Here is a 144,179-nt window from a genome sequence, read left to right on the forward strand (position 1 = left end):
AGTCCGTCCACTCTTTCTAGAAGATTTAAATAAGTGTCTAATGATGGTGTATTGTTAATGAGATGTTTCTGCTTTTGTGTGTCCTTATCATCCCGCTCTTTTCATTTAATCGAATGTTGTTTAATAAAAGATTCTAGAATATTTTGGTTCCCTGGAGATGTTGAATTTTGTCTTTCTTATCATCGTTTCTTTCTAGCTTAGTGTTTGAATTAAGGGTGTTGCGAGTCACTTACTCAATATATAAAAGAATATTGAAACGTAGAATTCGGATATCAGAGCTAGAAGTGTCTCGTATTAGAGGTATCTCTAGAGAATGGATAATTCATGGGATAGGGAATAAAGTATTGAAATGCTTCTTTTCCAGCGAAGTCTAACTCCAGTCGATAAATCTGTATACTGAAGAATCAGTATTGGCACAGATCCTCTTATGATCGGAGTGAAAAAACCATGCAGGCTTTTATTCTTAATGAATTTCTATCTAACGGTAGCTAGCTTGTATTTATGAATCAAATCTAAGATACCTACCTAGTCCAGTGGGTAGAGACTCTCATATGAAAAAGAAAACACCCTCTTTTAGCTTAATATGATAAAAATCAGTCTAAAATGAGATATCTATCTTTCTTTTCAAAGTTTGTAGGATGTTTGAAAATGGAATTGCACAAATGTGTTGATGAATTACGATGTTTAATACGTGAGATGGAAAAAGAAGATGAAGAAGAGAGAATTTCGTTTTTCAGTAATAAAACTAAGATTGATGCTACGTTGTAGATGATGATCTTCTAAGAAAGAAAAAAACTAGAAAGAGGAAAAAGATTTCGAATTCGGATATTGATAAAACAACGCTTAGTGAAGAAAGATTATTAGTGGGCAGTGATGATGCCAAATGTGAATCCTTGGTGTCAATTCCTCGACCAAAACAGACTAAGCAAAAAAACGAAGGAAGAAGGTTTGAAGAAGTAAGTATAGTACTGGTCTGGTTTGGAATTTGCTGCAATCGAAAGGAACTAGCCTGCAAGAGATTAGGAAAACCATTAATTAAGAATGCTTTCTAAATGACAGTACTTTATTTAAGATAGGACTGAATGTTAACTCTTACGCTAGGTGGTACCGGTAGTGCTATAGTCTCGTTATTTAGTATATTATGGTTAGTCCTGTTTTTTGTTTGAAGGAAGATTATAGCACAAGTGACATCCATCCCATTCGTACCATCTCAACTGCTCCCTTGTCCTAACTTATCTATTAATTAGATCTCTCCTGTCCAAGTATAAAAACCTTCTCTTCCTATTCATTTTTTTTACTGGTTAAGGCTGGTTAACTCCTACTGTAGATAGATGGGTTTACTCACTATTTAGTACCCATTTAACCTAATAGAAACAGTCTACCAAGTCCGAAAGCCCCAAAATAACTTCTTTTAGGTGGAAAAGCTACTTATCTTACCAAAAGCATAGCTTTAGCTATTACAACCCTGACTTCTATTTCTTTTTTTTTCGGTCTTTCGATAGAAAAAACAGCGTTAAATTTCGTTTTGTGGTCATCTTGTTAACGATTCCCTATATGAATGGTTAACGTGTACCACTTTCAGGTACGCAGTGATGAGGGGTTCCTTTTTAGTAGTCCTTTGGTTTAAGGAACGTATATAGGGTCGTGTAGGCCGGCTTTACCAACAGGTACGTAAGTCACTAACCTACTGGTAAGGAAACTATGTGAACCAAAGGCCTTTCTTCATTCTATAGGGCTCTAGATAGCTTTTCTAATGTGTTTTCTGTAATCTAATTCCTTTGATGGACCTCGTTACATAGCTTAGAGTAACTACGCACCTTAACTATGATAGTGAGATTATTACTGAGAAAACAACATTTAACGATTCATTAGTGTGTCATCCACATTCAGACAAGAAAACTCATTCTAATGGGCTACATGAGCCCTTAATTATTCAATCTTATGGAGTGATTGACTGAGCAATCAGTCAACATCGTTCCTCTTACGAGCATCTTCGAACCTCTCCTTTACCTTTACAGACGAGTAACTACTTGTACAGTACCTTAATCATATTGTAGATAAAGCGACGTTTCACTTCTCATATCATATATGTGGAATTAGATAATTATCATAAAAGGCGTTATAACGCAATATAGAGCCCGTAGAAATCCAGTCTTCTTACTATCTTCTCTTCTTCTTTAACATGACTTGTTACAAGTGATGAATCTTCCACCTATTCAGTGGAAGTTTTTGTGACTAAAGAAGATCAGCCTACGAAAAGACTTCTTAAACTACTACTACTCAACAGAACTAGACTCATGAACTAAGCTAGCAACTCCTTAAGAAGGTATGTAATCGCTTAAGCAAAGCTTTTGGAAAGGAAAGACAGAATTTGCCTAGCCTGAAAGAGAGTAACTTCACTAACTTAATGCAAGAGATATCATTAGAATAGGAAGTGATTTCAAAAGGCGCTCTTACCGTGTAAGTAGCTGCTCCTAATCTTTTTCCCACAGGAGTACTTCTTAAAAGAAAAGCGGTGGCTATTATATCACCAACCACAGCTAGAAAGAGAACAGAAGAGTAGTGGAGAAGGAATCCCTCAAAGCCCCTTATCCATCTCTAGCAGCTGGAATTCCTATATTCCTTATTAGATTAGATGTTACTTTATTTAGTTTAGCAGATCTGGTATCAGAGGCATTCTTTTAACATTAAGAATCTTTCAGGGCAAGTAGCACTTCTACCTATACTTGAAGTAGCTAAGGTGTTAACTCAGTAGTTTAAGTTAAGGAATACATGGAAATCTCCAAAGGTAAGGCCCTAAAAGAAATTTCTTTTTTGGAGGATGGTAGAAGTTTTCTAGCTTGATGCTGGTCTTAGGAATTCCCAAGTCTTTGATAACTTTGTAAACAAAAGGAGTATATAAATAGAGATTTAATTTAGTAATAAAGGCGTAAAAAAAACCATAATCAGTAGAAGACTAATAAAACTGAGTAGCCTAAGGATTTTATCAACGAATGGAAGAAACGGTAAGAGATAGATATAATTTATATTAGGGAAAAACTCCTTTTCTTTATCGGTCAGATCTTTCAACACATGGATTTTTTACTAAAGAGAGGGGTCTTCGGAGGAAAGAAGAGTTGTACTGAGGACTTTCTATTAGCATAGAATAAAATGAAGTCATACGCTTTGGCTTAGTCACTCTTTCGTCGTTCCTGAGAGCGGATGTCAGGATTGAACAAGAAGAGTTACTACGTGTAACATAAATAAGACTTTTTTCTAGGGCTTCCTCTAACAAGAGAAGAAGCCGTTATCAGTTCAGGTTAGGGTTTCGGTTTAATACCTATCACCCTATTTTGATAGGAGAGTAGTGTTAAAACCAATAAGAGAAGTATGGGCGATGATCTAGTCTTTCAAGACAGTCAACATTCGCAGTCAAGTGACTAGTTCACTTTATAGTAGAACGAAATCTGTCTCCTTCTCTATTGTTATTCTCGGTCTAGAGACAAGGAACCTCTTTTGTGACCTCGTGGTGCTTGCGGCTTTCACTAAGACAGCTTATTCCGCATCGGCACCAAGGACCAAGGGCTTTTGAACTACTTCGGTTTTCCCCCCTAGACTTTTAGGAATAAACCCGACACCGCTCTTAGCAGCTTAACCACGATAAGTTGGATAGACAACCACTCTCTTAAAAGGGATATCCTCCCATCTATATGACCATGGTCTTGTCAAGAGCTGGATCTGAACCAGCATGCTCCAGAATCATGATCTGGGTTTCGACCTACCGATCGTGACTTTTGGTTACCCAGTTCATCGATATCTTCATCAAAAGAAAATACTAATGAAGGTGTACTATGTCTGGGGTGGCCTGGAGCCATAAGCAACTCTTTCTTGAGCTTTTGCTTAACCCATACGTGCAATTCCATCCACAACTAAAACCACTTGTCGGAATACGAATGAAATAAAAAAGGCAATTATTAGGGCAAATAATGCGATAGCTTCGCCCTACGGTGTGCTTTTCTCTACGCTTCCGTCTCCTCTAATATAACCCCGGCTAGTCTCATAATCATTGGAGGATTCTCACAATATGCCCCAGCAATAGCGTTAAGAATACTCAAACCGCCAACGCCAACAGTGAAAGTCACGACACAGGGGCTCACACCACTTTACAAATTGATTCGTTTCAGCCAAAAGTTTTCCTTCGGCTACCTTGTTACGACTTGTCCTTCTTAGGTTTTTTGTTAACTTAACCATCGCGGAAATGTTCTTTTATCCACGTATACACACGATAGATTTGATCTTTTAGTTTAATAATGTTTGAGAAAAACGAAGAGAGCCATGAAACGAAGAAGGAAATGTTTTTAATGAATTGAATCAACTTTTCCATTTTTCCTTTTTTTTGCTCGCTATTTCGTACCACTCTGGGGGGAGCCCTAGGGTTTTAAAGTCAAAGAGCCAAACCAAGATTTCCTTGAGATTCAGGCGCTGCAGCATCTCGGGGGTGATGCTGGCAGCGTCCTTGTATAGAAAGAAATAGTCCATGAATAAGCTCTAGACACATAGGCCGATAAAACGGCTTAGAGCGGTTCGATAAACCGTTTTTATCGTGGAGCAAAAAAAATAAAAAACAGATCTCGATAACCTCATATACAACGGTTTTTTTTTTTTTCCATTTTTTTAGAGCTCCCGCCTCTTTTGATGGGCTTGACTTTTTAAGAAAGCTTTCTTCTTATTACTCTGTTGTGCGATACTTAAAAGTTGGGACTTTTCAAGTTCGCTAGAACAGTAGATGATTCTCATGTTCGGCGCGCATAGGGAGCTTGCCCATGACCCAACTCCTTTTTTCTCGGAGGCGTAGAAGTTTTCTTCTTTCACTTCAGGAAAAAGCTATTTACTTTTTTTTCTTCCAGTTGTTCTTTGACGCATCTAGCGTTTAAAGCCCTAATAAGTAATAAAAGTTGTTGCTTTCTTCTCTTTCCGTGATTACGATAGATTTGTAGCCAAAAGCCCCTTCTCCTGTAAGAGCTTTTAATAGCTGTGATTCTGTCAACTGTTCCGGGCTTTTCCGGATTTCCAGTAGAAGAAATTGTCTTATACAGTGTGTTTTTTATTGCATTGTGTGTTTTTTTTCCATTTGTTTGTCCATTGTATCCATTGTTTTTTTTTCATTTTTTTTGTTCCGGTTTCTCTTTTTGGTTCTGCCTTCAAAGGATCAACTCGACTAAAACCTTTCTGTCTTGTCATTTTTTCTTATTAAAATAGAACACCTCAATGTCGAAGCCGATTTGCCGAAGATGAAGATCATTCTTATATTATAAGGTTTTTTTCGGCGGCAAATCGATGGTATCGTTCATTCTGAGCAAGGCACGCCCCCTCCAATTTCTGACCTAAAATTGGAACCCTCCCATCCCATTTCTGCCCCTTCTTCCATTACCTTCCTCGGGGTCAAGTAATGGCGGGGTTAGAAAAGACCAAACTCTTCTTTTGACTATGATTGGGTCCTACAGTGGTAGAACCTTGTGAACCGGGCTTACTACTTCCCAACCTTTTGTGGACCTTTCTTCTCTTATGATTTTTGCAACTTTCTTGAGTTTAGTGATTGATATCAAAGAGAGTCTCAGTCTAGTCACTCAACTAATCTACTCGTTGAATGCTAGTAGTCTAGTAGTAGCATGTGTGGTAGTTAAGACTTCGCTCCTTCTCCACTATGGAACCTCACTTGGGATGCAAAGCATTCTTTTCGACCTTATACTAAGCTAAGGAATCATAGCCGACTTTTTAAAACACATATAATACATTATAAAAGATATGATAGAAGAAAGAGAGCACAAAAACAAATTAAAACACAGTTAATACATTATAAAAGACATGACAGAAGAAAGAGAGAACAATACACATACAGAGAAAGAGGATGTGGACCTTTAGATGCCACTTTTCTAAAAAAAAAATAGGCTTTGGACCCTCATATGGCCAGTCACCCATGAGGGTGGTTTCTCGTTTGAAATTAACTAGTTCAAATGGTTCATCCAGGTAAACTCATAAATTTGTCTTTGACCTCTCCCATGTTGTTGATTGGTATACCCTTCGTTTAGGAAATGACTTAGAGTCAAGCCTTCTTGCTCAACCTTACACAAACAGGGTTTTTTTTTTAAAATGAACAGATTAGCTAACGCACTACTGATTTTCTGCCTACTAGCAATGCAACTACTCCTAAGAAATATTCAAACTGAACTAGTTTCTCTCTCTTCCTTGCTTGTTAAAAGTCAAAAAAAAGATTAATCGCCGATGCCTATACTTGAATTTAGAAAGGATTCTCAATTCATTGTTACTTGGGGCGTTTTGTGAAAGTAAAGATCGAGGTTTAAGCCAATTCCTTTTTGAGTTTTATTCTCTATAGTCACAAATGTGAACCAAACTTCAAGCACAACTGTGAAGCAAACTTCATGATTCGCTTTTTTCATACTTTCTATTTAGAGCTCAATTACATCGAGCCTCACGTCGAGTCTAATGTTAGCATAAATAATAGAAAATAACTAGGATTGGGAAGAGCTAATCCCCTTCATTCCCGCATGGATCTCCTTCTCCGTCTTTCGTATTCGTAGTAAGGGCGTTGCATGTAGTTCATGTTTTCCCGACTTTCCAGTCTCTTTGTTCTTTGCTAGCCTTCTAATCGCATTAGCCTTTACAATAGCCTAATTATTCTCCCCTTAAACGAGTACTGTATTGATTTTCATTTCTTTCTTAGTCTTGAATGCCTTACTTTCTGTGAGACTTTCATTCCTTCCTCGGATGAAGTTAGTGTAATCTAATAGCCCCGAGAGGGAGCAATGCCTATGTCCGGAAGTGGCCCATCCCGCATTCTTAGTTAACCCATTCCCAAGTGGCTTTATTATTCGGATGAGTGTCTATTTCTTTTGTCTTGAGGCTATTTCATTCCTCCTGAGATAAGGCTTGAATTCCCTTGTTTGGTTTTCTCTTTTGCTCGAGCTCTTCTTATAGTTCTAGCACGGCCCTATCGCTTATGGCCTAAAAAGTCTTTCTCAGCCCAAGGTACTATCCCCTATGTTGTCTTGTAGGAAATAACGTATGTGAGTCAAGCACTATCTTCATTCTATCTTTTAGTCTAGTTGGTAGCAATCTAAGGATTCACAGCTCTCCAAAGGTAGGTTAATCAGTATATCCCGATTCCCGCTACACACCTTGCTTTCGATTAGGGGTCATTGCCTTCCATTCTCTCAAGTACTTCCCCGCTTCCTCTACTTGCTTTTATGTAGTTTATTGCGGCTAGAATAGATTTCTTCTTGTCTTTACTTTTTTTCTATTTGTTGAGGTACTTTTCACTTTTTTGAGGATGTAACAAGTCCTTCTTTCCACTCCGCTAGCAGTCCATGTCTAACAGTCTTTAAAGCCATATCCAGGCCAATTCCCTTTCTTTGAGATTAAGACTCGGGTGAGAAGGAATAAATTAGGTTGCAGGGGAGCCCCATTCGGGATCGTCTTTGTAGGAGAAGAGCTTGACAAAATTTTTGATTACCTTACCTGCTGCCCGGGGACAATTCCTTTGTATCGAGGGGCTTTCTTTCCTTCCTAGGTTTATTCCTTCTCTCCGACTATTCGGTATGTCCGCCTAGTCATAAAATCTTTTCTTTGAGACTAAGAGTAAGCATCAGTGGGAGAATCTTCCTTCCTCTTTCATTATGTTTCCCTGGGACACATTCCTTTGACCGTGGTAGAAAGGTAAAGAGATATGAGAGTGAGGCTAGCTTTTGGCATCCTCTAAGCCCTAAGAGAATGGATGTGCTTAGACGACTCTTGGAACTCATCTTTACGCCCTTCGTTTAAAATTCCGGTTAAAAAAAAGACTTAAGAGCAAAGTTCGAATGAAAGAAGGAGAGAGAATCTTACCCTCCCACAGACCAGCTTCATGCTCAGCTAAGCTCGCAACAAATGAAATAAAAAGAGTGAAATCATATATTATATGATTGCCGGCGGTCCATCATGCTTGCGGGTTCGGTTGTGCTTCTAGCAAGTTAATCACTTCATTGACACACGTAAAGCTTTGCAGCCCTCCCTGCAGTTTCCAGTTTAGTTTGTGTACTTCCCTTCCAAATGACGATGAGGCTAAGCGAACAAAGTCTAATCTTAAAAGGGGGATTGATCCTACTTATATATATTTTACCATATATGCATGTCGTTCTTCCTTCCCTTCCTTAGAAAGTCTCTTTTCTTTCATGAAACCGCAGCTATTGAATTTGCTGAAAAGCCAGTAGTATTTTGATTGGACTAGGAATGGGAATTTTTTTTCTAACCTAAGAGAATCCAGAGCCAATTCAGTCGATTGGGATTATATGCTAGATGATACGAATCCTAGGCTTGCACCACATTCTCGAAGAGCTAATTCTTGCAAAGAGAAGTTAGACAGAAGGGGTTGTTAGTCTTCATCGCCCATGAGCATTGGGCCCAGAGTTAGTCTAGCTCTCGCTCGTGCCCAATTTCCTTATCCTTTATTTATGGGCATAGTAGGTACTATGTATTTTTTGGCATGCGGACCCTCTTGTGAGACTCACAAAATGGAAGCTAAGTGAAAATCGAAACTTACCTTCTTACAGGATCCTTAAGGTACTGTGGACTCTTGCACCTTTCTCTTTATCTAATGAAATTGTCTCCGTATCAGCTACCAGGAAGGGTTTCTTATTTTGACTTTTAGGTTGCCCAGATGGGATATAGGTTGGATACTTTTTATTTCAGTGTTTGATCTTTTTAGTATTGATAGGATCAATTGATTTGATGGAATCAAATGTTTCAAGGAATCATACAGGAGACATCCTAAATACGGTTACAGGCCTATCTAAAGGCCAAACATCCAGCAGGGAAATGCTGCGACTAAACTCATTAGGACTAAGGAAGTAATGAACTAACATACTAATGAATGCAGCTCTTCTGAGACCACGGACATGTTGCTACTTGGCGGATCTACTTGACTTGAGTGAGAGCTCTCTATAAAAGAGCTCGGACGATTAAGACCTACTTCGACTGAAAGAGTATACTTGATTGTAGTTCTTGCTGTTGAAGAGAAAACTAGTTAACAAAACCCTTTCTTATTCTCTTGCTCCCTATCTTACTGATTATCAAACCCTTAATCATTACCCTTAAGAGTACTGATAAAATCCCCTATAGAGTGCCTGCTAAAGAAAGAAGATCGGTTTATCTTATCTTCTTATTTCTGATAGAATCATTTTTGCTTCTTCTTATTCTTGTCTTAATAGGTGCTTTAACTACTGTTTTATAGCTCTATTGTAACTGCAGATACTATTTCTCTGTAGCTACATTCTTCTTATAACTCCTTTAGCTAATTCCAATACACCATACCAATAATAAGATGCATATAGGAGAATCTAGTTTCTAATTACTAATCTACGCCAATTATGGTCTTTATACCCCGATTTAAGAATATCATAACCAGTTGTTCCTTTTGTTATTGGAGGAAGAGCTCGACCGGAGCTAACAGCATAGTTATTTAACTAAACTAGTATTAATGAACCATCTCCTCTTCCTGTTGCTAAAGCCTAATAACAAGGGACGTTCGATAGACCAGCTAAGATCTTCCTGTTGCTATTGTTTCTATCTTGCCCTATTGTTTATATGCTCTTATATTGCTCATATAGTGAAAGCAATTCAGCGCTTAAGAAAGAATTTGAAAATTTGGCACATCTTTAACTTGGCTACGAAACTCTGCGATACTGGTAAATCTTATCCTTATGCTTATTCCACTCATTAGCTTCAGTAATAGGAGTTTGATTGAGGTCGGATTTAGGAATAGCAACGGGAGATATCTGGTTTTGCTTCATTAGTTTGATAAAATCTGTACTTAACGACACTAACTTACACTAAGAAGATAGTTGTTCCTTACTTTCTTTACACTAAACATGTACGTGCCCCTTTTAAGGGATCTCTTACTCCAATCAAGCATATCGTTAATTGGGGTTTTCTAGGGTCGATCAAGGATCTCCTTTATCCGGTTCAATGAAAATAAGAAGGTTTAACCCTAAGGTAAGAAACGATCGAGTATCGAACTACCTTAAACCTGCTAAACAACGTCTTTCTGTCCGAATAATTAAAGGATATTGCTCTCCTAGAGAGCGTTTAAACCAATATTAAAGAGCTATCACATATCAGAATACCCGATATTGTTAAACGACAGATATTCTCTCGAACAATTCAAAGGCATTGATCTTCCTCGTTCCTTATTGTTTGAGATCTTATCATTTGAATGATTTCCAACTCTCTTCCGAACTGCTAGCCCTTATTCTTTTTTATCTTTAGACTCCCACGAATAAGGGACTCTTTTTTTAGTTTGAACTGGTTTATATGACGACTTCTGAATGTGGATCATTGGATCATTCAATCGATGTCTTATTTCACACCCTCCGTTACTTTTAACATATATACACCATTCTTTCGTAAAAGGAACAGGAAACGAATCCCTTAAAAGAAGCGTCGTAAATGGTTTTGGTAACAAGTAATTTTAAATATTGATTCCTTTTCATACATAAACGTTTTTTTTTCATCTATTGAATTGAATCCTATAACCATATAACTTCAAAAGCGCGCATATTTAAAAAACAAGATAGCAATATTTTATAAACCGATCGATATTATCCATATAAGTATCAAATAGTATATAGCTCAGGTGCGGAAGTTTCGAAATACCATCAATATTAGAGCTACTTCTACCCCCTTCATAACGGATAGGAATCTTAATTAATGACTCAAAAAGTCGATAGAGACTATCATCATTATTAAAGATTCTTTTCATTTTATCTAATACTCTAATGATTGGTATAGATTCATAAGAATTAGAGCAATCAATAATAAGGAGACCTTCCAACTCCCACCATTCTGAAATATAATGATGAAAACTATTTATTGATTCTATATCACTCATACAATACAACTCATATCTACAACTATGTAATTGATATTATCTCTGAATTTGAATCATTATCATTTGAACTAACGAATAAATAATCAACACGTCTTTTTTATCAACACATATTTCACACTCCGACATATTAGTTGAAGAACATCAGGATCTTTAATTCTAAAATTAAAAAAATTATGGGAGATACAAACACCCAAAAATTGATAATCATCAGATAGAAGACGCTTTTTAATACCAATGAGTAAATCTCCAGCATGAATATGACAACCGGAGTCATATCTAGCTATCAAAGAAGAAGCTTACAGGCATTATCCCAATTAAAGTTAGGGAAGGAAGACAAAAATAGCTACACACAACTCTTCTATAATATGACACACAGTCTCTATCAACCCTTAGTCTTGCAACTACTTGGTACGGAGTGGAAGACCAAAGGTTCAATGAAGATTCGCCACCTAACTAAAGCCCTTATTCCTAGCCTTTTGCAAGGTATCCCTTTGCGTGGGCAAAGAAGTTTCATCTTCTGGCTTTACATAACCTTTCTCAACTATCTCCCAAGCATCTTGTGATCCTAGCAAGGCTCTAAATTCCCAATTCTCACAATTCACTTTTGTAATTTTAGGAAATTGAACCGGAACCAAACCATTCACCATTATGTATTCACGGGTGTTCTTGTGTTCTTTGGGAAATTTACAACTCGAAGACTGGATCCAAAGAAGCCGCCTGTACCTGCAAAAGAACGGAGCTCCGGATGTTCGGAGGTCCACCTCCTAAGATTAATTTAGTACAGATTCAGAGTAAAACGTGCGGAAAGTAAATATCTTCTCTGATTCCGTGATCAAGTGTTCTCTGTTTTCGAGATAAATAAATGATGTAATGATTAAGACGTGCCCCAATGAATGGGGGAATCTCCCTATTTATAGGATCCTAGAAAAGTGTGCCCTCCCCTATGGTTTGATGACCTAGGGATTTGGGCTGCGCCGTTTTGCGGCTACCTTGGGAATACGGCCTTGAAAGCCGCCAGTTTCAGGGGAGATATCTGCTTGAAACGTGTCTGCCCATGAGAGGTCCATTTGGAGGCCTTCTCATGTGACACGTGGCAAGCTCACATTGTGCCACGTGGCCGGGTAGAAATACCCAAATCATTTGCCCCTTACAAGGGTCAAGTGACATGCCACGTGGCGCATGTGATAGGTGCCGCTCAATCATTGGTTCGGCATTTTACCGTTTACCATGGGTAGAATCTAGGGTTTTTTACCCTAGAATTTTTACCCTTTCTATAAATAGGTGTTGACTCCTCCATCGTGCTCACACGTTTGCGTGAAATTCAAAGAGAATCTTTCAAATCTTTGACTTTGAGAACTTTGTCTCCTTCTATGATAGCGTTCGACACCCGACCTCTTATCCGCCTGTAAGCAGATTTCCAGACCAAGCGGCTCTCGTACCTTCATCTAAGGTAACCGTCTAATTTTCTCTTTCCTTATTTTTGTTTTTTCTTTTTCAAAAATTGTTTCCCAAACGCACCCGGCACGGCTAGGTTAGCGATTAGCCAGTCACCGGGGACGACTGAATCTAGAACTAGGAGTGCCGAATGCTCATTGGAGGACTCCCCTTTTAGAACTTCTCCAAATCCGACCGTGTCTGTGGTTGTGCAGGACACCATGGCCAGAATGAAGCAAACCAATAGGACGTATAGGACGAATGGTACCTAGTACCATTCAGAAAGCTCGACCGTATAATAAGAAGGCTCCATTAGGGCCCTGCCGAAGTTTATGATAATTCGCCTAGTGCTACTAGCACCCCAAGCTCCTCGATTTTGGAGGAGTCTGATGATGAACGACAAGTTCCCAGGCCAAATGATTCGGTGCCGGATGAGGATATGGAGGAGGACACTGCCGACATTAGCCAGCAGGCCCCCAACTTGGACGATAGTTCTGATGACGACTATGATTCATCTTCTTCTGATAGCGCCTCCATTGACTCGGAGGAGGCGCGTTAAGAATTAAACTCTGCTAGAGAGTCCCTATCAGTGGACAGGGGGGAAGGATGGGCGGAGCCGTCTGCTTTGCGCCGGCTGGAACGCGCTCCTTATTATTTACACGTTCCCAAAGGCTGGCGGGTGAAGATGACAGAGGACTTTGGGAAGTTCATTTCTAACCATGTCATGGGACATGGGTTTCTTCTCTCTGTGCCGGCCGCTAAGGATACAGTCGTTTGGCCAGAGGCGGCCAACTTCAACGACCAATGCTTCGGCTATTATGAGGCGGCCATTCAAGCTGGTCTGCGCCATTCTAGATGTATACCAACTGGGTATCTGGCAATTAGCCCCTGACTCTTGGGTCAACATCATGGGCTACGTTGCTTCCTGTGAAATGCTGGAAGTGGATCCCAGCTTTGAGGAATTCGCCCACAAGCATTATCTAAGCAAGACTCCTCAATCAAGCGGCGCCGAATGGTTAAGGGTTATATGATGGCGGTGGGGAAGGAGTCCAAACGGAAGGACGGGAGGAAGAAATTTTACAGAGTCTCCTCCCCCGACCGGCTACGCAATAAGAGATACAACCGGTGAAACTGAAACCCTCTTCTCCTCGCTGGGAAGAAAGTCGTGCCGCCTGTCCCAAGGCAGGCGCAGGAGGAGATACTTAATTGAGGCCTATTTACTATGGCCGTTCAAACCAATGAAGAGACGGGGGAAAAGGAGGTCACCCTGCAAAGCTACATTCCCCGTCATGAGTTGTGATCTGACGGGACGTATTTGGCCGCTTGCGGTCTTTGTATTGAGAGCCCGAGAAGTAGTAGGCCGCTTGGCTTTATTTTTTTTGTTGATCTTGATTCTTTCTTTAGTTTCTACTCTTACTTTTTGTGTAGACAAAGCAATGGAGAAGCTCTCAGTCACCAAGAAGCCGGCTGCACATTCTGCAGCCTATTACCGTTCGTCCATCTTGGGCAAACGGACTAATGAGGAGCAGCTGAAAGGAGGAACCCCTAAGGTGAGATACTTTCCAACTATACTTGGATTGAGATTCCTTGAGATCACAGGTATACTAACTTGTGTATTCTATGCAGGGTGGTTTGTCCAAACCTTCTCCTTCCAAACAGCCAGACCCGAAGCTTCAAAAGCAGTCGGGTGGTGATGTTGGCACTTCTGGGAAGCCCAAGAAGCACATCACCCATAGCCTAAGAAGGCTCATGACGGCTCCACCCCCAACAGGACGACCCTGAAGCCGGATTCCCCCAGGGTATCAAAGATTGGCAAGCCACTCAATGCTGTTGTCGGCTCAGCAGCAGGCGGAAGCAAAGCCGTCTAGGAGGAGGAGGGTGAAGGTATAGTCACTAACTTTTTACCTTAGGTTGTTGATCAGAGTAAACAGGCGTCTAGTACCTCTAAAGGCACCAGACCTTTCATCCAATTTACATAAATTGTTTGATTGTTTAGAGAACCTGGAGAGGTTGTCTGTGCTTCACATGGCCAAGCAAATGCTGAGGGCGCTTGATCTTGAGGACAAGGCGTCCATAAGAGGAGTCGGCACCCTTAACCTCGACGCCATCTTGGCGCTTCTTTGTGAGTTAAGATACTTGTGATTTTTCATCTTAAGTGATGCATATAGCCACTTGACATTGACCATTCTCAATGTTGGTCGAATGCAGGCTATGCTGCGCGTGAATGGGCTTAAAAAGCCAATCATCGACAAGTCTAAAGAGGTAACGGCTGCTAAAGCTCGGGGCGCCTCCACCTTAGACACTTCCCAGTTTGAGATTGCCCAAAATGAATTACTAACACTTAATATGACGCATTCCTACGCGTCGACCAATCTGCAAGTACAATCAGGACTTGGACGCAGCGAGGGGGCGGATAACCGAGCTCCAAAATGAGGTCAGGGCCCTCAAGGCTAAGCTGGAGCCCCTCGAGGAGGCGGGTCGCATGCAGGGGTAGGTTGATAAACTCAAGGGCCGACTGCAGAACCAAGAAACCTAGCTCAGGACTAAATACAAGTCCTTGGCTGAGGAGGAGAAAAAAGGCCTAGTCAAACAAATGATGAAGGACTAAAATCCATCATGCGGATGGCTTGGGAATCATTACAGCCAGGCTTTGATTGCCAAATTTGGAAAGCCAAGTTTGATGTAGCCAATGATGAGTTTAACAACCGGCTCATGAAGGAGGCGGAAGAGGAGGCGGCCAGGGGCATCGAGGAATCTGACTCCTCGGGGGATGAAGAGGATCAGGAAAAGGATGGGAACAATGATGAGCAGACGCAAGTTAACAACAAGGATGATGCGGCTGTTAATGCTGAAGACCTCCCCTGATCCTTTAAAGCTTTTTAGGTATCTTTCTGCGACCGGATGGCCAAGTATTTTCATTTCCGGCCAGCGTGCCGAGTATCTATGTATCTTTACCGACCACGGGGTCGAGTAAATCAACAATTTCTTCCGGTTCTACCGACTAACTTTTCCAATCGTCCACAGGGGAGGCTGTTTTTAATTTGAATGAAGCATCCGGTCATTCTGACCGATTTTGATTATATTGGAATTTTGCTTAAAAACTTTTAAAGCTCTCAATTTTCTTTGATATGTATAGATTTTGGCTAAGTATTTAACTTCCTGTATACTATACGATTGTTTGTTGTACCGGATGTCCTTGCCCTTGGCTGGATGTCGATTGGTTTCAAAAATGGGTTGGTTGACTTAGAAATTATTGATACTTTAAAGAGTATGATTGATTTCTAAGTCAATCAATCACTATGGTGATTGCCCCAAACAAAGCGACAGACGGCCATTTTGACCAGACGGATAGGCACTTCAGAGTATCCGGCCAAAGGCCTCAATTAGTCGTTTAGACACTATTAAGCCGCTAAGTCCTTGAACTTAGCTTATTATTATAAGTATAGTCTGTCCGCCTGTATTGCCCCAGAGCAATAATAGGCGGTGATACGTAAATAGTGTAGCCTTTAAAATGAAACAGTAGCCGCTTTCCGTCTATATTAGAACAGTTGAAAGACTTGACGCTTGTTAGAATTCATATTAGATTAAATCAAACGGCTGCGAGCGTCATCTTAATCCAGACAATCGGTCAGGCCGTTTGTTTTCGATTTACAGAGCAATGTACCAACCAAATGGGAGATGTTCTCTTCGACAAATTCGCCCGAATGGATGTCGCCGGTTGTCTGACTCATATTGGAGTAGACGGTCGTACTCATGTTGGAGCAGACAGCTTTATTTATAAAACATATCCGGCCTTCGGCCTCTTTTAGAAAAGTAGTTAGCTGCTAAGTCTTTGGCACTTAGCTTATAAATGGTAAGCAGATTTAGGCCGCCTGCATATTGTGCTGGCAGTTCTTATAAGTATTCGGGCCGACTGCTTATGGTGAAGGTGGTCCTTATTGATGCATTTTACAAAATGCTAAGTGAGTTGGGCCACCTACATATTGTGCAGGCGGTTCTCACGATCATGGTAGAATGGTTCGGTTTAAGCCGTCTGCACATTGTGCAGGCGGTACCCTATGATGTAATAAAATTTTGAGCTTGCTGCACATTGTGCAGGCGGTGCTCTTGAATGTAAAAATAAATAGACATAGTCTGAGAAAGAGGACAGATTTTTCATTAATAAGTTTGAATAAAATATTTACAAAATTTCAAAGTAGTACTTTTTCAAGTTATCTACATTCCATATTCTTGGTAGCTGCCTACCGTCTGGTGTCTACAGACAGTAGGTGTCGCCTCTTACTTCTTAATAGATCCGGTAGGGACCTTCCCAATTTGGGGTTAGTTTCCCTTGTTCATTTGCCCTACCGACTGCCTCCATTTTCGGTAGCACAAAGTCCCCAACCTTAAGGGGCCGCTTTTGCCGTCTCTTGTTGTAGGCTCTAGTCATTCTCAGACGGTAGGTCTCATGGCGCAATGCGGCATTGCCCTACGCTCTGGAAGCGAGTCCAATGCTAGCCGCGTGGCCTCCCAATTTGCCTCTTCATCATACAACATGATTCGAAGAGTCGGCTTATAGTGTTCGATGGGCAAGTGACAAAGGGAATTAACACGTTGTCAAATTGTCTATCCCTAAATCAAATACAATTTATAAGACCTAAACAAACCTAATACAAGTATAAGGTAAGCAAAGGGTCGAACCGTAGGGAGAAGTTAAACACCGTAATCAATACTAAATAATTAAGCTATCTCGGAACAAAGAGTGGAATTATCTAAAAGATTAAACAAAGAGCAAATTGAATTAAAGACAATATAAAGAAAACACCAAGGGAAATGGGTAGGTGTAGGCTTCACCTGAACATGCAATAGCATAGAAACAAATCGATAATGAACTAAACATTCATGAATATCGATCTAGGGGGTCCAATCTAGCCACCTGTCAGGATCAATTGGCTTCTCCTAACATAGCCTCTATGTTGTCATATTAGAACCATATACTAGGAGGTGCTATCAAGTAACAATCGATAGAAATGAACTTAGCTAAGTCAACTGTCGTTTCATTTAGCAAAGATTCACCTTTAATCAACTAACAACGTGCACTTTGCAAGAAGATCAAAGAACAATCAATCATGTAAAGACTTTAATCACAATCAACTGGAATCCCAATACTATAAGCATGAACAAACTCCAACTACACCATTCCCATACCCTTAGCTAAGCAACTACTCACTATCCATGACAATCATCAAGTCAATCATGATATTAACAAGCAAAAGCATGATTAATGAGTAATTAACAAAACAAAAGCAACTTAATACAATATCAAATAGCAAAGTGAAGAGAAAAGAATAAGGAAATCCTCATTCATTGAAGTTGAAGTTCTACAAAGAGGTTGATTAAGCTTCTTCTTCAAATTCCAAGCTCAATAATGGAGTAATTCACACTTTCTTTCTCTAAAATGCCAAAACTAATGGTGTTTCTCTCTCTAGATTAAGCAAAAACAATTAAAACTAAGCTAATCTAAAATTACCCCCCTCCATAAGAGAGTACGAACTATATATATGTGCTTCTAAAAAGAAAGAAACTTGAGCAACAAGACGGAGAAAAATCTGAAACCCAGCGGTGCGCGCCCGCACACGAATTTCGTGCGCCCGCGCAGGTGTAATGTGCGCCATCTCAAAATTATGCGCGCCCGCAAATTTGTGGGTACGGAGAAAAGAAGCCCTTGAATGCGCACCCACACTACAAGGTCGCGCGCCCGCACCGAAGGTCGTGCGCCCGCACAGAGGTCGCGTAGCAGGCGCGCAAACTCTCTGGTTTGGTTTTGTTTCTTGAGCTTGGCTGCGCGGGTTCTGACAGGGCTGCGCACCTGCACGGTAAGTGATGCGCGCCCGCGCAGAAGTCGCGCAGAATAACCTGCTTGGCTCCTTGAATTCCTCCTCATGCGCGCCTTCTCACCATTATGCGCACCCGCGCACTATCAATGCGCGGCCTCTCCAGCTCGCGCGCGGCATTGAATACTTGGTTCAAAGCTTCCTTCTTTCAACACCATGGTTCCTACAAAACACAAACAAGAAAGCCAAACTAGAAAATACACAAAGGAGGTAAAAATAGGAAAGAAGACGGACAAAAGAAAAGAGAACTTAATATAATAAAAAGGGGTACAAACAAGCTACAAGTATGGGAAAAACTCTTTAGAATGAACTATTAATCATGGCATAAATGCCACTCATCAGCAAGACGGCCTCTGCACCATACACCATGAGGAATAGGGTCTCTTCAGTTACCCATTTTACTGTTATTATGATGGGCCATAGGACGTGTGGTAGTTCATCCGCCCATAGGCCGCCAGCTCTTTCAATCTTCTTTTTTATACTGTTTGAGATTAACTTGTTGATGGATTCAACCTGGCCGTTTGCTTGGGGTCGGCCAACTGATGCAAAACAGTGTGAGATCCCTTGATCCCCCAACCAAGTCTTGAGTTGAGGCGTCTGAAACTGAGGACCATTGTCAAAAACCATAGACATAGGCACCCCAAATTGAGTGATGATATTCATCCAAATGAAGGAGATGACGTCTTTAGTCTTGATGTTTTTGATCGCCTCTGCCTCTACCCATTTGGTAAAATAATCTACGGTAACAAAGATATACCGTTGTCCGCCTGACACAGAAGTATATGGCCCAGGATGTCCATGCCCCACTTAGCGAATGAAACTGGGCTATGAATGGCCGTTAGATATGTGGGCGGACAGTGTATAAGTTTGCCGAATTTTCGGCATTTATCACACTTTTACACCAATGTCATGGTGTCTTTATCAAGTGTAGGCCATAAATAGCCCTACCGCTGGTCCTTTCTTCTAGAGACCCGCCGCCTATATGTGAGGCACAAAAGCCCGCATGTAGGTCTTCCAGAATTTCCTGCCCCTTTTCAAGGGTGATGCATTTTAAGAGTGGTTGTAGGAATCCTTTCTTAAAAAGCTCTCCTTTACGAATTTCGAAATTGGTCGCACGTTTTTTCAGTGCGGCTGCTTCTGGAGTTGAAACTAGCAGCGTGTTGTCTAGCAGATACGCCCGGATGCTATCCATCCAAGTCGAAGTTTGGTCAAGTACTCCAATGGGATCTTCTTCAATGCTTCGTTTTTCCATTACTTCCCAAAAGACTGACCGAGGTGTATCACATGAGGCAGATGATGCCAATTTAGACAGAGCATTCGGACCGAGGCACTTGACTTAGATTGAATTCTTTAAGTGTCTCGTCCTCAGCTTTGATCGCCAGCAAGCATTTGATCATAGCCGGATGGGTGGCTTCATAATCATCATGGTGTTGGCTCACGACCAACTGAGAGTCAGAACAGGCGTCAATCTTGGTTGCCCCTGCCGCCTTGCACATGCGGATGCCTGCTAGCAGAGCTTCATACTCAGCCTCATTATTTGAGGCTTGGAACTTGAACCGTAGTGCATGCTCGTACTTATCCCCCTTAGGGGACTGATATATAACTTCTACACCACAGCCGGTCATAGTGGAGCTCCCGTCCACATACACCTTCCAAACCTGATCAGTGTTATCCGGCGCAGCTGGCCTTGTCATTTCGACAATAAAGTCGGCGAATTCCTGCCCCTTTATTGCCTTCCTTGGTTTGTAAGTGATTTCCAGTCCTTATAATTCAATAGCCATATTTGAGTAGGGAGGTGAGCGAGGTGATCCGCCTGTTGCTTGGATTTAACTATCATGTAATCGATGTGCACCTCTACATTCCTCCCAATCTGATTAATGAAGACCGTATTAATCATTCGTTGGAAAGTAGCAGGCGCATTCTTCATGCCAAACGGCATCACAGTGTAACAGAATAGCCCCTGATCAGTGACGAATGCCGTCTTTTCTTGATCCCTTTTCCACAGGGGAATCTGGTGGAAGCCTGAGTAGGCGTCCATAAAGCTCATTAGGTCATGTCCGGCTGTAGAGTCGGCCAAACTGTCGATCTTTGGAAGTGGGTAACTATCCTTTGGACATGCTCTATTCAAGTTAGTGTAGTCAACGCACATACGCCAGGTACCATTTGGCTTCTTCATGAGCACAACATTTGCAACCCAGTCAAGGAAGTTACATGGCCGAATGAACCCGGTGTCTAACAGCTTTTTCACTTCGGCGGCTGCCACCTGACTTCTCTCCTCGCCGTGATTTCTTTTCTTTTGCCGAATGGGCTTCTTTTTTGGATCCACGGCAAGTTTGTGGACAGCAAGATCCAGGCTGATGCTAGGCATCTCTTCCACTTCAAAGGCAAAAATGTCTTTGAATTCTTTCAGCAAATGGTGCAAGTCTGCACCCATCTTTGCAAAAGCAATCGTCTCCACCATCACAGTTCGCTTTAGACGGCTATAATCTAGAGGAATATCAAAATGCTCACCAGTTGGCTGGGGACGGAGGTCATCTGACCGTTCTCATTCAGTGATTGCTACAGCTTTTCTTTTTTGACCACCACCAGCTGATCAATCTTTCTTTTCTTTGAGGCTGGTGGGGCCGGATGGTAATCCATGATATCATCAAGGTCTATTGGCTCATTCCCCCGTCTGGGTGCAGTATCCGCAGGCTTGACGTCCAAGAGATAGCGCTCTCTAGCCGTCTTTTGATCCCCATACTTGACAAGCATGAGAGAAAGGACAATGACGGCCTTGCACTCGTTCAGAGTGGGTCGGCCGAGAATGAGATTGTAGGCGGTCAGCTCTTCGACCACCAGAAAACGGACGGTCAAATGCCGACCGTTGCCCTTTTCCCCAGCCGGACAGGGAGATCTATCTGTGTGACTGGGTGCACCACTCCTCCCCCAAATCCGACAAGAGGACGGGAGACATCATGCATGCTATCTGGCCTATATTTGAGGTTGGATACGCATTTGCGACTAATGATGTCGGAGGAGTTACCTGTGTCTATCAAGATGCGGCCAACCTTTTAGTTGGCCACTTTGCATTCTATGACCACAGGGTCATCATACAGCCGGCGGACTTTGCCCCGGTCCTTCTCCGTGATGACGACTTCTTGGAAGTCGGATGTGCCAGCCGCCTATCCCTCTTCAACATAATGGATCATCTTTTTCAGATGGTCCTTGGTGCCCCGCATGGTAGGGCCACCTCCGGAGAATCCTCCTGCTATTAAGTAGATCGGCTCCTCATCGGTTTCGGAACTACGAGTAGGCTGGGGAGTCGTTTTGGAGGACTGACCTAGATTCACTTTGGAAGTCACTTTGGACTTCAGATAGGATTTCAGCAATCCTTTGTTGGCCAAAAGGTCAAGAGTCCACTTGAGGCTGAAATAGTCATTCGTGTCATGGTCGACGTCCTCATGCTATTTGCAACATTTGTTTTTGTGGATTTTCAGCGGAACCTTTTATTGGAGTCAGCTTCTCTAAGGTGAGCCGATCCTTTATCTCCATGAGGATGGAGTAGGTGTCCTTGTGGAACTCGTACCTCGGAACGTACAGTGTCCATTCTTTTTTCTTCTTCTAGGCCGGCTGATCGGAGTTATCAACCGCCCAGATCTTTCTTTTCTTATTGCTCTCTTCGGGTTTTTGAGCCGGCTGAGCAGACCGACTCTCCTTCTGCCTGTCAGACTTCTTAGAGTCCGAATTGCTTATTTGAGGAGTAGTGTTCGGTCGCCTGTATATAGGCTTTCGCCTCCATCAAAGCTCCTTTGAAGAAAATCTTCACATTACTTAGGTCGAGACTTGTTTTCTTTGTAGGGATGTTCTTAGAGAAGTTGGAAGCAAAGAAGAACACAAGCGTCTTGAAGATGTTAATACATCCAGCCGGCAGGTTGCCGAACCACTGTTGGGTTATGCCCTTCAGGGTAGTTGGGAAGCAACGACACCATGCGGCATCATCCAACCCCTGTAGGTACATGAGGTGGGTGTACGCCAGAAGGTGATCTTCTGGGTTGGAGGTACCATCATAGGTCCCTACCAACATATTTTTAACCTTGGCCGGCTGTTCGACCTTGTCTATCTTCCTTGAGAACGCAGAGGGTTGTTCTCCATAGGGTGGTAATGGGTGCCACCTGTCCTCTGAAGAAGGCAGGCTTGATGTAAGGCGAAGCAAGCGGCCTGTATAATGGCAGGGCCATATATTGTGCCGAGTTGATTACATGGGGACCCGTATGGACGGAGGGTCCGCCTGACGGAGACCCATGTACAGATTGTGAATTCCTCACTGAGGTATTTTGAAGCTATCTGGATAAGTCGACGTGGATGCCAACTCAAACAGCTCCTGGTCAATGTAGTGTCGAGCATCAGAGAAGGTCTTTTTGCTGTCATCCGGCTGCACATGCCGGATGGCCTTTCTTTTTGCCATTTTTGGGAAATAGAGTTTGGAGAGATCAATCTGGGGACGAGCCTTCTCCTTCGTAGCAGGGTGAGGAGTAGGCTGTCGGTCCCTGACTGACTTGGCTTTCTCAGCCTAAGCTAGTTTTTTGGCTGACTGTTCCTTCCTAAGAGCAGCCGTCCTATTGATGATTAATTCCTTGATTCCACCCTTGAAACTTGTCATGAATTTCATGAGCTCATCTCGGGTGACTGGGGCTGATCTTGCCGCCTGAGTTTGATTAGACGGCTGCCCAGGGGGCTTGCTTGTACCCACCTAGTCAATGTTTCGGTCTCATCTCTCTTTGTGACGGATGCGCCTTAAGATGAATGACCACCATGGGCCATGTTGGGTTTCAATGAGTCCAACTCACTGCAGAAGAAAACCCGAACAAAGACCACTTTCACAATTAATATCATCACAAGACATAATTAATTTAAACAACAAGAATTAAGGAAAGATTAATACCTTTGAAACGTGCTTCGCTCACTACAAGAGCTTTTACTTCGGAAAGCTTTTAGCTTCGCTCACACGAAGACCTCAAACGGAAGTCCACCCACAACACGACCCCGACAAGGTCCAATGCTAAGAGGTTAGCTAAGTCTGACCTAAACTCGAGTAATTATATGTGTTTAATGGTTTTCTCAACGGAGATGCCTTTTTTAGCACCTTACTCAAGTGAACGATCCCAAGGTATGAAAGGAATAGTGTCCTTCGAACAAGTGTATTATTCCGATAATGGGTTCAGAATTATTAGAAAGCTAATTTTTCAGAGAGGTCAAGTGATCGGAATGCCTGGGTGGAGGCCGCTTCCGATCAGCAATATTAATGCATAATTAATATTACAGCTTAATCTTGACTGAACCCTTCGGGTCACACCCAAATAACTAACGAGCCGAAGCGACGAATTAATTAGGAATTAATTAATAAGTCGACCGAGTAATTAATATTTAGACATCGGAAATTCGAGCTTGGAGCGTCGAAACCGAGCGTCGGAAGTCGAGTAAAAAATAGTAAAAGACGAGACGTGAAAATAATAATAAATCAACAAAGACCAAAATACCCCTAGCATCGAAATGCCCCAAGCAAACCGAGTGCTTGGGGCATATGGCCTAGCATGGTGGCTAGCATGCGCACCAAGCCGAGCCTAGGCTAGCTGGTGCGTGCTAGCGCACCAATGCTAGCATCGCATTGCTAGGCGCTTCCTTGTGCGTGCATTGGCTAGCAGCCATGCCACAGCAGCAAGCCGCAGCAGCTAGCACGCTAGGCGCGCCAACTAGCAGCAGCATGGCTGGGCCATTCCGTGCTGCCTAGCAAGCTGGGTCTCGGCCTAGCAGCCTGCAAGCAATGCGTGGCTTGCTGGTCGAAGCATGGACAGCGGCGCAAGGCAGCCCACCTTGGGTGCCTTGATGCCCAAGTGTGGGTGCCACGTGGCGTAAAATAAATGGGAGTTGAGGTATTGAGGTGGCCGGTTATGGGAGTGAGAGTGGGGAGCAAGTTTGGTTCCCCCCCCCTCTTCCAAATGGTCCTCACCTAACCTCTTATATGAGCTTGCCACTTGTTGATTTATTACTAGTTTGATTATTAATTTTATTTTAGCTTTAAAATAAAATGGGAAAATCAAATTTTCCCACATTGATGGGAGAGCTTTTCACACTCATGATTTTCCCTATAAATACCCAAGTTGGGGTATTGGAAAATCACTTGAGTAAGAGTTGAGAAAGGCATCACTAGTAGTGAAAACCTTTGAACTCATGAGTTGAAAAAGGCATCACCTTTGTGAAAACCTTTGAACTCAATTACTCGGGTTTCGGTCGGGCCTTGCTAACTACAAGGCATTGGACTTAGTCGGTGTTCGAGTTGTGGGTGGACTTCCGTTGGAGGTCATCGTATTTTCGAGGCTAGCTTTCGAAGTAAGAGCCCCTCGAGGTCGGGCGAAGCACGCGTCAAAGGTATAATTATTATCTTAATCTTGTCATTAACTTAATTATGTTTATGGTTTTATTTATTGCAAGTGCGGTCTTGTTTTTGGGTTTGTTTCCGTGGTGAGTCGGACTCACCAAACCCCCAACAAGGTATGCCTTAGCTATTTATAAGGAGTGCTTCATTGTGAATTCCGCCCATCTTTCAATGTGGGACCTTTTCGTAAAACGATCCCACATAGAAATAATGTTGAATTCAATCCTTAGTGAAATAAACCAAGGAATAACAAAGTAACAAGTGTCACATGGTTAGGTGAGGACCACTTCCTCACTTGCTCTCCAAGGCAACTCACAAGGATTGTGATCTAACCATGTGGCACCCAACCTTGAGCCCCAAGTTGAGATCTGTTGGGCCCCTACCTTTTGGCCCGCGTCCATGACCCGCCACCTAGGTCCGCGGCCCGTTGCCACATGGCATTGCCAACGTGGCACGCTTCTACGTGGCGCGTTGCCACTTAGTGGCTGCCAACGTGGCACGCCGCCACCATGGTGGCTGCCACGTGTGCTGCCACATGACACACTTCTCTTTGGCGCGCTTCCCTAGCCTTTCGCGCGGCTAGGGTTTTTACTTGTTACTTGAAGCATTTTCTCGACTAGCCAATTCCTAAATTTTGGCTTGACTTTTAATATTCGGTTCCGACGCTTTAAGCTCGGAATCCGGCGTCTTTGTTCACAATACTCGAGTGGCTCATGAATTTCTTTCGGATTAATTCGTCGCGTCGGTCTGTTAGTGCTTCGGTGTAATATTAATTACTCATTAGTATTACTGATCAGAAGCGCCTCCACCTAGGCATTCCGATCACTTGACCTCACTGAATAATTAGCTTTTTAATAATTTCAAACCCTCTATCGGAATAATAAACTTGTTTGAAGGACACCGTTTCTATCAATCTCCCACTTTTCTGTCTGGACAAGTGAGCATTTAGTGTATAGCCTTTTCTTATGTCGCTTAATGTCTCTTCATGAACTATAAGGTAAGATTTATTCGTCATCCTTATTTTGTCCAGAAGTGTTTCTCGATCCCGAGTCCGACTTTCAATAAACAGATGATTTCTAAAATCCATCTGAGCACGGCCATGCAATTTTACAATCTCGCTCTTCGAAAGGCCTTGTAGACAACAAAGACATCTTCCCTATTTTAGTAGGGGGACATTCCCAGTCTTGTAATTTAGCTTCTCTTATTGAGAGGACCTAGCCGCCCGAGTGTTGCCGTTATAATCCCCTTTTACGTCAGAGTTTTGACAACATCAAAGCGAACTAGTACTCAAACAAGATAACTCACAATACACATGGTCGAGGAAATAGGTTCCGATAGCCATAATGAGAAGTATACTTATGACGATATTTAAGTCACTTAAAGTATTCTCATAGTTCGATCCAATATGGTTCCAAACAAATACTTGTGCAAATGATTTATGACAATCATGTCCTTGTAGCACAAGAAACGGTGCTATAAATCGAACTTCACACTAATCTCAAGTGGTCATTAATCGTCCATTGTTTAAATGACCTCGATTAGGGATAATTCTCAATTATAATATTCAATATTCACTTACTAGGTGTTTCCTTATCAAGACTGGTCTTGATACCCTATTTTGAATATTATCATAATCGAATGGACTCATTATTTAATCCTAAACCATAATTAAATAGCAAACGGAGTGATAAAATTGCATGAAATTTTAAATTACTCCAAAACCTGAATGGTTCATCTTATGAAAAATGGTTTTTCCAAATTTTGTAAGAGTAACACTCTTTATAAAACATTTATAGAAATCACACCCATATCAAATATGCTTGATTTTTTTTTGTGCAATTGCGAATGTTGTCATTCACTTATTGCATAGGTTTAGTTATAATTACTTTGCTAATCTTAGCATCTTCATTAATGATCATTTTCATAATAAGATGATAAAATTTGAGAGTGTCATGGATTATATGTGATTTAGGATTTATTGTCCAAGTGATGGCTCCCACTCATTTTCATGATTGAGATCTTCAACTAGACAACCTACAATCATTAACGTTCAACAACGAACTTTCCAAAGAATATCTTCTTTATTATTGCCTTTAAGGCAACAATATTCTCAAAATATATTTTAGTAGACTTCCTGATGATGCTTTTCCTGGGTTTCACTCCAAATGGCTCACAATGATTTGGGATACCCTAATCACTTGTAATCATGGAAATTTACCTTAAATTCCCGCACATTACACATGCATGCACGTCCATGTTACCATTCTCAAGCCACGACTCATTGTTAGCTCGTGCTTATAAACAGCTTCCTTGTTAAGGATCTAATCCTTGTTAAGGTTTGTGCTTGCAACATCAATTCTCAAATTGTATTTGTTTCCAAAAGTCAAGAACTAATCCTGTTACTTATCCAAGTACTTTGGATGTTCTTGGCCATAATCTAACGATCTATTACATAGATTCAGGTGGATTGGTACTATATACATACTTCACATGCTCTAAGCAAGTAAATCGTGTGACGATACCATATCGTAGCGTACATGATGGATTTAATTGTAAAATGATTCTCAATCTTTTCCACCCACGTTACATTTTAGCTCATCCAGTTTCACCGAGTCTTGCTAAACTATTTTCTATGTGATATGGTTGAAAGTCTCTATTAGAGTCTTTCTTTCTTGACTTAGTATTTATCCTAGCTCATACTTAGTTCAAACATTTACTTAGTTTTATAGATACGGGTCGAAAGTCTTTCAAAGTCCTTTAATTCATGTTTAACACGGTAAATTCCTTTACACGTTCAAACATTTTATTAAGTTTATACATAAAATCTTAATACCCAATATGAACTAAGTATCACCATTTGCTTGGTCCATTGTCGAAAATAATTTCAAATCTAAGCATTTAGCATTTGATAGTTAATTTATAACAGAGTTCATAAACTTCTTGTTGGACCCTACAAGATTGACTCTTGTTCCCACTAAACTTCTTATTCATAAGAATTTATATGTTTCTTCATAAGTCAATCCATTTATTAACTTTATGAGAAAACACTTTCAATTCCTTTATGTAATGCTTCTTTCAATCCCATAATGGATTTCTTGAGCTTGCTTTCAAATCTAGCATTATTTAGATTTTCAAAAACCTTAGACTGTTTTCATAGTCACTTTCAAAATCCAATTTTAGGAAGGCGGTTTTGGTATCTATTTTTCCATATTTCATATGTGCAATTTTGCTAGAATAACCACGAAAAGATTTGAGCATTCCGATTGGTGAATAGGTTTTTATTAAAATCAAGTACGTGAATTTCATTATATCCTTTTCAACTAATCTAGCTATATATGCATATACATTTACACATTTGTTAGTTTTCTCCTTGAAAACTTATTTACGATCGATGGGTCTTTCACCCCTCATGCAATTTGATCAAGTTTTAAACATGATTTTCAAACATGGAGTCTATTTCGGATCTTATGGCCTCTAACCATTATTTGGTATTTGGATTTGTCGTAGCTATCTTACAAGGCATTATTCCCTTACTATCTAATAATAAATAGTGTGCTTGTAACTCTTAAATTTATTTCTAACTTAATATAAAATTTATAGGATTCAATCCAAAACTTTGGTGAATTCTATACCTATACGGGGTTATTACATCAAACACTAAGTTTCAAGGCGCTTCCGAAGCCCTTTCATTATGTTGATCTTACTCCAAATTATCAGTAGTTTTGTGAGTAATGAATCCTCTTTTGAAGCACTTGTAAAGTCCTTTTGAGTATTCTTGATCAATCATTCTCATGAAGCCCTTTTGAGTCTTCTGAGATTCTCAGTTCTAGTTTGTTGCTAAACTCAATAGTCATCAAGTTCATTTTCCTCCCAGTTGTTGTTTTGGAAATGTGTAAATTTCTAGAAAGACACCACTTAGAGCAATAAATATTATGTTCTCATTTAGGTTCTAGAGGTAATGCCCGTAGTCTCACTTGAATGCTTACAAAGAACCATGTATATTCTCTTTGGGTAAAAGTTCATTGTAAAATAAACACTTAACTCCCACTTGAGCTATCTTAGCCTTTAATGAGCCACTAAGCTCCCACTAAACCACCTAGCTCTTGCTAAGCCGGTGAGATCCCACTGAGTCACTTAGCTCCCACTATGGCTAAGAGTTTTAGACATATACTTGAAAAGACATTTAGAAGTTAATTCTATTTGTAACTGAATATGGTGTTATTTCTTAGCTCCGACATTTTGCTTAATGTAACATTAGTCATTTGAGCAAATCTTTAAGAACTTTATAGGAAGGTATGTGATCCATCAATGTTCCAGTCATTTTTAAATGGCATCGAGGTCTCCATGAAGACACACTATTTTCTTTGTGAAGATATTTATGAAAATTTCAATTTCATAACTTTGTGATGGTCACGCTTGGCTCAAGTAAACATCGCTTGATCTAATCTAGACATTTTGATATCTTGCCAAGTCGATTCCGTACTTCATTGAACTCTTGAGCTATTCAAGGTCTAGTTTGTTCACATTTGATGAATATAGCCATATTCTTTCAAATTCTTTGTGAAACGTTGAAGTAATTGAATCCTCTTTAGCTTTCGGAGTCAATTGTCTATACTAAGAACAATAGCTCTTTAATTTGTCGGTTTTTCGGTTTTTAACATGTAAGACTTGCTTGTCTTAGAACGATTTCGAATCGATCAACTGTCAAGAGCCTATATAGCCTTGAGTATGTTCTTGTTAATGTGACATTGCTAAAGATGTTCGGAACACAAATCATGCCTATGATTTATACTTTGTGAGTTTTTCATGTTAGGGAAATGTTTGTTTATAATCAAGCATTCTTGACTCATGGTTTAGACACCATGCCATTCAAATAAATTCGCAACTACTTCTCTTTACTTTGAATGTGAGTCTTTCCGTGTGTTAACGGATTGTTTGTTGATTATGGAACACAATAACCATTTGTTTGTTCCAGCCTTAGCTTAAAAGGTCTTTAAACAAAGCATACGACCTTACAACTGATGTAGCTGTTCTTGCTTCATTCTAAGCCTGTAATTCTATAAATTAGCTTATCTTCAATAGTTTGAGGTCACTTTCAAAATGTAACACTCAAGCAGTATCTGATACTTGTGAAGATAATGACTTGCTAAGTTAACATGAACTCTTTAGTAGAAATGGAATCTAATTCCTTTTCTTTGTTCCTTGTTTCCTATATTCCTTATCATACTTCATCTCATAATCTGTAAGAACCGTTTCTTTAAGAGTCTTTGACTTTTATACTTTTTTAGGCATGACTAAGCATCTAGTGCGCCGTATAACAAAGTTCCATCTTTTCCTTTAACTCGTACTTGAATTAGTACATCAATGAGTTGTATTCATCAGCGTATAAAGCGAAAAGATATGTTGGTTGTCAAGCATTGATAATTTTTGAGTTTCCAACTCAATACTTCATATTTATCAAAACTACCTAGTATTTTGAATACATGATGTCCAACCGTCGTTTTGGACTTATAAAATCCATTTACGAGAATTGTATTTTAGAATTGTCTTTTCTTTCTTTGAGAACTATTCTCAAAGATTTCCTTTACCAATCACGGAAAACAATATAGTTTGATTTGGAATTCTACAAATATACGTGCAAAGTATAACCATTTATCAACATAATAAGTTTGAAATTTAAAAGCATTCATGCAAATTTTCAATTTTATTAAACGTCTTATCCACGCATTAAATTTGTCCCCATTTGGCGAGAATAAGGTGATTCCAAGATCCAAAGAAACAATGAGTGGTTAAGCATGATTTGGCTTGTCTTAACACTCAATCTTCTAAGGTAAGCAACTCTTTGCTAATGGATCCAAGCCACTCTTGGTTGGATAAATCGTCGCATCTAAGGCTCTCTCAACAAATTATCCACTTTTCCACGACATGTTAGGATTCCATCACTCATATCGTTGAGTATAACCAAAACCAACATGTATACGATGTCTTGCTTTGGCAAACCCATCATCATACCTTACGTATCCTAGGGAGTAATAGTGATGCCTCGCTTTAGCGTAGCCCATCACTACTCTCAATAGGTCAATAAGTGTTGTTTTGGAATGACAAGTTTTACTCAATATTTTAGGGACCTAGGGTTTCTATGTTGGTTGATTTAAGTGAACTTAATTACTCATCCCAACATTCGAAATCCTAAACATGCAACTAACATATGAATCACACACATATAAAATCATAAATATATATATCAAAAACATAAATAAAGATGCATTTGGCGACTAGCATGACCCCTTAAGTCTTCAAGTCTTCAGGGGACAGCTTTTGCAACTTCATGGCTTGAACCTCCATCTTCAAGACATGACCATAATTATGCAAATACTAGTACCTACGATTAAGACTAATCTAAATATTAAGGTACAAAAATACTCAACGGTTCGCAGACCGTATTTTGATTTACAAAAATACATCACGGATCGCAGTCCATATTTTCTATCCTAATCAGGCCCTACTAGTTGCCATTTCATAAAACTTATGAGAGAATATACATTCCATTCATCCATTCACTCTTTGTGAATGGCCCATGCATTTTACAACGATAAAAAAGTAACAATGCATAAAACACGCGTAAACTAGTAACTAATTTAGGTTGTTAATCCAATTAACATGCCTAATTAAAACTAGTCAAAGTTTGTTAAATCAATTATGTAATTTAGCGCAATTAATATTGAAGCTCCCACTAAATTCCGCATCCATCTTAATTAATCCAATTAATTTAGTCGGTAAACCTAAAATTTAGTCAAAATTAAATTTTGCTAATGCCGCTCAAAACCGAGGCCTAGCCTCAAAATTTAATTAAAACAAAAATAATTAATTAAAATAATTAAAACGGCAAAAGAACACAAAAAATGCGTTGTCCAAAATGTCTAAGTGCCTAGCACCAAGACTTGGAGTGCTCATTGCACCACATTGCTTCGCTAGCAATGTCCACGCACACTAACCCATATCAAGCACCAACATGCATACATACATATATAGCATGCCCGGCACCACAATAGCCGAGCTACGCACAGGGCCGCACCTCCTTGAGGCAGCCCCTTGGCAGCCACATGGGGGTTGCTATGCAGCCCGGCTCGCCAAGGGGCATTTTGCCCTCGATTTTTGTGCAACACCCCGGGTTTTTAACCCCAATTTTGCGTGACTAATTAATTAACTCCAAATTAATTTTAGAATTAATAAAATGAGCCAAAATTAAAAAATTAATACAATTCCAACTTAAATTAAAAATTCATCAAGGTGCACATAACCAAAATTATTTCCAAGAACCATTCTTTAATAAAATTGGTTTAACTTGGTGCAATAAAATGAACAAGGGTAATAACTCATTATTACTTTAATTAATTTAAATTAATCATGAGATTTTGATAAAATAAAGGGGAGTTGGAATTATGAACACAAATATTCAAATAAAGATTCCAACTTTAACTTGTCAATCCTTGAAAAATTATATCTTCCAATATGAAGATAAATGAAATTTCTATCACAAGATTCAAACTTTATGATTGCAATCAACTCAATACATGAGTAAATCAAAAGTTTAACCAAAAAATCATGAATTTAGTAACTCAAAGTTTCAATCACTTAAAACAATTAAAGATTGAATCTTTAGTACTTAAAAGCATCAAAGAACAAATTTTTCACACTTAATGCAATGGATTTGCAATTATGTGAAAATATGAACCAATCTTTCAAGCACCAATTACTACAAAGTAACCATGCTCAAAGAGGTTTAAAGTTGTAGAAAAATTAAAGAAAGAACCAAATACATAACCACCATAAATATGCCATTAAGATTCAAGGTTAGAAAAACTTAAAACTTTTCGTCAAAACGAAAAATCCCTCGAAAAAGACATTTTTGATCGAATTTTGGCCAGAAACACTGCTCTAAAGGTAAAATCATTTCCATAACATGTTTTCCACCAAAAATTCACTATTTTTGAGCAAAAATATGGGTTCTAGGCTGAAGACAGCTCTAATACGGGCTTAAAATAATAAAATCGAGCTAATAATCTAATTAGCAACTTAAAACCAGAAAAATTAAGCCATAAAAACACCTTAAATATTATGATTATAAAAATAAATGAGCAAGGCTCCGATACCGCTGTTAGGTTTCGATGAGTCCAACTCACCGCGGAAGAAAACCCGAGCCAAGACCATACTCACAATTAATATAATCACAAGACATATTTAATTTAAACAATAAGAATTAAAGAAAGATTAATATCATTGAAGCGTGCTTCGCTCACTACAAGAGCTCTTATTTCGGAAATCTTTTAGCTTCGCTCACACGAAGACCTCCAACGGAAGTCCACCCACAACATGACCCCGACAAAGTCCAATGCTTAGAGGTTAGCTAAGCCCGACCTAAACTCGAGTCATTATATGTGTTTAAAGGTTTTCTCAATGGAGATGCCTTTTTTAACACCATACTCAAGTGAACAATCCCAAGGTATGCCTTGGCTATTTATAAGGAGTGCTTCCTTGTGACTTCCACTCATCTTTCAATGTGGGACCTTTTCACAAAAAGATCCCACATAGAAAGAATGTTGAATTCAATCCTTAGTTAAATAAACTAAGGAATAACAAAGTAACGAGTGTCACATGGTTAGGTGAGGACCACTTCCTCACTTGCTCCCCAAGGCAACTCAAATGCATTTTGATCTAACCATGTGGCACCCAACCTTGAGCCCCAAGTTGGGTTCGGTTGGGCCGCCACTTTTGGTCCGCGTCCATGACCCGCCACCCGGTCCGCGACCCGTTGCCACATGGCATTGCCAATGTGGCACGTTGACACTTGGCGGCTGCCAACGTGGCACGCCGCCTCCTTGGCGCGCCGCCATGTGGTACGCCGCCACCATGGTGGCTGCCACGTGTGCTGCCACATGGCGCTGCCATGTGGCGCACTTCTATTTAGCGCGCTTCTCTAGTCTTTCGCGCGGCTAGGGTTTTTACTTATTACTTGAAGCATTTTCCCGTCTCGCCAATTCCAAAATTTTGGCTCGACTTTTACGATTCGGTTCCGACGCTCTAAGCTCGGAATCCGACATCTTTGTTCACAAGAATCGAGTGACTCATTAATTCCTTTCGGATTAATTCGTCGCGTCGGTCCGTTAGTTGCTTGGGTGTCACCCAAAGGGTTTAGTCAAGATTATGCTGTATTATTAATTACTCGGTAATGATACTGATCGGAAGCGGCCTCCACCTAGACATTCCGATCACTTGACCTCACTGAATAATTAGCTTTCTAATAATTCCGAAGCCTCTATCGGAATAATACACTTGTTCGAAGGACACCATTCCTATCAGGCCACATAGGTTTCGACTTCACAGTCGTCACCAAAGTCATGGTCTGAATGGACCTCTGCAACAACCGTAAGCCGGTTGGTCTCTAGAAGCGGTACAGGTTCTTGTGAAACCATCTTTGAGGTACTCTCCCCATAGACGACGCCAAATATTTTGGTGTTTTTGTGTCCCTTGGGAGAGCTACAACTCGAAGACTGGATCCAACGAAGCCGCCTATACCTGCAAAAGAACGGAGCTTCGGATGTTCGGAGGTCCGCCTCCGAAGATTAATTTAGTATGGATTCGGAGTAAAACGTGCGGAAAGTAAGTATCTTCTCGGATTTCGAGATCAGGTGTTCTCTGTTTTCGAGAGCAATAAATGATGTAATGATTAAGACGTGCCCCAATGAGTGGGGGAATCTCCCTATTTATAGGGTCCTAGAAAAGTGTGCCCTACCCTAGGGTTTGATAACCTAGGGATTTGGGCTGCACCGTTTTGCGGCTACCTTGGGAATTGGGCCTTGAAAGCCGCCAATTTCAGGGGGGATATTTGCTTGACACGTGTCTGCCCCTGAGAGGTCCATTTGGAGGCCTTCTCAGGTGACACATGGCAAGCTCGCATTGTGTCACGTGGCGGGGTAGAAATACCCAAATTAGACGTCAAGTACGCTTTCGTGATAGGTATTGGTGGAACTTGCGTAATGTAGTAGTAGTTAAGGCTACATTGAAGTCTTTCTTTTCTTTTTTGGAGGGGGCGGAATATTGAACTAAGGTAAGGCGGGCATGAATTGACATTTTTTTGTACTCCATCCTAAGCTTAGTGATTTCTCTTTTATCTTCGATGATAGTCTGTCTTTTTCGTCAAGTACCTCTTCAAATAGGTTTGACGCACAAAGCACTCCACCTGAGTTATAAGAGGTATTAAATAATGAATAATATAATATAATATATGTTCTAAATTAGAGGATTTTATAGTGATTTCTTGAAGGCAATTACCCGTAGAATTAACCGTTAATGGCCTTGTAATCGCGGTTACTGAGAGCCAAAGGAGGCTCCAGTACTAAGCCAATATGATTGCTTGGACCTGTTGATTAACGACGACAAGGCCTTGATCCGCGACCAGGTCTATCGTTATATTTATTCCCCGGGCGTCCTTATCTGTTAACTCTGCCTATCTATTTTTGAATCATGGAATTTTCTTCCAGAGCTACGGAACTACCGACTCTATTATAAAGTAGAATTACCAACTTTTACACGAATTTTCAAGTGGATGAGATCGGTCGAGTGGTTTCAGTTGGAGATGGGATTACACGTGTTTATGGATTGAAGGAGATTTAAGCCGGGGAAATGGTGGAATTTGGCAGCGGAAATCAAGGACCAACAAACGAGAAAAACTAATATTCCTATCGATACCATATTAAACCAAAAGCAACTGAACTCAAAGGCCACCTCTGAGAGTGAGACATTGTATTGTGTCTATGTAGCGGTTGGACAGAAACGTTCAACAGTGGTGCAATTAGTTCAATTTCTTTCAGAAGCAAATGCTTTGGAATATTCCATTCTTGTAGCAGCCACCACTTCTAATCTTGCCCCTCTTCAATTTCTGGCCCCATATTCTGGGTGTGCTATGGGAGAATATTTCCGCGATAATGGAATGCACGCATTAATCATCTATGATGATCTTAGTTAACAGGCGGTGGCATATCGATAAATGTCATTATTGTTACGCCGACCACCAGGCCATGAGGCTTTCCCAGGCGATGATTTCTATTTACATTCTCGTCTCTTAGAAAGAGCCGCTAAACGACCAGACAAGACAGGTGCCAGTAGCTTGACCGCCTTACTCGTCATTGAAACACAAGCTGGAGACGTTTTGGCCTATATTCCCACCAATGTGATCTCCATTACTGATGGACAAATCTGTTTGGAAATAGAGCTCTTTCATCGCAGGACCTGCTATTAACGTCGACTTATCTATCAGTCGCGTCTGATCTGCCACTTAGTTGAAAGCTATGAAACAAGTCTGCGGGAGTCTAAAACAAGAATTGGCAAAATATCGCGAAGTGGCCGCCTTTGCGCAATTTGGGTCAGACCTTGATGCTGCGACTCAGGCATTACTCAATAGAGGTGCAAGGCTTACAGAAGTACTAAAACAACCACAATATGCACCACTTCCGATTGAAAAACAAATTCTAGTCGTTTACGCAGCTGTCAATGGATTATGTGATCGAATGCCACTAGATAAAAATTTTCAATATTAGAGAACCATTCCAAATAGTGCAAAACTAGAATTATTACAATCCCTAAAGGGGGGGTAACCAACGAGAAAAACATGGAAATAGAGGCATTCTTAATTTTGAAATTATTATTTTTAATAGTACTTTTGTGGTTAGGTCTTAATCTGTTTCTACTATTATTAAAGAAAATTTTATTTGCATAAATGGACAGAATTCTTCCCGCCTTGATTAATTGGATTATGCGCGTGCTTCTATTCTCGCCTAGTCCATTTCCTACTTCGTTATTTTTTATTCCGATTCCACTTGAGGATTTGTTCATATCCTAGGCTCCTCTGAATCTCAGGATTCGTGGCCAAACCAAGATATAGCTTCCGCGGACCATCCAAATTATTATGCCTCAACAAATAATCAGGGGATGGACAAGGAGGTCAACCAACCTCATCCGGCCATCAGGAAGATGGATTTACAATCCACTTGCCCCCTTTATTTAGAAATAGAAAGAATATCAAGATTGCGGGATCAGTGGGAAGAGCGTATCTTCCTGTGAGTGCAAGACGGTCTAGCTGCTTGTGGCATCGTCGTTGATGATCCAAAGGACATACAACATGCCCTTTCTTTATACTTTTTTGAGAAATTTGAAGACAAAGACCCCACTCAAAAGCTAAATTTTGTAAAAAATACTTTTAGAGCACTGGGTAATCACGAGCCTAAGCAGTGGGATGTGATCGTTCGGGAGGTTCTTAAATAGAGTAACCCCCCTAATCTTAATTATGGAGGAGCCCCCGCTTTTAGAGTAACAGGCCAATAAAAGAAGGATTGTGAGGTTACTGCTAGCGTGACTCTCATTAGGGGAAGAAGACAAGTGGGAACGAGCGCAGCGAGAGCAAAGCAAGTTCCTACGGTGGGTTGTCTTCATGGTACAGAATTAGATGTAGTCTAGTCTACTAAGAAAGTTCAACCAGTAAAGCTAGTATCCATAACTCTTTTTGCTTTCGAGCGAATAGGTTCCTTTCATAGGCTAAGACTTTGAAGGACATTTGACGATGGAGTCTAAATATTTGTTTTAGTCCTTAGCTAAACTCCTGTCTTTTGTAGTCCAGTATAATTCCTCTAAGGTTATGAAATTGCTTAGCTAAACTATAGAGGCTAAAGGGTAAGGAGAACAAAAAGTTTCAATTTCTTGTTACATAGAGCAATGGTCCACTCTATCTTCAAACTCACCTTTGAAGGAGCAGAAGCCTTTTAGGATAAGGATTTATATTGGCCTTCTAGCTAAGTCAAATCACAGTCTTCTCCCTTATTCGATAGCTTGTTCCATGGCTGAAGTAAGACATGAATCAATGGGTTCTCACTCAATAGGGAATTGTGTTAGTAATAGGATAGATAAGTCTCAGAAGTCATAGCATGGCCCTGGCTTCTATGCCATGTGAAGCCTTAAGAATAAGTATAAGGAATAAGCGATGAAAGCCTAGTAAGTAGCTGCACTCGCAGCTGTCTTTTCAGCAGGTTTTGTTTTAGGAGTTCTTCTTCGTTTAATTTCGGAATCAGGTTAGGGAGTTTCACTTTGGGATGGGACAAAGGCAGCAAAGGCCTCGCCGATTGATAAGAAAGACTGTAAAGCACTAAACAAGAGGGAAAACCCTATCTATCAGGATCTATACCTGAATGAAAGCAAGGAAGTGCATCACGGGTGTGGGGCACTATCGCTTATCCTTTCACACAACAATAACACAGGCTCCTCAAGTATCCGCTCTAGTAAGAAAATAAGTGAACAAGTCTGCTATTTCTGATTTTCTAATAGGTTTATCAGGTTATAATAGCTAAAGTTATGCTTTTGGTTGTTTACATACTTAAGCTATGCTTTTGGAAGAGAGTATGGACATGACCTTTTAGAAAGGGTACTTGCTTAAAGGATTCCCTGTTTTGTCATGAAGGGGTGTTGCTATAGTTGTCTTTCTTGTAAGTGGTATCAGTAGTAGTATGTTACCGGTTCAACAGGAGTTGGATCCTAAGAATTTAGGTAAATAGCCATTCTCACCACAGCATATACCTCCACTTCTTATGTCACTGGTGATGAACTCAATATGACTATTTAAGCTAGCGTGGTAACGCGAGAGTGAGTGAAAGTGAATCGATTAACGAGACTGAGTTAGAATACGTTAAGCTTGTGGTATGTAATCCCTTATGCGAAGCTTAAGGGAATTAACAGCTTTCTTCATTCTATTCTCTGGTTTAGTCTCAGAATTAGTTGTAGTTGAAAGGAAGTTAGCTCAATCAGTTGGAGTTTTCGAATCAGGTTGGGTATTCTGGGATAAGTTCCATATAAAGAGTATTCTCACTCTAAGTCAGTAAGTAACTATCTACTTATAATGAACTATAGGTAGCACTTTTTCATTGTAACAGGGATCTCGAACCAATTAATTCTTGGGTTCTTGTCTTAAAGACTTTTTTTTTCTTTTTCCTCTTGTTGTGTTCTTTCTGAATGGCAGCATCGCTCTCCCTCGTGCAGGAATGCTGCACACTCTGCCGCAAAAGGAGACCACTTTTCTATGTGGGTTCATTTCATAATGTATTTTTTTTAATGAAGAAGCGCGCCCATGTTAGTGTAATGTAGGTGTCTTTCTCGGTTGACGGATTGGATAAATGCCTATATCGCTTTGTAATGTTATTGTCATGTTGATGCTATATTAAAGAATATAATCTAAAATAGTTGCTTTAGTCCTATTCTTTATAATTGTCTTTCTCGTACCGCGTAAACAAACTTCAAGTCCTAATTTTGTACTCCCAGGAAGCGTCACAGTCTAGGTTTGGGCACCTCCGATGTCGATCTCCAGTAAATAATTTATTTTTTAAAATAGTTTTTCGAGGTAGGTTTTACTTTAACCTAGAGCGATTTGTCTACTTCTTTATAGGCTATAGTTTACCTGTATCATGCAAATGTCCAACACTTAGGTGCTTTCTAAGATCATCCTATATGAAAGATGTATGACATGTGTGGATAATGAATGACTTGAATTATATGCAATCTGAACGCCCACAAAGTACAAAAGGTAAGACCTAATAAGAGAAATGTGCTTAGCACAACACGATATGCGATAGAAACCGAATCCTAAAAGGAGAAAACCCATCACTAAACAATCATAGGAATAGAAGAAATAGGTTCAGAACAAGTGACAGAACTCTCTATGAGTTGGGTTACATAAAAGATCCTATTCTAAAATGGAGGTAGCTTAACTAAAGCCCAATGCAGGTTGAACTCTATGGAATCTAAGCCTCACTACCCTCTTAGAGTGTCACAAGGAATTTTGGGCCTAATAAAAAGAGTTTCAAGTTTGGGTTCAACCATAGGTGAAAGATATCCTACACAAGCTAGGCTTAAGACAAAGTCCCATATAGATTCAGCTTAGGGCTTTAGAATAGAACAAATAAGTGTGCATGGGAAAGTCCTTGATTTCGGCAGTAAAGGCATTGAGCCAGTCTGTCTTTGTGCTTTCCTCGTCTAATGAAAGAGTGCGTAGATCGAACTAAACACCTTTCACTCGATCGAAGGAAGGCAATGAAATTGAAGTGTGCCTTTTGTGAGTGAAGATGGATTTATTCACGGAATCAAGCGCATCTTCATTTACTTGACTCCCATCCCTCCTTTACTTCTCTATTCATTCGGTCAATAAGATAAGGCATTTAGAGGAACTTCAGGAAATAGAAGAGATTATACTCTCGAGAGAAGGGGAATAACCTAACAACTTATTTTGAATCGAAACCTTAGAATAATTGGTAGCTAGCCGAAGTGAACCAAGTTCTCCTAGCTCTTCTCCTCGGGAATGAGCTATCATATCGAAAGCCCTAATTCCACTCTACCTGATATGTAATCGCTTATTATAAGGTTAAGGAAAGCATGGTAAAGTCTGAAGGAAGAAAGAGATTGACAAGTGGCGATCAGAGTGACTCATAGGGGAACAGGCTCATACCAAGTCAAATCAACAAGAACGGAGAGACAAACCTATTCAAACAAAGCATCGCATTCCCCCAACGGGTAGTCCATACTTAAACTTATGGTTCAAGAGGAAGCCTTTGCAAGAAGCAGAGAAGCGCTTTCAAAGATGATACAATCTTAAGTTGTGAGGCTGCTTAACCCAGAAAGAGGGTTAGAGTGAAACTTATTTTCCCAAAGATATTAAGGAGTGAAAAGCGAGGAAGAAAGCCGGTGTGCACTAGCTAACGTTTTTAAGCTGGCTGTTATGTTAGTTGTAGTGCGCCTTCCCTCATTCTCTCACTTTGGAAATATTTAGCAGTATTTTCTTATGATAACCTGGTCGCGAGAGTACGATACAGCGGTGTAAAAGATTGGATCTGTGAGGTTGGTTATTTATGTATATTGATATGTCGCTCCTTCCAATCCTCCTTTTTCTTGAAGCTCTCGCTTTCCCCCCCATCTAATAAGGTAAGTTACCCCTGCCAATGAAATCTAATCTGCGGGCACCTGCCTATGTGTCTGCCGCTTGAACTCTACCATATTCATTCCACGCTTTTTTAGGACTTTATAAAAGTGCCGGTATGAGAAATTAAATAAAGGAGTTGAGAATGCCTCATTGAAAGGAAGATCTCTGGGAGTCTTCACTCGTCAACCTAAAAACCAGAAGAAGCTTGTCTTGAAGATGAAGACGTAGGAAGGATGGGAATGAGGTACAACCGATTCAAGAGCGATAAGGAGGGTTTCAAAGCGCCTTGCCTGACTTCCCGCCATAAATATAAGATTGATTTCTTGCTCTGGTTATAAACGGTTAAGGTAAAACGACAACCAAACCAACTTTCAATCATACTTATCATTTTGCCTTGCTCATGGCACTTCTTTCTTCGTCACTCGCCTTTCCTCACAACATAAGGTTGAGTACCCTCCCTTTCGATTAGGTCTCTCTTAAAAAAACAGAGGAACCAAGAATGAATATATGCTTGTGTGCTGCGCTTTGACTTAGTCCTCTAACTCTAACCTTTAGTCGACAAACCACCATCTCCTTCTTAGGTACCATTTTCCTTTGAATTCCTTTCCTAGATAAGCTATACTCTCTAGGTGGACCTACTTTTATCAATGAAGGTTGTACTCTTTCCCATTTTTTAGTAGCTCCTAGAACTAGCACACCATGGGCCGGGCTCTCGATCAACATAGATGGGCGGTGTGGTGATAAGTGACTTTTATGTCACTTTTAGGGTACTTTTATGATTATATTTCTGTTTATTTTCTAATAATTTTTTTAGTTTTAGGCTTTATTTATCTCATTTCCTTATTTTCCTTATTTATCTCTTAATTTAAGTATTTTAGTAGTATTTTAATAGTTTTTAGCTTATTTTCGTAATTTATTTAAATTTTCTTATTTTCTATGTTTATGTTTTAAGTTTTTAGTTCTTGTTATTTAATAATTTCCTAGTTTCTCTCATTTTCTTATTTGTTTTAATTTAGTACTTTATTTTGTTTCATTAGTTTTATTTCTACTTCATTTTATTTTATTATTTTAGGTTTTACTCTCGGGTAATCGATCAAAGAAAAACAACATGCAAAATTAGAGTTAGAGTTTGAAAATACCTTCAACGGGATTTAGCGAAAAGAAGGTGACGAAATAAAACTTTCACTACCGCAAAGATAACGCAGAGAAGTTTCACAGTGAGGAATGTTGAAAAGACGCCAACAAATTTTCAGAAGAAATGTGAAAAGGTTGGTGAAATAAGTGCTTGAAGGAGAGAAGTGAAGGAAAATAAGACGTAAAAGGTAAAAAATGAAAATGAATTTTTGATCTAGAAAGGGAAGTTGAAGAAACTGTTGAAGTGAAAGGCGGTTCAGAGATCCAACGGATGAAATAGAAATAACGTTTCAAAAAGCAACGGCGGGATGAATGACACGTGTCTCTAATTTCCTATTTTTCTCGCCCAATGAAATAAGGCCCTACAACTTCCACTTATCGGATTCCAGTAATTTTGTCAAATAGACCTTGTCTGCTATCAGCAAACAAGGTCACTGGGGGGGGAAACAGAGTTTTTTCGCTCCCACTCTTTTTGTCAAGTAGACCTTGTCTGCTATCGGCAAACAAGGTCACTAGGGGGGGAACGGAGTTTTTTCGCTCCCACTCTTTTTGTCAAGTAGACCTTGTCTGCTATCAGCAAACAAGGTCACTGGGGGGGGGGAAACGGAGTTTTTTCGCTCCCACTCTTTTTGTCAAGTAGACCTTGTCTGCTATCGGCAAACAAGGTCACTGGGGGGGGGAAACGGAGTTTTTCGATCCCACTCTTTTCGTCAAAGAGACCTTGTCTGCTATCGGCAAACAAGTTCACTTGGAAGGGAAAACACGGTTCTTGGATTTCATTTTATTGTCATTGCCACAAACAACAGTCTCCGGAAGTTAAATACAACGGTAAGAATATACAAACTAGGAAATTTCAATGTAATGTTAAATTACAGCTTTCAAGAAGTCATCCTAAATATTACAATACATAATTTCGGAAAAACGCTCAAAAGAGTACAAGAAACATTATAATTATACCAAATCTATTTGTATTACACTTCAGTTTTGGAAAAAGAAAGCCTGAACATATCATCATATTTAGAGATAGGAATATTCAAACCTAGATTCCTAAATGAGAAGTAGAGCCCAAAGTTTGTTCAGTATCCTAAAGTGAGAACGTCGATCTATAATCAAAGGTCCTCACTTGGGGGACTAGTTGTATGGGATGAAGTGTGAAATGGGCCGACATATTAATAAACATGGATATGAACCCAACGTATCTATTGAATAGGCTGATATGTTCCATAAAGCAGACATATCGACTTGTCGGTCTTCTTGGTTTGTATAGGTATGTGTTCGAGTAGAAGCACAAGTTTTAAGGTCAAAAGGGTTCACATTGGAAGTTTTGGATCCGAGTCAATCAAGTTCAACAAATCTCCTATTTCTACCCTTGTTGTTGCCCGTTAACCTTCACCACACCTTACTTATCCTCCACCACACACTAAAGCCACAACTCACACTTCCCTTGCTCCCTCACTTGCTATCACCAACCTCCATCTCCACCTCACAATACCACCATCACCCACCTCAAGAAACCACCTGCGGCCACACAACAGCAACACCAACCCAAAATCACCACAACTCAACCAAAACACAATCCCCTACTTCCCCAATCACGAAAAACAATCTATAACAACAACAACCACCAACTGCCGCCAATTACCACCACCAAGCCCGAACTCACAACTCCAATTAACCACCTCAAACGCCACAACACTCACAGCATGGCAGCCACCACATAGCAGTTCCGCAGCCACACCAGCAATCATCACCACGCAGCACCAATTCGATCCCCAATACTGCAAGCCATAATCCCCTGTTCTCACGCAAACCGCAAACCGCACCACCGCGGGCGCGACAAATACTGTCGCGGGTGCGTTCAACCCTTCCAACCATGTCCAAATTTCGGTAGATGCCTGGGAGATGCCCAGCAGCGGCCGCTCCATTTTATCGGGTCCAATTGTACGGAATTAATGAGCTTCAACGGTTGGGATTAATTCAACTTATCTGAGGGACACGATTGTAATTGATGAACGGTGGTGATGACGGTTGGTTGATGATTTGAGAATGATGATGATCCGTGGTGATGGAAGATTAGAGATGGAGAGCAGCCACGAAAAAGGGAATTAGGGGGGGTCTGATTCTAATTTTCGTGGGTTTTGGGTTTTGTCCTTTTTAATTTCTTTTTTATTTTATTTTATTTTAGTTTTGTTATTTAATTAATTTGATTAGTTTTATTTCTTTTTATTTTCTTTTAGCTTGTAATATAAATACCCTTTGGGGTTTAATACTCTTTCAACAATTATTCACCCTAGATTAGTTTTAGTCTCATATTTATTTTCTCTCTCTTAGGATTAGATTAGGAGTTTCTCTTTCTAGTTTATAAATAGTTTTAGAGAGAGAAAGGTTGGATTTTTCATGGAGTTTGGAGAGGTTGAAGAAGCAATTTGTAGATTTTCTTCTCATATATTCAATGAGTCTTCCTAACTTTCTCTCATCTTTATTGCTTTCCTTTATTTCTTGTTTTTGTTTATTTGCTTTTTGATTAGAGTTGTTAATTAGTTTAATAGTTTGATTTTAGCTTTAATTCTAGTTTTACCTTGTTTTTCATGTTCTTCTTTATCATGTTAGTTTAGATTTTATTCTAGGGAATTGGATGAAGATTATGTTGATGAATTGAATGATTTATTGTGATTTGTATGCAATTGACTCTTGATTAATGTGTATGGATGATGCTCATATGGATTAGAATCTTTCTAGCTAATAGATTCTATGTTCTTAATTGTGCTTTCAATCAATTGTGCGAAAGTGAGTTGTTTGAGAGACTAAATTCTTCCATACCTATGCTAGGCTAGTTGCACGAGAGTGAATTAGTTTAGTAGGATAATCAGCATGCTTAATTGCGCGAGAGTGAGTTGAGTGTGTTGATTGTTCCTAATTGAGGTCATTTTTATCTAATTGCAATGTTTTTGTTGAGTGCATTGATGTAATTGGATTCCACAGTCCCTAGTTTTAGTTGTTTTCTTTCAATAGTGTTTAGTTGAATCTCTCTCTATATCTCGATCATCCTAGTAGTCTAATTAGCATAGATTGATACACTTAGCCTTCGTGGTTCGACCCTTTACTTGCCACTAACTAGTTTAGTGTAAGTTTAGGTATTATAAATTTCTAATTTGGTTAGGGTTAGTAGTCCCAACAACCTACTCTACCCGAGATCAAATTTTGGCGCCGTTGTCGGGGACTAAGGCGTTTTTAATGTGTGTTGATTAGATTAGCTAGGTTTTTGTATATTATTTGATTTTTTTTTCTTTTCTTTGATTTTTGTAAACTATGGCATGCTTATCTTTTCCTCAATTTGATGATGAACCCTTCAATGCTTATTGATAGATTAGATGGTTTTCTTAATTCCCATGGGTGTTCTTTTAATGATGCTTGTAGCATAGCTTATTGGGGCATGAGTGAGTATACTAGGGGAATGGTTGAGAATATGTATAACGGTAGATTCCATCTTTTGTCTATGCAAGATGCTTGGAATTTCTTCACTTGGCTTGCTAGAAATTCTTATGATAGAGAATGTCATGTTTCTTGTTTTGATTCTCAATGTCAAGATTCTTTTAATTTTTGCATGAATTCTCTTGGTTCTTCTAATATGCCTTGTGATGATCCAAATATGCATGTAGACCCTTTCCCCTCTTATGCTCATTGTGATGTGGTTTGTGCTAATTTTGATGACATACAATTTGATTTTGATCATGAACCTTAACCCAATAACATTAATGCCCAAATTCTTTCTCAAATACAATATCTCACCCAACAAGTCCAAGAGCTTCAAGAGGAACAAAAATTGAGAGAAGTGAGACTTGCCCAAGTGAGGAATGCTAGAGTTAATGTAAATGGATGTGAGGCACCTCATTTGGAGTGTGAGAGTGTTTTTAAGGATGATGTGGGGCAAGGGTGTGAAGGTGAGGGGAGATTTTCTTGTGATGAGAGGATTTTTGAGGATTTTGATCCTTTTCATTCCCCTTTTGAGCTTGAGTCCATCCTTCCCCTTATTCACCCCCTTTGAGAGCTACCCTTGATGAGGATATGAGTGAGCCATCTTCAATTTTGAATGAGGGATTTCATGAGGATGATGATGATGAGTTTGAGCTACCAAGAGAGATTGAGAGTCCCTTGAGTGATGGAGGAGGAGTTGTGAATGAAGAAAATTTTGATTTTAAGGATTTCAACTACCTTCCCAATCTTGATGAGTCTACTTTGCATGTTTGTGACCCTTCTATCCTTGAGTCTTTGGACTCCTTTGAGGTTATTTCTAGTTATATTCATTGAAGGAGTAACAAAGCATTATAGCCTTTCGAGAGAGTTCATTGGCAATGCTTCATGGGAAAGGGATGAGTTTGAGAGAAACCTTTATCCTTTCATGCGTGGTTTAGAGACTCTAAGCTTTGAGCTTGTGAAGGGAGTTGTTTTTTATCGATGTGATAGAGAGGATGATGAGGTTATTTATCTTGGAGAGTTTTTATTTGAGGTAGATGTGAGTCATGAGTGTTCTTTTGAGGATTCTATGATTGATTTTCCTGCCCTCATTGGTGATATAAGGCTTTGTGAGACTATTGTTTCTCCTCCCCTTCCTCATGTCCCTTTTTCAATGAAATTTGACCACATCCCTTACCATCCTATGTTCCTCCCTTCTTTTCTCAAAAAGCCTATTGAGGACGCTCTCTTCTTTGACGAGACTCTTCCTTCTCATCCTCCCATTATTGAGGAAATGGGTGATTGTGCCACCAAAAATCGATCAATTTAAGGAGAGTTTTCCTTATTTTTCTTCTTCTTTCTCTTCTTACTTTGTTGATTTTTCTTTTGATTTTTTTTCTTTCTTTTGGCATCTTCCTCCACACTTACGTGTAATAATCTTGTTGCACGTTCTTAATTCGTCATTTGCTTACTCGTTATCTTATGAAATGATTAGTAGTGCATTTGACAAGCTCTAGCGTTCGTTGTAATACTATTTACTAGAGCGGTCTTTCTTGGAAGTTAAACAAGCCTTTCTCGGGAAGTAACCCGAGTTTTTATTGCTTTCATTTTCTTTTCTTTTTAGATTAGATTTTCTCTCATGTAAATGTTTGGGTGCCCCTTTCTAGGTACATGACTTGATATACTCTTATGCAATGGTTTGGATCAAGAATCAAGGAAGTTTGACGCCTATTTTTGCTAGCATATGGAAACCAAGATTCAATTTAAGATGAAATTAGCTTTGAAAGGTTAAATTGGGTCTTTTGCGGGTATTTACACCCACCAATATCCAGTAATACCTTTCCTAGATCTTCCTCTAATGGTTGGTGACTTTTTGGACATGTGTTAGTTTGTTAGATTGATTTCTTTCTTTTCCCCTCCCATGGATTACTCGGTTTATGTTTGAACATGTTGTCTCATTCAAGCTTGGGGGAGGGTATTCTATCATGATTGGTGGGATGTTGATTCATTTATGCCATGCACTTGAGTATATGCATTTCCATGTCTTTTCTTATATTTCGAAAAATCCAAAAAGATTTTTGTTTACTTTCAAGGTAATTTTGGAAAAATGTATTTTGTTAGTTCTTGTTTTGGACATTCTATTTTGGGACTTGTATTCTTGAATGTTTTTCTTCCTAAGTGGAAAATGTGTGCACGGTTTGAGAGTGACATTGGTTGACTCTGGGATACTATATGCTAAGGTTGTCGCTTTAAGAACTTTTGGGTTCTATGAAGCCTGTTCATTGCTTGTGGTAAGATGGAGTTGCTCTCTATAGTGGATTCGAAACCCTTGGTTGGTAATTTCTATATATCCCTTGTGAGCTTCATCTGTTCTAGCCTTCATCACCTATTTGAGCGGCGATTAAGGATCCTTAGCTATGCATGTCTTAATCCTTATTTTGACCTCTAGCTCCCAAGATCGTGATCGAGCCACTCTAGGGGAGGAAAAGGGAACCTTTTCTCATTTTTCTTTCTCTTCTTTTTGTTTTGTTACATATTTTGTTTTTATTTTTCATTTTCTCCTCTTGCTAACCCTTTAAGCCTATTCCCTTTCTTAATTATGAGCAACATTACAAGCCTTATGACCTTTCGTTTCCCTAACCCTTAGTTTTGTGAAGCATTTTGGTTTGATAGTTTGTTTTGTGTTGTGATGGTTTGAATGAAAATGAGAAAGCAATATGCTCTTTTAAACCAAGCAAGAAAGTAAATTGTATACATTGTGTTTAATAAAGCAAATACATTCAAGAAAAAGCCGTCCATAGTTAAAAAAGGCAAGGACATCAAATAAGATTTAAAAAAAATCCATAAAAATTTGGAAAAGAATCAAAAACAACAAAAACATTTTAGTTGGTTTCGTTTTCTTCCCTTGTTTAAGCGTTGAGGACAATTCTTCGTTCAAGCTTGGGGGGGGGGGAGCGTTAAGACCCTTGAGGTTGAGTCAATATCGGTGGAGGGAGATAGTTGTCAAGCCTTTGGAGAGAGTGTGTATGGCTAAGACGTCGGGATAACCTTCTCAAAGTTTTTCATTTCTTTATCTTTTTCCGGTTCCTTCGAGGAATCATGAGAAGCTAGCTTAAGGGTTGATTTGAAGCTAGTGGAGAGAACTGATGAGTGTCATTTATGGCACTCATTTGATGAGTATTTAGCTTGTTTTTACCTTATTTTCATAGCTTTCTTTCTAAATAAACGCTTAGTTTTATGCATTTTCTCTTTATTTCGCTTTTCTATCTTGTTTTGCGTTTTAATGGTTTTTCTAGTATTTTCTCTTTTATTTGTTCTCTTTTTGTTGCTTTTCTTTTATTATAGATTTTATAGATTTAGTTTTATTTTATTTTCATAATTCATTTCATTTTTCTTTCCTTTATTTTATTTTATTTTATTTTGATTTCTTTTACTCTTTTATTCTTTTCATTTTCATTTTATTTCTTTTAATTTTGTTTGTTAATTTTGAGTTCATTTTACTTCATTTTTTCATTGGTTTTAATTGTGTTTTGTAGGTGAATAATCAAGTCAAGTTGCACATTTAGAAGGTTGCCCTCCTCGCGGGCATCACCTCGAGTGCACCGATGATAGGGATGCTCGGGAGCGCAGACGAGCCGCTCCAACAACCTCAACCTCAAGTCACTTCCCCTGCTTCTCCCTACGCACCAAACCTGCCACCAATTTAGCCTTATATCATCCACCAAGTAGCAGCCCCGCAGCACCAATTTCATCACCTTTATCACCCCCAAAACAGCCCCACAATTAAGCTCCTTCACCACCTTCTACAGCCGCACTTACCTCCAATCTCCACCACCTTCGCACCTCTAACTGGTCGTAACACCAGCTCCCCTGCTCTCGCAATAACCAGCTAATCAGCCACCATTTTCACCTCCTCAAACCTCCACCTTCGCATCACCTTCTACCTCTGCATCCCGCAGCTAGCAGCCATGAAAATGGTGCGTACGCGAAGACCCTTTTATGCGTGTGCACCCCAACATCCTACAGCTAGAGCTAGCAACCATAAATATGGTGCGTCCATGAAAACCCAGCTGTGCGCACGCATCAATGGGTATAACTTACCTCTATACCTTTGACTTCGACCTAGCTTAAGCTTATAATTGAGAGTGCTTAAACATTACCGTTCCTCAGGGTTCGATCCTTGACTTATCTCTATACTCGTATTTAGGTTTGTTAAGTGTTTATAAATTTGTTTGGCTTTAGGGAAGATTAGATAACGACCTACTTTTCCCTACGTCAAAATGGCGCTGTTGCCGGGGAACGATGTCTATGTTTGAGTGTTTTTTATTGCTTGAGTCTAGGTCTTTGGATATACTCTTCTTTTATTTGATTTTTGCTTGTTTTGAAAAAAAAATGGCATGTCTCTCATTTCCTCAACATGATAATGAGCCTTTTTGTGAATATTTCCATAGACTTATAGGGTTTTTGAATTACAATTGTTGTAGTCTTTAGGAGGCTTGTGAGATTTGTTATTTTTGTTTGAATGAGCAAACTATGGATGAAATTGAAAGCATGCATAATGGTGAATTTAGAGCATTGTCAATTGATGATGCTTGGGATTTCTATGTGTGGATTGCTAGGGATATCTATAATAGGGGTAATCATGATTCTAATGTTGATGTGCAATGCGTTGAATCTTCTAATATTAGCATGAATTCCCATGATTTGTCACATGATCCCATTAGTGAACCTAAAACAAATAATTTCAACTCTATTCCCTCTTTTGCTCAGATGATGAGGTACATACTCAAGTTGATGCTAATGGTGTGTTTCAATATTCTTCATTATTTACCATGCCTTCTTGTGATGTGTTTGTTCCCTTGATAATGAATCTCATATGCTTGATTGTGCCCCCACTCCCCAATGTGATGTATATGCTCATGATTTTCATGTTGATTCTTCCAATCTTGGTTGTACATCTTCTTCTTTTGTTGAACCTCAACCTTCTAGACCTTTTAAATCTCTTGTTGATATATTTGAGTCTCAAATTAGGCACATTGAGCTTGATAATGATCTTGGGCCTAGTAAGGAGATGATTCTTACATCTATGAGAGGTCAATTAGAGATAATGAAAAAGAATGAGGAGCGTATTGAGGAGGAAAGAAGGAGAGGTGATGAGTTAGAAAGCCAATTGTCATCCTTGATGCTTGTATGTGAAAAACCCTAATCTAATTTGTGTGTTGAGGATGATGATGATGATTTTGAGCAACCAAGAGAGTGTGAGGATCCCATTGGTGAGCATTTGAGTGATGGTGAAGGAGTTGAGAATGAAGAGAGTGTTGATTGTGATAACCTCAACCCTATTTCCCATCTTGATGAGTCTCAAGTGCATGATTGTGAATCTTCTATCCATGAGTATTTGGATTCATTTGAGGTTATGACCAATGTGTTATTTGAGTGTCAAATGAAAACTTGTAGCCTTTTGAGTAAGTTCATTAAGAATGCTTCATGGGAGAGAGATGAGTTTGAAATGAATTTGCATCCATTCATGCATGGTTTTGAGACTTTAGGATTTGAGGATATTGAGGGAGTTGTTGTTCATAGTTGTCATGGAGGGGATTATGTAGTTCCTCTTGGAAGTTGGATGTTTGAGGGAGATGGAGATCATGAGTGTTTTTCTTTTGAGGATTCTATGATTGATTTTTATGCCCTCATTGGCGATGTGAGATGTGGTGAGGGAGTAGCTACCCTGTAGGGAATATTTCAAGCATTACCCCAAACTTGAGCCCCACTGTGATCATACACTTAAGCACGGTGGTGTCCAAAGGGAAGGAAGCTAGAGCAAAAGAGTCGCCAACAAGTTTTAGGAACTTGTAAACCATCCACAGGGTGAAGGTTACACCCTTTAACGATCCATGAGATCCTCAACTCCAATAGGTCTGGAACCATGACTGGAAGTTCGGGGATGAAGGTACAAATCCAACCTAAAAGAGATTGAACCTGCCCTAAAAATAGACCTCTACTTTATTCTTCTCGTATTCATGTGCGCTTTCTGACTACCATGCAATCAATAGGTTAACCCTAAACCTGTTTAATCTATGTTGGTTGAATATTAATGCACAAACAAAACTATTATTGGAGATCACTTGAATTATAATCATAATAGCCCTAAACAAGATTATTAATTATCTTATTAAGCGTGATTACAGGTACAAATTCGCTTTAAACATGCATAAAAGGGGTGATCAAGAAACAACAATGAATAAGCATCAAGCAACATGATAATCATAAATCATAATAATTATAAAAATAATCATGTTAAAGCATAATAATAGCAAGATCCTAGGCATGATACTAACAAGATTAATAACAAATCCTAGCATGTCACTAAACATAAAAATTAAAGCTTTAGCTCTAACATGATACTAACATGCTATTATGAAAGAAAATAGGAAGCATCATAGAAATCATAATTGATATAAGCAAATCACCCTAAATATCATACTAAGGAAAGCATCCTAACATGGTACTAGGAACCAAAATAACAATCTTATTATGATTTCAATATCATAAGACCAATTAAACAATTAAAATACTTACTTCGATGCCTCGTACCACTTTCTAATAACAAAATACACACGTTAGTAACTTCAAGGAAAATAAAAAATCAAACAATTAAATTAAATAATTGAAATAGAGATTTGGGATTAAACCCTCAGAAATTATAACCTTTCACGTCTAGGGCGAAGGCAACTTCGAACTTGGCTTGGTGTGTCTAGTGCTAATGTATGAGGAATTGTGTTTGAGGGAAGGTTTAGAAAAAGAATAGAGAGAGAAGAAAGCTTCTAGCTTTTAGAGAGAGAGAAGAGATGATGATTGTTGATTGTTGATGATTGAAAAAAGGGGAGATATGACCTCTATTTATAGAAAAAAAGAGGGTCGAAGAATAAGAAAAGAATCCGAATTCGAATCGAAATAAAACTCGTTGGTCAGCAGTTTTTGTGAATTGGTTTTTATCATAACTTTTGATCCAAAAGTCCAAATAAGTCATATAATATTTCGTTGGAAAGATCTTGAAGTCTACTTTCCAACCCAATTGAAATCAGATTAAAATCTTTGTAGATAAAAAGATATGGCCGAAATAGTGGGACGGTGTCAGTTTTGGATAGAGTTTCGTATTCCTTTCATATCTTTTTCGTTATACCTCAGAATTAATATTATAATATATCATTGGAAAGATAGTTTCAAGATCTATCCAACCATATAAGATTTGGATAAATATTATGAGGCACAAAAATAATATCTGACTATCTTTGAACATCTTTAAATTCGAATAGAATTAGGACTTAAAAAAGGAAAGTTTTTAAAAAGGAAAGTTTTTATTCAATTTCAAATTCTTTGATTTTATCTTTTCAAAAAGGATAATTAAGATCTTTTAGAAACTTATAGAAGCTTATAGTTAAATACTAATTATTTTAGGAATAGGATTAAACCTTTGGACCCTCCACATGATCATTGGGCCGTAGATAAAATCCGGTTTGAGCTCGGTTTAGTATTTTGGCCATAACTTCCTCATTATTCATCGGAATTGGGCTTATAATATATCGTTGAAAAGGTCTTTTCAAGCCCCATCCAACTACGCCATTATTGGACCCTTATCATAGACCAAACTAAACCGGACTGGACGTTTTCATAAATAGAGTATAAGAAGAAATATATTTGAAAACAGAAAGAGAGATATTTTAATAAAAACATCCTCATCACTAGACTTTTCTCACTTTCTCTTTGTTCGATAATCAATGACATGAAAGGTATTCATCACTGGGTTTGGTTTTGGGAGACACATTTGGGTGTCTACATACCCCTTTCCCCTTTTCTCATACCCCTTTTTCAAGAAGATTCAACCATATCCCCTACACTCCTATATCGCTCCCTTCCTTTGTTAATGAGCCAATTGGGGACCCCCTTGTCTATGACGATTTTTATGTGCCTCATTTGTCCCCTGTTGAGGAAAAGGGTGATGTTGCCACCCAAAAATATTATGAGGAGAGTTTGCCTTCTTCTTCTTCTTCTTCTTCTTTTTCCTTTTCTCATTTTGTTGAATTTTCTTTTGATTCTTCTTCTTTTTCTTGGCATCTCTTTCCTCATAGGTGTGCACTAAGATTTTTGCATGCCTTCTTTTTGTCATATGCACACTTACTTTCTTATGAAATGTGTAGTAGTGCATTTGACAAGCTCTTGCGTTCGTTGCAATATTATTTTCTAGAGCGGTCAAGCTTGGACCTTAACCAAGCCTTTCTTGGGAAGTAACCCGTGCTTTATTGCTTTCATTTTCTTTTCTTTTTAGAATAGATTTTCTCTCATGGAAATGTTCGTGTGCCTTTTGCTAGGTACATGACTTGATTTACTTTGGTGCATTGGTTTGAATCAAGAATCAAGGAAGTATGACTCCACATTTGCTAGCATATGGAAAGCAAGATTCATTTCTAAAGGAAAGTGGTTTTGAAAGGTTTAATTGGGTCATTTGCGGGTATTTACAGCCACCTAACATCCGGTATTATCTTTTCTTGCTCTTTCTCTAATGGTTGATAAATTGTTGGACATGTGTTGGTATTGTTGGTTTATTTTTTTTCTTTTCCCTTCCCGTGGATTATTTGATTTACGATTTGAGTATGTTGTCTCATTCAAGCTTGAGGGAGGGTATTCTATCATATTTGGTGGGATGTTGATTCATATATGCCATGCACAATTATAAATGCATTTCCTTGTTCTTTATTTTGAAAAACTCTAAAAAGATTTTTGTTTCTATCAAGGCAAATTTGCATTGTGTTTTGTTTTGTTCTTGCTTTGGACATAATACGTTTGGACTTGTATAGTTGAATTCTTTTCTTCTTAAATAGTAACGGTGTGCACGGTTTGAGACTATCTTTGGTTGATTCTAGGATAGAGTATGCTAAGGTAGTTGTTTAGAACTATTGGGACCTTGAAGCCTGATTCAATTTGTTTTTGAAAATTTGCAATTGCTCTCTTTTGGTGAATTTGAAACTAATAGTGAGTTTTTGCTACAACCATGTGAGGTTTCATTTTTTTTCAAGCCTTCTACAATTACTTGCATGAGTGGCATGGATCCTTTACTTTTGCGGACCTTATCTTGAATCTTGATTCATAATTCTCAAACACGAGACCGAACCATCTAGGGAGGACAAAGGCATCTTTTCGGGGTGGTAATTTTTCTTTTCTAGGATAATCTTCTTTATTTTTAGTTCATGGCTTTACATTTGCCTACTTGCTAACCATTTGAGCCTTTTCCCTTCTTTTCAAGCCACATCTTTAGAACTTTGAGCCTTTTGTTTCTTTTTGTTCCATTTTTGGTTTTTGTGAAGCAAATGATCATGTTCTTGGAGATTGTGGTATATGAGTTTGGATATTGATTCTTATTTGTAAGAAATCTCGTGTTTTGTATTTCTTGTGAATAATGGCAAGTGAATAAATGAAAAGGCTGTCAAAAGTTAAAAAAAGGCAAGGACATTCAAATGCTAAGTTGAAAAAGTCGTCCATAGTTAAAAGAGGCGAGGACAATGAATAAAGTGAAAAATGAAAAATTGAAAAAATGAGAAAAAGCAAAACAAATTCAAAAAGCTTTGGCAAAAACAGAAAAAAAGTAAAAAATGAAAAAGTTCAAAAACATTTTGATGTAAATGTTTCTTCCTATTTTAAGCATTGAGGACAATGCTTTGTTCAAGCTCGAGGGGAAGCGTTCTTACGCTTTTTGTATATATGATTGTGGTTATAGCTTTGAATAAGCTTGGGGTGTTAGTTTTTTTTTTTTTTTTCTTTTGTTTGGTGATTACTTGGTTATGAGGAGAAGGTTTGATCACCCTTTTCCTTCACTAATTAGGAATACCACCAAATTCTAAATTTTAAGCCTACCCTCACCCTTTTGCCCTTACGTTACAACCTTTGAGAAAGCCCTTTTGACCTAGAGGTTGAGTCACATATCGGGGGAGGGAATTATGAGTTAAAGACTAAGGAGAGGGGATGCAAAGTCATGATGTCGAGAAACCTCAAATCTATTTCCTTTTCCGGTTCCTTTGAGGAACTATAGAGATGCTTGTTAAAAGTAGATTTGAAGCCAATTGGGAGAATGTGCTAAAAGTATTTTGAGATGTTGGTGAATAGAGTCTTGATAGTTCTCTATACTTAGCATATCCTATGTTTCAATCAACCTTAGATATCTTAGAACGTGCATTCCCTTACTTGTTTAGAAAGATTTGTATTCATTATGCTTGTACATTAGCAAAAGTCCATTCATGAACATTTGTGATCTTTTCTTTTCTTTTTGCTTCTTTTTCGTGCTTTGCCTTGTTTGTTTGGTTTGTGAGAGTTATGGATCAATCTCTTAGGAAACCCTTATGAGAGCATCACTCGTCCTCTAGGGCGATCTAGGGGTTTAAATGCCGTGTCGATTGTTGCTAAAATTGACCGTGATTCCTACGAAAGTGAGTTAGTGTATATTCTTGTCTCTTCTCTTTTTCTTTTGTTCGTCTGAATAAGCTCATCATTTCTCCATTGGTTTTGGTTTGCTCGAGGACGAGCAAAAGATAAGCTTGGGGGCATTTGATGAGTGTCATTTATGGCACTCATTTGATGAGTATTTAGCTTGTTTTTACCTTATTTTCATAGCTTTCTTTCTAAATAAATGCTTAGTTTTATGCATTTTCTCTTTATTTCGCTTTTCTATCTTATTTTGTGTTTTAATGGTTTTTCTAGTATTTTCTCTTTTATTTGTTCTCTTTTTGTTGCTTTTCTTTTATTATAGATTTTATAGATTTAATTTTTATTTTATTTTATTTTCATAATTCATTTCATTTTTCTTCCCTTTATTTTATTTTATTTTGATTTCTTTTACTCTTTTATTCTTTTCATTTTCATTTTATTTCTTTTAATTTTGTTTGTTAATTTTAAGTTCATTTTACTTCATTTTTTTCCTTGGTTTTAATTGTGTTTTGTAGGTGAATAATCAAGTCAAGTTGCACATTTAGAAGGTTGCCCTCCTCGCGGGCATCACCTCGAGTGCACCGATGATAGGGATGCTCGGGAGCGCAGACGAGCCGTACCAACAACCTCAACCTCAAGTCACTTCCCTTGCTTCCCCCTACGCACCAAACCTGCCACCAATGTAGCCTTATATCATCCACCAAATAGTAGCCCCGCAGCACTAATTTCATCACCTTTCTCACCCCCAAAACAGCCCCGCAATTAAGCTCCTTCACCACCTTCTACAACTACACTTACCTCCAATCTCCACCACCTTCGCACCTCTAACTGGTCGTAACACCAACTCCCCTACTCCTGCAATAACTAGCTAATCAGCCACCATTTTAACCTCCGCAAATCTCCACTTTTGCATCACCTTCTACCTCCGCATCCCGCAGCTAGCAGCCATGAAAATGGTGCGCACGCGAAGACCCTTTTATGCGTGCGCACCCCAACATCCCGCAGCTAGAGCTAGCAACCATGAATATGGTGAGTGCGTGAAAACCCAGCTATGCGTACGCATCAATTGGTATAAGTTGGAGCCACTTATTTAGATGATTTGCGGTGATCGAAGATGATGATTTGGGGTGATGTGCGAATCAGGGGATTATATCCCATAATTAAGAGCAGCCAAAAAATCCGAAACTCCACTTCAATTCTTTCTTTCTCTTTTATTCTCTTTTTATTAAGTTCCCTTTTATTTTTCTATTTCTTTTTCCTTTTCTTTTCTTTTCTTATTTTGTTTTTATTTCTTTTTTATTTCTTTTATTTTCTTTTCTCTTTTATTTTCTTTTAACCTTGTAAATATAAATGCCCATTTTTGGGTTAGAGAGAGAACAAGTAGAATTAGAATTAGAATTCATATTCTTAGCTTAGGTTAAGAGCTTCTCTTTCTAGTTTTAGGGATAGTTTAGGAGTAGTTTAGAGAGAGAAAGTGAGGGATTTCAATGGTGGTTTGAGAGATTGAAGATTCAATGGTGACAATTGTATTAAAGATCTTCTTAATCAATCAATGAGCATTTCTCACTCTATCTCATCTTATTGCTTTGTTTAATTTCATGTTTGTTTGGTTTGATTTTGATGTTTGATTCTTGATAGTGTAATTTTTCTTGATATTTTGTTGATTCTTGCTTTCATTAGTTGTTTGTTGATAGATGATGATTCTTGAGCAGTTATTTGGCTAGGAATTGGGTGAAACTTGTATGATTGATTAATTGTGATTAATTTGGGAATTGTGCTGATTGATTGTTGAGATTAAAGTGATTAATGAAGGTTTGCATGTGTGTAATTCGATTAGGCCTTGAGAATTACGCTGGATTGCATTGTAATTGCTAATGACACGACCAATTGATTTAGGAATTGCAATTATTGATTGGTTTGGATTGTGATTCTCTTAGTTTGTTATTCATAGTGAACCCTAGATTAACAATTAGGAGATAGCTCTTTGATTCCAATTTATAGCTCTTATCATTATTCTTCACAACCTTTGATTGGCATGCTTTACTCAAGTTGTTGCAATTGTAACGATTACTTATTGATCCCCATTCCTAGTGTTTCACTAGTTTGGTTGTTTGTTTTGTTAGTTGTTAGTGTTACCTCTTACCTTTGACTTCGACCTAGCTTAAGCGCATAATTGAGAATGCTTGAACATTACCGTTCCTTTGGGTTCGACCCTTGACTTACCTCTATACTCGTATTTAGGTTTGTTAAGTGTTTATAAATTTGTTTGGCTCTAGGGAAGATTAGATAACGACCTACTTTTCCCTACGTCAAGAACGCAGCCCGATTGTTTGGGGCTAGGGTGAATTGAGTCCTCATTAGTTCTCTATGCTTAGCAAATATTATGTTTCAATCAACCATTGACATCTTGAAACGTGCATACATTTGTCTATTTAGAAAGATTTGCATTCATTGATACTTGTCCTTATCTCTTGTCCAAATATGAACTCGTGTTTTCTTTCCCTTTTTATGTTTCTTTTTCTCTTTTTTTTTTTATTGCTTTGCCTTGGTTTTTGTCTAGAGTTGTGGGTTAAGATCTTAGGAAACCCTCACGAGAGCACACTCGTCCTCTAGGGCGATCTAGAGGTTTAAAGGGCTTGTCTTTAGTTGCTAAAATTGACTGTGATTCCTACGAAAGTAAGTTAGTGTACATTCTCATCTCCTTTAGTGTCTTAGCTTTGCTTGAATAATTTGCTCCTTTTCTTGTGTTTCGTGTTAATTTGCTCAAGGACGAGCAAAAGATTAGCTTGGGGGAGTTTGATAAGTAACTTTTATGTCACTTTTAGGGTACTTTTATGCTTATTTTTCGATTTATTTTCTAATAATTTTCCTAGTTTTAGGCTTTATTTCTCTCATTTCCTTATTTTCATTATTTAGCTCTTAATTTAAGTATTTTAGTAGTCTTTTAATAGTTTTTAGCTTATTTTCGTAATTTATTTAAATTCTCTTATTATCTATGTTTATGTTTTAAGTTTTAGTTCTTGTTATTTAATAATTTCCTAGTTTCTCTCATTTTCTTATTTGTTTTAATTTAGCCCTTTATTTTGTTTTATTAGTTTTATTTCTACTTATTTTTATATTATTATTTTAGATTTTATCCTAATTTCTCTCGATTTTCTTGGTTTGTATAGGTATGTGTTTGGGTAGAAGCACAGATTTCAAGGTCAAAAGGGTTCGCATTGGAAGTTTGGGATCCGAGTCAATTAAGTTCAACAAATCTCCTATTTCTACCCTTGTTGCTTCCCGTTAACCTTCACCACACCTCACTTATCTTCCACCACACACTAAACCCACAACTCACACTTCCCCTGCTCTCTCACTTGCTATCACCAACCTCCATCTCCACCACACAATACCACAATCACCCACCTCCAAAAACCACCAGCCGCCACACATCAGCAACACCAACCCAAAATCACCACAACTCAACAAAAACACAATCCCCTGCTTCCCCAATCACGAAAAACAATCTACAACAACAACCACCAACTACTGCCATTTACCACCACCAAGCCCACAACTGACAGCTCAAATTAACCACCTCAAACGCCACCACACTCACAGCGTGGTAGCCACCACATAGCAGCGCCGCAGCCACGCTCACCTATCACCTGCAATCACCACCACTCAGCTCCAATTCGAGCCCCAAAACCGCCAGACATAATCCCCTGTTCTCACGCAAACCGCAACCCGCACCATCGCGGGCGCGGTCAGCCCTTCCAACCATGTCCAAATTTTGGTAGATGCGTGGGAGATGCCAAGCTGCGGCCGCTCCATTTTATCGGGTCCAATTGTACGGAATTAATGAGCTTCAACGGTTGGGAGTAATTCAACTTATCCAAGGGACACGATTGTAATTAATGAATGGTGGTCATGACGGTTGATTGATGATTTGAGAATGATGATGATGCGTGGTGATAGAAGATCAGAAAAGGAGAGCAGCCACGAAAAAAGGAATTAGGGGGGGTCTGATTCTATTTTTCGTGGGTTTTGGGTTTTGTTTTTCTTTTTATTTCATTTTCCTTTTTACTTTCTTTTTTATTTTATTTTATTTTAGTTTTGTTATTTAATTAATTTGATTAGTTTTATTTTTATTTTTATTTTTTTTTCTTTAAGCTTGTAATATAAATACCCTTTGGGGTTTAATACTCTTTCAACAATTATTCACCCTAAATTAGTTTTAATGTCTGTAGACACCCAAATGTGTCTCCCCAAAACCAATCCCAGTGATGAATACTTTTCACGTCATTTGATTATCGAACGAAGTGAAAGTGTGAAAAGTCTAGTGATGAGGATGTTTTTATAAAATATATTTTCTTTCTATTTTTGAAAATATTTCTTTTCTTACCCTATTTATGAAAAACGTCCAGTCCAGTTTAGTTTGGTTCATTATAAGGGTCCAATAATGGTGTAGTTGGATGGGGTTTGAAAAGACCTTTCCAACGATATATTATAAGCCCAATTCCGATGAATGATGAGGAAGTTATGGCCAAAATACTAATGTGGGTCCAAACCGGATTTTACCTACGACCCAATGATCATGTGGAGGGTCCAAAGGTTTAATCTTATTCCTAAACTAATTAGGATTAATTAGAAGCTTCTATGAGTTTCTAAAAGATCTTAATTATCTTTTTTGAAAAGATAAAATCAAATAATTTGAAATTGAATAAAACTTTCCTTTTTTAAGTCCTAATTCTATTCGAATTTAAAGATGTTCAAAGAAAGTTAGATATTATATTCGTGCCTCATAATATTTAACCAAATCTTATATGGTTGGATAGATCTTGAAATTATCTTTCCAGTGATATATTATAATATGAATTCCGAGCTATAACGAAAAAGATATGAATGGAATACGAAACTCTATCTAAAACTGACACTCTTCCACTATTTCGGCCATATCTTTTTATATACAAAATATTTTATGACATATTATTTGACTTATTTGGACTTCTGAATCAAAAGATATGATAAAAACAAAATCCGTAAAAAAGCTGTCCCAGCGCCAAACGACAGGTCTGTCGCCTGGCGCTGCTACCTGTCACCTGGCGCTGCTCCTGTCGTCTGGCGCTAACTCCTGTCGTTGACGACAGAAGGTCTTTTATTCCAAATGGGACTCGAACTCTTTTCTTTCAATTTTCGGGCTATTTTTCTATAAATAGGGGTCGTATCTCCCCGTTCTTATTCATTCACAACAATCATCTCTCTCTATTCTTTCTCTAAAAAGCTAGAAGCTTTCTCTCTCTATTCTGTTTCTAAACCTTCCCCTCACAAAATTCCTCATACATTAGTTCTAGTCACACCTAGCCAAGTTCGAAGTTGCCTTCGCCCTAGACGTGAAAGGTTTATAATTTCTGAGGGCTTGCTCCCAAATCTCTATTTCCATTATTTAGTTTAATTGTTTGATTTATATTTTTCGTCGAAGTTACTAACGCGTGTATTTTGTTATTAGAAAGAGATACAAGGCATCCAAGTAAGTAATTTAATTGTTTTATTGATCTTTTGATATAGAAATCATGCTTAGATTGTTATTTTGATTCCTAGTATCATGTTAGGATGTTTCATTGCTTCCTAGTATCATGTTTAGGATTAACTAATATTTCTGATATTATTATGATGTTTCCTATTTCTTTCCTAATATCATGTTGGTATCATGCCTAGGATCTTGCTAATATTATTATGCTTTGAGATAAAGAATATTATTATTATTATGATGATGATTGTTATTATGTTGCTTATTATATATATTGTCATTGTTGTTGCTTGATCACACCTTTTATGCATGTTTAAAGGGAATTTGTACTTGTAATCACGCTTAATAAGATAATTAATAATCTTGTTTAGGCTAATATGATTATAATTCAAGTGATCGCCAATAATAGTTTTGTTGTGCATTAATATTCAACCAACATAGATAAACAGGTTTAGGGTAAACCTATTGATTGCATGTTAGTCAGAAAGCGCACATGAATACGAGAAGAATAAAGTAGAGGCCTATTATTAGGGCAGGTTCAATCTCTTTTAGGTTGGATTTGTACCTTTATCCCCGAACTTCCAGTCTTGGTTCCAGACATATTGGAGTTAACGATCTCCTGGATCGTTAAGGGGTGTAACCTTCACCTAGTGAACGGTTTACAAGTTCCTAAAACTTGTTGGCGACTCTTTTGCTCTAGCTTCCTTCCCTTTGGACGCCACCATGCTTAAGTGTATGATCACAGTGGGGCTCAAGTGTGGGATGCTTGAAATATTCCCTACAGTGTCATATTTATTTTCTCCCTCTTAGAGTTAGATCAGGAGTTTCTCTCTCTAGTTTAGGAGTAGTTTTAGAGAGAGAAATGTTAGATTTTTCATGAAGTTTTGAGAGGTTGTAGAAGTAATTTGTGGATTCTCTTCTCATATATTCAATGAGTCTTCCTAACTTTCTCTCATGTTTATTGCTTTCCTTTATTTCTTGTTTTTGTTTATTTGCTTGTTGATTAGAGTTGTTAATTAGTTTAATAGTTTGATTTTAGCTTTAATTCTAGTTTTACCTTGTTTTTCATGTTCTTCTTTATCATGTTAGTTTAGATTTTATTCTAGGGAATTGGATGAAGATTATGTTGATGAATTGAATGATTTATTGTGATTTGTATGCAATTGACTCTTGATTATTGTGTATGGATAATGCTCATATGGATTAGAATCTTTCTAGCTAATTGATTCTATGTTCTTAGTTGTGCTTTCAATCAATTGTGCGAAAGTGAGTTGTTTGAGAGTCTAAAATCTTCCATACCTATGCTAGGCTAGTTGCACGAGAGTGAATTAGTTTAGTAGGATAATTAGCCTGCTTAATTGCGCGAGAGTGAGTTGAGTGTGTTGATTGTTCCTAATTGAGGTCATTTTCATCTAATTGCAATGCTGTTGTTGAGTGCATTGTGTAAGGAGGGGGTTCCCATCGTAAGGGGTCCTCTCCTTAAATGCCCATGGCCCTTAAAAAGCCTAGGACTTTACACTTGTTAGGGTGCAGTAGGATTTGAATTCCTGACTGTTTGGGGGACCTTGAATTAGAATTGATTCTATCATTACGCTTTTTTGTAAGAAACAAGTAGGGAGTCGCTAATGAGTTTTAGGAAAAACTCATAAACCTCGTTCATGCCTTTCTTCCATGTGGAGTTCATGGAATAATTAGCACGAATCATAAGTTTACCCATGCCCAAATTGGTCTATAAACCAAAAATGAGTTCGGGAGCGAGGGTACTGAAATAACGTTCCCTTTAGAGGAGAATCGTTATCCTAGCCCTAGTGCGGCCTCTACTAGCTCTTCCTTTTTTACAATTTCATCACCAAACAATATATGCAACGCGATACCTAAAACTATGTTAGTTGTTTTATTTACACTTACCAATTCACGTAGGAATTACATCGTAATGTCGTTATTCTTTATTTAATCAAATTCGTGAAAAGGACAAGAAAATAAACAATATTCGCCTTGGCTTAAGTGATCAACCAACAATCATTTAATTCAATTCTAATCTTTATTTAACGCAATATACTATGTGGAATTGATTAATGGCTCAGGAATCGACCGGTTCCGAGCAGATTCGTGGAATTATTGTAGAATTATTTTAAAGGTGATCAAACAACACTAATTAATTAATTAAGGTCCTTTTAAACAAGAAAATAAATGTGATTAACTAAGTGCTCGGGTATTTACCACTTCTCTTTGCTAGATCTCCGTTTAGAATACTTATGGACTCCTTCTTGTTGGGGAACCTCCACCGTAGTAACAAAATATCAAAAGGGGTGAGTGTTTAGGACAAGAGGGGCTAGGTTGCACAAATTCACAAGTATTTTGCCAGAGTTTTTTAGGTTATTTTCTCTGTCTGTTTAAGCCTCGGTTTAAGCTCTTATTTATAGGGAATGATTAGGTTTAGGGTTACGAGCATTCTGCCGCAGCAGGTGTCGCGCGCAACAGGATAAGTTGTGCGTGGCATCCTAGCGCAAGTGATTAGGTTGCGCTGCTATGGGCAGCGCAACTAATTGTCTTGCGCGCGGCTTTATGGTAAGATTCGATTTTATATTTTCCGTATAATTCTGAATTTTCCGCACCGCAACTCTGGAGGTTGCGTTGGGTCTCGCGCACAACTGAATTAGCTGCGCGCGGCAGCCCAGCGCGACTTGTTGAGATGCGCGCGGCTTTTTCTGCGGCAGCACTAAAATTTAACCTAGGCGCTCCTAAATCCGTCATTATTGGGTTTTAAGTACGGGCTTAAGCCTAATTATGATCGGGTTTAGTTGATTTGACCTTTGTTTTGGCTTTTATCTTTAATTTGGGCTAGTCTTTTGTGTTTTGTGGCTTAACCAGTTCTCCATAAGTATTCTTCACTTTGATCCAACACGAAGATGGTTTTATTTATCGTCATTGCACTTCCTGTCGGGACAGGAGGCCAAAAGTAGATGTCTACACATTGATGTAATTGGATTCCACTTTCCCTAGTTTTAGTTGTTTGCTTTAAATAGTGTTTAGTTGAATCTCTCTCTATATCTTGATCATCCTAGTAGTCTAATTAGCATAGATTGATACACTTAGTCTTCGTGGTTCGACCCTTTACTTGCCACTAATTAGTTTAGTGTAAGTTTAGGTATTATAAATTTCTAATTTGGTTAGGGTTAGTAGTCCCAACGACCTACTCTACCAGCGATCATGTTGATAGGGTAGAAGAGAACCAGGCAGTACCTCATACGATGCCTGTAACTATGGAAGTGGGAATCCTCCTTCTCCGGTGGGGTCACAATGGTGAAAGATTCGGAAAAGGATGACTCTATGAACAGGCTGAGAGATCCAGCATAACCACTCACGAAAGCTTCTTTCATCATCTTTGCAGACTTCATTGGTTGTCCTTAAACAATCCTTAATAGTAGATCCAATTCCGGCATCATGTAGAACTAAGATCCCAAGTACTAATCAATGAAGCCCTGAAAACAAACCTCTTTGCAAAAGGGACACCATAGGGTAGGGGAGGTAATGAAATTGAGGGAGAATCTTTCAATTATATAGCGTGACACAGCTACCTACGCTAACATGTGTATGTGTACAGGAACGCGTACGAGAGTAAGAGCAGAGGAAAGTAAGTCAGCCGAGTACGGCTTGTATACAGGGATCTAATCGACCAAAGTAAGTGGATGGATCCCCATGAATATTGAACCGAACCCTGGCTTCCTATCTGAATTTGGGCTTGCTTCTAGAGATTCTTACAGAATCTATTTATATAGACGCAGAAGATGGGACTCAACTTTCTTCTATTTTTATCTCCTTCCGCCTATTATACCTACACGCCCTCAGCAGAGTGGTCATTTGTAGGGAATATTTCAAGCATACCACACTTGAGCCCCACTGTGATCATACACTTAAGCATGGTGGCGTCTAAAGGGAAGGAAGCTAGAGCAAAAGAGTCGCCAACAAGTTTTAGGAACTTGTAAACCGTTCACAGAGTGAAGGTTACACCCCTTAACGATCAAGGAGATCGTTAACTCCAATAGGTCTGGAACCATGACTGGAAGTTCGGGGATGAAGGTACAAATCCAACCTAAAAGAGATTGAACTTGCCCTAAATAGGCCTCTACTTTATTCTTCTCGTATTCATGTGCGCTTTCTGACTAACATGCAATCAATAGATTAATCCTAAACCTGTTTAATATATGTTGGTTGAATATAATGTACAAACAAAACTACTATTGGTGATCACTTGAATTATAATCATATTAACCCTAAACAAGATTATTAATTATCTTATTAAGCGTGATTACAAGTACAAATTCCCTTTAAACATGCATAAAAGGCGTGATCAAGCAATAACAATAATATAATATCAAGCAACATAATAATCATCATCATAATAATAATATTCTCAATCTCAAAGCATATAATATTAGCAAGATCCTAGGCATGATACTAATAAGATTAATAACAAACCCTAGCATGTCACTAAGCATTAAAGATCAAAGCTTTAGCCCTAGCATGATACTAACATGATATTGAGAAAGAAATAGGAAGCATCACCATAATCATACTTGATATTAGAAAGCAATAAAAGCATCCTAACATGATACTAGGAATCAACAGAATAATCTGAGCATGATTTCTATAATAATAAAGCAATTAAGAAATTAAATTACTTACTTCGATGCCCCGTACCTCTTTCTAATAACACAATACACGCGTTAGTAACTTCATGGAAAAGTATAAACAAAACAATTAAATTAAATAATTAAAATAGGGATTTGGGACCAAACCCTCAGAAATTAAACCTTTCACATCTAGGGCGAAGGCAACTTCGAACTTGGCTAGGTGTTTTTAGATCTAATGAATGAGGAATTTTGTGAGAGGGAAGGTTTAGAAAAAGAAAAGAGAGAGAGAGAGAAAGCTTCTAGCTTTTAGAAAGAGATAATTGGAGATTTTAGATGTAGATGTTTGTGAATGATTGAAAAACGGGGAGATACGCCCCCTATTTATAGAAAAAATAGCACGGGATCGAAGAAAATCATATTCGGAATAAAATACCTCCTGTCGCAAACGGCAGGAGCCAATGCCAGACGACGAAGGCCAGCGCCAGGCGACAAAGGTCAACGTCTGGCGACGACTCTATCGTCTCGTGCTGGTTCAAAAGTCAACGCGCTTTTACACGCGTAATTACCTTTCAAACCGGCTGTAGGTAATTATGCGCCCAAGCAGTTTTAAAATCAGATTTAATATATTTTATTCTAAATAAAACATATTTTTTTAAAAAATATAATTAGCAATCCTAATGTTATTAGAATTAAAAAGAACCTTCTAGATATTCCTAGAAGACTAAAAATCAGTCCTAATCACTTCAGGAATAATAATTAATAGGCCCTCCTCTAGATCATTGGGCCACATTGAAAATCATTGGTCCTAATTCAATTTAATCCATAACTTCCTCATAATTCATCATAATTGGGCTTATAATATATCGTTGGAAAACTCTTTTCAAGCCCAATCCAACTACACTATTACTGGACCCTTATTATGGACCAAACCAAATTGGAGTGGCTAGTTTTCATAAAATAGAGTAAGAAAAGAAATATTTTTTGAAAACAGAAAGAGAAATATTTTAATAAAAACATCCTCATCACTAGATTTTCCACACTTTCACCTCGTTCGATAATCAAATGACGTGAAAGGTATTCATCACTGGGTTTGGTTTTGGGGATACACATTTGGGTGTCTACAGAAGTCCCCACTTTGACTGAGTTTGGAGAAACGCAAGTTTCGAAAACAAAAGTCAAAGTAGCGATAGGGACGGAGAATGATTCAGAACGTTTTGCGATCCTAAATCAATCTTATAACGCCGATACCTGCGAACTAGCGTTAGTTAAAACAGATAAGAGAGTTAAGAAACACGTATCTTGCACCGTCGAGCACACGTCTCTGGAGTAACTGATTTGTGACGATCATCCTCAAGCTAGGGGATACCGCCTGAAGACCGCTACGCTTGTAACTGCCTCCAATTTCCGCTGTGATAATCTTCCACAAGCTAGGGAACACTATCGAAGATTGTTTCGCTTGAAATGACCTTCTACCGCTTTGTGACCATCCTCCACAAGCTAGGGAACACGATCGAAGATAACTTCGCTTGAAATCACCTCCTACTTTTGACAACCTTCCACATCCTAGGGAATGCCGTCAAAGATCACTTCGCTTGAAGCCATCCTCAGCTTTCTGACAACCTTCCACATCCTAGGGAACGCCGTCAAAGATCACTTTGCTTGAAGCCATCCTCAGCTTTCTGACAACCTTCCACATCCTAGGGAACGCCGTCAAAGATCACTTCGCTTGAAGCCATCCTCAGCTTTCTGACAACCTTCCACAGCCTAGGGAACGCCGTCCATCAATGCTGCTACATCTCGAGCTTTTTTCTTGAATCATGGTGACAACCTTCCCAATCATAGAGAATGTCGTCGAAGACCGTCTCATCATGAACCGTTCTTCTCAAATCTTGGTGACAACCTCCACAATCTTAGCGAACGCTCTCGAAGACTGCCCATCTCGTGCTATCTTGTCAAATCTAGGTGACAACCTCCATAATCTTAGCGAACGTCGTCGAAGACCGCCCATCTCGTGCCATCTTCTCAAATCTGGGTGACAACCTCCTCAATCTTAGCGAACGTCGTCGAAGATCACTTCGCTTGAAGCCATCCTCAGTTGTTTGTGACAACTCTCCACAAGCTAGGGAACACTGTCGAAGATAACTTCGCTTGAAATCACCTTCTGGTTTTGACAACCTTCCACATCCTAGGGAATGCTGTCGAAGATCACTTCGCTTGAAGCCATCCTCAGCTTTTTGACAACCTTCCATATCCTAGGGAACGTCGTCTATCAATGCTGCTTATGAACCACTATGTCGGTGCCTTCTGCTGTTTATGAACCATTATGTCGGTGCCTTATGCTACTTATGAACCACTATGTCGGTGCCTTCTGCTGTTTATGAACCATTATGTCGGTGCTTTTGCGATGAGCCAATGTTTAGGCACTTTAAGCTAAGTGAGACGATCTTTCATCAGATCGATCACCTACTGTGATTGTAATTGAGCCGATTACTTAATCATGTCAAATTTCTTATAGGGGCTAACTGGTGTACCAAGGAACCCGAAATTGCTGCATAAGGTCCACATAGTCATTTATGAGGGCCATACTTTCTATCGCTGCACCAGCGTAGGCTGGAACGCACTGTCGCCAGGAGTTAACCCTATCGCCAAGCGACGAAGGCCAGCGCCTGGCGACGAACTCGTTGTTTGGCTCTGGTGTCGGGTTTCGAAATAAAACCCCTTTCTTCTCCATTACTGTTGTTCGTTGCTCGATTTCGCTCTGAATCTTCAACTTGGTCGTTTGCTTTCAACCAAATCTGCTCAAATATTTTGCAAATTAAAGCTCTTCATCTCTAATTCACCAATCCTTGTAAGTCTTGCTCAAACTCCTCTTATCTCGGAAGAATTTCATGCGTTTATATTCGCGTTTTTTGAAAAAATTTGGGAATGTCCTTGCTCACCTGCTCTTTTGAAGTGGTAGCTCCCTATGCCTTGAAACTCTGTTGAAAACCCTATCCTTCAGGATCCGAGGTTCTTGATCAAAATCTGAATGTGCTCGATCAATCAAGTCGATCGTCAATCTAACTGCGATCAGGCCGACTCTATTTGCTAAGCCATTTGCATCCTTTTGCTTCAAATCTTTTGTACCTGCATTTATATTTTGGATATAGGACTTTGCTCATCGTTTCTTTAGGGGTTGACCTAAGGCTCAGTGTTGCTTGACTCATTGCATAATAATTAATGTGTTTTTAACACATATGACTTGTCATGACTCGACTGAAAGCTGTTTGACATACATGGCTGCCTCGAAAACGCAGAAAAATAAAAATTTCCGTCATTTTTGTGGAGGGTACCGACTTTCTCCCGAAAAAGAAATACGCAAAAAGGAATCCAAGTATTGTGTTTGATGATGCATGTTGAACAAGTTTAGTCAAATGTATGCATTGATGTTGTATCTCATAGTGCAAAGATTAGTTAATCCTAAGCTATCTCAATAGTTGACTCGATGATGAAAGTATTTGGGTAACTTAGGCACGGAGGCTAAGCACTTCATACTTTGTGATACAATGATGATTATGATAATGAGTGATGTTGATATGACAAGGCATGCTTCAACGTTATGCTAAGACTTTATGACAAAGGGTTCCTAAAGGTAGGATTATTTGGTCATATATCTGTGATGTGTGTGAAAGTGATACTAAAGTTAGGCTGCAAAGGCTAAGTGTATGGAGAAAGTATCTTGAGAAGAGTCAAATGATGGTAACTCTTAGGCTAGGTAAGCTAATAATGTAGGGATCAAGCCCCCAAGTCTAGCTCTAAATGGATAGGGATGAGCATAGGAGATCCCTTGATATGATCATGCATGAATGTGAATATGAATTCATTTTTTATTACGGCCGCACCTCATTGTGAGGTTACCTAAGTATCTGTTAGGAATCTGGCCGAACGTAGCTCTAGTCGAACCTCGCACAAGTGTGTGTATACCTCAAAAAGGTATTTTAAGGGTTGTAACATGGTTAGGCTAAAGGTTGAAGAAGAAGGGGAATGAAGGCTCAAGACCCTAGCTAAGCCCCAAGGTGTGCAACCTTGCTTTTGAATCTTTGTATTATTATGCTTGAGGTTTCTCACTTTTGAACTCTCTTTTGTTTATATTTTGCTCTTTCTCCTTTGCTTTATCATTTTTTTTATTTTAATAAGTGTGGGCAATCCCAGTCATGCGGTCTATCACTCACTTGGTATTCATGTTTCTCAGGCAGGGTACTGAGCACTCGATAAGAGACGCAATCTGAGACGTTTCTTATCAAAGACATGTTCATATCAATGACATTGGAACACTTTCCCTTTTGTACAATTTTATTATTATTTGCTTTTTTTGAAAAATCTCTCAAGCTTTTATTCTTTGAAAATTGCATAAATTGCACACCATCTCATCCCAAGGTTAGGTGGATGTGGGTCGAAGAAAGAAAGGTCTATCATTAGACGAGGCTCAAAATGGTTTATCAAGAAAGGATTGCATATTTGAAGGGTGAAAGGTGATATGATGTGACTACAAGGGGTGCCTCAAATCATTGATATACCTTGTGCTTAGTTCGACATGAATTTTTTTTTTTTTAATGCAATGCAGTGCGATAATCATGTGCAAGAAAAGAAATGCTCATTTTATTAAAAGGTAAAAAGGAAAAAACCTACAAAATAAGATCTAAGGAAAATAAAAGGTGCCTATGCTAGACTTATTGGGAAAAGGATGAATAAAACAAATAGAAAAGGAGGTCACGAAATCTTGTCGTTGAAGCTCGACTCGTGTCTTGCACTCTTATCATCACTCGGTCTTCTTGCTAGTTGGAGGTATGGGAAGCTTGTTATTATCAATCAAGTATTGGATGGCCTCTTTTAGCTTCCAATAGCTCTCAGTAGTATGACCCCTACCTTGATGGTACTTGCAATGTGCATCCGGGTTCCAACTAAGCAATCTCTTCTCAGGTGCGCGATCTTGAATAGGTCCAATAGGAGTAATGAGTCCCTTGGCATGGAGTCGATCGAAGGCAGTATCATAGCTCATCCTAATAGGAGTAAAATCTTTCCTTAGTTGCTTTTTAGACCCTTAATTTTCCATGGCTAAGACTTCATTGAGATCAAAGGTACTAACATTGTTACTAGAGTGGGCGTTTTCGAAAGAAGAAGTATTGTCGTTCTTCTTTCCTTTCCAGCCACTGTTGTTGCTATTGTTAGTAGCTTTTTACTTCTCAAGGTCATCTTCGATTTCAATACCTATGTCATAGACGGCTTTGAAAGTATTCAAGTTATGTTGATATTTTAAATGCTTCGAATACTTGTCTTGAAGGTTCCTGATGAATATCCTTACATACTCCTTTTCAGTAGGGACCTCGACCATATTAGCGGAAGTTTCCCTCCATTTGTTGAAGAAAGAAGTGAACCCTTCATTTTCCTTTTTCTTTAGCATCTCAAGTTGTCTATGGTCTGTTTCAACTTGAATATTACACTTATATCTACCAATGAAAGCATTTACAATGGCATCCCAAGTTGAGGTTTTCTCTTGTCAAGGGAAAAGAACCATTGTTGACACACAATTTCGAGTGATAAAGAAAACAATGTATGAAAAATTTTCTTATCTATCCCCTTAATGTTCATTATTGTCTCAAACGCTCTTAAGTGGAAATAAGGGTTATCTGTTGCCTTGAACTTAGGGATGACACTGGTATTGAACTTCTGCGGAAGAAGTTCCTTGTCCACCGAGACCCCTTGCAAGCTAATGCCCTTGAATCTGTAGTCACTGGATATTTTACTCAAGCTTTCTTGCATGAGCTCCATTTGGTTTTGCCTCACAGGGTCATTGACTTGAAGAGTTATACTCTTCATCAATTCAGTTAGGTTGGCCACGTCCTTCTTGAGTTCATTAACTTCTTCTTGAGACGCCATGATCTTCTTAGCTTTTCTTTTCCGAGTGATGGGTTTATCAGAAAGGAGTATTTGAACGAATGTATTGCCCTTGATTAAGCGCCCTTCTCTCCTTAACCAAGTGTTGTGGGAAGGGAAATTATGGATAAGTTTTTCATTTTTGACTCAAGCTCTATTCAACATGCAATAGATGGGAAGAGATCATGGAAGAAAGGGGAGAAATATAGGTAAGAAAAAGTATGTAGAGAGTGAAAAAATGATGTATATGGGAATATATAGAAGAATTTAGGAATAAAGTGGACCCCCAACTCAAATGACGGAAAGGACGCGCATACGAGACTCTCTAGACATGGTCAAAATATGACATATTAGGTGTGTGCTTTAGTGGTGAATGTGAATGACATACTTTGACTCTTGTGTGAGACCATGGGACTATGTGCCTAGACTCACTCAATTAAGGACTGAAGATGATTATTTCCATTAATAAATCGATTAAACCATTTTAGTCAATTGATTAGACTGACTCGTCGTGAAGACTCGAGCAAAAATACAAGATGTTGTCAAATGACAGTACCGACGCCAGCCGCTAAGGGTCAGCGCTAGACGACGAGATCGTCGCTTGGCGCTAATCTCTAGCACGTGGCGCCACAGTCCAAATCTCTGCACCATTCTGAAACATCGATCTGGGACTGTTTCGAGTATTTTTCTCTAAAGTGACACGCCTAAAAGTCGTACTAAGTCACGTTTGATCAATTTATTAGACTTTAATAATTTATTAATTAATTAATTAATTAATTAAGTTAGCAAAGTCCTTTAGTCATTAATTTATTTATTTAACTCATACACAAGTCAAAAAAACGGTTAGGGGAAACACATATAAAATATTCACAACAAATAATGCACAAGTAGTCATATAGTCACGATATGATGCAATGAGTGTGCCACCTAACCATGGCTCTAGTTCTCTAAAGTTCAGGATATGGATATGAGTTAGTCAAAGAGGGTCCATGGTTATGAGTCTGGATGCACCGCGCGGAAGCCTTACCTTTGAAAGGGTTGGCGCGTGTGGATGGGACCTCGCGAGTTAAACTCGCTTCCATGGTTTGGTGAATTCAACAATCTTGGATGTACCCTTCGTTTCCAGGGGCGTTCGATTGGGTAGATGGAGCATGAATTCCCATAGGGTTATGTCCATATGTAGAACACATATGGGCTTCAGAAAAAAGGGAAAAACTCAATCAGGAAGTAAAACCGAGCAAACAGTACTAGAAAACTAGTCGAAACAAGAAGGTAGATTTCTGGCTCGGTAGTGGAAGAATTTGGCGCGAGAAAATAGCGTCGTCGCCTGACGCTGGCACTGTCGCCAGGCGACAGCGCCGTAGTTTGACGCTGACGCTGTTTTCTCAGCGTTAATTCCTACATGCCTCAACAGCTTTCTATTCTTGAATTTTCCAGTTTTTTTCGTAGCATTATTTCGATTTTAGTTGTGAAAGATATTTCCCTAAATTCCTACGTGTAAAAATCCTATTTTTTTACTCATTTCGGATGGTCTTTCCAATGAGGACCTTTTTATGCTTATGCCAATAATGTCAATCAAAATTATGCACATGAAATACTTAGAACTTTTCGAGTCTCTCCACTCATTCTAAATCATTGCCAAAATAAATTTTAGGAATTAAAATAGAAATCCTCCCCAGTGGAGTCGCCAAAAAACTGTAGGGAATATTTCAATCATCCCACACTTGAGCCCCACTGTGATCATACACTTAAGCATGGTGGCGTCCAATGGGAAGGAAGCTAGAGCAAAAGAGTCGCCAACAAGTTTTAGAAACTTGTAAACCGTTCACAGGGTGAAGATTACACCCCTTAACGATCCAAGAGATCGTTAACTCCAATACTTCTGGAACCATGACTGGAAGTTCGGGGATGAAGGTACAAATCCAACCTAAAAGAGATTGAACCTGCCCTAAATAGGCCTCTACTTTATTCTTCTCGTATTCATGTGCGCTTTCTGACTAACATGCAATTAATAGATTAATCCTAAACCTATTTAATATATGTTGGTTGAATATAATGTACAAACAAAACTATTATTGGTGATCACTTGAATTATAATCATATTAACCCTAAATAAGATTATTAATTATCTTATTAAGCGTGATTACAAGTACAAATTCCCTTTAAACATGCATAAAAGGCGTGATCAAGTAATAACAATATTATAATATCAAGAAACATAATAATCATCATCACAATAATAATATTCTCAATCTCAAAGCATAACAATATTAGCAAGATCCTAGGCATGATACTAACAAGATTAATAACAAACCCTAGCATGTCACTAAGCATTAAAGATCAAAGCTTTAGCCCTAGCATGATACTAACATGATATTAAGAAAGAAATAGGAAGCATCATCATAATCATACTTGATATTAGAAATCAATAAAAGCATAATGTAACACTAAGTACAGAGTGCTATATACTCCTTCAATTCCTATTTAGTTCACGCGAATTGACAGATGAGTCAAATTTTAGACACATCGATTTAAAATATGGAGTATAATATTGTGTGAAACTTGGTAATGGGGTAATACATTTAGTGAATTGCTAAACCACATCCGGTATTTACCGGGTAACGCCCGTATTTTAACATGACTTTACAAACATACCCCCATATAAAATGTACCTTATTCCACTTTCACTTTCTTTAACCACTCTCTAACTTGTTACCCAACTACCCACCTAACAACCATCACCTACGAACATCCACCATGTCAAATGAATTTTAAAAAAATTGCTTTACTCTTCACCAATTCATGCAAACGGTGAATGGACAAGTTTAAGGAAGCAACGACGCCACTGGAGAGGTCGTTGGAGCATACGGAGTCGGTGAGTGCTCTGAATTTTTGTCTTTTTTTTATTCAATCATAAAACTGTAGAAGGAACACCTAAATCTTAGAATCACCCATGGAACATTCTAAAATTTCAGGCGTTCAGGGGGGAAACGCCTGAAATTTTAGATTGTCCTGGGTGAAATGCCTGAAATTTTATAATGTTCCGGAGGAGATTTTCTAGACCATTCTAAAATTTTAGGTGTTCCTTCCATGGATCATTCTAAAATTTCAAGCGTTCGTCTAGAACAACTGAAATGAAAAAAAACAAAAAAAGTAAAACAAGTACCTGATCGCCACCCCATTACCTTTTCGATTTCTTGACATCGTCCCTTATAGCCGGTCGCAAGCCTTGGTGGTATCGAAATTGTAGTGGCTTTGCTTTGTCGTGACAGAATTGTGGTGGTTTGCTTGGTGGTGGTTGTGATTGAAATTCTTAAGGTGAAGAGAGAGAAAAGTAAAAGTGAAAGTAAGAGAGTGAAGATTGAAGAGTTATTTAAGAAAGGATTACTTAAGGGAGTTCATATAAACATACGGGCGTTACCCGCTAAATACCGGGTGTGGTTTAGTCTAGGCCTATACTTAATATAGTTAGGTCTAGTTCAATTCACAATAAAAAAAAAAAAATTTCAGTAAAAATAGTTTCAATTCTATAAAAACAAGTTCAATTCAGTAAAAATAAGTTAAGTTGAGTAAAAAAAACACTAATTTCAAAGAATAAATATAATGAAAAATCAGTAAAAGAATTTCAATTAAGCAAAAATTATTTCAATTCATTAAACTAAATTGAATTCAGCAAAAATAAGGTGAAATGAATAGGGTCTTAGAACAATATTCTTTTACCTTTTTAAAAGTACATTCAATAAAAATACTTTACGTTCACTAAAAATAATTTCAACTAATTAAATAAAAGTTTGCAAGGCCATATTTTCTTCACCTTATTAAATTAATATTATTCATCAATAAAATATTTTAAGTTCAATAAAGATAATTTCATTTTAACAAAAAAAATAAATAAGTTTAATTAGTAAAAATTAGCAAGGCTTGTTCTATATATGCTCCTTGTTTTTGTTGAACTCAAAAAAAATTTATTGAATAAAAATTATTTTTGATGAACATAAAATATTTTTACAGAACTGAAATTAATTTTACTAAACTAAAATTATTTTTACGAAATGAAATTAGTTTTACTGATTCTATTTTATATTTTTCTTTAAAGTTACTGATTATTATTGATTAATAATTATTTTTGTTGAACCAAAATTATTTTTACTAAATTAAACTTACTTTTACTAAAATAAAATTATTATTTTTTTTAGTAAATTTTATTTTTTAAAGGTGAAGAGAATAGGGGCCAATATAAAGAATAAATATAATAGAGAATTAATAAAAAAAAAAAAATAAGTTCAGCAAATAAAATAATTTAGTATGAGAAAAAGAAATTTTAATTCAGCAAAAATAAGCTAAGGTTAAGAGAACGAAGCCTAAAAACTTTTACAAAACTTAAGTGAAGTCAATTAACCCTTGTAAGCCATGTTCAATTAACCTCAAAAAAAAAAAAAAAAAAAAAGGGGTAAAAATAAGTTCAATTCAGCAAAAGTAATTTCAATTTAGTAAGATTAATTTCAATTTAGTAAAAATTATTTATTTCTAGTAAACATAATTTCAGTTTAGTAAAAAGAATTTCAATTCAACAAAAATAAGGTGAAGTGAACAGATCCTTTAATTACTTTGAACATGTTTCTTCCAAGGTTAAATATCTCTAATTATCTAATCTACTCCTTCCGTATTTTAATAAATGTTACATTTACCAAAAGCGGTCGTGTTTTAATAAATGTTTACTTCCTATTTTAGCAAAAAGCTTCATTTTAATATTATATCTTTCTTCGTTCTTTTAATTCGTGGTTCCACCCAAACCCACTACTACCTTTTTTATATTATTATTACTTTTCATCTCACTTCAATAATTTTCAATAAATTATTAACCCACTATTTTTCTTTTACAACTTTTTAATACTCCAACTACACCACTCACCTCTTAATTTATATAAGTCAATTATATATTACCTAAAACTACATGTCGGTGAAAGTGTAATACTTATTAAAACACGAAGAGTGTATATTATAATAGCTACATAATAAAAATTATGCGTTCTTTTATCGTATTCGTCCTCCAAATCCTCAATCCTCAATTCTACACTCTATTTTTTTTTCTCTTAAATAAAACTATAATTACCTATTGTTATAGGACTGTCCATTGCAAGGTATGGGACTTGAGTCCTACATCAATCATATGGGGGCTGATGTGGTATTTATATAGGACTATGGGCTCTACTCCCCTTGAGCTAGCTTTTGGGGCGGCTCTCTTATTGTCCTATATCAATGGTATCACATGAGCCAAGTTTAGAGTAGTACCCCACGGAGTTGGTGGCTTGGAAGAAGCCAGCCGTGACCAAACATGGTCGTGACCAAACGTTGCCGTGACCAACAAGGACCTGATTGTGTCTCCCCAAAACCAAACCCAGTGATGAGTACCTTTCACGTCAATGATTATCGAACGAGGTGAAATGTGAAAGAGGCTCGTGAATGCGTCCGTTTTAATAAAATATTTCTTTTTGTTTTCAAAAATATTTCTTTTCGTATCCTGTTAATGAAAATGTCTAGTCCAGTCTAGTTTGGTCCATGATAAGGGACCAATAATAGTGTAGTTGGATTGGGCTCGAAAAGAGCTTTCAAACGATATATTATAAGCCCAATTCTGATGAATAATGAGGAAGTTATGACTAAAATACTAAACTGGGCCCGAAATGGTTTTTATATGCGACCCAATGATCTAGAGGAGGGCCTATTCATTATCATTCCTAAAGTTATTAGAATTTACTTTAATTTTCTAGAGTAATCTTGAAGGTTCTTTTAAATTCTTGTGGATTTAGGATTAATAATTATATTTTCAGAAAATAAAGAATTTATTTTGGATAAAACAAGTGTTTTCAAAAGATTGAAATCGGTTTTAAAAGATAAGTACGGACCGTAATTAATCAAATTTAATCAGATTAAGGACTTCGTACAAAAATAAGAAAACGCGTTGACCATCACCAAACGACAGCTCCATCGTGTCGCAATGGGGTCCATCGCCTCGCGGTGGACACTGTCGCATCACGATGGTGACCAGTTTTACTCCGACTAAAATTCGATCTTTTCTGGTCGATTTCGGGACTATTTTCTCTATAAATAGGGTCGTTTTTCCCCGTTTTCAATTCGCCAACAATCATCTTCTTTCTCTCTCTAAGCTAAAAGCTTTCTTCTCTCTCTTAATTCTTTTCCACAAATCCTCTTTTCACAAAAACACAATACCGCATTCACAAGACTTTGACACACCTAGCCAAGCTCGAAGTTGCCTTTGCCCTAGACGTGAAAGGTTGATAATTTCTGAGGGTTTGGACCCAAGTCCAATTTCTAACAATATCTCTTTGATTTAATTCTTTAATTCCTATTACTTTTATTGAAGTTACTAACTTATGTATTCTTTTGTTAGAAAGAAGTACGAGGCATCAAAGTAAGTGATTAGAATTATTCTTTTGATGTAGAAAGCATGTTTAGATTGTTTTAATATTCCTAGTATCATGTTTAGGATATAATTTAATATTTCTAATATCATGTATGTCACTAGTATCATGCTAGGATGTTTCTATTGCTCTCTAGTATCATGTTTAGGTTGCTTCCTATTTCTTCTATCATGTTAGTATCATGTCAGGGATAAAGCTTTGATCTTTAATGTTTAGTGACATGCTAGGGTTTGTTATTAATCATGTTAGTATCATGCCTAGGAGTTTGCTATTGTTATTATGCTTTATTGATGAGATTATGATGATGATTATTGGGATAATTATTATTGTTGCTTGATATATAATCGTTATTGCTTGATCACGCCTTTTCTGCAGGTTTGAAGGGAATTTGTACTTAAAATCACGCCTAATAAGATAATTAATAATTTGATTTAGGTTAATATGATTTTAATTCAAGTGATCGCCAATAATAGATTTATTTGTGCATTAATAATCAACCAACATAGATTAAACAGGTTTAGGGCTAACCTAATGGATGTATGTTAGTCAGAAAGCGCACATGAAAATTATAAGAATAAAGTAGAGGCCTATTTTAGGGCGGGTTCAATCTCTTTTAAGTTGGATTCGTACCATCATCCCCAAACATCCAGTCATGGTTCCAGACCACTATGGAGTTAGCGATCTCATGGATCGTGAATGGGGTGTAACCTTCACCTCGTGAACGGTTTACAAGTTCCTAAAACTTGTTGACGACTCTTTTACTCTACCTTCTTTCCCTTTGGACGCCACCATGCTTAAGTGCATGACCACAGTGGGGTTCAAGTTTGGGATGCTTGAAATATTCCCTGCAGTCATATGGGGGGTTGATGTGGGATTTATATAGGATAATGGCTCTCTTTCCCTTAAGCTAGTTCTTGGGGTGGCTCAAGGGGAGGAGAGCCCATTGTCCTATATAAATCCCACATCAGCCCCCCATATGACCGATGTGGGACTTAAGTCACATACTTCACATTAGCCCATTGTCCTATTTTTTACTCGACTTCCGACGCTCGGTTTTGACGCTCCAAGCTCGAATTTCCGACGTCTAAATATTAATTATTCGGTCGACTTATTAATTAATTCCTAATTAATTCGTCGCTTCGGCTCGTTAGTTGCTTAGGTGTGACCCGAAGGGTTCAGTCAAGATTAAGCTGTAATATTAATTATGCATTAATATTACTGATCGGAAACGGCCTCCACCCAGGCATTCCGATCACTTGACCTCACTGAAAAATTAGCTTTCTAATAATTCCGAACCCCCTATCGGAATAATACACTTGTTCGAAGGACACTATTCCTTTCAATCTCCCACTTGTCCTTCCGGGCAAGTGTGCTTTTAGTGTATAGCCCTTTTCCTATGTCACTTAATGCCTCTTCATGAACTATAAGGTAAGATTAATTTGTCATCCTTATTACGTCCAGAAGTGTTTCTCGATTCCGAGTCCGTCTGTCAATAAACAGATGATTTCTAAAATCCATCCAAGCACGACCATGCATTTTACAGTCTCGCTCTACGAGAGGCCTTGTAAACAACAAAGACATCTTCCCTATATTTAATAGGAGGACATTTCCAGTTTTGTAATGTAGCTTCTCTTACTAAGAGGACCTACCCGTCCGAGTGATGCCGTTATAATCCCCTGTTACGGCAGACGTTTGACAATCATCAAAGCGGACTAGTACTCAAACAAAAAAACTCACAATACTCATGGTCGAGGAAAAAGGTTCCGATAGCAATAATGAGAAGTATACTTATGACGATTTTTAATCTCTTAAAGTATTCTCACAGGTCGATCCAGTATGGTTCTAAACTAATACCTGTGCAAATGATTCATGAAGATCATGTCCTTGTAGCACAAGAAACGGTGCTATAAATCAAACTACACACTAATCTGAAATGGTCATTAATCGTCCATCGTTTAAATGACTTCGATTAGGGATAAATTTCTATTATAATATTCAATGTTCACTTAATAGGTGTTTCCTTACCAAGACTGGTCTTGATACCCTATTTTGAATATTCCCAGAATTGAATGGACTCATTATTTAATTTTAAACCACAATTAAATAGCCAATGGAGTGATTTAAATCGCATGAAAAATTTAATTACTCCAAAACTGAATGGTTCATCATAGTGCTTTACATTAAAGTTGTCCAAAATTAATTAAAACACTAAAATAAGGAAATCAAAGCCAATCTTCGATGTGCCTAATTCCCATTGCCTCAACATGCTTGTTGTGCTTCATTTGAGGCAAAGGTTTAGTTAGTGGATCGGCTACATTGTCATCCGTTCCAACTTTACAAATTCAGATTTCACCTTCTGATTTCCATTCCCGAATCATGTGAAACCGCCGCTTGACATGTTTGACCTTCTGATGTTCTCTTGGCTCTCTGGCCTGAGCAATAGCTCCATGGTTGTCACAATAGAGGTCTATTGGTCCCTCGATGGAGGGTACAACACCAAGTTCACCAATGAACTTGCGAATCCAAACTGCCTCCTTAGTTGCCTTAGATGCTGCCAAGTATTCGGCTTTAGTTGTAGAATCTGCAGTTGTGCTTTTCTTAGCACTCTTCCAACTAAACACTCCTCCATTGAGACAAAATATGTACCCAGATTGTGACTTGAAGTCGTCTCTGTCTGTCTGGAAGCTTACGTCGGTATAACCCTCAACAACTAATTCATCTCTGCCACCATAGACCAGGAATTTATCCTTGTTCCTTTTTAGGTACTTTAGGATATTCTTGGCCGCAGTCCAATGCGCCTCTCCTAGGTCTGATTGGTATCGGCTCGTAGCGCTCAAGGCATACGATACATCTGGCCTAGTACATATCATGGCATACATGATCGATCCAATAAGCGAAGCATATGGAATCTGATTCATCCTTTCTCGCTCATCAGGTGTCTTTGGACACTGATTCTTGCTTAGGGTTATGCCATGCGACATGGGTAGGTGGCCTCTCTTGGCTCCTTCCATGCCGAATCGAGTTAGTACCTTATCAATATAAGTACTTTGACTCAATCCTATCATCCTTTTCGATCTATCCCTATAAATCTTGATGCCTAGTATGTACTGAGCCTCTCCCAAGTCTTTCATTGAAAAACATTTTCCGAGCCAAGCCTTTACAGACTCTAATAACGGAATACTGTTTCCAATGAGTAATATGTCATCGACATATAAGACTAGGAAGGCGATGTCACTCCCACTGACCTTCTTGTAAACACAAGATTCATCTGGATTCTTGATAAAACCAAACTTACTGATGGCTTCATCGAATCGCAGATTCCAACTTCTGCTTGCTTACTTTAATCCATAAATGGGCTTCTTAAGCTTGCATACCTTTCCAGCGTTGTTTTGGTCGACAAAACCTTCAGGCTGTGTCATATACACAGTTTCTTCCAAAATACCATTTAGGAAGGCGATTTTGACGTCCATCTGCCATATTTCATAGTTGTAATATGCAACAATCGCTAGGAGGATCCGAACGGATTTAAGCATTGCAACTAGAGAAAAGGTTTCATCGTAATCAATACCATGAACTTGTCTATAACCTTTTGCTATCAATCTAGCTTTGTAAATGAATACATTTCCATCTTTGTAGGTTTTCAACTTGAAAATCCACTTACATCCGATAGGTGTGTAACCTTCGGGTAACTCAACCAAGTCCCAGACTTGATTTTCAAACATGGAATCCATTTCAGATCTCATGGCCTCTTGCCATTTAGCAGAGTCGGTGCTTGCCATCGCTTACTTGTAGGTTGCCGGTTCATCTCCATCCATGATCAGGATGTCCTGATTCTCGGTTAATACTAAACCAAGATATCTATCAGGTTGAGATCTCGGCCTTTGAGACCTACGTAGGGTAATGGACTGAGCATTTGCATTGTCGGTTCGACTTTGCATATTTTGATCACTTTGACTTTTGTCAACAGATGCTATTAGAGCACTTTGACTGTCATTCTGATTTTGTTGCTCATCCTCACGAACTTCGTCGAGTTCAATTTTCCTCCCACTTGTCATTTTGGAAAGGTGTTCCTTCTCCAAAAAGACACCATCGCGAGCAACAAACACTTTGTTCTCCGATCTTTTGTAGAAGTAATACCCTTTGGTTTCTTTTGGGTAGCCCATAAAGTAAACCTTATCAGATTTGGGATGAAGTTTGTCAGAAATCAATTTCTTGACATATGCTTCGCATCCCATATCTTTAGAAAAGACAACCTAGGAGGTTTCTTTGTCCATAACTCGTATGGAGTCTTTTCTATAGCTTTCGATGGAGCACGGTTCAGTGTTAGTGCCGCAGTTAAAAGTGCGTGTCCCCAGAAAGAGATAGGAAGATCACTAAGACCCATGGTTGATCGTACCATGTCTAACAAGGTTCGATTTCTCCGTTCGGATACTCCGTTCCATTGTGGAGTTCCTGGAGGTGTCAATTCTGAAAGTATGGCATGATCTTTCAGATGGTCATCGAATTCTTAGCTCAAGTATTCACCACCTCGATCCGATCGAAGGGCTTTGATTTTCTTGCCAAGCTGATTTTCCACTTCACTCTGAAATTCTTTGAACTTGTCAAACGATTCAGATTTATGCGACATGAGGTAGACATAGCCATATCTACTATAATCGTCTGTGAAGGTGATGAAATATCGATGTCCATTTCTTGTGGCGGAGCTCATTGGTCCACATACATCGGTATGTATTAGACCTAATAAGTCACCGGCCCTTTCTCCCAACTTGGAGAATGGCTGCTTTATCATCTTGCCCAATAAACATCTTTCGCAATTCTCAAAAGATTCTAAATTGGAAGAGTCAAGAACGCCTTCTTGTAGAAGCTTCTTGATGCGTTTGATGTTAATGTGGCCAAGACGACAATGCCACAAGTAAGTTTGATTTGACTCCATGGTCTTAGCTCTTTTGGTGGTATTATTCACATTATAAACTTGTTTGTCTAAATAAAGCACATAAAGACCATTTTCAGAATATGCAATACCATATAAAACATTATCGAGATAAAACGAACATTCATTGTCTTTTACTCGGAATTCAAAACCCTTGGCGTCCAACGCCGAAATTGAAATAATGTTTTTGGTAATGTTGGGAACATAGTAACAACTTTCAAGTTCCAAAACAAGCCCAGAGGGCAAAGACAAACTGAGAGTTCCTACGGATACGGCTGCAATTCAAGCTCCATTGCCGACCCGAAGTTCAACCTCTCCCTTCACTAGCTTCCTAACGTTCCTTAGACCCTGAGAATTGGAACAAAGGTGTGAGCCACATCCGGTATCTAATACCCATGATGTTGAGCTAGTGAAGTTTAAGTCTATAACGAATATACCTGATTCAGAAGCAACAGTTCCGTTCTTTTTATCTTCCTTGAATTTGAGGCAATCTCTCTTCCAATGTCCCTTCTTCTTACAATAGAAGCATTCGGAATCAGATTTAGAAGATGCTACCTTCTTTTCCTTGTTGTCCTTGGTAGCTTTCGACTTAGGCGGAAAGTTCTTCTTACCTTTCCCCTTGAAGCCTTTCTTCTTTTTGCCCGTGCGTTTGAACGGCTTGCCCTTTTTGACCATGAGCATATCATGTTTTCCCTCATCCTTGAGCGTTTGCTCGGCTTGCTTCAACATACCATGAAGCTCAGTGAGGGTTTTCTCCATGCTGTGCATATTATAGTTCATCTTGAACTGATCATAGCCTTTGTGCTGCGAGTGGAGAATGATGTCAATTTCCATCTCGGTTGAATACCCTGCATCAAGCCTTCCCATGTTCTCAAATAATCCTATCATCTTGAGTACATGTGGGCTGACTGATTCTCCTCTCTTGAGCTTGCTCTCAAGGATCTGTCTGTGGGTTTCAAACCTCTCAGTTCGGGCCTACTCTTGGAACATATTCTGCAGCTCAGAAATGATCTCAAAAGTCGTCTCCTTCTCAAAGAAAGTCTTTTGAAGCTCGGGAGACATGGTGGCCAACATGATGCATTTGACATCCCGATTGGCACTTTGCCATCGGTTTAGGGCAACCTGAGTCACCTCCTCATTAGGAGCGTCGGGCATTTCCTCATCAAGGACATATTCCTTTTGCTCTTGCATGAGAACAATTCGCAAATTTCTTTGCCAATCAAGAAAATTTGGCCCACTCAACTTCTCCTTGTCGAGAATTAAGCGTAATGAAAACTGGTTGTTTGAGTTACTTGAAGACACGATTCTACAATTGAAAGAATTTTAATGAAAAATTATTCATAATACTTAAATAAGATTGTATTTAATTCATGCATATTTCAAACTTATTTAACGTCTTATTTACACATAAAATTGTCCCTATTTTTGTGAAAATAAGTCGATTCCAAGATCCAAGGAAACAAAGAGTGACTAAGCATGCTTTGGCTTGTCTTAGCACTCAATCTCCCAAGGTAAGCAACACTTTGCTAATGGCTCCAAGCCACTCTTGGTTGAATAAATCGTCGCATCTAATGCTCTCTCAACAATTTATTCACTTTTCCACGACATGTTAGGACTCCATCACTCATATCGTTGAGTACAACCAAAACCAACTTGCATACCCGATATGCCTTATGAGTCTAGGGAGTAATAGTGATGCCTCGCTTTGGCGTAGCCCATCACTACTCTCAATAGGTCAATAATTGTTGTTTTGGAATGGCAATTTTACTCAATATTTTAGGGACCTAGGGTTTCTATGTTGGTTGATTTAAGTGAACTTAATTAATCATCACAACATTCGAAATCCTAAACACGCATCTAACATATAATTCATATAGATGATCATAAATATGTAAGGTATAAGCATTTGATGCATATTTGGCAACTACCATGACCCCTTGAATTCTTCAAGTCTTCAAAAGGTCTTCTTTTGCAACTTCATGGCTTTGTCTTCCAAGAACCTCTATCTTCAAGACTTGACCAAAATTATGCAACTACTAGTATCTACGATTAGGACTAATCTAAATATTAAGGTACAAAAATACTTAACGGTACGCAAACCGTATTTAGATTTACAAAAATACATCACGGATCGCAGTCCGTATTTTCTATCCTAATCGGTCCCCACTAGTTGCCATTTTATTAAACCTGTGAGAGAACATATATTTCATTCATCCATTCACTATTTGTGAATGGCCCATGCATTTTACAACGATAAAACAAGTAACAATGCATAAACACGCGATAACTAGTAACTAATCTAGGTGGTTAATAAAATTAACACGCCTAATTAAAACTAGTCAAAGTTGTTTTAACTGATTATGTAAATAAGCGCAATTAATATTTGAAACTCCCACTAAATTCCGCATCCAACTTAATTAATCCAATTAATTAAGCCCAAAATTTGCCAAAATTAAATTTTGCCAACGCCGCTCAAAACCGAGGCCTAGCCTCCAAAATTTTAATTAAAATACACAAGATTAATTAAAATAAATAAATGGCTAAAATGCAAAATAACATCGCCTTAAAACTGGGGTATATGTGCTAATTAAGCGAGAGGTGCGCATAGCCGTGACCCATGCTAAGCGTCACACCCATAGCTTAGAATACCGCATACGCGTCGACTCTTCTACGGGGCGTGCAAGAACACAAGCCACGATGCCGCACAAGCTTGCTAGCTATGCGCACGATGCCGCAAGCTCGCAGCACAGCCCACACGCACACCCCTGCCGCACTAAGCCACGCACTCAAAATGCTCGCACACACCACCGCACGACAGCAGCCATGTGCTGCGCTATTTCCAGAACGCCTTTTCCACCCAAAATTCACTATTTTTGGGTCGAAATCTGGATTCGAGAGCTGAAGTCAGCTCTAATACGAGGTTAAAATGGATAAAACGAGCTACTTATCTAATTAGCAACTTAAAACCAGAAAAATTAAGCCATAAAACACTTTGAAAAATAATATGATTTTAAAAATAAATAAGCGAGGCTCCGATATCGCTGTTGGGGTTTGGTGAGTCCGACTCACCGCGAAAACAAACCCAAAACCAAGACCGCACTCGCAATAAATAAAACCATAAACATAATTAACTTAATGACAAGATTAAGATAATAATTATATCTTTGACGCGTGCTTCGCCCGACCTCGAGGGGCTCTTACTTCGAAAGCTAGCCTCGAAAATATGACGACCTCCAACGGAAGTCCACCCACAACTCGAACACCGATTAGGTCCAATGCCTTGGAGTTAGCAAGGCCCGACCGAAAACCCAAGTAATTGAGTTCAAAGGTTTTCACAATGGTGATGCCTTTTTCAACTCTTGAGTTCAAAGGTTTTCACTACTAGTGATGCCTTTTCCAACTCTTACTCAAGTGATTTTTCCAATACCCCAACTTGGGTATTTATTGATTAATTTGAGATTTAATGTTAATTAAGCTGCTGAAAGTATGTTGAATTTGATTTTTGATTTTAATTGCTTATTTTTTGATGATTTTCAGTTTCATTTATAATTTAATTGTTGAATTGGTGCTTTAATATGTATTTGTTTATATCATGTTTTTGAACATTTTGTTCATATAATTCGAGTAACGCCTTTTCTATTGTATTTATTATAAAAATTGTTATTAGCAGTATCATATTATGAACATTGTTTCTATTTTTATGAACATTTAGGTTACTTTAATGAACCTTTCCGTTTTACATAATTCTCTGAGTATGTATATATGCTTTTTAGCAAATAATTGTAAACGTAATTATGAACATTTTTCCTGTATTTGAACTTTGTTGTTTTATTTTTGAACTTCAGTTCTGGTTATTATGAACTGTGTTTGTTTATTCCAGTTAGAACGTATGAAGTTGTTTATAAGGAAATTCTGAAGGTTAAGCAGCATTTTGAGCAGTGTCTTCAGGTGCAGAAGTTTTTGAAGGGTATTCAGTGGTTTGTGGTTGGGGTTCAGAAGATTTTGTAAGGGGTTCAAAGGTTTTGTAGGGTGTTCAGTGGTTTGTGGTTGGGGTTCAGAAGTTTTTGTAGGGGGTTCAGAGGTTTTTGTAGGGTGTTCAATGGTTCGTGGTTGGGGTTGGGGTTCAGAAGATTTTGTAGGGGGTTCAAAGGTTTTTGTAGGGTGTTCAGTGGTTTGTGGTTGGGGTTCAGAAGTTTTTGTAGGGGGTTCAGAGGTTTTTGTAGGGTGTTCAACGGTTCGTGGTTGGGGTTGGGGTTCAGAAGATTTTGTAGAGGGTTCAGAGGTTTCTATAGGGTGTTCAGTGGTTTGTGGTTGGGGTTCAGAATTTTTTGTTGGGTGTTCAATAGTTTGTGGTTGGGGTTCAAAACTTTTAGTAGAGTGTTCAGTGGTTTGTGGTTGGGGTTCAAAACTTTTTGTAGGGGGTTCAGAGGTTTTTGTAGGGTGTTCAGTGGTTTGTGGTTGGGGTTCAGAAGTTTTTGTAAGGGGTTCAGAGGTTTTTGTAGGGTGTTCAATGGTTTGTGGTTGGGGTTCATTGGTGTTTGTAGGGTGTTTAGTGGTTTGTGGTTGGGGTTCAGAAGTTTTTGTAGAGGGTTCAGAGGTTTTGGTTTGCGGTTGGGGTTCAAAGGTTTTTGAAGGTGGTTAAAATGTTTTTGAAGGGTGTTCAGTGGTTTGTAACTGGGGTTCAGAAGTTTTTGTAGGGGGTTCAGAGGTTTTTGAGGTTGGTTTAGTGTTCCTGGTGGCTTATCAGAAGTTTATAGGGCTTTTGTGTTGCTTTAGGTATCTTATCAGAAGTTTCTAGGGGATGTTAAGAAGTTTCTTGAAGGTGTTCAGTAGTTGGTATATAATTAAATATTAAGCAACAAAAGAAGGAAATACATAATATCCAAATTAATTATTATTTCATACCAATAATATACTTGATAAAGTTTATACACAAATTATTACTTCATACAACACTTACATATGGACTTAAAAGACAACGTATATGAACATCAAACATGAAATATATGAACAAAAATATGAAGGTAAGGGATATGGAACGATTAATATCATATTTGCTAATTTTATTGCACAATCCACCAAAATTGGTCAAAAAGCTTCAAAAAAAAAAAAAAAAAAAACAGCAAATCTCCATTTTTTTTTAACAAGATATAAGAAACTTTATATTAAAGTGGATAGAGAAAGTAGAGTTTTTCCCATTTTTAAAAATTTTAGAGGTTCTAGTAATTTAGAGGTAATAAAAAGGGAGAATCAAAATTGTCAACGAGGGAAACAAAAAATAATCTTTAAAAAAAAAAAAAAAAAAATGAATAATAAAAAAAATAGGAGAGAGAAAAATCGAAAATGGTTGTTGAAAGTTTTAATTTAGGTTTTCAAAGAATTTAGAGGTAGAAAAAAGAGAATATCAAAATTCAATGGTAAAAACAAAAAAAAAAAATGGCTGGGCTTTAAGCTGTTGGGCGCGGGCTTCTTTGTGTTGGGCGTGAATTCGTTTGGGCTGGGCGGTGGATTGGGCCTTCTAGGTGCACCATGGTGCATGTAATACTAATTGATTACTACGTACATTTATATTGTGATGGCTCAGATCTTTTAATTGGGCTCTAAGGCCTCTAACCCATTGAATTGCTCTGTCAATTTAAAACAAAAAACCGGATGAACCTAACCCTATCTTTTTTTTTTTTTTTTTTTTTTGACAGCTTTCTTCTCCTGTTTATTCAAAAAAGAAAAGAAAAAAAACTCCTCATGTTCCTCCCTCTTACTCAACGTTCTCCATTGAAGCGCACTCAACGTTCTCCTTTGAAGCGCATTCAATGTTCTCTAATACTTCCTCCGTTCTTTTATTATTGCACCACTTGTGTTTTAAGGAAGTTTCACAAATATTGGACCATTTCCTCTTTAGGAAAAAAATTATTTGTGTTCACCCTACAAATATCCAACATACCCTTGATTTTTCACACTTACTTTTTAGTTTATCAATATGTCACATGGGTAATTTTGTATTTTTACCTTTTTTTCTCTTACTTTTTTCCACTACCAAAATATTTGTACCCAACCTCTATGGTGCAATAATAAAAAAAACGGAGGAAGTACTTGTATCCCCTATTCAAGCAGCTTTTGAGGTTTTTTTTTTTTTTTTTTTTTTTTCTTTTGGTAATCATCATATCAATTTCATAATCTAGGGTTTATCTTTCATCTAATCTAATTTAATTGTCATTGCATTTTGTGTAGGGCTCCAAAATCTGAACTATTGTTTCTAAATAATAAGATTATGAAAATTTTACTAGAAAAGAAAATCATGAGATTATTGAATCAAATAGCCCTAATATTATTTTATTTGAATTTTCGAGCCATATTTGATAATTGAATCAAATTTGGTTGCTAATCTATTGCACAACCCTTTAAATCTTTAATGTTAGTATTAACTATGAAATTAGACTTCTTTTCCCTGGCTCAGGTATGACTCATCTCATTGGGGTTTAACTTATATTCAATCGATTCCAGGGTTTAAATATAAATTTATTCCTTTTTAGGGTTTTAACCCTTTTTTTTTTTTTTTAGGAATTTTTAGGGTTTTAACTTATTTCAATTGATTCTAGTGTTTAATAGATATAAAATAATAGCGTTTTTTTTTGAAATTTTTGTATGCTTTAGCTTTATTCCTTGGTTTGATTTTTATCACACTGAAGTCAGTCTTACCATTAATTTTGTTTATATAGTTATGATATCAGTAGTTTTAGTTTTATATTTTGTGCTTTAGTTATGATTTGTTTAAATACTGGCAATATGTACTATATTAGTATCAGTTTAAGTGTTGAGAATAAAATGTTTTGTAGCGCAGTTTGTTTTAACTATTTGTTACTGTAGATCTTTTAGCTATTTCATCAAGTATTTCTTAGTTTCTTTTAACTGCTTCATTCATATGCTAATTGAATTTTGTATTGTTGACAATTGGTTATTTTGTTGTGTGTGTTTTAATACTCCTAGTTGTGAAGAATAGTAAAGAGACAGGCATGGAGGTTCAATGTGGCAAAGGCATTGAGACGGAGACGGAGAAATCAGTATCATTGGTGCTGTCTGTTCGGAGCCAGTGTGGTAAAATTGAGCTTGAAGAGGTTTCAATGTCAGAAACCATTGAACGCATAATAATGAGAACTCTTACTAAGATAGCAGAATTGCGACACATCCCTGATTCTGATTATACCCGTGTCGGCGATCCTGAATTGTTGGCGCTATCTATTTATTCAAAAAAGAAGGGAAAAAAGTCACCAAAAGTAACTCTGTCATCGGAAGACCAATTTCTGATTTCCCAATTTCTCTCTGTTGCTGGTTACTTCTCATCATCTCAAGGTTCGTCCTCCGAAGGTTCGCCCTCCGAATCTTCGTCCTCTAAAGATGGTGATTCATATTCGATGTCACCGATAATGTTACGTTTCATACCAAATTGGGAAAGATATGTGACAAACAAAAAAAAGATGCGAAAGGATGTTGATGAATATTATGAATCTGGTACTGATGAAGAATTAGATGTAGACGAGGTAGCTTGTATCGTGGATAAACAAATACCCAAGGTTCTACCAGACAATAAAGATGTCATGCGTGTTGTTGGAAGACTGAGGGTTTGCTTCCAAGACCAGAATGGCATTGTTAAATGCCGTTCTGTTGACTACATTGGAGGCCTTCAATGTGAGCCCAAGGATGTGGTCAAGCTTACTACTCCTGCTAAACGTGTGCTGTTGGTTTTCAATGATGTAAATTTGGAATCTATGGAGAGATATTACTCTTATCTTAAGAAAGACTACACCATCAACCCAAAGGATGAGGTTTTGATTCTTCTTGTCACCTGGGACAAGTTCTCTTACTGGTTGCTTAGGATGCTTAGGAAAAGCATCGGTTCTCAAGTGCCTATCATTGCGTTCGCAGATGTTCACGAGCTTGATCTTTTAACCTTCCTAGACACCCCTCTGTTGGAAGTTCTTGATATAAAACAAGAGTGTTGGGAAAAATAAGAGAGAAAGAGAGAGAGAAATAAATGGAAGGGGAAAAGTCCCACATTGATTGGGGAGGAAGGTTTTTCCTTGTTTTTATATTGTAGTGCTTTAGCACTACTTAGTTGAGTGAGTTGGAGGTGTGTGTTACTCCACACACACACGCGCGCGCGCCGAGCCGGGTCGGGCTCGTGCCTCGGGACTTGGGGTCTTGGGGAATGCGATGCGCGGGCGTGGGTCCTTGTTATCTTTTTGGAGAAATTTTATTTCCCTTTTCTTTGTTAAACAGAATATTCCTTTTTTGTCTGTTGGGTTTATTCTTTTCTGACTGTTGTGAGAATTAATCAGCCATTAATTCCTTGATTGTAGCTGACTGATTAATTCCTTGTTTCTTGCCTCAGTTGTTGACTGACCAGATTAATCTGGTCGTTTTCTTGGCCAGATTCTTCCCACCTTTCATGCTTTCCGTTTTTCCTCTTCACCCTATAAATATTCGGTGGTTTTCTTAGCCAAAACACACAACACAATCAGTCTTCTCTCTTCTCTAAACTTATCTAAATACATGTTCTTTCTGTTCTGTTTTCTGGGCAAGTATTCTGAGTTACAGTCGGGTTTGTGAGTGCACATAAACTCCGGCGCCGTGCTTATCCTGGAGGGCGACCGCAATTGTCTACTGCACCGGGAGGTAGCGCGGAATCGTCTTTTAGGTCAGTGGTTCTCCACGACGCGGCTATTGTTAGTTTGGTTCACGCATCAAGAGATAAGTTATTTCTGTTTTATTGCTTATTAGTATAACAATCTAAAAGACGACTATGGCTTCCAAATTCCTTGTTCCTGATATGTCTAAACTAGAACCTCTTGATGGAAAGAATTATAAACGTTGGGCTGTTAGGATGCATTTTTATTTGGAGCAGATTGATGTTGCATATGTTCTTGATGATATTGTTGAACCTATTGATAAAGATGATTTGTCTGAATCTGAGATTAAGTTTTCTAAGGATGATAGAACTTGTAAGGGCATGTTGTTGCATTATATGTCGAATAGTCTGTTGGATATTTATATGGGTTTCTATCATGCTAAGGATATTTGGGATGCTTTAGAGAAAAAATATGGAACTGATGATGCTGGTACTAAACGTTATTGTGTTAGTAAGTGGTTAAGTTTTCAAGTTGTTGATGATAAGCCTATTATTGATCAGATTCATGCTTATGAGAGTATTTGTATTAATATGGCTGCTGAAGGTCTGTCTATTTGTGATACTACCCTTGCTATTGTTCTTATTGAGAAACTCCCTCCCTCTTGGAAGGATTTTCGTAACCAACTCATGCACAAAAAGAAAGACCTAACCTTAGAGGAACTTGCTGCCCACCTCAAAATTGAGGAGGAAAACCGTATCAAAGACAAAACCCCTTCTGTTTTCCCTTCCTCTTCTTGTGCCAAAGCCAACCTTGTTGAACCCAAATCAAACAACCAGTCCAAAGCCAAAAACAGTAACCTTAAGCCTAATGGGAAAATTCAGAAGTACAAGTTTAAGGGAATCTGTTATGAGTGTGGTTTGACTGGTCACAGGGCTAGAGATTGCAGGGTCAAGAAGAAGAATGGGCAAAGTCAAGCAAATCTTATTGAGGATTCTGACGTTATTGTTGCTGTTGTTTTAGAAGCTAACTTTACAGGTAATGCTGCTGAGTGGATTGTTGACACTGGAGCTACCAGGCACATCTGCGCCAACAAGGACATGTTCACTACCTATGACAAGGTTGAAGGTGAAAATGTCTTCATGGGCAACTCAGCTTCTGCTTCTATCCAAGGCAAAGGGAAGATCGTTCTCGCTCTCACTTCTGGAAAATTGCTTACTCTCACTAATGTTTTGCATGTTCCAGAAATGCGCAGGAATTTAATTTCTGGCAGTTTGCTCATGAAAGCTGGACTGAAGCTCTCCTTTGATTCTGATAGATTAGTTCTTACTCGCAATGGGGAATTTGTGGGGAAGGGCTTTTGTAATGGGGGGCTTTTTACTCTTGATGTTAAAATTGACACTATGAATAAGAATGCTAGTACTTCTTCTGCTTATATTGCTGAGTCTATTGATTTATGGCATGCTAGATTAGGTCACGTTAATTTTGATTCTGTTAAAAGGCTTAAACACTTAAATTTGATTCCAAGTTTTTCTAAAACTGATTTTTCGAAATGTCAAGTTTGTGTTGAAGCCAAATTTACTAAGAAGCCATTTAAATCAGTAGATAGACAGACTGAAGTACTAGAACTTGTTCATAGTGACTTAGGTGATTTTAATAATCACGAAAGTAGAGGGGGTAAAAAGTATTATATTACTTTTGTTGATGATTGTTCACGTTTTTGTATGGTTTATCTTCTCAGGTCTAAGGACGAAGCTGAGGAAATGTTCCTCAAATATAAAGCTGAGGTAGAAAACCAGTTGGACAAAAAGATCAAGAGGGTTAGGAGTGACAGGGGTGGGGAGTACAGCCCTGACACTCTTAAGGCATTTTGTGAGCAACTTGGCATTGTTCATGAGACGACGGCTCCCTATTCACCCGAACAAAACGGTATAGCTGAAAGGAAAAATAGAACTTTAAAGAATATGATGAATTCTATGCTTATTAGTTCTGGGCTTCCTAATAACATGTGGGGGGAGGCTATTCTTTCTGCTTGTCATGTTTTGAACAGGGTTCCTCACAAGAAGCTTGACAAGACTCCATACGAAATATGGAAAGGTCGAGCGCCAAACCTGAAATACTTGAAAGTGTGGGGGTGCCTAGCAAAAGTAGGCATACCTAGCTTCAAGAGGGATAAGATTGGTCCCAAAACTGTTGATGCTATTTTTATTGGCTATGCTTATCAAAGTGCAGCTTATCGTTTCTTTGTTAAAGGTGCTAACAATTCTTATGCAGGTGGTCATATCATTGAAGCAAGAGATGCTGAGTTCTTTGAGAACATTTTTCCTTTGAAAATGTCTCCTTCTAATGATAGTGAATTGCATGCTAGTAGTTCTGTTAGTTTACCTATTGCTAATGCTCCTATTACTAACGATGATTCTGTTTTGGAGCCAAGGAGAAGCAAAAGGGCAAGAAAGGAAAATAGTTTTGGTCCTGATTTTATTACTTCTTATTTATCTGAATCTTCCTTAATTGATGATGATTTTGTGCATATTTTTGTTTTGGAAGATGATCCAAGAACCTATGATGAGGCAATGAGGTCAGTTGATGCTGTATTTTGGAAAGAAGCAATTGATAGTGAATTACAATCAATTCTCAATAATAACACTTGGGAATTGGTTGAACTTCCTAGAGGTTGTAAGCCCATTACTTGTAAATGGATCTTTCGGAAAAAATTAAAGGCCGATGGATCCATAGACAAGTATAAGGCAAGGATAGTGGTAAGGGGTTTTACTCAAAAGTTTGGCATTGATTATTTTGATACTTACTCCCCTGTTACTAAAATTGCAACCATTAGGACTTTAATTGCTCTTGCTTGCATTTTTGGTCTTGTTGTTCATCAAATGGATGTCAAAACTGCATTTTTGAATGGTGACTTGGATGAGGAGATTTACATGGTCCAACCTGAAGGGTTCGTTGTTCCAGGACAAGAGGAGAAGGTTTGTAAGTTAGTCAAGTCATTGTATGGGCTTAAACAAGCTCCAAAGCAATGGCATGACAAATTCGATAAGACTATGACTGGTAATGGTTTTCATGTTAATGAAGGTGACTCTTGTGTTTATTTTAAGCATGATAGTCATGGGTGTGTAATTATTTGTCTTTATGTGGATGATATGTTGATTTTTGGGACTAACTTGGATCGTGTAAATGAGACAAAACAGTTTTTGAGTTCGAATTTTGAAATGAAAGACATGGGTGAGGCAGATGTGATTTTGGGAGTAAAAATCAAGAGGACTCCAAATGGCATCTGTCTTAATCAGTCACACTATGTTGAAAAACTTCTTAAAAAGTTTGACTCATTTAATGTCGATCCAGTTAAGACTCCCTATGACCCAAGTTTCCACTTAAAGAAAAATAATGGTAATCCAGTTAATCAGTCTGAATATGCTAGAATTATTGGTAGTGTTATGTTTCTTATGAACTACACTAGACCTGACATTGCTTATTCTGTTAGTAGGTTGAGCAGGTACACTCATAATCCAAGCAGTGATCATTGGATTGCTCTAAGGAGGTTGCTTAGGTACCTTAAGGGTACTATGGATTGGGGTTTGCACTACTCCAAATTTCCTGGAGTTTTGGAGGGTTTTTGTGATGCCAACTGGGTATCCGATAATGATGAAGTTAACTCCACTAGTGGCTATGTCTTCACCCTTGGGGGTGGAGCCGTATCCTGGAAATCTTGTAAGCAATCTTGTACTGCTATGTCTACTATGGAATCTGAGTTTATTGCTCTTGAATTGGCAGGTCATGAGGCAGAATGGTTGAGGAACATGCTTGCAGATATTCCACTGTGGGGGAAGCCAGCTCCTTCAGTTGCACTTCATTGTGATTCGCAAGCTGCTATTGCTGTTGCACACAACCATGCCTATAATGGGAAGAAGAGACACATCCGTCTGAGGCATAAAGCCGTCAGAAATTTGTTGTCTGAAGGGGTGATATCACTGGACTATGTTAAGTCCGAAAAGAACATTGCGGATCCGTTAACTAAAGGCCTATGTAAAAAACTAGTTTTGGAAACATCGGAAGAGATGGGGCTAAAGCCCGTTGTATGAATTGTGAAATAATGAACTCCTACTCACTATGAGTTCAAAGGGGAACGTTATGTAATAATTCGGAAGCACATTTTCATTTTATTTGTCCATCTCTAGATGTTTGTTTTGTGCTTAGCTACATATGAGAAGGAGGTTGAGCATACGGCTCTTAATGAACCCATATCCATATTTTTGGAGGTGTGTTGTAGCTCACACTTGATGGAGTTCACCTACTTAGGTGTGGAAGTGTGGCCGCTTCCTATGAGTATTTCGTGGGCTTATACTCTAGAACACCTATGAGCATCCAGGCTGGACGTATGGCCAGTATAATGCGTCATCTTTATTCGCGGAATTTCAGAATATTATACATGTTCAATTGTGTGGCTCAAAGTGACGGGTCCCTAACTCCCTATTGAGTTCAAGACGAAGGTCACTTGTTAGGTGAGGGATCATAGCTTGATGTCCACTATGTGTTAATTCAAGTCGCGAGACATTGACACTTATGCAATTGTTTTGTTTTGCCCAGAATTCATTTTTCCTTTCTTTCTTTTTCATATCTTCGAACCTGTGGGGGATTGTTGGAAGTTCTTGATATAAAACAAGAGTGTTGGGAAAAATAAGAGAGAAAGAGAGAGAGAAATAAATGGAAGGGGAAAAGTCCCACATTGATTGGGGAGGAAGGTTTTTCCTTGTTTTTATAATGTAGTGCTTTAGCACTACTTAGTTGAGTGAGTTGGAGGTGTGTGTTACTCCACACACACACACGCGCGCGCGCGCGCCGAGCCGAGCCGGGTCGGGTCGGGCTCGGGCCTCGGGACTTGGGGTCTTGGGGAATGCGATGCGCGGGCGTGGGTCCTTGTTATCTTTTTGGAGAAATTTTATTTCCCTTTTCTTTGTTAAACAGAATATTCCTTTTTTGTCTGTTGGGTTTATTCTTTTCTGACTGTTGTGAGAATTAATCAGCCATTAATTCCTTGATTGTAGCTGACTGATTAATTCCTTGTTTCTTGCCTCAGTTGTTGACTGACCAGATTAATCTGGTCGTTTTCTTGGCCAGATTCTTCCCACCTTTCATGCTTTCCGTTTTTCTTAGACAAAAGGTGGTTTTCTTAGCCAAAAGGTGGTTTTCTTAGCCAAAACACACAACACAATCAGTCTTCTCTCTTCTCTAAACTTATCTAAATACATGTTCTTTCTGTTCTGTTTTCTGGGCAAGTATTCTGAGTTCCAGTCGGGTTTGTGAGTGCACATAAACTCCGGCGCCGTGCTTATCCTGGAGGGCGACCGCAATTGTCTACTGCACCGGGAGGTAGCGCGGAATCGTCTTTTAGGTCAGTGGTTCTCCACGACGCGGCTATTGTCAGTTTGGTTCACGCATCAAGAGATAAGTTATTTCTGTTTTATTGCTTATTAGTATAACACCCTCCTCGAGAGGTTTCCCAACACTATGGTTGGAACGACTGTGCTGATCTAGGTTCTGGCCTTGTGGATGTCGTCAATATCAAGTGGGCTGGAGTAAGGCCTTCTGATGATGATAGCTCTTCTGCTAATGCTAAAGCTATATCTGACTATGATATCATATGTGAGTTTCTAGAGCAGCAGGGGAAGTGGCCTCGTGAAGTGCAGTATTTCAAAAAATTTCGATTCTACCAGAACTGCTTGGGTTCTATTCACTCCAAACTACACCCAAACCGCTACCCCTTCCCATTCAGGCCCTATATTTGGAAGGAGTATATTCCTCAGAAATTGGAAAACCAGGACTGGATTTGATCCATCTTTCTCCTCAATTCACGGCTACTGCTACTGCTACTGCTACTGCCACTGCCTGGTTAATTATATATTTTCTTAGAGACCAGATCAATTTAGCATATTGAATGTCGTACCTGAAATTAAATACTACTCCTTACTAGTATTATTGAGTTGTAATGGTAGTTAGTGTCACAGTCACTCCTACCAAATCTTCTATGTCGTTTTCCAGGATCAATTTATTTATTTTCATTTTTAGTCTTATTTACATTATGCAGGGTGAAGCATATATATGCATAGTGGTTATGAATGTGATTTGTGTGTGTGTGAACCAAGATTTATTCTGTCATGTTGGTTGTTCTGGTTCTGGATAGCTTAAGATTTCTGTAAGCGCACCGTGTGTTCTGCTTTTAGTACCATCAACCTGAAGACCTTGACCCATTCTCTGTAGTTGAAATGTTATGATCTCTATGTAGGTTAAGCATTCGGTCGACTGTACTGTTCATAATTGTTAGTTTGAAAGATCGATCGAGACTCAGCGTTGTCTCTAACTATAGAAGCTACTATCTCTGAGAAATTTTGACTCTTAATCTAAGCCATCTGAAAATAAGGAGCCATTTTTATGTTAATGGGGCAAGGGTTGCTACATTTTGTAACAGATCTTGGTTTAGATTGCTGCTGGAGTTACTGTGAATTTTTGAGACCTAAATGGGTGGACCGTGGATGGCATTATGGAAACAATTCCCCCGAACGAAAGAACAAAAAATACGTGGTTTGCATTTTGAAGAGCCTATTATATCATGAACGTAAATTTTATATTCAAGGGTATGTTATTATAACTAAATCTATGGTATTTAACGAATTTGTACAGTGTGAACTCTTACATAACAGCTTTTTAGGGGTATCATTCTTCCGGAAATAGGCAATATCATAAGGATCCCACTGCTATTAAGTATTAAGAGCTCCAATTATGAAAAGAACAAACCCCATTTCTTTTTTTTTAAGTTTTTTTTTAAAAAAAAATAAAATAAAAAGTGAATCTACCAACACGATCATCTTTTCATACAGTATATTTAAATTACAGGAGAAAAGTAGGATTGTAATCATATATGCAGTGTTCAATAATAATAATGACCAATGAAAGGGACCACGAGTCGCTAAATCTTGCCTTTGTACGCTTGATTTTGGTCCAGCAATGATAAAACACTTTCCGGAGATCAAACTAATTCTAGGTCAAATGTTCAATATATAAGAGAGTGGTTTTGTAACATAAACACTTACAGTGGACTTTTTAATCCAAAAAAACCATGGGATCAACTGGGACTTAAATATGTACCGTGAAACAAGACATGAGAAAACCAAGGGAGCTAAATAATAGTGCAGGAAATCCTGTGACACTTTTGCTTCAGTAGATCAGGTTTCGACCACTCTTCCAGAAAACAGGAACACATCAAGAAAATCCGTCTCGTTTTCTTTGCCTGCCTATATAAAACTATTATATAATTTGCTGAAGCATGATGAACAGCTATGACTCCATCATCTTCATAAGGAATGCAGTCTCCAAGGCCAATTCCTTACTTCTCATGTACCTGTTCTCTTCAACTATCTCGGTTGTTAAGTTAAGCAGAATAGGGCAAGCAGGGTCATATACTGTTCATTCTCGGACACGTGCAGCCCATTTTGCAGCTTCCCATACTCCAAATCTGGTTTTTTGGGGTAGGAATAAGGTATTCCAAATAAAAGGGTTAGTGTTTATTTATTATGCATCTGATTGACTGACTCACAAACATGTTACTACTTCGATACAGCAGAGTAGATTAGAGCTCTAGGCTAGATTTTCCTACTTTTGAATTAGTTTAAAATTCATGGAACAAACATCAGAACACTAAGCATTGTCTTAAAGCTCGTGTAGTTGTGATTGACGAACTGAATCAATATTTCATTATTTCTACAGACAAAAAGAAAATAAACAAAAGAAATAAGACAGGAGAAAAAGTTACCTTGTGCAGAAACATGAGGTAATCAAGACAGCTGGATAAACTGCGTCATTTCTAATATTATTGCAAGGACAGTAATCCTGCATTGCTTGAAAATCTTCGACATATAATCAACTGGAGTCAGGGGTAGTATAGGATGCAGAAGGGTGGTTGTTGGATCCAAGAACGGAACCTGAAGAGAATTAGCAATCAAACTGTAAGCAACATCGTGCTTGGCAAAGGCGATCCCTTCCCTACTGCAGTTTGTTCCACAGAGCATAAACAATTATACTACGAAATAAATATGCAATCAAACTAGTTATTTTATAGCAAGGCATCAGCATTTTAGCAAAATCCCCCAAGTCTTCCTTTTCCACGTAGTAATATCTATCTTCAATATAAACATTTTTTTTCATTATTTCTAAAAGAGATAATTATTTACTTCTATTTTTCAACGAGATATAAACAAGTATCTCTCTTCAATATCTGGCTAATTTTATCTGGGCTAGTGAGAACTATCTTAAATCAAAGCTTAATATAACTAGACTTACATGAAATAGTTTAAGTGTTATTTGTGATCAAGGTCCTAGCAGGACTGCAGATGGATAGTAAGATGCCAGCATACATTAATCTAGTCACATTCACCTATTTGACCTTTTCATGCACAAATGCTGGAATGCATACATATCTATACTTTCCCACCCCCTAAACCAACACGGTAAGATAAATGGTACGGGATGGGGAAATAAAACGAAATAAAAGAACAAAAATAACCTTCAACACTGCAGCACGGAATAACTCTGGGGAAGCATTAACAGCTGAAGCAACTAAAAGTCCTCCAGCACTATAACCCCAGGCAGCAAGCCTGTTCTCATCCACAATATTTTCCTCAACCAGGAATCTGCCACAACATAGAAAGTCTTGATTGGAGTTTGATTTCATAGTGCGTTTCCCATCATGGTGCCACTTCTTACCTCTGCCACCTCCACCTCTGAAAAGAGCAAAATATACAATTACAGTAAGGAGTCAGTTGAATAACAAAGTTAGAATTTAAGATGCTAAAAAAAGTCCCAACATACCTAACATCTGCATATGCAATAAGCCAGCCACGATCAAGAAGGCTTTTAAGTTCACTGCACCATCGTTTGTCTAACAGTTCGCCATAAGCTCCATGTCCATGGAATAATGCAGGGTTCTGATTTCCTTTTTTGTTTCTGGGTGAATAAATGACAGTTAATGGTATCATGATCCCATAATGTGAACAGACATTATGATGTTCACAAGCATAAAAGTCAGAAAGGTCATTCCAAAGATTTTCATCATCCTTTTGTTTATTTTCCTCAGGATCAAAACGAAGGGAACTTGGTGATCTGTCATTTAGTGAAGTAGAGGATTTTCCGTATAGAATTCTTGTCCTCTCATGAAGCAGATTTTGCTGTTGAATAATATTCCACTTGTCACTCATAAGATCATAGTCAACCACAGTATCAGGAATCTGTTAGATAGAAGAAGTTGCTAAAGGTTATTAGAACTAGCTGACTTGCAAGTAAGTACTTTGATAAAGTAAAAGAAGAATTACAAGATTTACAGCAGAACATAAGCAACTATAAAGCACAAAGAGAAGACAGAACAAAGTGTAAGGCATCTGATAAGATCTAAGATTCCCGAATAAAGTGCTCTATCCCTATGAAATATCAACATGGGCAGGGAAGGGGGTGAAGTACACAGCTTATCCTAACAATGTTAAACTTTTGCAAAATAATAAAACAAAAGGAAGGGGGGGGGGGGGGTGGGTGTGGGAGCTCGGAGCCTCAGACTTATAAATCAGTTCACTGTAATCCGAAAATCATAAATATTAAGTCTTAGACTAGAAATAGATGCAAGACAGGCAAGTCCCAGAATATACAAAGAAAAATGTCCCATTGAATGCATAGATTAAACAATTACATACCAGTGGAGAAGAAACTGTAAAGCGAACTGTGGATGAATTGAAATCATAATTTGGCCCGGGTAAAATTTCAAAGATGTGCTGCGGCAAAGGAAGGAAACGTGGACTGTGCTCCACCAGACGAACTGCTGCATAAATGAAGAGGAGCAAATCTAAAGGAATAAATATTGAAGAATTGCCAAATATACCTGAGTAATCACTAAAAAAACGTCACTGGAAACTAAAAATGAATTAGGAGAGAGCCGGAAAGCTTAAAAAGTCACTATAAGCAAACACCAAAATTATTGCTATAATGACTTATAGTTTTTTCATAGAAACAATCCAGGGTATAGAGAAAATGAGTATCCACTTCCCAAAATTCAACAACTGGACAAGATTGTTACATTCCTTCTATTATGACATAGATAGCAGTATATGATTTACCCCTCTAAAAGCTAAATACATTTCTACCTTTTCCAACTTGTTTCTTAGATAAGAATAACTCAACAACAAAAGGATATTATATGAATAAAATTCTGAACTCAGGCTTACGTTATTAGTGGGCAAAGGTAGAGGAACGGTACATAGCCTTAGTGTCTGACCTTCCCTCAAAATAAGTACCAAGTGCGTGTCACTAAAATCAACATCAACAATGGCCATATCTGGATCATCAGCAAATATAGTCTGCATTGAATGGTCAATAAAAAGGAGTTATGACAAGGCTGTATTCATAAGTGACAACATAAAACAGTGACTGCCAAATTAAATTCCAGCCTATGCAAGAGACTTCCAATTGAATGCATTTAAAAATAGAGAATTAGACTAAGTACCTAAAACGAGGCACGTGTAGCTTATTGACTAAAATACCACACAGAGGCCACAATGAGGAATAATTAAGGTTTGAAAGATGGAATTTGAGATAAAGCCCTTGATATATGAGAGAATTCATCTCAATGTTGTCAAATTACATTGGAGGAGATGAAGCTACAAAGAGAAACATGATGTCTGTGGAGGCAGAAAGCATAAAGTTAGCATCAGCCAGAAACCTCACATACCTCCCACACTCTATTACCAGGAACAATGTCAACAGGTGAGCGAAGAAGATAATGATTATCAACTGGCTGTCCTTCCTTTGCAGCATCTGTGAACAGATATAGGTATCCTCGATGATGCTCAACAACACAATGGACAAACGGCTCACCATCCCAAACTAATGTCATCCCTGACAAAGGGTTGGCAGAATCTGTCAAAAACACCTGGAGGTCAATGAGAAATATTGATTAAGACACCACATCCATGGTACATATTACCCCAGAAGATGGTGAGATGAGCTGAAAGTGATACCTTTGAAGCTGTAGTTGAGAATATATATACAGTCACAAATTAAAAATCTTTAGTGTGTCAAATGCTAACATAGACATCCTCCTTTGGCTCTTCAAGAAGCAAGACATCGTCATCATTTGATCCAAGGATACTACAATACAACCTAACAGAAAAGAAACAAAAACAATATCTACTATGCTCAGCACTTCAACCATACAGGTACATCAACAGAAATATACTTCAGATGTAAGCAAAAAGTACGAACTTGCAAGGCCTTTTGTAGTGATCAGTGACAACATAAAACTGTGACTGCCCATTCTTGGTCCATGCCAAGTTCGAAACCCAATCAGCCTGTGGCTTATCACACAAAGCACCAGTTCAACTTGAAAAAATCGTTGTCTTTGTCATACATAGTATAAGCAATATGGCAGTGATCAGGAGACACCTCACACAGAAAAAACAATTCGCCAATTAGTCAGAGCAAGTACAAGGCATACAGGCAAAATAAAGAAACCCGGAAAAAGGAGACTTGTTTGATATAAAATCCTCATTTAAATTTGCCAATCGACGACATACATAACACTGGAAATTGCTTTCCTTCTTCATCCCTTTCATAATACAACCTGTATGTGCCCTTAATTAAGTTGAAACATACAATTAGTCAGGTTTTAAACAAGGCACCGCTAATCAAGTCCCTAGAGAAGTATAAAGAATGATAAAAATAACACTCCTAATAAACAAAGATCGGCCAATGCAAAAAAATGTTGAAGGAAAATAGAGGCAGTATATATAATGTAAATGATTTGATATTGAACATAAACTTTTCCATTACAAACTCAGCAATTGATTCTATACATTTTCAATTTTTCTATAATACTTAACCTTCTAAATAAATAGATATCATTTGCTCAAGACTTCTTTCACCTTCTTAGGAAGATATTCTTGAACAAGAAAGAAAAAACCCTTCTCAATATCTAAAATTTCAATATCAGCTCTCTTTTCCCAATCAATATTACATGAAATCGAATCGAAAATATCTTCTGTATCTTCGAGCCACTTTTCAAGTCTCAAAGATTTTGCCTTTTGTAACTCTTCCGTAGTCATGGCCGTGAGCTTACTCCTCCGAATATTGTAGTCTCGCAGTCCTTACCAGAGAGTCCAATAAACTTCAAATCTGGAACTGTTAATCTGAAGTTTTCATATGCTAACTTGATTGAACCTACTTTATAAGATCTCAATATTTCAATCCCGTAAGCATTAAAATCAACCAAGGCACAAATAGGGATACGTAACGTATCATGTAACATTTTGACAAACCTTCGACACTGATCATCAGGTTGGCCACAACCAGTAACCAAAATACAAGGAAATCTACGAAAAAACTCCTCTTCTATTAAGGTTTCAAGAACAGCGAGCTTTTCAACAATTAATATAAAATTAGCAGGACAAGAGTTTGGAGTTTGAACGTCGTGAATATGATCCAAATGCAAACGATAAGACCTCGACATCCCAAAACAATTTGTCACTTGTTTTTCACCATTGATATCAATTTCTTCATATTGAATACATCCACCAAAAACACAACTAGAAGGCGCATAATTCAATTTCAAAGATTTCCTTGTACACTTAAATACACAGCATAAATCAATCAAGCAATCATTGATAGCACTCGGTGTCGCATCATCTCTATGTCCACAGGATGCATCATTCTTAATGAAATAATAGAACTTACGAGGGGTGCATGAACTACTGTCTTTTACCAACAACTCTCTAATAATTCTCAAAAGACTAAGGGGGTGTTTGGTAAGAAATATGGAAATGGAATGGAAAGGATTTTGATAAGAAGGGGAAACGGTAATTAAAAGTGTTATTTTTATTTATTGTTCGGTATTATTATTATTTATTTATTGAAGTAGGAGAGCTAGCTTTGTTGGAAACGGTAATTATTTCCTTAGGTGTTTGAGCGGAAACGAATTAGAATAATCTGTTACCACAAAGTAATGGTATTTGTTTCCCCACATCACAAACCAAACAGCAAGTAACAACAACTGTTACATGAATCCGTTTCTTTAATTGAAAAATGTCATACCAAACACCCCCTAAAAATAAAACACGCGGTTTTATCAGAGATAGCTCTCAAGTTTCCATCATAAACAAACCTGTTAAGAGATGTATCAAACACAGCATCATTAGATCTGTACCTACGTGGAAGTCGCATAGTTTTATCCTCCTCTTGATGCTCTTGAACCCATACATCAATCGCATCAATCATATCTTCCCGACTAATTTCCTGAACATCATCAAATTTCCTTATGAATTCTTTTTTTCATAAGGAAAGAATTCCTATATTTCTGCTGATTTTTTTTTTCTTAATTTCTCTCTCATCCACTATCCTTTTTTCTTGATTTGATTTTCTCTACAATCTGACGGCAAGGAGTATATGACTTTCCTTTTCTTACTCCATAATTAATTTGATTTAGGGTTTTTATAGTAGTTGGACTTTGAGCCTTTGACATTCTTTGGCTGAAAATTTTTACCTACAACCCCCTTTAGCCAATTCTGCCTACTCCCCCCATGATACTACATCGTTTTACTCTTGTTTCTAGGTTTGTTTTTTTGTTTTTTTTTTTTTTTTTTTTTCTGTTTTCTTTTTCTATTTTTTTTTCTGTTTCCTTTTTCTTTTTTTTTTCCTTTTTCTTATTATTTTCTTTGCTTATCTCTCAAGGCATTTATATATATGATTCAAAACTAATTTTTCTGTTTTACGTTAGTTTTTTTTTTGGCATTTTCTCTCTCTTCTTCAACATTATTTCTCTTTCGATCATGTTTTTTCCCTCTTATTCATGGATGAATCATTGATTGGAGTTGTTGATTGTGATAATGAAGTGTTGCATTCTTCAATTGCCGAATTTGATCGTGATTGTGAATTTATTTTTCCTACTTCTAGTCGATTGTTTGATTCATCCGTTGATTAGTGTGAGTTGTTTTATAATTTCGATTAATGTTTGTTGCTACTATTCAATTTAATTTAGTTCAATTTTGATCAATTTTGTCTTTGATTTCGATTAATGCTTGCTGGTCAATTGTTTGATTCAATTTTGTTAGTTGTTTTGCTTTAAATTGTTTGCTGATTTTATTTGATTTTTCAAGTTTTTTTTAATCAATTTAGCCTCTGTTTTAGTTCAATTTGGTTTGGTGTTATAATTCAAGTGAATTGAAGTTTTATTTTAATAAATTTTGTCTCTTATTTTGATCAGTATGCTTTATAATTCAAGTTTGTTTGCTGTTTTTAGTTTAATGATTGCTGATTGTGATTTGTTTTATGTGATTGATTATATTTTTTATATACGTTTTCGTGTTTTTTTAGTATTTTTACAATTTTGATCAGTTTCATAATTCTAAATGATCATTATGATTCAAAATAATGTTCTGTTATAGATGTTTTAATTATATTTTAAATATTTAGTACTTTATTTATTTTATTATTTTGATCAAATTGATAATGCTAAATGATCATTTATATAGGTACTGTTTTGTATTTGTACATATCTGTTATTGATTATGTTCATTTTTAAAAACTTGTGCAGTGGGTGCTAGTAATGAAATTTTTGTAAGAAGAAGCAACTAAATCAGAGTTATTTTTTACAGATTTTAATTCTGAACAAAAAGCTTATGGAAGGTACAATGAATATGCTTTTAAGAAAGAATTTAGTATTGTTCAAGTGCGTGCTCCAAGAAAAGGCCAAGTTCCTTCAAGTGCTCCAAGTGATGTCCAAGTTTCTTTAAGTGTGCCAAGAAAAAAGGTTCAATTACGTCCAAGTGTTCCAATAAATAAATTTTCAAGTTCCTCCAAGTGTTCCAAGAGATGTTCAAACTGTTCAACGTGGTAGCTATTCTTCTAAGTATAATAGGTTGTTAGCTTTTCTTTTTTACCTAATGTAGCGAATAGGTTGGCAAATAATAATAAGTAAGAATTTGGATTGAAACAACTAACATATATTTGTTCCAACCTAATTTTTTTTTTTTCTGATAAGTGATATGTAATTGAACATGTTTTGTTTTGACACTGCACATTTGTCTTTTTGGTTATGAACATTTTATTGTATTTCGTTATAACTGTTACGTAATTGAACATATAACTTCTTGATAATGAACATTTCCATTCCAGTGATATACATATAACAAGCACTAATGAATTAAAAAAAAATATGAATATTAATGTACTTGATCATTTAGAAATCCATAAATGATCAAATAACCGAAAGAATAAAATTTGTAGTAATACAAGCTTCCATAAATCTTCTTGCTCCTTTTCTATTGCCTCTAGCTTCTGTTTAATCCAAATAGCATCAATTGAGCGCAATGTATTGTATTCTCAGCTTCTTGATTTGGTGTATCTGTAAGTCAAACAAATTACAATGTCAATGTATGTATTCGTTGTTATGAAAATGAACATTATGCTATATGTTAAATTAACTTACTTGTGGTTCAACATACTTCTATCAAAATATGATTCCCACCAATTACTATGTTGTTCATTTCTTTCAATATAATTGATGGCATTATCTCCATATAAATATAGGTTCAGAGTTTCCATCTCTAAATTATTGCAATGTGTGTTTCACTCTATATAGAACATAACTACAATATATATTGTGGTTGTAAATCAATGTATATGCATAAACATTATATTGATATTACAAATTTAATAAATGTTCAATTGGCAAAACCAAAATGTACATTCTGTTTTATTTAAATGAACAAATTATCACAAATAACATGAGCATATATATATCACAATTAATGTAAGTGACAATATGTGATTTATTTTGTGAACATTTTTTAAAATAAAATCATATTTTAAAATAGAACCATCAAAGGTTGATGATGAATGAGCAATATGTGATTTATTTTTGAACATTTTTAGACATGTGAATGAACATACATTAACATATGTGTGAATAATATACACATATCCAAATGAACATCTATGTATCAAATTCGAATTAGCATCTATCAATATTCTCTCGAGAATATTAGGGTAATATTCTCTCAAGAATGAACCCTAGTAGATGTAAGGTAAGAATGTAAATGATCATATACTAGTATCATAATGAACATCTATCAAATTGAAAATGAACATTTACTGAAAATGAACATTTGTTCAGCAATCGTCTTCTCCGACGGAACCTTCGAAGTGTTCTTCTCTGTTTCATTTCTACTAATTAAAAATACCACCAAATATAGTAGATTTTAGTCTATTTTGCACAAAAATAAGTTTAATTATAGTAGAGTTTGTTTTAAAATATCAAAACGCAAAAAAAATATAAAATCTAGGTTTTACATTCAAATTTCTACTTAAATGAACAAATTCTAACTCTTCTTTTTCAGAATTTAGTTGCGATTGACGAACTTCATCTCGAATGTCAGACATTTTTAGATGTTTTGATGCAATTTGCAGTAATTTTGAAGATTTTTTTTCTTGAATTGTAGCGATTTTGAGTATTTGAAGAGAGAGAATATGGTGTTGAAGAAAAATGGAGAATTAACTGCAAGTTCTAACTAGTGCGGTTAGTGGGGTGTGGTTAGTGGGGGTAAGGGTTTTACGGTAATTTCAAGGGGGGTGTAGGTATTGTTGGCTAAAGGGGGGTGTAGTGAATAGGAATTATTCTTTGGCCCCTTTACTACTTCATAATCGTATTTGTATTTTCTTTCTTATACATCCATACTTTTAGAAATACAACTTCGTATATAGAAGAATAACAACTACATGAACCATGAGATGCAAAAAGAATTCTAGAGAGAGAAAAATAAAGTAAAACCTTACTCACCCTAAGAAAACCCCAATTTCATCTTGCTAAACCCACTAAGAAACATCAGCTGCTTCCTCTTCCTAAGAGCCATGCACCTACTCCACCATCCATCTCCCAAAATCTGATTACTCTAAGCAATCATTTCATTTTAAGCCCATCAATTGGTCAATTAATGAATCCCCCTATCTTTATTACTAAAGCTAATCACCTTTGCAACTTAATTCAATTTTTAAGATCCTCTATTACCAAGAAATCAACAATTGATGATCTTCTGCAGCACCTATGTCTCGAGATATGGTGAAATTTTTATGAGATACTCTTTGATCTGGGTCTATCCATAGAAGTGATAATTTCCAACCATGGAGAAATCACCCATTTTTCTCAAGCAACCTTGATCGGTGCTACAGCTGTGCAAAGTCAGCTCTCAGGGAAGCCCCTTCATATCCCTTTGCGTGTTTGCATGAATATATTTGCTAAGCTTTATTATCCATCTCCCTTACCTATAATTAATTTAATGATTTTTTTTAATTTTCTCAATGATTTTCCTGGTTTTTGAACTTCCTATGTGCTTTATGTGTCTTGTTAAGGGATCATTTTGTGGTGATAATTTTATCTTTTATTTTAATTGGCCTATTTACCAAAGTGAAATAATTTTTGCTTGGGGAAAGGTTCACCTTCCCTATATAAACCCCTTGTTGTTGCGATGCATTTCATCTTGCAATTCTCTGTCTTCTTCCTGGTATTCCTACTGTGTCTCACTAGCAATCTTTGTTTTCTCTCTTCTCTTTTCTCTGTTCCTTAGGCTAAGTTTAATGTCAGATATTCCTCCTCCTAGCTATGCCTCTATTCTTACATCAAACTGTCCTTCTACTTCCATTCCTGCTTCCGAATCTAGACTTAGCGAACGTAGAACTAACCTCCTGGATAGCTCTAATTGTGAAGCCCCCTCAATCCCATACCAGCAACTCTGTGGAAGGTAACCATTCTAGTGTTCATCCCCCTTCCCCTTCTGCAGACGGTGCATATCCTTCTTCACCGTCAGTTTTAAATCCCGTTCGTGCCAGCGTAACGGTCTCTGCTCCAACTCTTTCTGAAGCTACTAAAGCTGACCATAGAGCCAAAATTTTGTATGCTAAAATATGGGGGGAGTTTGTTCCTTACGCTGCTATCACTTCTAGATTAGTTAGAGAATGGAACTGCATGGGGAGGTCTCTATTAGATATCTAGCCAATGTTTGGTTCATTGTCAAATTCTCCAACTCGATTGACAGAGAGGAAGTCTGGGCTCGTAGACCCTGGTTTGTACAGGGTTTAAATTTTGTTCTCATTCCTTGGGAGCCTAACTTCCAACCTTTTAATAGAGGTATTACTCATGTTGATCAATGGGTTAAAATCCCTTTTCTCCCCACCGAATATTGGTCATGGGATCATTGTGCTTCCCTCACTTCTAGCATTGGTTCCTTGATCAAGCTTGATACTTACACTCTCAAAAATGATGATAAAGCTCAGTTTTCTAGGGTGTGTCTCAACATTGATATTTCCAAACCTGTTCCTTGTACTCTCTCTATGAAAACTGAGGAGAAGGATATTCTTTTCTATCTCTCTTATGAGGGGGTTCACGAAGTTTGCCCTCTTTGTGGTAACAAGGACCACACTCTAAAATCTTGCCCAAACAAACCTGCTACTTGTCTTGATCTCATTGTAGTTTAGTTGGAGGCTAGTAACCTCGATCAAGGGGGTGACCAGCCCTCTCTTCCTGAGTCCGATTGGATTCATGTTAAAGCTCAACGTAGAGCGAGGCCCTGTTTTTTCAATAGAGGTGGCAGGGCTAGGCGAGGCACCTCCTTTGGACCTAGCCCTAGAGTGAACAATTCCTTTCTCTCTTACAAAGCTGGTCCTTCTAACACCAACCTCCTTCCTCCTGGAGCTCATCTTTCTCCGGCATCCTCCTCTAGCCACTCCTTGCATGAGGACACTCCTATTGTCCCAATTAGCAATGCTTTTGCTACCCTGGGAGAGTTTCAGGTTACTTTTGGGGATAAAATCACTGTTAATCCTCCCCCCCTGAAGGTCCTAATACCACTCTTGAAGAGGATGATCTTGATGAAGATTTTTCAATTCCCTAGGAATAATTCATCACAACCCTGATATCAACTTTGATGCAGATATGAGTTTCTCTTCTCCTTCCCTTGAGCCAACAAAATCTGACAACTCCAAAAGGAGGAAGAGAGATGATGGGGATTCCTGCTCCCCTAACTCTGTTATAAATTATGACTAAGGGTTTGTGCTTGATGCACTTTTGTCTGGGTGTGAGATTCCAATGCTTAATGTTATATCCCCCCCCCCCTTTTCTTTTTCGTTTTTTTAAGTTTCTTCTCTTATTTTAGAAGGATCAGATGTATCTTTAATGCATATATGCTTGCTGATCCTCACTTTTGTAAGTCTTGTAATGACTTTTTTTATATATTTAATGTATTTTGTTTCTTTTGGTTACATACTTCTCTATTGTTCTATTCTTTTTACTATTGCTTCTGATGCTTATTGTTTCATAGATTATTTATGCCAGATGATTTATTCCCAATTATTCCTTTCCTACTCTATTTATGCTAGTCTTTACTCTTATCTTAATCAGCGTTACATAATAATTGTTCCCTTGTTACCTACTGACCCTTATTTTTGCCGAAGTACTTGGGATATATTGTACAATGGTTCCTACTCCATTAGCTTACCTACTGACCTTTTTATTTTGCTGGAACATACTTGTAGTATTTACATTCCTCTTGTCTATTTCTTTTTACGTTTGTATTTGTATAGGGATGTTTTTACTATGGGTATTTATGATGTTATTTTAATATGATAGCACCTTTATCTTATCTCTTATACTTCAGTCATGGGTATTTTATCTCCAACTTTTGGTGACTACATTTTTAATTCTGTTAATGTTCATGCTTCAGTAATTTTGTCTATGCTTACTTGGTTTGTTCTTCTCGTCCCAGGACTACACAAACTTATACGTCTTATGTAAAACAGATTTTTGCTTGTTATATTTGTTTTTTTTACTTTTGCTTCTGGCTATCTATTTTATGTACATCAAAATTGTAAATGTAAAAACAATAACTATAGTGACAGGGTTTCAAAACCCCTATAGAACCGAGTGCTTGACACTCGCTATGGATACTATGGGGCAAAGGCCCATTACTCGACAATTATATCATCCGTATGAGAGTTCTACGCTGGAATATTCGAGGAGGGAAAAGGACGAAAGCTTTGGCAGAATTAATACATCTTAAGAATAAACACAAACCAGATATTATTTTTGTTTTGGAAACAATGACAAATGCGAGTAATAGCAGAAGAATTCTTATGTCCTTACATTTTGATCATAAACTGGTTATAGAACCTACAGGACATTCTGGGGGTATTTGAGTATGTTGGAATGAGGAAAAGATAGCTATAAATCAAACTAATTTGACTGATAGGTGTGCACACTTAAATATTAATTTCAAGCCTTTAAATTAGAATTTCTTAATTACGGGGATCTACGGACCAGCTCAAGAGGTTGACAAAGGAAACTTTTGGGAATATCTCACATTGTTTAGCTATAATGTCAGTATTCCATGGTTAGTATTAGGGGACTTTAATGAGATGTTGTGTGCAGGAGATAAAGTTGGTGGAAGACCCTTTTTACCCCACCAAATGCAACGTCTTCCCAAGTTCCTAGCTACTACTTCTGCCATAGATATTCCAAGCTCTCAAAATTCCTTTTCTTGGAAACAAAGTACTAATAGTAATGTGATATATGAAAAATTGGATAGGGTTGTTTGTAGTCAACTCTTCCTCCGTTCTTTTCCAAAAAGCCAAGTTCGATTCAACGCTTTTACAATCTCAGATCATGCGCCGCTAATTTTCGATTCTCACTATAATGATCACTACACTCCAAAACGTCTATTTCGTTTCCAAAATCAATGGACGCTTGACAAAGAATCCCATGATCTAGTAAAAAAGCATTAGCCACATCCAATCCATGGATCAAGATTCTATAGGATCCAACAAAAACTAGGCCGTGTTAAAAACCAACTAAAATTTTGGGCAGGGAAAAAATATGAGAACAATAATAACAAATTATTGCGCAACGCTGAAAAGGTAGCTACCCTAGAGAGCTCCCTACACTCTCAAACTTTTAACCCTATTCTAGTCAGTCATCTCAATCGCATGATCCGTCAAAGGGAAAAACTCCTTCTGTTTGGGCAAAACCATTTTGGAAAATTATCCCGTAAAACTTGGCTATCCCAAGGAGATAGAAACACCCGCTTCTTCCATAACAAGATGAGGAAAAAATTAGCATTTACTTCAATCTATAGACTAAAATCGCCGACTAATGACTGGGTAGAATCTTGTGAAGAAATTCACAAATTGCTACTTGACTCCTTTCGGGGAAGATTCAAGTTTGACATTATAAACACAAGACATATTGATCTCTCTTTCATTGAACCAATTACCACAAATGATGATTGCAACATGCTTTTAGCTCCTATTTCAAAGGAAGAAATTAAAGAAGCTTTTTTTTGAAATGAATCCTAATAAAGCCCCAGGTTCTGACGACTTTGGGGCAAAAATTTTCCAGTCTTATTGGTCGATAATCGAAAAGGATATTACTATTGCAGTTCAAAGCTTCTTTTTTCACGATTGCTTTCCTCCTGCCCTAAATCATACCATTATCACCTTAATACAAAAAACAGAAATTCCCGAAAATCCAAGTCATTTTCGGCCAATCAGTTTGGTTAATACAGTCTACAAGGCTATTTCAAAAATCTTAGTCGCTTGCCTGTGCCCCCATCCTGCGAAAATCAGTTAGCCCCCTTCAGAATGCTTTCACCCCAGCTCGCTCTATTCATGATAACATTCTGATAGTACAAGAAATCTTAAACGCCTTTCATAAATCTAAAAATAAGACAGGTTGGTGCGCTCTAAAACTGGATATGGAAAAAGCATACGACAGAATTGAATAGGACTTTCTTTGGGCAACCCTTACTGCCTTCGGATCTCCCTCTAGGTGGATTCATTTGATCTGCGAATGCGTGACCAAAGTATCCTACTCCCTTAAAATTAACGGCGAGACTACATATTGGTTTAAACCGACACGAGGGCTGAGGTAGGGGGACCCCCTGTCTCCTTACCTTTTTATCTTGTGTATGGAAGTCCTTATCCGCAAATTATCCATCGAAAGTAAGAATCATAAGTCCGGAATAGGCTTCAAGATTACGCCCCGATCTATTAATATTCCTTGTCTTCTCTTTGCAGACGACAGTCTAGTACTCTGTAAAGCTACAACATCTGCTTTCAATAATCTGAAAAGAGTTCTTGATAAATTTTGTAGTATGTCAGGTCAACTTGTGAATTTTCATAAGTCTTCTATAATATTTTCCCGACAAATAGATAACAGGCGACGTCCAGGCCTCGCAGCACACTTTAACATGACCCCAAATTCTTCACTTGGAAAATACTTAGGAGTATTTTTTAGCTCTTATATACCCTTTAAAAAAAAATTGATACTACTCAAAGCAGAATACGACATTGGGAAGCAGGCTTTCTTTCTAAAGCAGGTCGTCACACATTAATTCAAAGTAATTTATAAGTGCTACCCTCGTATCTTTGCTCCTCCTCTCTCCTACATGTAGAGGTTGCTAAAAATCTAGACTCCTTACATAGAAACTTTGTTTGGGGACAACAAAAAGATAAGAATGGGAGCCCACTAATATCATGGAATAAAATATGTAGACCTAAAAACCTCGGGGGGCTAGGCTTACGACGGACGCTACCTCTTAATAAAGCCTTCCTAGCAAAACTAGGGTGGAAAATTCTCTCCGACCCTTCTAATCTCTGGGTTAGGGTGATTAAGGATAAATATCTTCGTAATTCTTCTTTTTTCGAATACAAGCATCATCAAAAAGATTCTCATATATGGAAAGGTATCCTTGCCCAAAGAGAAATATTACGAAAAGGAATTCGATGGAAAATAGGCAGTGGAAAGGACATTTAGTTTTGGATAGATAATTGGGCTACTAATGGGAGCCTCTTGGAAATTTTATGCTTACAAGGACATCAAGTGGATATCGACTTAAGAGTTGCAGATTTTATACTTCCAAATAGACAATGGGACAAACCCAAGCTTGCTACCGTGTTGCCGAATCATATTGTTACTCTTATTATGGGCATCCCTTTGCCTTATACAAATGACAGACACACCAGTATGGGGCCCCACCCCTTCGGGACAATTCTCTGTCAAGTCGACTACATGGATAGCGCACAATCTTAATCACGATATGCCTAAATGGCCTCATCGTTGGATATGGAAACTAGATATTCCCCCTAAGATCCAAATTTTCTTATGGCAAATGTTGCATGGCAGTCTTGGGGTTAGGGACATGCTCCAAAAAAGGGGAATTATTCCTTTTGGAGAATGCGCCCTCTGTAATTCCTACCCAAAGACAATTGATCACTTATTTATTGGATGCAAGAGATCAAAAGAAATTTGGCAACACCCTATAACTGTAAATTGGTTAGGAAGTACACTTCCAATAGGGAATTTGTTTTCCATTTTAAACAACCTTAGAAATAATAACTCTATGCTCACTAAATTTATTTTTCTAGTATGGAGCATTTGGAAAGAACGTAATTCCATAATTTTTAGAAATGACACTTTAGATATCCCTCGAACTTTCCACCGAGCGCATTTCGCGCTTGAGGAGTGGAAGTGTCGCACTCTCATAGATACCTTTTTTTAGCTCGGGATCTCCTATGCCAATCCCCATCCCAAACCAATTCTCACTACTTACCCACAAACCCCGTTCCTCTCCAAGTCGCCTGGGAGGCCCCTCCTTCAAACTCTTTCAAACTTAATTTCGACGGGTCACTCAAAAACAATTCAGCAACAACAGGTGTTATCATAAGAGATAGTGCCGGTACTCTGATTGCAACCCGCACCTTCAACCTTGGCAACACCAATGTCTTAGTCGCAGAGGCTACAACCCTCCATAAAGGCATTCTTCTCGCTATCCAGCACGGGATTCAACATTTACACATTGAAGGCGATAATCTTCTAGTTGTTAATGCTCTAAGAAGAACCTAGTCGGCTTCATGGCAAATTGACCACATCATCACCGACATTCAGACTCTCCTCCAACAGTTTCACCATTGGGAAATCCAACATGTTTACAGGGAAGCAAATTGTAACACCCCAATTATTCTCCCTTATTCCAAACCACTTAATTTAAATAAAATAGTGGAGAACCATTGGCATGTTACCGCCACGTGTTAAAACGTTAAGGCTTTATCAAAGTATTGCACGGAAATCCAACTTAAATCTTAAAATAATATAATTTAGAAAACCAATAGGTCAAAGCTTACAAATTGGAACCATAAAGGCCCTTATTAAACCAAACTAATATTTAAAATCCCAAAACATAATTGAAATAGTAAAACATAGATAAGTTCAACACAAAGAACGAATACTCTCAATCACACCAATCCCTTGACAATGCGTATGTCAAATCCCCGAACCTCACATCATCAAGCTAACCTGTGCAATACTGCTCCTCAATAATACAAGTGTAATAATTGGATCATCACAGGGTCATTGAAAGACGAAAGCCATGACCAAAAGAAAACACACACAAAAGCACACAATCAGCAAAGCTGAGTACATACAAGCTACAACGTACAAAACCTAACATGCTCAATTAAAGTAAATAAACATACAAAACGAATTCATTGATCAAGACTCCACACTTAAACAATTCAATTGACTCAACATACTTAGTAACCAGTTCTACACTTGACTCTTTATATTTAGTTTGATTAATTTAATTTGGAGTAAGCAATAGACGAGGTTGTCCAACCCACCAAATCATTTTGGTCCCAAATGACCATTTAAAATAAAAGTTTAGCGCAATGCAAGAATGGGCGCGACTCCATTCTCACAAAGTTAGTCTAGGATCCCATCTAACTTTCAATATAAAATAAAAATGTAAATACCAAAAGAGAAGAGGACATGTTGATCAAACAAGCCTCGAAAAGCCACGGGCTACCACCGTGTACCCCAACCCATAATTGTCAATACTCCAGAAGTGCACCCTTTCCAGAGTTTTATTGCTCATCCTTGTTTCACTTTACGTGATTACAATTTTAATTAATAGCCGACTCATTCAAGTAGACCATACATAACGATCATATATCAATTCACTTTTAATCTTATTTAGGACAATGGTGATCACATCACAAATTGACCTTTAATTCCTTTAAACTTCCAAATTATCCAAAATTGTTGAACATAGTCAACCCACCTTGCCATTTCGGCCTAATCCACTTTTACTCAACATACTAACAAGTCATGCTTGAGTAATAAATAAAATAATAATAACCTTGTGGAATAATTAATAAATTCATTCCACTTAAACCATTCAATTCCAATCCTTCAATAATCCAAATGTGGTTAATAAACCAATCCAATAAAAATATGCTTGTATCAATATTCCATACAAACAATTAATCCAATATAATTCAACATGCTTGCATCCATAATTCCATACAAACATAATCAATTCACCAAAACATGTCTCATAAACATAAGCACATTAATTAATTAAATATATAACCAAACAATTTCCATCCAAGTGTTCTCTAAACATGAAACTAAGTTATTTCTTTTTGGTACTTAAACATGATACTACTTACAACGAAGTAGACATGTACGTACCTCGTATAAACAATCCTTTGTGCCACTTTTAATCACTTAAAAGTCTCCTAGGGAATAATCACTTCCTAGAATACAACCAATAATAATAAATTAATACTCAACCAAATTTCCAGCAACTTAAATTTACTTTAGACTACTTTAAAAAAATCTGAAAATTATTTTAAAACCCCTAATTAAACTCCTTTTTAATGGGTAATCACACCCTTTCATTAAAATCACAATTATACTACTTTAAATAAAATTCCAGAATTTTAAACTAATCAAAAACCCTTTAAAACTCAAGGATAAAATTTAAAGCATAAAAAAAACTTCGTTAAAAATAAAAAACTGCCCGAAAATCATATTTAGAGACTGAATTTGGCCACGAGAGGGTGGTGCTCACTACCAAAGGTAGTGAGTCTTTCTTAAAACATTGTTTCCACATGGAAAACACTACTTTTTTTTATCAAAATCGAATGAGTTCAGAACCTAATCGGGATTAAAATGGGATTAATATTAACGAATGGAAATCTAAGAATTAAAAAACGAATTTACATGTTCAAAATATTCTGGGATTAAGTTAAACTAATCAGTATTTATAATCACCAAAATTTCAAACATCATTACTATAAAAGTCCTAAATCAATTGTTCGTAAAAACCCTAAAATTGTGATTTTCAATAATTAAAAACCCTAGGTTATAAAATTTACAAAATCTGAAAATTATGACATTTATAAAATCTGAAATTATAAATTTTAATCATCAAAATACAATTTGATACTAATTAAATTAATTTCAAACAATAAAATCAAAACCCATAAATCAATAATTATAATTACACAAATTAATAAAACAAAGGAGAAAATAAGACTAAACTTTTGTGTGGAGAAAATTTTGGGGATGTATGGGGTATTTATAGGGGAGAGAGTTGTAGGGTAAGTAGGAGTATTGGGCCTCATAAAATTAATGGGCCAATTAGGTAAATGAAATGGACTAGGCTTTGTTTGTATGGCATAGATTGTAGAATGAAAGCTCATAAAATAATTTGTACTAAAATAATTTTCAACCCAAATTAATAATTTGAAACTTTTTAAAATAAAATCCGAAAAAATACAAATAAATATTATAAATAAAATAAATTTTCATTTATAAAATATTTAAAAATACGGGGAATTACACAAATAGAGCAGCAGATTGGATCGCAAATGTAGGACATCTTGTTAGTGATAACATGGATATTATTCTTAGTACTAACTCATCGTTGTACCCCATTATCTCCTCAGATGCGCTAGGCATTCCCCTCGTGAGGAGGGGTGCCTAACGCTTTCCCTTTTTTTCTTACCTTAAAAAAAATAAAAATAAAAATAAAAATAAAAAATAAAAAAATTCGTATATAGAAGTATTAATTCCAATAATTTTTTTTTTTTTAACATAATTCATTTTTAATATATTTTTACGGGTTTTCCTTTTTAATTTGGGTGGTTTCAATCGTACGCATTATTATTTTGTTGAATACTTTTGGCATATCCTTGTCATACCCGTTTTTGTAATTTTGATTTTCCTATTTTCAGTCCTCGTCCCTAGATTGATAATTTATGTGTGAAAGTTTTATACTCCATACTTGTTAAAGCACGTCTTGTAAAATTAATATCTCAGACTACGTTTTAGTAAAAGAAATTTCAAATGTTGCGATTTGAAAAAGAATGAAGGAAATATATATTATTTCCTATGACATGTTCATGCTTCTAGTAGGAGTAGTAGCAATTGTGGTAAAATATATATGCACGCTCCTTGCATTTATACAACTTTGATTACTAAAGTTTCAAACATTGCACAATTTTGATCATACTCGATATAAATCTTTTTGCCTAACCCAAAAGGAGAAAGTGTTTTCCTTCTAAAATGGAGGTATGCCACATTTTTCTCCACACTCCTTACACTTCTTTCATCACAATTTTTCATCTTCTCCCTTCCACTCCTATTTTCCCCTATTCCCTTGCAAGGAAACAAACAAAAGAAAATTATTTTTAGAATTGAGTTTTCTCTTGAAAATCATTTTTTTAAAAAATCAATTTCCCTCATAATAGTTTTCCGTTAAAACAAACGGAGCCGTAGTATATAATTCGAAAATACTGTGTATATTAGCACTATATTATAAATCTATTTTTAATTCCCAACTTCCCTATCTCTCTTATCTAAAGTTTTACAAAAATTTTACTAATAGTGCAAGGGCATTTATTTCCCTAAAAATATTCTTATACATATTTGCCCCAATTAATTTCAAAAGCTATAAGATAGTAAGTTAATTTATTTATTTGTAAATAAAAAGTTGTGTTTATTTTAATATTTATTTAAAACCATCGTTTACTATCTCAATGTTTGAAACTTTAATAAAACTACTTTGGTTACACGAAAAGACCATAAAAAACACAACTTTAATTACTAAAGTTTCAAACATTGCACAACTACACAACATTCAACAATTTATCACCAATATGCAAGTAGTTATAATAAAATATCATGCATAGAGCATAAAGGTACTATAGTAATTCTTTAAAAGGGTTAGCCATATCACGCATTGGAATTTCTAGTCATGTATAAAATTGAAAAATAGATATATTGTAAAGAACAAAAGAAAAAAAAGGTTTGGATTTTGGAGAGCCTATTATATCATGAACGTAATTTTATATTCGAGGGCCACACCCACAAAGTTATGTTTGCCATAGAGATGTTAATAAAAAAAGTGTAGGTTATATTAATATAATTATACTTATGGTACTAAACCAATTTGTACAGTGAACTCTTACATAACAGCTTTTTAAGGGTATCATTCTTCTAAAAATAGGCAAAATGATGAGAATCCCACTGCTATCACTACCCTCAAATACTTTAAATAATGAGTATGAAATTATAAATCTATACATTTTCTCTTCTATAATAATGCTTTGCAATTATATGATCAATTATAAAGAATTATATATTCATTTACAACTGTTAAAAAAATATGTTCATTTTAAAAATATAATATGTTCAATAATAAAAATTTACGGGTATGCTCTTTATAAAATATTAAAGATAATTATGTACTTCTCATTAAAACCAATAGCAAGTTTCATCATCAATGGTAGTTTGAATTTCTTTTTTTTTTTTTTTTTTTCCTTCTCTCCTTTACATTTCCCTCCTCTAACTCAACCTCAACTCTTACCATAAGAGCCACCAATTTCTCGTCATTGCTACTAAAAACATCATCGACCACCACTGCCGTTGCCACAAAATCAATGTTGTCTCGCCTCCATCACTGCCACCGCAACAATATTGAGATTTGTTTGTAAATTGTTATTAGGTTTGCAATTTTCAACAATTAAAATATACTTATAAGCTCCTGTTGAACTTCCTAGCAATTGGTACACAACTTTCTCTCTCCTCTATAAGAAAACAAAATTAGTTTTGGTTTTATTCTCTCAATTTTCTCTCATTTTTTTTTTTACATATTGGTATTATTGTTGAGGATGAGGAAGAAAGGACACATATGAGGATGGAAAAATTGATGATGAATGTTGACGGATGATATACGATGTGTAAGGGAGGGGGTGTAGGGAAAGTTACCTATAGGAGGGTTGTAGGGAAAAATTTGTATGTAATGAATGCTTTGTGTAATAGCCTAATCCCATAGTTTCGGAAAGTGTTGACGTAGATATGATTTTAAAATAAACTTATGATTACCTTACCTTGCCATGTCCTTGACTTAGTTCTTGAGTTTCTCTTAAAGATTACCAAATGTAAATTAGAATATTATTGAAATAATGAAGGCCAACAAACTAAGGATACCATCAGATTGTCTGGCTTCTTAGTGCAGTCAAATTTGTCTGCTATATACAAGTAGAGTTGTCAAAATCGAACCGACTTGAAAAAAATTATCCGTTTCGAATAGTAACCGATCCGATTTGATCCGAGAAAATCAAGACTCAAACCCGATCTGTAACCGAACTGAACTCGACCCGAATCCGAACTTGACCCGATCTGAACTTAACCCGGCACCGATTTGATTCGAACTGAACACAACCCGAATCTAATTTGACCCGACCTGAACTCAAACCGAACCGATTTGACCCGACCCGAGCTCAACCCGATCCGAAATTGACCCGAAAAATAACCGATCTTATCCGATCTATTTTGACCAGAACTGATATCAACCCGACCCTATTTTAACTCGATTTGATTTTTACCCGATCCGAATTTAACTCGACCATAATTAATTATTGACCTTTTTATTCCAGTTCTTGTACTACTATACTTACTACTCCCTCCGTCCTTTTATTACATGTCTGTATTCCTTTTTTTGGTCATCAAAATTAAGTGCATGTTTCTATTTATAGCTTGTACTTTTTTACAATATTATTCACTTTTTAATGAGTTGTCATCCTTTTTCTTTTTCTTTTTCTTTTTTGTACTTTAACATCAATTCTCAATACTTTCTCTCTCCCAATTCCCAACCACTTTTTTTTTTCTCTCTATCTCTCTCTAACCCCACATGCATATTTATATTCCCAATTATTAGTTTTAAGGAATCTTTAATTTTCTTAATTCCTATACAAAATGAGAAATAAGCATGTAATAAAATGACAGAGGGAGTAATTATTAATAAGTTAACATTTTTTACTACAAAGAAATAATTCGGAGTAACAAGTTTACTTCATGTACATACCAAATATATAAAATTACTTTCTAAGCTTTATATTCGTCTCATCTAAAAGATGACATTGAAGATTGTACAATTGAAGAGTTGTAATAAACCTTAAAAAGATGACATTCTTATTTGTATATATCACCATAGTACCATACGTAACTATCATTTTTGTCAATATATTACTAGCTCATTATTTATCGTTTCACTTATATAGGTATAATAAATCATCGATAATTATTCATTCTCAATTTACCTCAAAGATAAAATTATAAATAAATTGATCAAATGAGAAAACTAAAACTTCTTCGTACTTCGTAATTAATAATCAAACAATAAAAATATATGATACGACTTGATATTAACCAATAATAAGGTAAAAACTCAATAATAACTCTAGTTTAAAAATTACCTTTTTTGGATATGAATTTGGTCAACTCGACAAAAATCCAGCCAAACCCAGAAAGGAATTGAATCGAAATTGACCAATTAATGAATCAACGGATCAACTTTATCTTAATCAAACCGAACTTGACCGAATCGAAATTATCCGATCCGAAATCAACCCGACCCAAATTCATCCGACCCGAAATTAACCCGATTAAACCCGTTTTGAACCCGATCCAAATTTATCCGAACCGAAAGTGAACCGATCTGGAGTTGACCCGACCCATATCCGACCCAGAATCGATAGACCATGACCCGAATTTGATCCAACCTGAAAGTGACCCGACCCGACCCGATCCAAGTTAAAAGAATAATTTTGACCCGAACATATCGGATTCGAACAGACCCGACCCGAATAGACCTGACCCAAACTCCATCCGATTATCCGAATTGACACCTCTATATACAAGTATATTGACAGCCTTTTATAGCAATTCATCATTCATTATTCTATACCGAAAGTTTATCATAATAAGTACGTGCCTCATAATCGTGGTTTAATATATAGTTTGAAACCTGAAGAATAATGAAGACCCTTCTTTGTACTACCTCCGGTACACATTATATGCAATTTTGGAGCTCTCACAGAACCCAAGACAAAATTTCATAATAGTTAATTAATGATTTAAAAAGTATTTAATTAAGGATAGGAGAGAGAATGGAAATAATTAACCACCACCAACAGTCACATAGCCAGATCCACCACCACAGCCAGAACCACCACCACACACGCAATACCACCACCTGACTCACCCGAAACCACCCTGAACCAACCCAAAACCACCCCTCACTCACCCCAAAACACCACAAATCATCTTCCTTTGACCCTGATCCACCTTGAACCCGCCCTTACTCACCCCAAAATACCCTGAACCCACACCACCATTCACCCGACCAACTGTTTCGGGGTTTTTTGTGATTCCCTCGGATACTGGTCACGCTCTGCCGACAAAGACTCGAACACCTGCAAAATAACGAATATTCCGGTGATCGGAATATTCGCCTCCGACGCTCAAGTTAGTGAACGGAAACGGAAAAGGCTAGAGAGAGAAAGTAGAGAAAAGTTGGAGCTCTTTAGTGCTCTTGTATTAATGTCACCTCAAAATCCACCCCTCCCATCATAAATGATTGGGGTATTTATAGGGGTGGGAACATGTACCCCTCTAGGGTTTATGCCCTAGAATTTCGTGACATGATTGGCTGCGCAATCAGAGGTCGCCACGTGTCGTGGGGGGCGCCGTTTTACGGCTTTCAAGGTTTTTCTCGGGATTTGGGCCTGAGGTCATCAGGGCCCCTTTTCTCTTTCTGATTGCAGCATTGGGGCATTTAGAGATGGTTGACAGGTGTCACCATGACAGGTGGACACATGTCTCACTCTCATAGGGCCACGTGTCGCCTGTTTATTGGGCCACGTGTCACTATGAGATTGGGCCACGTACCTGGGGTATTTTTACCCTAAACATTTGCCCCTCAGAGGGGGTGGCTCGTACACTTACTGGCCGCCTCCTCTGATCTTGCACTCTGGACGTCCTGGTACTCTGGGTTGGGTTTGCTTCCCATCTGCCCTGGACGTCCATATACTTTTGATTCAAGGCTCTTTTTGCTACGTGGACGTCCATATATTTTGCCCTGGACGTTCTCGTAGTCTGGAATGAGCTTGGCTTTTTGCTTATCTGGACGTCCAAACTTTGTACTGGACGCTCTAGTACTCTGAGAGAGGCTTAACCTCTGAATTCATGTGGTCGTCCACTTATTTCAAGCTGGACGTCCTCATACTCTGGGAGGAGTTGATCCCCTGACTGCCCAGAACGGCCACATCAATGAGACTGGACGTTCTGATACTCTAGGAGGAGCTTATCTCCTAACCACCCAGAACGGCCACAGCAATGAGACTGGACGTTCTGATACTCTGGGAGGAGTTGATCTCCTAATTGCCCAGAACGGCCACAGCAATGAGACTGGACGTTCTGATACTCTGGGAGGAGTTGATCTCCTAATTGCCCAGAACGGCCACAGCAATGAGACTGGACGTTCTGATACTCTGGGAGGAGCTTATCTCCTAACCACCCAGAATGGCCACATATCTTCTTTGGGGTAATCTGGGCTTCCATGATTTCAGACGTACTTCCTGGCTTTCTAATCATGCTTCGTACGTCTGAGAACTGGGCGGACGTTTTTCCTCTTAGATTTTCTCAAGTTTTGGAGACTAAGTGTTGAAGGTGTAAAATTCTTGAATTTTCCACTTAACTCATTTCAATTCACTTTAACGTGCCGTTAATTGTTCGTCTGGTCTTTTTCACAAGTTAACAGAACCCTAACGTCGTCCTGGCCCTTTCTTCGAGTAATTTCTCAAGAAATTACCGTTTGAATGTTTAGGCGGGAAAAATGATTTTACCATTTTACCCCCATGAATTCATTCTATAAATATGGGGAGTGAATTCTCATTTTACACTTTACCCAATTGTGAATTCTAGAGAGAAGGAAGAGCATTCTAGTGAGAGAAAGTTACTTTTTCCTTAATCTTCAAGAGCGCCGCCGTGAGTTTGAGTTTTCCGGTCAACCTTCAAGAGCTTCACCACCACCTTCAAAGTTTTCAGAACGTACAGAGGTAGGCCGTCTACATTTCCTCTTTTTTTTTATTTTTTCCTTGTTTTATTTTTCTTTTACTTCAATTCTGGATCCATACTCGGCTTCGTCCGACTCTTCTCATGAGGCCGGCCGTTCGCCTGGGACTGAGGAATCTAGAGTGGACGGAGAAGAGTTGTCTCCTCCTTGGAGTGAGTCTATGTCTGATGCGTACATACTCACCCCCACTTATTCTTCTCTGTCCCAACAGGCAATGGCAAGAACCATGCGTACGCGTGAGTGTCATGCGGCCAGGAACCCAGACGGCAGTCTGGTTCATCCCAAGGTCCCCTATGACCCTAGTAACCCAAGTACTATGGTGGAGACTAACTCCACCACTCAAACTACGACCGCCTCCACTGGCTCCCATCATTTAGCCGTGGAGGTCACTTCTTCTTTCGAGGAACGCCTTCAAGATGAAGGCGCCTCGTCCGCCCCTGCTCCGGAACTTAGGTTCCCTCATTTCGCCAGCTCGATCATGGATGGGGCCGAGCTGGTAGCTTGCAAAGACAACCCTTCCGATCCTGGAGCGGACGCTTCTGGTTCGTCCGTCCCCACTTCTTCTCAACCTCGGCCTCAACTGGGTGGGGCGGACAGACCCTTAACAGGAATCTCAATCCGCAAACCGTCCGCCCTGCCTATCCGCAACGCCCCTCCTTCGGGAAATGAGGTGGACGCTGCCAAGGATAAAGGCAAGCGTCCAATGTTCGAGGAGGACGTTCCTTCTTCAATGGGCGTTCCAAGCTCAAGGGGCCGAAGCTCGGCCGAGGCAGCAGATTTGGACAGAGTGCTGTCTTCGGAGTTTGGGAGTGCCCCTTCTCACCAAGTGGAAGAAGAAGAAGTTGAGAAAGAGGCCGTGGGTGAGATGGCCGAAGGCGAGGCGGCGGCCGAAGAAACTGTCGCCAACATAGATAACTTCAGGGACCCGTACGCCTGTACAGTTGGGGAGACAACCCTGAAGTTTTTAAGGAAGGATTTTGAGAAGTACAAGGAGTCCCTCCATTTGGGGGAGGGATTCGAAATTCAAGTCCCCAGGAAGGCCATTGCTGTGGCTACCGGGGATGAGGAGAAGCCGCGCAAACGAGCGTTTTGCGTCTACAGGGCCGCCTTGGATGTGGGGCTCCGCTTCCCTCTTCACCCATTCGTCCGGACTGTCCTGGACGAGTACGACATCGGCCTCTTCCAACTGACGCCAAACAGTAGGTTGAACATTTTTGGGTACTTAGTGACGTGCATCGCTAAGAAATTTACGCCAGACTTTGCGGTCTTTTGTGAGATGCACTCACTCACCCGGCTGGAAAAGGATGTGGATGGTTGGCTCATCTTGAGTGCAACCAGGGATTACATGGTCGTGGTCGACCGTGTCAGTAAGTGGAGGGACTGGAAGCACCGCTTCTACCGTGTCAAAACTCAGGACACAGAGTTCAACCTCCGCATGAACAGGTGCCGTCCAGAGCCTATTCAACTCGAACGCGGAGACCACAAGCCTGACAAGCCGCCCATCCACCCAAGCCACGAACACCAGCTCGAGTACTTCAAAGTTAATCGAGTCAAGCGGGGCAACAAAACTGAACGAGTCCCTAGCCATTGGGTTCCTCTTGCCAATTGGCTTAGGGACCCTATCTTCATGTCTGCGTACGGCCTGTACCAGAACATGCCCCAAGGTGGACACTTATATATATAAACTTTTTTGTATGCACATAGAGTTTTTTAGAAAAATATTCTAACACTTTTGCTTTTTGTTTTTGCAGCGGAGGCGTACGCTATGCTTGACTCGGCCCAAAAAGCAGAGGTTGATATGTCCGAGGTGGACTTGGCCAGATACAAGGCTCGTTTCAAGATGTACGAGCAACTCAAAGAGGTAAACACTTAGTTTATTTTTTGAATTTCTCATTCCTTAATGTGTCCGTTCTGCTATATTGGGAGGAACCTACTTCCTGAGTTTGCACGGACGCTTTATGACCGTTTAGGCATGCTGGAAGGGAGCCCCTTCCCCAATTTACACGGACGCAAGCATATACTTTGCCTTGTAAAATTTTTCAAACTTTGTATTTTTGCAGACCTCCTCCTCTACCCCGGAGGCCAGGCGGAAGCAGCCGGCCACGTCCACTCCTGATGCGAACGCATCCAAGAGGAGAAAGACGGTTGCTTCCAAGCCGTCTTCTCAGGCAGCGGCAACGGCAAAGTCGCAGACTGCTACAACGCAGTCTAAAGGAGAACAACCCCGGCTGACACAAAGCGGGGCCTCCAAGCCCATGGAACCTGTTGCTGATCAGGTCCATGAAGAGTCCGTCCCTTCGGACGGTGGGGATAAGTTAACCCCAGAAAAAATGACCGGTCGCTGGATCGGGACGATGCTGGTCAACTAGCCGTCCAGCGATGCTGATGAGGGTCGTCCGGATGAGGGGGAGGCTCCTTTGCCGCCTCCTCCCACCAATCTTTCTCCTCCAAGCTTCTCCACTGGTTAGCCTTCTTCTTTCTTACTTTTTTACATCTTTATTTACTTGTGAATTTTAGCTAACTCTTCTTGTACGGTCGTCCGCAGATATCTCAGAGGAGTTGCAAATGAGGCTGCCCGGCCAGTCACTGACTGGCGCGGACAGGAAGGCCATGCGCGAGGCCATGGTTCGCGCGGTTCCCCAAGCGCAGCGTGATAAGCTACGGGGAATCAATGAGGGCTTCCTCGGCCCTATGCTCAACTGTACTGCTGAGGTACGTCTCCTTTTCTCTATACCTTTTCTTTCCAACACTTGGCAAATTCTTCTATATTTGACTAAGTTTCCTTCTTCTGTCCGCAGCTCTTCCTCCGCCTGAACGCCTTCCTTGAATGGAAGGATAAAGAGAACGAGCGGCTGAAGCAGGCTTGGATCGAAATCAGGAAGGCCGAGGATGCTGTAACTGGGACGGCCGCCGTCCAAAGGGTACACTTTGAGACCCAAATAACCGCGCTGTCCGACAAAGCGGCGCGGCAAACAGAGGACCTGGTCAAACTGGGCAAGGCACTCGAACAGGAGTCCTTGGCCAGGGAGGCCATGAGGGTTGAAAGGGACGAGACCGTCCTGGAAAAGGAGAAGTGGAAGCTGGGCTTCGAGGCGTCCGAAGCCTTGAAAAGTGAGCTGAAGTTGGCCCAAGCCAACCTTAAGTCTGCTCTAGATGAAGCGGACGCGCTGAAGGTCGAGGTGGAGACCTTAAAGAAGTCCATTGCGGACTATGAGGAGCAACTTAAAACTCCTCGGCCGATCAGCGTTGAAGAAGTCATCCGCATCGAGCAAAATGCTGAAGACAGGCTTAAGGCATACTTCTTTGATGCCTTCAACTTGATGGTGGACGAAGGTGAAGCCGCCTATTACGAGGAACGCTTCAAGAAGCGGCTTCAGTACGTCTGCCTTAAATAAGAGGCAAGGAAGGCCGGCATGCCTCCTCCAGAACTAGTAGTTACTTCCCCCGAGTCCGGAGAGGACGGGGATGAGGAGGAGGAGGCGGACAACCAGGCTGCCCCGGCCAAGGACGCCAAGACAGCGGAGGAGCCTGCCAAAGATAACACGGCTAAGTAGAGCTCAGGTCCTCCAGCAGCCGTCTGCTCAGCTTTCCTGTGTACTTAGCTTATTTTGTACTTCTCTTTTTTTTTTTTTGTTCTTATTTTGAGGCCGCCTGTTCGAGCGGTTTTGTAAACATTACGGCCGCCTTTGTGCGGTCTTATTAATGAAAATTTTGTCCGCCTTTTGAGCGGTTTTTACTTCTGTTTCATACTTAGCAGTTTTTTGCAAATTTTCTGCTTTTTGCAAGTTTTTCGTACGTCTCAATATTATGCCTTTTCGTACGTTCCTAGGAGTATGCCCCTTTATTCGGTGTTCGCCTAGTCCATTTTCTAAGTGGTTTGATTAACTTGGTAGTTTTTATGCCTTAAAAGGGTATGAAGACTAGCAAGTTAATCAAATCATAGTAATGATTGCCCTTGGACTAGGTGAAGCACCGAATCAATTCAATTGGTCGTTCGGCTATCATTGTACGAGTAGTCCGTTGAATCTATCGCTCGGACGTACCCTAGAAATCCTAAGTATTATCTCAACTTAGAGACTACTTGATTGGTCGGGCTAAATGCCTAGGTATGCCCTTGCCCTATTTGTAAAGGACACTTGTTTTCTACACAAGTTCGGAATACCTTGCCTCAATCGTCCGCCTAGAATTGGGCGGACGCATTGATCTCTGAATTAAATCAGTTTTTTTTTTTTTTTTTTTTTTGTGTGTGTGGCCGAGTTGCTATATTGGGAGCAACCTTGCTTCCTTTTTACTTCGGCCATTTAGTAAGAATGATAAGCCGTGTTGCTATATTGGAAGCAACTTAGTAAATCATTTCATTCGGCCTTTAATCATAAATAAAAACAACAAATAATTCAACAATGCCTGACTTTTCATTAATTTTTGTCAAAAGTACATTGTTGTGGCCGTACGACTTTAATTACAAGGCTCGGTCAGTAGGCCTAGCTGTATAAACAGCTTTTTGGCTAAGTACTTAAAGAAATAAAAACTTAAACATGATATTTCTTCAAATTGTCAGTGTTCCATGTCCGTGGGATCTGACGGCCATCAATTGCCTCAAGGCGATATGTGCCGTCTCGGACTTCTTCCCTGATTCTGTACGGCCCCTCCCAGTTTGGAGTCAACTTGCCGTCCTCATTGGCACGGCCAACAGCTTCCATTTTTCTCAACACTAGATCCCCCATTTTGAGCGGCCGCTTAGACACTCGGCGGTTATATGCCCTTGTCATCCTTAAGCGATAAATTTCATGCCTAAGCGCCGCATTGCCCCTAGCTTCTGGAAGGAAATCTAGGGCGGTCTTCATGGCCTCCCAATTGGCCGATTCATCATAAAGCATTACCCGCAAAGTGGGCTTGTACATTTCAATTGGGAGTACAGCCTCAGCTCCATAGACCAAAAAGAATGGAGTCTCCCCTGTAGAACTCTTTGTTGTTATCCGTATGGACCATAGCACATTGACCAACTCGTCTGCCCATAGGTCGCCTGCCTTTTCAAGCTTGCGCTTGATCCCATTTGAAATCAACTTGTTATAGGCCTCAACTTGACCATTGGCTTGTGGTCGGCCAACTGAGGCAAAACAATGAGTAATGCCTTGGTTTCCCAACCATTCTTTGAGTTGACGCGTCTCAAACTGGGGTCCATTGTCGAACACCATTGACTGAGGTACCCCATACCGAGTGATTATGCTTTTCCAAATGAAGGCTGACACATCCGTCCATTTAATGCCCCGGACGGCCTCAGCTTCAACCCATTTAGTGAAGTAGTCTACTGCCACTAGTACATATCGTCTCTGGCCGGATGCAGGAGTATACGGCCCCAAAATGTCCATGCCCCACTTGGCAAAGGGAAGCGGACTACTGATGGCTGATAGACTATTTGCTGGACGATGAATACGGGTTGAAAATCTCTGGCACTTGTTGTAACACCCCCAAATCTCCCTCTACGGAAATACTAGTATAATACGTATAATTATACCGTAGAGATAGACTTGGGCGTGTTACCGCCGCGTGATTACGCAAGGCTACTCATCTTACTAAAAATAACAATACTTTGCAGCGGAAACTTCAATACTCTTCTTTATTAATAATAACCATAAATAGTAACCAAAGTCATGAGTACTTAAAATAGATACAAGACCAAATTCCTAATTTAGTGAAAACCAATCCCGGGACTCCAATGCATCATTTATTGACTCCAACCTGAAAATAAGCAACACTGCTTACCATTACGGTAAACAGGGCGAACCAAAACAAATAAGAAATACGGATTAGCAAAATATGCTACGTACGATAAGTACAAGATAATGTAAACTCAATTTATTTGCAAACATGCTTTTAAAACCAATTCCAATAAATAATCCAATAATTCCAAAACTCATGATTCAAAACCAATTCCAATGATTCAACATTCAAAATAATTGATAAACCAATTCCTTTAAAAAATCCAATTCCTTTTTGAACCAATTTCTTTAAATCCAATTCCTCACCCAAGTGTGCACACCCCCCAAGCTAGTCTCCTTATATTACAAGGCTATTCTTGAGGAAAGACTAGGTCATACAAAGTCCATAGTCTTATCAATAAACCAAATCCGCATAGTGGGATTACCAATCAACATGCTTATAAAGCATTAATAATAATATTTCAATGGTTCAATAAATCCAATATAATTCAAACTCCTTTTTAATAATTCCACATACTTTCAAAATCAAAACCTCTTAAATAAATAATTGAGAATAAAATCTCATATTAATAACATTTCAAAATCAATAACTCTTCCTTGAGAAACCTTTTATTTAATTCAATAAACTTTTCAAATCAATTCCTTTAAACATGATAAGTAATTCGATCAAACCATTCAAAACATGATTTAAAAATCAATCATTCAAAATACTTTTATCAATACCTCAAAACATAATTTATTTCAAAATCACAATTCAAATCAATTTAATTCAATCACCAATCAAATCATAAAAAAACATGTTATTCAATCCAATCACTTTCAAAGGTATCTAGCCACCTAACGTACCTTGATCCTTGCTTAGCAAACACACCAAAAGAACTTCAAGAATCTTGATAGAACACACCCTACAAATAAATATATAACCTTAATCAAATAATTAAAAACTCCCAACTATATGTACATGAACCTTTTAATTAATTTTTCATAAACATCATTAAAATATGATTTTATATAATTAAAAATACTCATAATAATAATTTTATATTAATCTCCCATAATAATAATAACAATAATTGAATAAAAGAAGAGAAGAAGAAAAGATAAGAAACCAAGGAAAAGAGAAGAATTGGAATTTCGTAGGAAATAATAGGCAGAACTTGCAGAGGCTATAACTCCTTTGATATAACTCCGAATTGGGTGATTCTTGAGCCTAACCTCAAGGATTTTTCGAGAGGAACAATCTTCTATGAAACGTCAATACCCCAAAAACTGACCAGAAGTGCCCGAAAATTGGCTTCAAAGATAAACGGGATGATTTGTGTAAAATTGAGAAGAAGAAAAGAAGAGAATTGGTGTGAAGAATGTGAGAGGTATGAAGGGGTATTTATAGGCTAGTATGAGCATGAATTATGGTAGGAAAATGTAGGAAGAATTATGGTAATTAGGGTTTAAGAGATAACTTGGAGAAGTGAATAAAGAATTAAGGAAAGTTTGGATATTAAGGTGATTGTGTATACTTGAATATGGAAGGTATGTATGTCATGAAAAATAATAAGGAAATTAGAATTACTTGGGGAATAATCATAAGGAACAAAAGGCAAGAGAATATGATGATTGGATACGAAAAAGATGGAGAATTAGAATTAAGGAAAATAGGAGATTCCCTTACTAGTATTTAGGAAGATTTTGCTCGGTTTAAGGAATAAAAATAATTGTGTAAATAATATAGAATAATTAAATAATTAATTAATTAATTAAAATACCAATTATTCACCAATAATTAACTAAGAAAATCATATTTTCTATACATAGAAAATCCAAATTTCCTAGCTAAATAAATGGGAATTTTCGGCCATAATAATTAATTTATAAAACATTATTTTTCTTAAATTAAAATATCCGAAATATGTAAATAATCCGTTTTTTAAAATAAGATAAATGGATAATAAATCTTATCCAAAATAATGATTAGTTTTCAAAATGCTTTTGGCGCCAAAATTCAAATATTATTTTGGCTCCAAATAATAAATTTACTAAAATACCCTTTTTATAAAATAATTCCTAATTAATAATTAGGAAAATACGTATGAAAATACGGGGTATTACACTTGTCACATTTTTTCACCATTTTCATGGCGTCCGACTTCAGGCTCGGCCAGTAATATCCCAAATGTGTCGCCTTTTCAGCTAAGGCTCGTCCTCCAATATGCGAACCACAATGCCCCTGATGAAGGTCATCCAACACATCATGCCCTCTTTCAGGAGTTATACATTTAAGGTAAGGCTTCACAAAGGCTCTTTTGAATAGCTCCCCATCCTTCATCTCAAACCAGGCCGCCTTCCTCTTCAATAGCCAACTCTCTTTCGGATCGTCCGGAAGTATTCCATCCCTTAAGTAGGAAATAATTCCGTCCATCCAGGTTGAACTTCTATCTATTATCTGAACGGGCTCGGCATCAATGCTCCTTTTTTCCTTTACTTCCCAGAACACTGATCTTGGAGTATCACATGACGCCGAGGAAGCCAATTTGGAGAGGGCGTCCGCTTGATGATTCTCTGAACGGGGAACTTGCTTGAGAGAAAAAAGCTCTAGGCCTTCGGCCTCATTTTTAACTAGCTGCATGTACTTCATCATGGCCGGCTCCCTGGCCTCAAATCCACCATTGACTTGGTGGACTATTAGCCGGGAGTCCGAGCATACTTCAATTTTGGTTGCCCCGGCCGCTTTACACATCCTTAGGCCGGCCAACAATGCTTCGTACTCAGCTTCATTGTTTGACGCTTGGAACTGAAACCTCAACGCGTACTCATACTTGTCTCCCTCAGGAGATTCACATATAATACCAGCGCCACACCCGGTCGCTGTTGCACTACCATCCACAAACACTTTCCAGACTTGGTCCCCGGCCGGCTGAAGATCAAGCCGTGTCATTTCAGCCAAAAAATCCGCAAAGGCTTGCCCCTTGATTGCCTTCCTTGGTTCAAACACAAGATCAAAACCTCTGAGCTCTAAGGCCCACTTGAGCATGCGGCCACTTGCCTCTAAAGTTGAGAACGGCTTTTTCAAGGGTTGGTCTGTATAGACCACAATTGAATGTGCTAAAAAGTATGGCCGCAGCTTCTTTGATGCCATGTACAAGGCCAGGCCAAATTTTTCAATTGGAGGGTACTTCAGCTCATCATTGTGAAGTACATGACTGATAAAATACACCGGGACCTGATGGCCGTCCCTTTCAGCAAGAAGGACGACACTTAGAGAGTGTTCGGAGATGGCAAGATAGACATATAGCTTCTCATTCTTGAGCGGACTGACGAGGCGAGGTAATGTATGCAAGTGATTTTTCAACTGTACGAATGCTTCCTCGGCCTCCTCTGTCCACTCGAACATGGCTTTCTTTTTAATAGTTTGAAAAAAGTAACGGCACTTATCCCCTGATCTTGACAAAAATCTTCCAAGGGCTGCTAAACAGCCGGTCAGTCTTTGCACTTCCTTGATTGTTCTTGGAGACTTCATGTCAAGGACAGCTTGAATTTTTTCAGGGTTGGCCTCGATTCCACGTTGATCAATCAAAAATCCGAGAAACTTGCCGGACTCAACACCAAATACACACTTCTTTGGATTTAACATCATCTTATGCCGCCTGAGTTCGGCGAACGTTTCTCGTAGATCCTTGAGATGGTCGGCCGGCTCTTTTGACTTGACAATCATGTCATCAATATATGCCTCCATGTTCCAGCCGAGCTGATCTCTAAAGACCGTATTAACAAGCCTCTGAAATGTAGCAGGAGCATTCTTGAGGCCGAATGGCATAACCTTGTAACAGTACAACCCCTGCTCGGTCACAAACGCTGTTTTCTCTTGATCTTCTTCCCACAAAGGAATTTGATGGAATCCGGAGTATGCGTCCATGAAGCTCATAAGGGCGTGTCCGGCCATAGAGTCAACCAAACGGTCAATCTTAGGCAAGGGGAAGCTATCCTTAGGACACGCCTTGTTCAAGTCCGTGTAATCCACGCACATCCTCCAAGTCCCATTCGGCTTTTTCACAAGAACTACATTGGCCACCCAATCTGGGTAAAAGCATTGCCGAATGAAACCGGCGTCCAGCAGCTTTTTTACCTCTGCTGCGGCCGCCTGATTCCTCTCCTCCCCGTGATTTCTCTTCTTCTGGCGGACAGGCTTTATCAAAGGATTCACGGCCAACTTGTGCACGGCCAGGTCAGGACTTATTCCTGGCATTTCATCAACTTCAAATGCAAACACATCTTTGAATCCCTTAACAGCTGAACCAACTCATCCCCAAGCAATTCCAAGGCTAAAGTGCCGACACTAACTGTCCGTTCTGGGTGGTTGGAGTCAAGCACTATATCCTGGTGGCTGCCGGCCGGCTGGGGCCTCAACTCATCTGGCCGGCCGACAGTCATTAGTTGCTAGGCTTCTTCTGCCCTGGTCGCCTTACGCTTCTGGCCGACCTGGTATGCTGGGAGTGAGGTTCCTTCTTCCTTAATCTCGGACAATTTTGGGCAGCATGCTGTTGGCTTCACGGCCAGCTGATTACATTCCTTAGCCATTTTCTGACTTCCTTGAATTGTTCCAATTTTTCCGTCCAACCTTTCAAACTTCAGCAACATCAAATGGGGCACTATGACCGCCTTGGCTGCATTGAGAGTAGGGTGGCCAAGGATTACATTGTACCCAGTCAACTCTTTTACCACAAGGAAACGGACGACCATGTCTCTTCCTTCACCCTTCTGCCCAAAACGGATGGGAAGGTCAATCCGTCCAACTGGATGAATGACATTCCCCCCAAATCCTACCAAGGGGTGAGTTATATCTTGGAGAGCATCTTTTGGGAAGCTTAAATTTCTCAAGGCCGAGAGACTTATGATATCGGCCGAACTGCCCGTATCAATCAATATCCGTCCCACCTTCAAATTTTCTATTTTCATTACAAAGACCATGGGATCATTGTGCAAAGCTCTGACCTCTCCACGGTCAGCCTCACTTATGGTCACTTCAGGAAATGGCTCGGCCTTAACAACGTTCGTCTGCATCACATTTGACAAATTTCGAGCGTCCTGCTTGATTCCTTTCATGGTAAGGCCGCCTGAAGCAAAGCCTCCTGATATGACGGCCACAAAACCTGAATCAGTGCTATTCCCATCATCTTCCTTGTCATTCTTCTTTTCACTTTGTTGCTTTTTCTCGGACGTGTTGTCTGTCCGCTTGAAGGTGAATTTGGACTTGGTCACATAGGGTTTCAGCAGACCCTTGTCGGCCAACTTATCCAACAGTCTCTTCAAGTTGATACACTCATTCGTGTCATGACCCACATCCTTGTGGTAATGACAATACTTGTTCTTGTTTCTGTACTGGGCCGAGCCTCTCAAAGGCTGAGGCTTCTCAAACTCAAACTTGTCTTTTATCTCCATCAAAATGGAGTAACCATCCTTGTTGAACTCATACTGAGGCTCGTACGTCTTGCTTTTCTTTGACCTGGGTTGCTTGTCATCAGCTACCCAGATTTCTTTTCTTTTGTTTCCTTCTTTCTTTCGACCAGCCGAGTCTTGCTGAGAAGATTGCTTCTTCTCAGCCCCCTTGGCCGGCTGTTCTGATTTGGTGAGCGAACAAAAATTCGCAGCCTCAATATAGGCTTCGGCCTCCCGCAATACACCTGCGTATGACCGAATCTTTTTTCTTACCAAATCAAACTTAAAACCATTATGCCTTAATCCCTGGAGAAATTCTGAGTAAGCCATTTCGTCCGGAAGATTATGAATTTGGGCTTTTTCTTAGTTAAACCTTTGGACGTACGAGCGTAGTCCTTCATTCTTTCCTTGGACAATTGTAGCCAAGTTGAGATTTGTCTTTCTTGGTGGGATGTTGTATGAGAAGTTTCCCACAAACAACAAACTGAGGGTGGTAAAGCAGTTGATGCATCCGGCTGGAAGGCTGTTAAACTAATCCTGGGCCACCCCTTTGAGAGTGGCCGGGAAGCATCTACACCATGTAGCATCATCTACACTTTGCAAGTACATCAAGTTCCTGTACGAGGTAACATGCTCTTCTGGGTTGCCCGTACCATCATAAGCACCCACTAGTACACTCTTCACTTTTGCTGGTTGAGGGGATGCTAGTATGTCTTGCGAAAACGGAGGCGGCTTATCTCCCAAATTCAACAAACGCATTTGCCAATCAATAGGCTGAGGCTGAGCGGACGTTCCAGCCAGGTAGGGAGTCTGGCCGAACATCTGACCATACGGCCCATATTGCCCAAAAACTTGGGAAGTTGGTTGTATCAACCCATTGAGTAATTGAGGGGGCTGATATTGCAATGGCTGAATTGGACGGGGAGTAATAGTATGGCTCTTGCTGGAAGCAGCCGTGTTGGTGTATTGGGAGAAAGATTGGTTGGAGACTTCATCCGGCATGGTTGGGGTAGAGGCCGTGTCAGAGTATGCGGCCCTCTCCCTTTGCCTGTGCCGAATGTAATCCCTTGCGTCTTTGAAACGCTGTGACGGCTCAATCTCAACTCTTTTTGGCTGTCTGCCCCTCCCCCCAGCCGACTGTGTTTTCGCCAGCAGGCTTAAGAAGTTGGTCCGTGGGACTCGGGGAGACCTTCCGTGCGGACGACGGAATGGGATGTTACCAGCATCAGTTGCATTGGTCTTGTTGTTGGCTTTCTTAGAGGTGCCTCCTCCCCCCTTTTGCTGGGTAGCCGCCAACTCCTTGCGGAGCTTAGTCAGCTCGGCCATTAAAGCAGCTGGAGTAACAGGAGGTTGTTCGGCCTCTTCAAATGAGCCAGTCAAAGGATTGCTGGAGTGTATGGTAGTACGTATGTCCTCTACATATCCATCCTCGCCTGGACGAGGTCCAGAATTAGGTGTCTGACCATCTATTGCCATAATGGACGAGTATCCCCACAGACGGCTCCAAATGTTTCGGGGTTTTTTGTGATTCCCTCGGATACTAGTCACGCTCTGCCGACAAAGACTCGGACACCTGCAAAATAACGAATATTCCGGTGATCGGAATATTCGCCTCCGACGCTCAAGTTAGTGAACGGAAACGGAAAAGGCTAGAGAGAGAAAGTAGAGAGAAGTTGGAGCTCTTTAGTGCTCTTGTATTAATGTCACCTCAAAATCCACCCCTCCCATCATAAATGATTGGGGTATTTATAAGGGTGGGAACATGTACCCCTCTAGGGTTTATGCCCTAGAATTTCGTGACATGATTGGCTGCGCAATCAGAGGTCGCCACGTGTCGTGGGGGGCGCCGTTTTACGGCTTTCAAGGTTTTCTCGGGATTTGGGCTTGAGGTCATCAGGGCCCCTTTTCTCTTTCTGATTGCAGCATTGGGGCATTTAGAGATGGCTGACAGGTGTCACCATGACAGGTGGACACGTGTCTCACTCTCATAGGGCCACGTGTCGCCTGTTTATTGGGCCACGTGTCACTATGAGATTGGGTCACGTACCTGGGGTATTTTTACCCTAAACACCAACCATCATCCAACCTACCCCGAAAACCCCCTAAACCAATTGAAACCTTCCACCACTCGAAAACCCACTAAACCCATCCCAAAAACCTCCTAAAACACCCAATACAAGCCCAGCCACCCTTAAACCATTAGATCTAAAGATTTGATTAAGAGTAGGAGAGAGAGAGGGAGAGATCTGATAAAGAGAAAGAGACAGGGAGCGCGCAGGGGCCATTGACAACGATGTGCGGCGGTTTGGTGGTGGATCGGTGATAGGTGAGGTGTGAATGGTGGGCGAAGGTATGTGTGGTGGAGCAGGGGATTGCGTTGGAAGGTGGTTGTGGTTATTGTTGGTGTCGATTATGGTGGTGGATGCGCGCGGCTGATGTTTTGCTGTTGCTGCTATTGTGGACGATGGTTGGAGGAGGTGGTGCGTAGGGGTTGAGATACACCGGATGCGGAGGTGGAGGCGGGAATCTTGAAGGTGGTGGTGGTGGGCGGTGACTTTGACGATGTTGGTCGGAGGAGTTGTGAAAGATGAACTTGGAATCTTGGATGGAAGTTGAATGAATAATTTTAGTTTAGGTTGATTGTTAGTTGGATTTTATTTTGGGTGAATTGAACTGGGTGAGATAAATTATGTTAATTAAGTTAAATTATTATTCTAATGAATTTTGATTTAGTTGTTTAATTGTGTTTATGATATCTTAAGTAAGGGTATTTGAGTAATTTCATTAAAAAAATTTACTAAAAAAGGAAAGAATGAAAAAGTTGCATCTAATGTGAAATTTCCGTTTTTGGCAAAAGTTGCATATAATATGTTCCGGAGGTAGTAATTGTTTTTTTCTCCAGGTATGATTGACCATAATTGGAATTTTTTATAAATTCCTAAATTCTACTTGGACTACTTCAGCTAGCACAGTTCATAGCCTTCTTTGAAGTGAGAGAGCAAGGCCAGCAAGCTCTGCATACAGTTGTAAATAGATGTTTCAAACGCCAGATCTTATTGAATGAAAATCACGCTTCTTGCCATCTAAGTTAGCAACAAACCATGCCCCATCCGTCTATCCATTCACATAAATACACGAATTCATATTTAGATTGAGAATTAAAAAAATCCAATCCAAAAGCAAAAGAGAATCATAATAAGACTCTTTAAATTCTCTTTTTGATATATTCAACTTTATGTTCCAAATTATTATACAGTATACGTGCTGTAAACTATATAATCCTCAATTAAAAAATTGCTAGCTTCAGTCACATTTTAATTGGTAACAATCGGGGCATTGCCTGGGCCGCACACTAGTTTGTATTGAAAAGGTGACTACTTGCTCTTATAGTTTATGATAGACTGATGACACATCGACACTGATAAGGAAAAAGCAAAGTAAGTACATTTGATGTTTCTTCCGTTCTTACACTTTGCTTGCTCATATCGTTTGCGTTTCAGAAATGTTATCGTCCTCCCTGATTGTCATCTCAGTTCAAGTTGCTGCGTTTCGTTCCTCAGAAATCCATGCCTTTTCATTGCCGCCTCATTGTAAGAACTTCCCATCTTCAACAGAAAAAACATAACAATTAACAGTAACACACTAGAAATTAAAACATTTTGATATCGAGTAACATGGAGTAACTGATTTGTTCTGTATTTACCTGTGTCACTATTGCATAAAGTGGTAGAGTGCTATAACTACAAATAGTTTGAACAGCCACCCTTTAACACAAGAAAACGAGATCGACATGAGATTTAAATTAGTATATTTATAATCGATATGATGTGATTCATTAATAATAAGATAAACAAGCAAAAGGATTTGTATTACATTATACTTATTCTACCATATACATATTTTGCTTCACCCATGACACACGAGTGGAAGCCGAATTTAAGCTGTTACATACATACAGACAAATAACCAAGATGTTGTCAGTATTAAGAAATTTTTATAATCTGGATTGACTTGTAGTTAACAAGGGATTGAGGGTCTAACCAGTGTCCAGAAAAAAATAGCAAACCCAAACGAATTCAGGAATAGGATGACATGGATCAAGCAAAGGACAAATTTAGGTTTGCTGAACCAAAAGTATTCATCTGACGGTTGAATTCTTACTTCTCCGACAAGCACGGAATGTCTTTGAGCAACATAGATAGCCAACTCTGTGATCACTTGTTCTAGTTTGGTGCCAACAATAAGTAGGATCTGTTGATTCAAATCAACTGTTAGTTTTATGTATTTCTAGTAAATAAGTTAACTTGTAATATGATCTGCAATGCATTCATAAACACTGTGTATACTTTGTTTTGTACTACTTACAATCAGGGGGATGAATGATATCCAAAAATATATGTTCCAACCTGCAATTAGTGTTAATCAATCAAAAATACATACAGCCATACCGTGTGTGCGTGTGTAAATATGTATACTAGTCCTCCTTACTTGCTACATTGAGTGTCAAGGAAGAGACAACCATAATCCAAAGAAACCAACTGTAGCCAAAAAAAAGTAGTAAACATTAGAGAAGGAAGAATGAGATATGTTATATAGAGTACTAGTATGAAATGTACTTACCTGATTGAGACAACTTTCTTAAAATCAGCTTCATAGGCATACACCATGTACTTGTGAAAGTTAAATGACTGATTCGCGTTGCAGTGAGTCTGCAGAAGACAAAAGGATCTCGGTGTTACAGAACATCAATCAGAGAATGCTGTGAAAAGAACTCTATTCAAGCCTAAAGCCTTCATGTCATTTTACAGGGAACTATTACCAGAATGAAGCCCAATCTCATTGCTGTGTAATCTGCTTTTGTCACTATCCCGGCTAGGTGCTTAAAGAATGACATCTGAAAGAAAAATGTGAAAGTTATACTGAGACTTCCTCTATGGTTTATAATATATGTAAGCAGGCAAAACTTATTGCCATATACTTGTTAATAAGAATCAATCGAGCCAAGCCATAATCAACTTAGTACTTCCTCCATTCTTTTTATCCGAAATATCGTTTATTTCTTTTTTCATCAGTTTCACTATTTTTTCTCTAAAGTTGTGAAAGTTACTTCAGAGTTTCACTTCTGGAGTTTGCGTTCCAAGAAATCAAGTGCATCATTGCATTTATGGGATGTGCAAGTTTATAAATTTCGCTACTGCTTTGAATGACTGACATGATGTCTTGTCTTTGTATAAGCTAACTTTGGCCATTTCTCTTACTTTCATTAGGTTTCCAGTGAAGAATATGTATCTAAGCATCATTGCATTACAGTACTGTATATTACTTTGTAACTCTTAAGCATGATTTTATAAATAAACATCAAATAGTGAACAGACAATTGCAAATGTTGATTAGTTTCAAATCAACCTCAAGTGATTTAAATTTACTCACCGCATAATTTCGTTTCTTAGCATCAACACCTTCAAACCGCTCCTTAATAAATGTAAGGCTTCTGATATCGATGACTCTGTCTGTATCTGTATGAACATGATCATCATAGTCTTAAATTAAAATGCTTGGAAACTTATTGGAATCAACTCTTAGCATACAACTAGCTATCCTATGGAAAGAAACATGAATAGCTCACAAAGGATTACCGGTGTTAACATCAATCTGCCTTCTTATAGATTCCTCCCACTTCCACCACTGACTTATCTACAGCTTGCAATGCACACAAGAAGAGAATCATTAGATCGGAAGCTTTTCTTACTGTATGATGTCTCGAAACCACTCAGATTTGCATTGCAGAAAAATTCACCTTCACTTCTCCCAGAAGAACTGTGACTGTACAGCTTATCAGATGGACAATTGCTAGTATAAATATAAGGTAATGCAGCTGATGAAGTACACCAACAGATACAAAAGGGGCCTTTCCCTGCACATCAACAGGTGGGAATGAGCGAGCTAGTAATGGGGCCGATGACAATCATGGCATGTGGAAGTTTTTCTTTAATATGCTTTGTTGTTCATCCATTAATATTGTAAGATACAGTAGAATAGTTTACTGTTAGTTTCTTATGGAATCATAAAAACCTCGTCATACATTAAGCATTTTCTTCTGTTTTCGTGCAATGTATTCCTACTGTTTTACTGAGCAAGATTACACAGTAAGAAAGTTGGTATTTCAATATCTAAATATGGCAAAATGCCCTATCATTCTAAAGACTAAATAAAAAAAGACAATATTCCTGCTGATATAACAAGGGTAAAAAAATGAAGGATTCTACTTATGTTTCAGGCAAACATTGTTAGCATGAGGCATGACAGATTTCAGACACAAAAGAATACCGTTGGGCAAGAAAAAGTGGCCTCCTCAGCTAGAAGGCGGCGTCCTCCACTAGGAAGGAGAGAGATCTGAAAATGGGAGATATCAATACTGGTTGACTTTTCAACATGACAAGGGATCCACTTCTTGGCTAATTTTTCTGATATGCACGTACTTGCAATATCATCTTGGAAAACAGCCAGAAGCAGCGATACAAACCCCAACAGCATCAACTCTGCAAAAGAGAATGTATGTTTAGAACTCAGTTGTATAAAAACAGATGCAAAAGAAGACGTGGAACTAGAAGTAAGTTGGTAAATATCCTTCTTTGATCTTCTGTAAGGCATCATAAAGGGGCTTCTTTTCCTTTCTTTTCAACATCTGCAAGCGTTTTAATTTATGGATTTAGCTTCGAAAGATAGCAATATATAGAGAATAAGGTCTGAGGCCTATGGGAGGGGCAGGAAGAGACTTGCCTGACCGAGGAAACTAAGAAGTTTTTCGATGAACCAAGAAACAGCAACCATCAGAAACACCACTGCTCCAATGATCCATGATGGTGTAGACTCAAACGATGGCCCTCCTTCTCCTCCTGCCATCTATCTGGTTTTCGGTGTCACCCTTTCCTAATTGTCTCTGTGATTAGATTCCTAACATAATAATATATCTTTCGTGATGAATGTGCTTGCACATCTTTGTTCAGGACAAATGGTAATTATTAACTAGTTTATATTAGGAAGATTCAAAAGTTGTCTACTAAGTTTCAAAGTCAATCCCAGCTTCTTTCTCAATTCTCTGACTCATGGCTACTTGCTTTCTAATTGCTAAGATAGTGCTGTTTAAGTTGCAGTTGAAAATCATTTGAAGATTATCTATTTGATTTCAGCACAAACTTTTTTGTTTAATATAGCTTGTTAGTTGAAGAATATGTCCCACGATTGTTTTTGTGTCTACAGCACAAGTATTAACTTTAAAGATGTATATCGAAGTTTTTCTCATTAATTAGAAGTGTGCAGAATCCATATTTGATTTGTTCAGAATTAGCCAATCATACAGTGATATTTCTTTTTGTGATAGAAAGTCTGGATTAAAAGCTCTGTATCTAAGTTAGCATGGCCATATATATGTTCTGAAATAAGAATAATTATGCTGTCTAACCCTTGACTCGTTATTTTAAAAGTCAAAACAGGTGACCATTAGCTAGATTGTCCGGCTGCTTAGTGCATCTTTATCTATTGCTATCAATATCCCTACATTGCAATCTCATAGCTTATGCTCATGTATAACCATCGTACATTTTCTGTACCTCGGTTTCTGATTTCAGACCTCTTTCAAATTGCTTTTTCTCCATAAATGATTGACCAAGATCATAAGCTCTATATGCAGCTCTATCATGTCTGCAACTAAAGGATTTTTTTTTAAAAAAGATGGCAACTTGCCTATGTGTTATGATGTTTACTAAGTCATGTGTCGTACATTCTCATTCTTCTGCGTTTGTCAAGCAAGTATATGCAGGATGCAGGTTGTTATCTATTTGTATGCAAAGCAAATTGCTGTTCTATAATGCCATCTGAAGATTTTTTTTCTGTTCCCACGGTGATACTTACGCA

The 144,179-nt window shown here is 38.4% G+C and overlaps 4 protein-coding genes and 2 pseudogenes across 4 annotated transcripts in view; 2 read left to right on the forward strand and 4 right to left on the reverse strand.

Annotated features, from left to right (window-relative positions):
* Positions 1-13,040: 13,040 nt before the first annotated feature.
* LOC145566619 (ATP synthase subunit alpha, mitochondrial-like) lies at positions 13,041-87,983 on the forward strand (annotated as a pseudogene).
* Positions 87,984-99,112: 11,129 nt separating this feature from the next.
* LOC145566620 (uncharacterized) lies at positions 99,113-103,917 on the reverse strand (annotated as a pseudogene).
* LOC145566621 (DNA topoisomerase 6 subunit A-like) lies at positions 103,914-105,085 on the reverse strand. The gene is made up of 2 exons (XM_081625981.1): positions 104,973-105,085; positions 103,914-104,499 (listed from the first exon to the last, which is right to left on the reverse strand). Exons 1-2 carry the CDS (start codon positions 105,083-105,085, stop codon positions 103,914-103,916), a joined length of 699 nt encoding a protein of 232 aa, XP_081482107.1.
* Positions 105,086-109,816: 4,731 nt separating this feature from the next.
* LOC145566623 (uncharacterized) lies at positions 109,817-110,335 on the forward strand. Its single transcript, XM_081625982.1, has one exon. It carries the CDS (start codon positions 109,817-109,819, stop codon positions 110,333-110,335), a length of 519 nt encoding a protein of 172 aa, XP_081482108.1.
* A 29,202-nt stretch (positions 110,336-139,537) lies between these two features.
* On the reverse strand, positions 139,538-140,537 carry LOC145566624 (MLO-like protein 1; the record flags this gene model as incomplete). Its single annotated transcript, XM_081625983.1, has 4 exons — positions 139,538-139,870; positions 139,969-140,029; positions 140,139-140,206; positions 140,307-140,537. Coding segments are annotated over 4 exons (441 nt in total), but the record flags the coding sequence as incomplete, so codon positions are not given.
* A 12-nt stretch (positions 140,538-140,549) lies between these two features.
* Positions 140,550-144,179, reverse strand: part of LOC145566625 (MLO-like protein 2) — a 7,346-nt gene continuing 3,716 nt past the window's right edge. Inside the window, exons 8-15 of the mRNA XM_081625984.1 lie at positions 142,593-142,804; positions 142,063-142,179; positions 141,902-141,959; positions 141,696-141,781; positions 141,085-141,159; positions 140,886-140,974; positions 140,754-140,803; positions 140,550-140,671 (exon numbers count right to left, since the gene is read on the reverse strand). Coding sequence (XP_081482110.1) covers positions 140,565-140,671; positions 140,754-140,803; positions 140,886-140,974; positions 141,085-141,159; positions 141,696-141,781; positions 141,902-141,959; positions 142,063-142,179; positions 142,593-142,804 — 794 coding nt within the window. The 3' untranslated portion in view covers positions 140,550-140,564. The remainder of the gene's footprint in view (positions 140,672-140,753; positions 140,804-140,885; positions 140,975-141,084; positions 141,160-141,695; positions 141,782-141,901; positions 141,960-142,062; positions 142,180-142,592; positions 142,805-144,179) is intronic.

The sequence above is a fragment of the Chenopodium album genome, chromosome 11 (assembly GCF_948465745.1).
Source record: "Chenopodium album chromosome 11, dcCheAlbu1.1, whole genome shotgun sequence".
In the NCBI taxonomy this organism is placed as follows: Eukaryota; Viridiplantae; Streptophyta; class Magnoliopsida; order Caryophyllales; family Amaranthaceae; genus Chenopodium; species Chenopodium album.

Excerpts from the sequence above, each read along its gene's own strand:
- LOC145566621 (XM_081625981.1), bottom strand. The coding sequence starts at position 105,085 with ATGATTGATGCGATTGATGTATGGGTTCAAGAGCATCAAGAGGAGGAT. Across the intron at positions 104,500-104,972 it reads TTTGATACATCTCTTAACAG|AGATGATGCGACACCGAGTG; the intron begins GTTTGTTTATGA and ends CTGTGGACATAG.
- LOC145566623 (XM_081625982.1), top strand. The coding sequence starts at position 109,817 with ATGGAACTGCATGGGGAGGTCTCTATTAGATATCTAGCCAATGTTTGG.